General features: G+C 53.6%; 1 protein-coding gene, 1 long non-coding RNA gene and 1 pseudogene across 3 annotated transcripts; 2 read left to right on the forward strand and 1 right to left on the reverse strand.

Annotated features, from left to right (window-relative positions):
• The first annotated feature begins 28,354 nt into the window (after window positions 1–28,354).
• On the forward strand, window positions 28,355–90,522 carry Mgat5b (alpha-1,6-mannosylglycoprotein 6-beta-N-acetylglucosaminyltransferase B). The gene is given in 19 exon segments (XM_013113451.3): window positions 28,355–29,083; window positions 32,775–32,887; window positions 40,810–40,957; window positions 51,655–51,770; window positions 52,282–52,355; window positions 53,290–53,394; window positions 53,396–53,461; window positions 54,035–54,199; window positions 54,871–55,040; window positions 71,819–71,950; window positions 73,216–73,349; window positions 78,154–78,284; window positions 79,048–79,053; window positions 81,834–81,989; window positions 83,552–83,698; window positions 83,845–83,961; window positions 87,431–87,505; window positions 88,620–88,876; window positions 89,217–90,522. Coding segments are annotated over 19 exon segments (2,379 nt in total). The 5' UTR covers window positions 28,355–29,015; the 3' UTR covers window positions 89,416–90,522.
• Window positions 90,523–103,120: 12,598 nt separating this feature from the next.
• LOC121141571 lies at window positions 103,121–116,802 on the reverse strand. Of its 2 annotated transcripts, none has more exons than XR_005878538.1 (3): window positions 116,542–116,802; window positions 113,911–114,027; window positions 103,121–103,439 (listed from the first exon to the last, which is right to left on the reverse strand). It is a non-coding gene; the product is annotated as an uncharacterized LOC121141571 (long non-coding RNA). The 2 variants fall into 2 exon arrangements; XR_005878539.1 differs by lacking the exon at window positions 103,121–103,439 and adding an exon at window positions 111,556–112,091.
• A 7,724-nt stretch (window positions 116,803–124,526) lies between these two features.
• LOC101830229 lies at window positions 124,527–124,926 on the forward strand (annotated as a pseudogene).
• The last annotated feature ends 16,470 nt before the right edge of the window (window positions 124,927–141,396 follow it).

Below are 141,396 nucleotides of genomic sequence, written 5' to 3' on the forward strand. Positions count from 1 at the left end.
CTCCTCCTCCTCCTCCTCCTTTTTCCTTCTCCCTTCTTGCTGTTGCTGGGGTATGGTGGCACACACCTTTAATTCCAGTGCTTGGGAGTCAGAGGATGACAGATCTTTGAGTTCAAGGTTAGCCTGGTCTGCACAGCAAATTTCTAGCCAGCCAGAAATGCATAGTGAGACCATTCTTTTGTGTTGTTATTGTTTTGTTGGCTTTTGTTTGTTTGTTTGGTTGGTTTGGTTTTTTGAGACAGGGTTTCTCTGTATTGTTTTGGAGGCTGTCCTGGAACTCACTCTGTAGACCAGGCTGGCCTCGAACTCACAGAAGTCCACCTGCCTCTGCCTCCCGAGTGCTGGGATTAAAGGCGTGCGCCACCCACGCCCAGGTGTGAGACCATTCTTTAAAAAAAAAAAAAAGAGTAGCCGGGCATTGGTGAGTTCGAGAACTCTCTGTGAGTTCGAGGCCAGCCTGGTCTACAAAGCTAGTTCCAGGACAGCCTCCAAAACAATACAGAGAAACCCTGTCTCAAAAAACCAAAAAAAAAAAAAAAAAAAAAAGAGTAATTCTTTGACAGTTTCATGTATGTATATATTATATAATGTATTTTTGTCACCCTCCCCCATTACGCTCTCATCTTTCTCCTGCTTGCTGAGCTGCTTCTTCCCATCAAAGCTTCTCTTCTCCTCCTCTGTGTGCGTGTGTGCATGTGCATGTGTGTGTGCATGTGACTGTGCATGTGTGTTTATGTGGCATGTGTGTGCGCATGTGTGTGTATGTGGCATGTGTGTGTGCATGTGTGAGTATGTGGCATGTGTGTGCATGCGTGTATGTGGCATGTGTGTGTGCATTTGTGTGTATGTGGCATGTGTGTGTGCATGTGTGTGTATGTGGCATGTGTGTGTGCATGTGTGAGTATATGGCATGTGTGTGTGCACCTGTGTGTGTGTACATGCACTTGCATGTGCGTGTGTACACTGTGGCAAAATATTATTTTCAAGTGTTTGTTTATGCTTCATTTGTCTAACTCTGTGAAGCTGTGATTCTTTGCCTGTGTAAAACACCCTGGTGGTCCTAATAAAGAGCTGAGCAGCCAATAGGGAGGCAGGAGCAAGCATGGGTGGGGCTGGCAGGCAGAGAGGATAAATAGAAGGAGAATTGAGGAAGAGAACAAGGAGAGGAGGACATGGGGTCACCCAGCTGCCCAGTTCCCCAGCCAGCCACAGAGTAAGAGTGAAAGTAAAATACACAGATGTAAGAAAAGGAATCCGGGCATTGGTGGCGCACGCCTTTAATCCCAGCACTCGGGAGGCAGAGGCAGGTGGATCTCTGTGAGTTCGAGGCCATCCTGGTCTACAGAGTGAGTTCCAGGACAGCCTCCAAAACAATACAGAGAAACCCTGCCTCAAAAAAAAAAAAAAGTAAGAAAAGGAAAAAGCCCAGAGGCAAAAGGTAGATGGGGTAATTTAAGTAAAGTTGACTGGAAACAAGTCAATCTTAGGCCGGACATTCGTAAGTAGGCGTAAGCCTCCATGTGTGACTAATTTGGGAGCTGGGTAGCGTGCCCCCAAAAGAGTAGAAAGTTTAAAAAAGCCAAAAGTAAACATAAAAAATGAACAACAGTGCACTCGTGTGTGCCTGTGTCTGCGTATGTATGAGAGAGCGCGCGAGAGACCCCGAGGTTAGGATTGCCTGCATGAGTTATGGAACCTGGGCTACTTTCCAGCGGGTACGCCATTGAAGAAACTAACTCCCCCCCCCCTCCAGCAACCACCAAGCGCCAATGACTCCTGAGGAGGAGACGGGCCTTGTGAGCATCCCATCCTTAATGGAACATTGACCACTCACCACATGCAGGTGGTTAGAGCTGCTCCCGAGTTCATGAGTGCAGCAGCCACACCCTGCCCAGAAGGTGGCAGCAGCTCCCCAGCCACCAGCTCTATGGTCCCCTTAGGCAGTATTCCTGAGGGCAGAGTCTTGACACAGCCATTAGGAGCCAAAGGGAGGGAGACAACCCCATGGGTCAGTGCTTTCTCACTTTCCTTCTGAAGCATTCTAGAGCAGTTTGAAACCAAACGCTCTTAACCCCCAGGTGCCTGACCAGCCAGCCACTCGCCACTCCCAGGCCTTGGCTGCTGCTGGGAGCTGAAGTTTTGGCCCCTTGTCTAGAAGCAAAGGTGGCACACACTCCGGTCACTCTGGTAGGAGAGGAGACTTGAGGACAGACAGACTCAGGTTCAAGTTATAGCCTGCCACTCTTCAGATGGAGGTCATCCTGGATGAATGTCCCAACTGTCCTGGGGCTCACTCTCATCTGGCTAGAACACGGTAGGAATGGCTTGGTGACAGGGTCCTCGAGTCCCTCATGCAGGGCGCTCAGACCATCTTTTCATGGGGCACCCAAGAGATGGTCGTAGAGGAGGCTGTCCGTGTGCACAGTGAGTGGACGCTTCATCTCAGCTCTCGGAAGAGGGACCATTGCCCACCCAGACGGAAGTGCTCTCTCTTCAGGAGTGGATTCTGGCCGGGCGTTGGTGGCTCACGCCTTTAATCCCAGCACTCGGGAGGCAGAGGCAGGCGGATCTCTGTAAGTTCGAGACCAGCCTGGACTACCAAGCGAGTTCCAGGACAGCCTCCAAAGCCACAGAGAAACCCTGTCTCGAAAAAAACAAAAAAAACAAAACAAAAAAAAAAAGGAGTGGATTCTGGGGGAGTGTTGGGGAGAGCTAGGGGCTCATGCACGTGGAGATGGAAATGCAGAGGGTGTAAACGGAGCTCTGAGGTAGGGAGAGGGGGGTGGGGCCGTGGGCCTTGCTTCCCTGGGATGTGGGTTAGGCGTCTGAATGAGGCAAAAGGTGGGGGGGGGCCTCGGGAACCTTGCTGCAAGGCCTTGCTGGGACTCTGGTTTCACGATCTCAAGCCCCACGCCCCCCAGCAGCATCCAGAGAAAAGAAAAGTGAATCTGCACAAGGGGAAGTAAGTGTGGGGGGGCGGGGCGTGGCAGGGAGCGGTGAGAGGTCAGGCTTCTCTGAGGGGGCCCAGGACGGCTGACAGTTCCAGGTCCAAACCTCTGTATTGTTGGCTTTAGTGGATTCTTACTGTTCATAGGTACTAGTCTAATAGATGTGAAGAAAGTACTCAATTTTCAAAATTTCTCTGCAACAAAGCAACATTACAGATGTCTAACCACCACTGAACGGCCAGTGTCGTGGACACACGTCTTCAGAGGGCGTGGTCAGCCCCCTCCTATGCCTCTACCTGATTTCCCTCCCTCTCTCCTTGCTCCCTGCCCTCCTGAGTGGCCTAGGCAGCCCTCCCGCCCTGTCCTAGGCCTGCCAGCCTCTGACTTCCCACAGCTTCAATATCTTCTTCTGCAGTGGCTTCTCTGAGAGACCCCTGTTGCCATCTGACGTCAGGCCTGGGTGAGTCCCGGCCTTTCAGGACTGAGCAGAGGACACAGCCACAAATACACACACAAACTACACACATACACAAACTATACACACACACACACACACACACAGGCACGCACTCTCTGAGTACACATACACTCGCACAGGTGGGCGTGCACACACACACACACTTGCACGTGCACACCCACCCACAAACTCTCTGACTACACACACACACTGACTCTCTGACTACACATACACGAACACAAGTGGGCACACACACACTCCCACGTGCACACCCACTCTGACTATACACACACACACACACACACACACATGCACGTATGCATGCACGCACGCACACATGCACTCTCTGGAAGGCAGATGTACCACACCAAGCGTCCCTCAGATGGCTCCAGTCTGTTCTGGCTCTGGTGGTCCCTTGGCTTATAGCTGTATGCAACCTATCATCCTCCCTCCCCAGAATCCCCTCCCCTTTTCTAAGGGACTTTGAATTGGACTTAAGCTTAACTGGAGGAGCCAGGCTGGTGTTTGATAAGACTTTATGGGATCTCATCCATTCACAGGTTCTGCAGTGTGGGCATGGTCTTTTACTTGGGGGGTGAGGGGTCTTTTTAAAATACCATAGAGGAGAGCAGGTGTGTGCTAGAGTGCACCTTGACTGTCTTTCTTAGCTGTGTCCACTCACTTCTGAGGCCTTTGTGTGTCTGACTGTATATGTGTATGTGTATCTCTGTGTGTGTGTGTGTGTGTGTGTGTGTGTGAGGATGTCATGGGTGGTGTGTGTCACAGTGCACATATACAGGACAGAGGACAACTGTAGAGCTGATTCTCTCCTCTCACCTTTAGATGGGTTTAAGGGATAGAACTCAGGTCTCCAGTCTTGGAGGGGTGGGTGGCAAGCACCCTCACCTGCTGAGCCGCCTGCTGGAAGCCTTGCCTGGTTTTACATTTTGAGACAAGCTTTCACTAGCTGCCTGGGCTGGCATTGGGCTCTCCTGTCTCAGCCTCCAGAGTAGGTAGTAACTAGGCCTGTGCCACCAGGGCCATCTCTAAAACACACACTCACTGACCTCCTTTGGCCTCAGCCTTCCACCCACTCACCCCGTTAGCTACAGGCTGCCTGGTAGAGCAAGCCCGTCCCTTGATTGACCTCCCTGAGGTCCCCTACGCTGTGGGCCCCTGGTGACTGAGCATGTCTTCTGTCTTCATAAGGGTGGCCTGGCCCTTTGGCGCTGAGAGCACTGCTGTAGTCATGAGCAGCTGTCCCTCCCCACACTCTGTCTGTGTGTCTGTCCTCTGACTTCTGTCTGTTAGACAGGGCAGCCTTTCCCTTCTGCTCCAGGGAGGTGTCTGATTGAGGCAGGCTCCCCTTCTCTGGTCCTTTGCTGCACTTTGAGGGTATCCCAGGACCAGGGAAGGCTGTGCGCACAGAGCTTCCATTGGGGCTTGGTTGCAGGATGCGGGTGGCCATTTCTTCCTCCCTACCCCAGGCCTCAGGTACCTACCTGCTTGTGTGACTGTTGTTTTTAATGTTACTATGGATATGGGTCTGCGTGTATGTCTGGTGTCCCCAGAAGCCAGAAGGAGGGCGTCAGATCCCCTGAATCTTGAGTTCCAGACAGTTGTGAGCCCCTATGTGGGTGCTGGGAATTGAACCTGGGTCCTCTGGAAGAACAGCCAGTGCTCTAGCCCCGTTGTGTGGCTCTTCCGGGTCCATGGTGAGCTGAGTCATCTTTTGCCATGCAGGCAAGTGGCATGTTCCTTCTCTCCATGCTCCTCTCCGAAGAGGGGGAGGTTGAACAGGGCCTGAGGTTTGAGCCTTTTCCAGCCTTCGTCTTCTTGCTCAGCTCAGGCATCATCTTTATTTTTGCAGGGTGTGGGGGGGATTCTGGCTTCTTGCTCTGAAATCTCCATTAGCAGGCAGTTCTCGGGCCATCTGTAAGACACTGGTTAACGAGGTCCTCGTACCTGACTGGAGAGACTGTACCTACGTCTCTGCCGCTGTCTCTGCCGCTGAAATTCTATGTGGATTAATTAAAACAGTGGAGAGCATCTCTCCTGAATTATTTACAAGTTGAAGGAGACCAAGCAACTACCGCGGAGTCTAGTTACAAATGCATGTACCTCTCCTTTGTGGAGGTGGGGGTCGAGGCAGGCTCCGAGGCTAGGGCTGGGGATGGGAGGGGAGCCTTCCTTCCAGGGCTTTGAATGGCTTCATCTCAGGAAGCCACAGGAGTCAGTGATGCCCATCGTGCGGGAAGCCAGCAGCAGAATGTTTTAGAAAGTTCTACCCGCAGAGAAGCCAGAACCACATCTTTAATTTTTCTTTCCGATTCATCCCAGAGAAGACCCCAGGAGAGACCGGTTTTCCTCCCCAGCCTTGCTCCAGGCTGGGCCTGCCTGGGCCCTGCTGTGGCAGATCTGGGACATAAGTGCACTGTTCCCTGTGGCGTTTTTCCTGCGGCCGATTGGGGAGCTGCCACTCAGACAGGGTTTGACGAGCCCTGCAGCATGGTGCTCACCGTGAATGCTGGTCTGAATGGTCAGACCAGCCTGCAGCCTCCACGCTGCTCCCTCTCACACAGGGCTTCCTGGATCCACTCTCTTGTTTTGGACAAAGGCCCTAAGTTTTCCCTCGCAGAGCTCACTGTCTCCTATTTCTGGGCATAAAGTCCAAAGCCACATGAGTCTTCCTCACACCCCCTTTAATCCTCTTTTCAATGGTAGGGCATCATTGCAGCTCAGGCTGCCCTTGAACTTGATATGAAGCCAAGGGTGAGCTTGAATTACAGGCACGCAACACCACACTCTTTTTGCAGTGCTGGGGGCACCCAGGGCTTCGTGTAAGCTGACTAAACATTCTCCTACTTCAGCTACATTCTGCTGGATGCCCCCCCCCCAGACAGGGTTTCTCTGTGTAACTCTTGCAGACCAGGCTGGCCTCGAACTCACAGAGATCCTCCTGCCTCTGCCTCCTGAGTGCTGGGACTAAAGGCGTGCGCCACCACTACCCGGCTTGAATGCTCTTTTTATTCTTATCTCTCTCAGATCCAGACAACTTCCAAGCTGCCCCAGAGTTTGGAGCCCAGCCAAAGTGATGGTGTCACCAACAGGCTCTTCCTACAGTGCCTGGTGCCCTGTTCCCAAGGCAGACTGTGGCCATGGTCCACCAGTCCCTCCCCAGCTCTTAAAACATAAATTAACCCCTTCTTTGTAGGCCATGGATCTGCCAAATGGCAGTGCTAAGCTGGGCGTGGGCACACTTTAATGTCTACAAGTGTGTTGCTTTAGTTGTCCAGTGGCTATCTTGTCTGTGACAAGGGAGTTATGTTGCAGGTCCAGGCTCCACCAGTCACTGTTTTTTTTTTTTTTTTTTTTTTGGTTTTTCGAGACAGGGTTTCTCTGTGGCTTTGGAGGCTGTCCTGGAACTCACTTGGTAGTCCAGGCTGGTCTCGAACTCACAGAGATCGCCTGCCTCTGCCTCCCGAGTGCTGGGATTAAAGACGTGCGCCACCAACGCCCGGCTCAGTCACTGTTTTTTATGCAGGAACCACAGATGCCAACAGCCGTCTTATCATCCGGGTTTGGTCAAAGAAAGAGTTAAGTGTACTTGGTAGGTTGCCTGACTTCCTTCGTTCTCTGCAAAAAGGCACCATCTTGGGCCCCGAATTTACGGACATCCCAACCTTCTTGGTGCCTTTAGTCCTGTTGCTATGAGGAGGCCGAGTCAGAGATCATGCCTCCCTTTTAAAAAAGCACTTTCAGGGTAATAAATATTCATCTGTTCCCTGCAGAGAGAGGACCGGCCAGCAGGTCTCACCCCAGGGAGGGGCTGGTTCTTAGGGCCGGTGGTCACTTCCCACCTGGGGAAGAGCAAATGTGATCAGGTCTCCCTGCTGACCCTTGTGCCCTGTGACTGAGAGAAAGCAGGCATCGTGCTGGGTAGTGTGGCTGGGAGGTGACTTTAATGAAACTCTGTCCTGTGGATAGATTCTTTGCATGTATTTAAGGCACTCAAATTAAGTGATAAATGGTATCCTTTGTTTATTTTTGATAGGGTTCTCACAATGTAGCCCTGACTGACTGGAACTCACAGAGATCTGCCTGCCTCTGCCTCCCAAGTGCTGGGACTAAAGGTGAGTGCCACATGCCCTGATAAAATGACTCCTGAGGAGGCCTGGGTGTAGCTATTGCGAGTGCTTGCCTATCATGCATGGAGATTTACCCTGATCCCAAGCCCCGAATAAATTAGGTGTGCTGATGCATGCCTATCATCCCAGCACCCCAAGGTTTGGAAGAAAGGAGGATCAGGAATTTCGAGAACCTGTCTCAAAAACAAAACAGAACAAAGGAAAGGAAAGAAAAGAAAACAAGCAAATCTCTGTGAGTTCAAGGCCAGCTTGGTCTACAGAGGGGGTTCCAGGAAAGCCAGGGCTACAAAGAGAAAAACCCTGTCTCAAAAAGCAAAACAAAACAACAAAGAAAGCCGGACATTGGTGGGGCACACCTTTAATCCCAGCACTCCAGATCTCTGTGAGTTCGCAGCCAGCCTGGTCTACAGAGTGAGTTCCAGGACAGCTTCCAAAACAATAGAGAGAAACCCTGTCTTGAAAAACCAAAAAAAAAAAAAAAAAAAAAAAAAAAAGAACCAAAGAACAACAACAAAGAAAAGGAAAGAAGAAAGGAAAGAAGGAGACAAACCAAGATCCTGAAAAGCTTGACTGAGAAACGGTACATTCAGGCATGGTGGCACACACCCGGAGTACCCAGCATTTGGATGACAGAGGCAGCAAGAGTTCAAGGTCATGTTCAGCTGCATAGTTCGAGACAACTTTTTGGGAATGAGCTGGCTGCCCAGAAGGATGGCTTAGTGGGTAAGGTTGCTTGTTTCCAAGACGAAAGACCTGTGCTGGCCGGTCTCATGTCAACTTGACATAAGCTAGAGTCATCGGAAAGGACTATTGTGGGTGGTGCCATCCCTGGGCTGGTGGTTCTGAGTTCTATAAAAAAAAATCAGGCTGAGCAAGTCATGGAGGGGAATCCAGTAAACAGGACTCTGTGGTACTGCATCAACTCCTGCCTCCAGGTCCCTGCCCTGTCCTGGCTTCTTGTGTGATGAGTAGCAATACTGAAGCCTAAGCCAAATTAACTCTTTCTTCCCCAACTTGCTTTTTGGTCACAGGGATTTCTACCCGGCAATGGAAGCCCTAACTAAGAAAAGACCCACATGATAGGAAGAATGAACTGAGTCTCCCACAAGTTGTCCTCTGGCTTCCTCGATCATGGTGAGGAAGGTGCATACACACTAAATAAATCTAAAAATAAAAATAAAGCCACCTGGGTCTACATGATGCCCAACTCAACCAAACCAACAGCTTAGAGAAATCGTGCCCCACAATAAGCAGGACAGAACTCTCTCCAGTTGTCACCTAATGTTTTCCCAGACAAGCTGTTTTCATGGAAGAGAGAATGTTTCATAGGTGAAGATTCAGTTTCCCCTCCCCAGTGCTCAGAGGCTGTGCCCACGCTCCTTACTGTGAGCCTCGTTTATGGGCACCATCAAGTACAGCTTCCGCACAGTTGTTTTGTTTTTGTTTTTCAAGGCAAGGTTTCTCTGTATTGTTTTGGAGGCTGTCTTGGAACTCGCTGTAGACCAGGCTGGCCTCAAACTCACAGAGATCCTCCTGCCTCTGCCTCCCGAGTGCTGGGATTAAAGGCGTGCGCCACCAATGCCCCGCTCCGCAGTTTTTTAAGAAGCTTAATCCCACTAGGTGGTGCTGGCACGTGCCTTTAATCCCAGCACTTGAGAGGCAGAGGCAGGTGGACTTCTGTGAGTTCGAGGACAGCCAGAGCTGTTACACAGAGAAACCCTGTCTTGAAACCCCCTGCCCCTAAAAGAAGAAGCTTAATTCCAAGGGCAACAGCTCTCCACTCCTGTAGTTCAGGTTCAGAAGCAAACGTCTAAATTCAGGCACAGTAAGGAGAGAAGGGCATTCTACAAGGGTGTGGGCCCCAGGAGGGAGTGGTTTGGGTCATCTCAGAGGCTGTCTGCTGCTGTCTTCCGTCTATGTAGGCCTGTGTATTGGCCTGTATTTCGGGTTTTGTGGGAGCTGTGAACTCACAGATCTGTACACCAGGCGCATTCTCCTTTTGGCTATCTGGAAGGGAGAGCCCCCTTTGATGGTCCATTAATTTTCTTGACTTGTACATTTTGCAAACACTTGCTTCTGCCTCTGGTGGAGCATTCTGTTGGAATCCACAAATTACAGGTTCCTGTAACAGCAGGCGGCAGCCTACATATGAAAATGCCAGCTATAAAACGCCAGCATGCAAAGATGTTTTTGCCAACGGCTGTGAGTTTGCAGATGGGAGGGGGCTCCGCCATCCCGGCAGCTGGGTCAGATTTGCACTAAAGAATTTGCACCTCCCTGCTCACCCTTCGACCCCTGTGTCCTGGGGTGGGGGTGGGGGTGGGGAGACTCATCTGTGTGAAAAATGACAGGGCCAGCTGTTCTGGTTAGAGTGACAAGCCGTGGGGCAGAGCACAAGTGGAGGGTCACTATCCTGTCCTGAACAAGATCATGCCTTGTGTCATGTGGCCTTGTGTCATGTGTGGTGGCTCGCCTCTGTACTCCCCACACGTGGAAGGCTGGCGCAGAAAGGTTGCCATGAGATCAAAGCTGGCCTGGACTACAGTGAGGTCCTGTCTTGTTGCTGTTTGTTTTTAAGACTTATTTATTTATCATGTATGCAGTGCTCTGCCCGCATGTGTGCCTGCCAGCCAGCAGAGGGCACCAGATCTCATTACAGATGTTTGTGAGCCACCATGTGGTTGCTGGGAATTGAACTCAGGACCTCTGGAAGAGCAGTCAGTGCTCTTAACCTCTGAGCCATCTCTCCAGCCCCAGTTGTTTGTTTTTTTAAGTGGGGTAAGGGTCAAGGATGTAGTCCAGTTGGCAGAGTGCTGGACTAACACACGTGAGGCTCTGTGTTCCGCTGCTGCAGAGACTGTGTGGCTGTGCACGCCTGTACTCCAGTGCTTGGGAGGCTGTGGGGGAAGAGACCAGAGGTCATCTTCAGCTACATAGTGAGATGGAGACTAGCCTGAACTACATGAGACCTGTCTCAAACAAGTAAGGAAACACATGAGTGAAAACGACCCTTTGAGCCTGAGGTTCTGAGCCCAGGATACCCAGGGCATGCTTTGGCCCATGGACATCTTCAGGAAGATCACTTTTGGTCAGGTCTGCCATCGGCCTGCTATTATGTCTGTCTTTATCTCTTCCCTCCAGAAGTTTCTGCCCCTTGGGGGAACCCCACTCGGCCTAGAAGAAGACCCCAGCACCTCTGAGATTGTGATACGGTCGAAAGAATGTGGCTGTAGGACAGGATGTCGTGTTAGGTATTCGTCCCAGCCCTGAGCCCTCAGTTTCCCCTCTGTCAACTGGGGATCGTGCTGACTACTCATGGGATTGTGTGAGGATGGCCAACTCCCGTAGAGCCTAGCGCTATAGCGGACAATGCACGGTATCTCTCCTCCCTCCTTCCCACCCCAGACCCAAACCCAACTTTCCTTTTTCATGAAGAGTCTTCCCATATGGGTCTTGTTGCGGATGGGTGTTCCTTTCCAAGTGCGTGAAAGGGGGAGAGCGTTTGAGTTGATGGGCGGAGATGCAGGCTCGGATGAGAGCAGAAGTCGCCGCTCTGCTTGACTTTTCATTCTGGGAACAGCAACAGTGGTGCTATTGACTTCCAGAGCATTCTGTGGCAGGAGAAGCTGCCTCATTGATCCAACCCTTCCCCGGTGACAGCTCCAATCCATTCCTCTGCAAGGAGCTTCTCTGCCCGCCCAGTAGCTAGAGTTAGCTTCCTTTGTTCCTCAATCTCTCTCCCTCCCTCTCTCTCTCCCCCTCCCCCCACTCTGTGTGTGTGTGTGTGTAATAGGGAAGGAGTCTTGGAGACCACCATAGACTGCGACCCTTTCAAATTCATATGTAGAAATCCAACTCCAGGGTCAGGGGCGAGGGCTCAGTCTGTAAAGGGTGTGCTGGGCAAACATGAAGACCCGAGTTTACATCCCAGCAGCCAGGTGCAAAAGCAGGTTTGGTGGTGTGCACCTGTAATCCCAGCCCTGGGAGGCAGAGACAGTCAAGTTCCGGTGACTCACTGAGCAGCCGGTCCTGCCAATTGGTAAGCTCCAAATCAGAAGGACCTCGAGATGACTCTTGTGTGTAAAGGCCCTTCCTACTGAGCATGATGCCAGGGGCTTCCTTCCCAGGACCCACATGGTAGCAGGAGAGAAGCAACATCCACAAGTATCATGACATTTGTACACACACACACACACACACACACACACACACACACACACACGCACACACGCACACACGTACAGGAGACAGGCTTTTGGGAGGTAGTTAGCATTAGAGGAGATCATGAGGCTGGACCTCATTCTGGAATTGGTGACCTTACTGCCACTCTATGATACCAGCACCCAGCAGCCAGGTGGCCATCTGCAAACCAAGAAGCCTCATCGCGAACCTTAGCCTGGAACCTGCCGGCTTCCTGAACTGTTGAGTCAGTTGCTTGAGCCCTGGGCTGTGGCATTGGTGACTGCGGCTGGAGCCGGCTCCCTGGGAATGCTTTCCCGGCCAGCCGAGGTCTGTTTTCTCAGCAGCACCTGCCACCACCGTCTGTTGGGAGAGCAGCCACCTCTCCGGTGGAAGAAGGGATGCTGCTGTCCTTTGTCCCTGGTCCCTGCAGCTCTGACAAGGCCCCCTGGAGAGCTGGGTCTCTGGATTCCAATAGACTGCCTCCAAGTCTCCCTCTGTATCCCAGATCAGGGTCTGTGGTACCCTGCCATCCAGGAGCACTGCACCAGGGGCCGGGCACACCCGCAAGCTGTGCTCTGGGGAATGTCAACACAAGATGTGCTCTTTGTTGAGTTTAGTTTTCTCTTGTCTGTGCTCTGAATTAGGCTTATCTACCTCTATTGTCTGCCATGAAGCAGGGATGGGGAAGAAAGACAGGTTTGGGGGGGTGTTTTTCTCCCGGTGTATCTACAAAGCGCACGTTTTCTTTGTACGACTCAAAAGTGTCTGAGCTTTGAAAGTGCATCTTAAATGGCCTAATTGTCTGGTCTCAGTCCTGGCTTGGCGCCCTATATATGTCTCTTCATGGATTTGAGTGGGGGAGGGGCACTGCTAGGGGAGCCTTCCCTAACTTGGGGATATTTTTGGCAAATCACAGTTAGTTTTTCTGGGTCAAGTCTGTCTTCTATGGCCACTGCAACCTTCTGCCTCAGACCTTGAAGCCTTTGTCTCTGGCTTTGGGTAGGAGTCCTGCCCCGGGCTGCTGGGTTTACCACCAGGACCACCACAGCCTCCCTGTCATATCCACACCAGGGCACCCAACCCAGGGAAAGGTGCTGTCTGGACCCTGGATCCACAGAGCCCCAAGATGATGAGGGCTTGGGGGGCGGTGCCTACCCTAGTCTGAATTCGCTGCACTGATTTCATTCTTCTAGAGACCTATCATGAATCCTGAGGCTGAGCCTTTACGAGAGGATTAAGTAGAAAGTGCGCTTCAATCCAGCCTGTGTTCTTACTGAAGTTGAGAAATGGTTAGTTTATTTGGAGTGCTGGGAATGCAACCCAGGGTTTCCCTTCAGGGTTCCTGAAGGGAATGGTATCCTGGCAGTCAGCAGCCAAGGAATACCTACAGCTCTGAAGGGAAAGGTATCCCAACAGAAGTGTTACAGCTCTGTTCTGGTAGGAGGGGGGGTTTTCCCCAGTGAAGTGTTACAGTCCTTGCTCTGACAAAGGTTTTGCTAGTGCAAGTGTAGCAACTCTGCTCCAGCAAGGGCAAGTTTCCCCAGGCAAAGTGTTACAGTTCTGCTCCGCCCCTGCTCTGCTCTGGAGAGAGCCATTACATCTCTGCTCTGCTCCATTCTGTTCTGGCGAAAGAAAGAAGGAAAGTCCTTACGACAAACTTCACTCTACAGGTTTATTGGGAGGGAGGCATCCTGGAGAGTGGGTGCCTCTGCTATCGTGGAAAAACGTCAGTTCCAATCGGAACAGGTACAGGACTTACATAGGGCTTCTTAGGGGTGGAGCTGTCCAAGGTGGAGATTTTCAGGGTGGGGATTGGTAGGATTTCGATTCCTGAGCTTGGGACCAGCTCAGAGATTGGTTGGATTTTGTGCTCAGGGATTGCTTGGTTTCATGCTCAGGGACTGGTTGGTTTTTGTGCTCTGGGATTGGTTGGATTTTGTGCTCAGGCATTGGTTGGCTTCATGCCCTAGAACTGGTTGGTTTTCGTGCTCTGGGATTGGTTGGATTTCAGTTCCTGAGTTGGTAAGGGGCAGGATGTGCTTCCTTGGTTCTGATCTCAGGGCCAGGGTGCTCTTTACTGGCTCCTTTTTAACCCTACACCTGATGTTCTACCATTGAGCTGCATTCCCAGCCCTTTAAACACAATTTTATGATTTTCTGAGACAGGGTCTTGATGAGTTAAGGATGGTCTTAAGATCTCCATCGCTTTGGCTAATCTTCCTAGTAGCTAGAACTACAGGTGTGCTGTTCCATGACTGCTTCAGCAGAGTCAGTTTAGGCACACTGAGGGGCTGGGGTGTGATTCAATCAGCTGAGCACTTGCCTAGCATCCAGGCAGCCCTGGGTTTGATCCCCGACACCATGCAAACCATGCAAGGTGGGTGGTGCATGCTTATAATTCCAGAATTTGGGAGGAGGCAAGAATGCTCATTCATTTCAAGCTTGCTAAGTAGACTAGGCTGGTCCTGGACTCACAGAGTTATTTTGTCCAGGTGTGGTGGTACGTTCCTTTGGTTCCAGCACTCAGGAGGCAGAGGTAAGTGGATCTCTGTGAGTTCTAGGCAGCCCAGGGTTATTTTATTTTTAATTATGTGTGTTTGTGAGTATAGATGCCCACAGAGACATAGGATCTCTCTGGAGCTGGAGTTTCAGGTGGCTCTGAGTGACTGGACGTGGATACTGGCAGCCAGATTCAGTGCCTCTCTGAGAGCAGTACGGGCTCCTAACCACTGAGCCATCCCTCCAGCCTCTGCTCCCACTCCTTGTTCCCCGAGCTCCCAGATATCCAACCCTCCAGTCCATATCTCCAAGTGACCTAGGCTGCTCCTGCGGAGTCCCTCCCATCTTTACACGGGGTCTCTTCCTCCCTCCCACATGGAGGTTTTTCTCTGCCAATCCCCAGCACAGCCCATAGTGGTTGTCTCTGCTGACCCCAACAGAAGGTCTGGCGCAGCTCAGTGTAACCCTGACTCTCTATGTTGTTGTTGCTGACTTGAAACTCCCGATCCTCCTGCCTCCACCTCCTAAGTGCCAGCGTTGTAAGTGTGCAGCACCGCAGCTGGCTCTGAAGTTATCTTTAGAGGGGGGCATGCAGTCCCTAAGATGTGGGTCCCTCTCCCCACATGGAAGATGAGCCCCTCCAGTCTAGGGAACCTGTCTTTTTTTTATTTGATGTGATTTTTTAAAGATTTATTTATTTATTACATGTACAGTTTTCTGCCAGAAGAAGGCACCAGATTGAATTGTAGATGGCTGTGAGCCACCATGTGGTTGCTGGGAATTGAACTCGGGACCTCTGGAAGAGCAGTCAGTGTTCTTAACCTCTGAGCCATCTCTCCAGCCCTTTTTTTTTTTTTTCTTGAGGCAAGATATTCTAAAGCCCAGGATAACCTAGACCTCACCACGTAGCCCAGGATGGCCCCAAACTCACGGCAACCCTACCTCAGCCTTCAGAGTATTGGGACCACAGGTGTGAGTCCCCGCACCTGGCTCTGTGCCCCGTCTTGCACATCGCCGCTGTGTTCCCAGAAAAGATTTTGTTGGTGGCCCTGAGTCAAGCGCCTCCCCTGTCATCTCCCTCCACTCTTCCCTCCTTCCCTCTCCTTCTAGCCCCTCCCTTCCCTTCCCTGCTGCTCCTCTGAGAAGGGCGCGATTCCATCTTTGCCTCTACTCCCAGGGTTCCCTTTTTATCTTCTGATTATTTATTTATTTTTGTTGTTGTTCTTTGATAGAAATGCAGAGGAAAGTCAAAGGCAGAATTCCTGAAGGCAGGAGGTTGGCATCACGTGACCATGTCCCCCAGGTGGCTGGCTACTCCTGCTGTAGCCTGGCAGGGGACTCCTGCCCAGATCCCTTACCTGCCTGATCCACCCCTGCCCTGAGTGCCCACAGGCCCCCACTGGGTCTATCCTTAGCCAATCACCGAGCACCTGGACCAGAATCCCCACTTCTGCTGCCCCAGCCCTCAGTATAGATCCTGGTAGCGGGAATCCAGACCTCCCTGAGTAGTCAGCAGGGGTCCCTCTCTAATTGCCAGGCAGGGGAGAGGCTGTTCTTTTCAGCCTGACTGTAATTCCACTAATTATAGCTGAGGCCTGGAGCAGCACTTCCCCATAATCTGCTTAATTCAGACACTCCCCCAGTCCAGCCCTGCCCACCCTCCTGCTGCTGGGGGAGTGGGTTTCTATGTGGGTACCTGCTTTGATTGGCTATGCCCCTCCCATGGCATACATTGAAGCCTTGCCTCCCAGGCCCTGAGTGTGACCATTTTTAGCGACAAGGTCTTTTAAAGAGGCGATTAAGTTAACCCCAGGTCTTCAGGGTCGGACCCCCAGGGTGACTGTGATGTTACAAGATGGGGAGCATGGAGGTGGTTACAGGAGGCTGCCGTCAAGCCGGATGACCTGAGTTCGGTTCTCTGGCCTCCATGTGGGTGCCAAGGCGTGTGCATGTTCTCTCCTCTCCACAAACAAAAAATAAAAAAAGAAGGGGTGTTGAGGCTGGGCGCGGTGGCTCACGCTTTTAACCCCAGAACTCTGCAGGGTGAGAAGAAAGGAGGACTGTAAGTTCGAGGCCACTCTGGACCACAGAACGAGACCTCATCTTAAATAAAAGGGGAGGGAGGGAGAAAGAGGACCCGGGAGGTCTTGGGAAGACTTACAAGCCAATGTGGGGGTCCTCAGAGAAAGTGACCTCAGATGCCCAGCCTCGACAGTTGTGAAAAAAGAATTCATTTCTCTCCTTCAAGACGCTCGGTGTGCAGTACTGTGATATGTCAGTCCCGTTGTCACTTGAGATGGCAACATCGACATCGTTGGCAGAATAGCCTGCAGCTCAGCAGGAGGCTTGCACACCTGTCCCAGGAGGAAGCCCCGCCCCCCGGGGGATTCCGCCCCCCAGCCAATAGGTGTCAGTCCTGTCCCATGAGTAGGGCTTCTGTGCTGGCATGGCCCTGGGGTGAGCAGGAACTTTTTGGTGTACCCCAGCTGGGTCCTGGTATGTGTCTTGGCGGGTGCTCATGAGCGCACAAGATGTGGGGGGGGGAAGAGGGAGGAGTGCCCATGCATGTATCAATGTGCACCTGTGTGTTCAAATGTGCACCTGCACAAGTCTCTCATCTCCACCCCACAGAATGCACAGTGTGCCCACTCTGTAAGGTAGAGAGGGTCATTCGATGCCAGCCACTCCTCAGAGCCATTTCCACACAACTTTGCACTGATTGCAGGCGGCCTTGGTTCTTAGGGCATGATATCCGGCATGATATCCGCTAGGGTTAGGTAACTGAGGGGGGACCACTCCGCCACGCAGCTATGGGAAGCGTATCATGCATGCCGAGTAAGACTTTCCTCCTGCAACAGTCACTGTGGGTCACCTGTGTAGCAACCCCTCACCCTTGGGTTGGAAGCAAGTCCAATAAACCCATCATTCCTGGGTTGGATTTGGGTGGAATTCTACTTTGGCTTGCTCTTGGGCCCTTAGGAGGATGGGATGGCTGTTGTTTACATCTTCCCGGGGGAGGGAACATCCTGAATGTGCTCTGTAGATCAGGTGAGGTGGAGACGGAGCTGTCTCACCAGAAAGGCCTGCTGTGTGGGAACTACAGACCTTGGCCAGAGGCCCACTTCCCCATCAGCCTGGGAGCAGGCAGCTGTAAGACAATGGTTACTAAAAACAATACGGTGCCCAGAGCAGTAAGTTCCGGATAAGGGCTCGCCCACGGGAACACCATGACCTTGACCTTTTCCAAAGACTAACCTCCTCTTCCTGACCCACCCATCGCTGTCTCTGGTGTCAGAGCATATATAACCAGCCAGGGTAAGAATAAAGTAGAGCCTTTTTGAGGAGCCTTCTGAGAAGCCTTCTTGAAGTTTTCTTTGCACCACCAATGGGTCTCTGTGTCGTCAATCTGGACACCCTCCGCACATTCTCTGGAAACAGACTGGGTCACCAAGCCACAGAGGACTGGAGAGGGGATTGGTTAGGTCCCACTCTCAGTTTGATGGTAATGGGCTGGGTGCCCCTGCCAGCAGGCAGCACTGCCAAGCCTGGATCTCCCTACCTGGTGTATTGAGCTGATTGATGAGGATGTGGCCAGTGGTGGCTCTCTGGGCCACCTGTGCACTGTCTCTGTGACCCCAGCAGTGCCTCTCTGGGCCACCTGTGCACTGTCTCTGTGACCACAGCAGTGCCTCTCTGGGCCACCTGTGCACTGTCTCTGTGACCCCAGCGGTGACTCTCTAGGGCACCTGTGCACTGTCTCCGTGACCCCAGCGGCACCTCTCTGGGCCACCTGTGCACTGTCTCTGTGACCACAGCAGTGCTTCTCTGGGACACCTGTGCACTGTCTCTGTGACCCCAGCGGTGACTCTCTGGGCCACCTGTGCACTGTCTCCGTGACCCCAGTGGTGGCTCTCTGGGCCACCTGTGCACTGTTTCTGTGACCACAGCAGTGCCTCTCTGGGACACCTGTGCACTGTCTCTTGACAATCCTCCCAGGTCAGCACCTTCCAGTGTTTCAGGCTGTTCTGGGCCCAGAGGTACCCTAAGTTTTGGGACTGTCTCTAGCCAAAGCAGCTCCTACATAAGCACAGCACCCCTATCTCTCACACCCATCATCAAGTTATCATTTTTGTCCGTCACCTCTCTCTTTCCCCTGGGTTTGGGAGGACTCTGAGGCAGCCTGGACTTTTTTGGTGGCTTGCTAATGTGGTCTGGATGAGTTGGTGGGTTTTGGGTGTCCCTTCCTTCTGTGAGTGGGAACAGTGTCCTTGGGTCACCAGTGATTAATGCAGGGCTGTGCACAGCATGACTGTCCAGAACCACTCACCGGAGACTCGGTGTCCCAGGATCCCACTGGAGATGGCCATGACAGCCACCTCCACCGAAACAGCAGCCCAGGAGAAAGCCCCCAAGGAAACGCTATTTTGGGATGGGGAGGCGCTGAGTTGGTGGTGTTTGATCGCCAGCGCCGATCTGAAAACAGGGTGGGCAGATGCATGACAGTCAGGGTTCGAAATCCCATAGAGCCGTGCACGTTAGCACGGTTGATTTTGCTTCAGTAAGAGGAAGAAATGAGCCGGGCGTTGGTGGCGCACGCCTTTAATCCCAGCTCCCGGGAGGCAGAGGCAGGCGGATCTCCGCGAGTTCGAGGCCAGCCTGGTCTCCGTAGTGAGTTCCAGGACAGCCTCCAAAGCCACGGGGAAACCCTGTCTCGTAAAACTAAAAAAAAAAAGAAAAAAAAACGAGGAAGAAATGAGAGGAGTATCTAGGAGCCTCAGCTCAGCAGCAAGCACACAGCTACAGGGGCTGCTCTAGAGGGACAGGGTGCGGGTTGTCATGGGAGGGGCGGGGTGCTGGTTGTCATGGGAGGGGCGGGGTGCTGGTTGTCATGGGAGGGGCGGGGTGCTGGTTGTCATGGGAGGGGCGGGGTGCGGGTTGTCATGGGAGGGGCGGGGTGCGGGTTGTCATGGGAGGGGCGGGGTGCGGGTTGTCCTGACCGTGCACTCGCAGCTGCCTCCCTCCACTCTGCCCCTTCAGCACCTGGCCTCCTGGGATTCCGGAGACTGGGGGGGCTGTCAACAGCATACACTGCCACTGTGCAAATTAAATGCGACGGCATACACCTAACCGGCAATCAACCAAAATAGCACTTGGGGCGAACTCCAGACAATGCCTGACAAATAACTGTGTTTTCAGAACGCGAAGCCAACAGCAACAGCAAGGCCTGCTATTAACCTCTGGTGTTGGTGTCTCAGGGCGTGCAGCCTCCAGGTGGACTGTGCTGAGGAAAGTGTCTGGTTCCCCAGGGAGCCAGCTACGAGCTCGTGTGTGTGTGTGTGTGTGTGTGTGTGTGTGTGTGTGTCTGTGTGCGTGCATGCACAGAGGTACACCTATTGCCAGTGACTCCTCCAATAATGTGGTCTACAGCGTGGCATTAGCCAAGACTCACCCAGGCCAGAGCTGTGCTCTGGTCCCCGTATACCTGTATTTGTCAATGCTGAATCTTGAACCCGGGTCTCATTCAAAGCCTGTGCTTGTAGAGTGGTTTCGATACTGGGCTGCATTGGACATGTCAAAGTCCATGGCTTGAATGTTGGAATTTTCTACCCGTGTATAAGTACACATTGTAGTTCTTTTGCGTGGCTTGGTGCCTAGAGGCTGGAGATGAGCTGCCATCCTGTCTTTGGTTTCAACTTCCACAGCGGTGAGGAGTGCATTTCTGCTGTCGAAGCCTTCAGGTCTGTCAGAGCAGTTGCAGCTGGTCTACATTCTGGACAACGTCTCAGCCCCTTCAGACAAGCATTCTGTGTGGTTCTCAGCCGCATGTGGGGTTGTCAGCAAGGCCCAGAAGGGCCTGTGGGAAGTGAGTCCGAGCCATATGGAGCCCCTGGACAGAAGCAGCCTTGGGACGACGGAAGCTTGGGCAAGGTCAGAGAGGATCTTAGGGGATGACCCCTACGAGTCTGGGTGGCCCCTACCTGCACAGACTTAACTCTCTCTTCAGGTCGACAGTTGCCAAGACTGTAGGGAAATCACAGTGGCGGAGTGGCCGCACGTGAGAGTCAGGTGCTGCCTGGGGGCCCAAATGGAGGACTTCTCAATGTGAAATTGGCAAGTTATGCAAAATCCCTCCTGCTCTGTGAATGGACAGCGGGGCAGGTCTAGAGGTAGGAGAGGCCTGCGGGGCCAAGCCGGGAGGAAGCAGGAATGGCTGTTTGGAGGGGGGGGGGCTGGGGAGAAGGGAGGGGGAGGGGCTGTTTGGAGGGGGAGGGGCTGGGAAGAAGGGAGGGAGGAGGGTACCCTGGGGCTCTGTGAGTGAGGCCGGGATATGTGTCCCATTGATGTCTTTTTCTTAGGTCCCCAAAAGCCCCATCTCAGTGTCATCTCACAAGGCTGTCACTTTCTCTGCTATTCTTGAACAAGACCAGATTCATTATCAGCCTAAAAATTGATTTAGGAAAAAAAAAAAGCTGAAGTCTTGACTGAAGGAAAGATCCACTGAGATTCCTGATGATGGATGGCTGTGTTAGCGTGCTTCAGTTTTCTACTTATCAAATTAAACCTGCAGCCGAGGAGCACTTAATTAAGATTCTTTTTCATCAGCCAGAGATGAGAAGAAAGGGAGAGAGAGGTCTTAATTCCTCCAAGAGTACCCCAGGGCCTTGTGTGTGTGTGTGTGTGTGTGTGTGTGTGTGTCTGTGTGTGTGTGTGTGAAGCCACTGCAGGATGATGGAGCCCGGGGCTCAGGGGGGTGTGAAGCCACTGCAGGGTGATGGAGCCTGGGGTGGGGAAGACGGCTGTTTCTCTCCTGTAAACTGTCTGCTAGAGATGCAGATTTTATTCAGTTTTAATGTCCCAAGGATCCCTCTGCACACATCTGCACAAACAAAAGAACAGAGAAGCCAGACAGCCTGAGGCCTTGGGGTGTGGGAGCCTGAGGACCTGGGAGCCTGGGGCCCAGAGTCTGGGTGTCTGGGTGGGTGGAGCCTGTCCCCCAACCCCAAGGCCTGGGCTTCAGGAGGCAAAGTGGATAGGTGTTTTGTTTGCATGTACGCCTGGTGCCTGCAGGCCAGAAGAGGAACTAGGGTTGCAGATGTTTGTGATATAGGGCACTGGGAATTGAACCTGGGTCCTCTGGAAGAGCAGACAATGCTCTTTTTTTTTTTTTTTTTTTTTTGGTTTTTCAAGACAGGGTTTCTCTGTGGCTTTGGAGGCTGTCCTGGAACTAGCTCTTGTAGACCAGGCTGGCCTTGAACTCACAGAGATCCGCCTGCCTCTGCCTCCCGAGTGCTGGGATTAAAGGTGTGCACCACCAACGCCCGGCTCCATGGACACTCTTGCACTGATCTTGTCGTGTGTAATAACATGCTCACCTGTGCTGGGATTAGAACCTGGCCCTCCCACTGCCGATGGCCCCTCCCACTGCTGATGGCCCCTCCCACTGCTGATGGCCCCTCCCACTGCTGATGACCCTCCCATCCCAGCTCCTGTACTGTCCTATGAGGTAACTGGGGACTGCTCAGAAGTAAAGGACTGTTTTTCCTTTTTTCTTTTAAGTTGCTGTGGTGATGTAACTACTACAGCAAAAATGTAGGTCTGGTAACACATTTGGAGTCCCTGGTCTTTTCCTGGCATGCCACAGGTAGGAAATAAATGTGACCTCAAATCACAGTAAGTGAAATACCTACTTGTGTTTGCAGTGTCCAGTTGGGGTTCACCTGGGAAGGACTGTCTGTCTGGTTGGTGCCCTGGCTCCCCTATCTCCCCCATCTCCACTACACACACACACACACACACACACACACACACACACACTCACTCATGGATGCATTCATGTAAGTACACATGTACACACAGCTGCTACCTTCTCCCCTCCACCACACACACACGCAACACACTCATGTGAGTACACACACACACTCATGTAAATAAGTACACACACTCATGTAAATAAGTACACACACTCATGTAAATAAGTACACACACTCATGTAAATAAGTACACACACTCATGTAAATAAGTACACACACTCATGTAAATAAGTACACACACTCATGTAAATAAGTACACACACTCATGTAAATAAGTACACACACTCATGTAAATAAGTACACACACTCATGTAAATAAGTACACACACACACACACACACACACACAGCTGCTACTTCCCCAACAGAACTGCCAAGGTACAGCCTCTGTTCTCGGCTCCCACAAGCTGTGCAGCAGAATGGCTTTCTGGCATAAATAAAAATAAACCCCAGACGCTGCTTTTCAATTGGAGGATTAGCCTAAATGTTGTGAAACAGAAAGCATGAAATATGCATTGGAGAAGCGGCCCTCCCCGATCGGTGGCCTCCTGTGTAGCTCTAGGCGCAGGGTGTGGAGCTGGTTTTCCCGCCTGGCACCGCTGATGATTTGTGTGCGGTGTCGGTAAATGCTGTTATGACATTATTAATGTTTCGCACTCCAGCAAAGGACAATGGCCTATTGCCTCGTAATGTGCTGTCTGCTGCTGCATCGTGAGCACATGAAAGGGGGTTTCAAACACGGTGAAGTGCTCGTTTCCTCCTGCCCCAGGTCTATGAGCTGCAGAAGCTTCTGGAAGCTCTGGAAAGGCAGGAGAGGAGTCAAGGCTGATGGATAGAGAGGCCCTGGAGGAACGGGAGAATGGGGGTTGAGGAGCTCCAGGGAGTAGTTTGCCCTTCTGCTCTCAGGTGGAACCCAGTGCTCACCTTCCTCCTGGGCAAATCTGGAGTCTGTGTCTTGACCGCAGGAAGCTGGCCTTGCTGAATGGGTGGGGCCACAGACCCCTTTCTGCCCCTGGATGGGTGACACCCACAGAGAGCTATAAGGCCATCAAGTGGGTTTTACTGGCCTTGCACAACATTCTAAAAATATTGAGCTTACATTTTTAAATTATGCAACTTCACAGTGGAAGCTCAGATTTTTGGCTTCGTTTGAAGTAGCTGGGCCCGTGGCTGTGCAAAGCCGTGACTGCCTGTACAGTCCTCAGGGCATACAGGTCCTCCGCCACCTCTAGTCACTCTGTCCTGTTCCGTGAGGTCCCTGTGAAGGGCTGAACAGTGTCTCAAGTGATGTGTGCTCACAGAACAACAAGCCACCATCTGGTTTAGAAATAGGGTTCCAGCAAATGCCCTCACATAGAATGATGTCATCCGGGATCAGAGTGGATCCTGTATGCTTGCCCTCACATAGAATGATGTCATCCGGGATCAGAGTGGATCCTATATGCTAGGACAGCTGTCCTCACACAGGGAACTCTGGACACAGAAAGAGACACACAGGCCACCTGCAAGCCGAGAAACAGCACACGCTGCAGCTGTCACTAGCATCTGGGCAGGGGCAGGGACAGCATCTCCATCAGAGCTCCCGGAAGGACCCAGCCCCTCTGATGCCTTAAGTTCAGACGCCGCGCTTCCGGAGTCCAGAGAGTATGTGGAAGCTGTTCTTCTCGTGGAGATGTGCTTTGGTAACCTAGGAAACACCTTCAGTGCTTTTTCTAGGTTTTCCCCACTGAGTCCAAGATCCTGAACAGGGATGGCTCCCTTACTCCCTGATCCTTTCCAGGGGTCCTCCTCTGTCATCTTCAGCAGGGGAACTCACTGCCACTCAGGCCAGCTGCTGGCTCTGGGTTTCTCCTGGCGGCCCCAGCACAGGATGCCAGGGAGGGGGAGGGGCTGCAGCAAGGCCAACCCTCCCACAAAAGAAGGAAGTCGTGAAGAGGAAGAGAGGGCTCAGGTCGGGAACCTTCTAGGACCCGGTACTTATCCTTAGTTGTGCCCTGCAGCAGGCCTGCCTCAGTTTCTATTGCCTGCTCCAAGACGGCTGCCATACAGATACTCCCTGTTACCGTTTTAAAGAAGAAACAGAGACAGTATGGTGCACACACCTTTAGTTCTACTTCTTGGGAGGCAGAGGCAACTCTGCATTTGAGATCTGCCTGACCTACCTGGTGAGTTTCAAGCCAGTCGGGGCTATAGAAAGACAGACCTGTCTCAAAAAAAAAATTATGGTGTGTGTGGCAGAGGCAGGAGGATCAGGAATTTAGAGACAGCCCCAATATGTAGCAAGATTGGGGCTAGCCTGGGTGTGGTGGCTTCAAGGAGGGTGACCTCTATAGTCTAAGTCTGCACGCTTAGTCTCCAGGCGGTGAACTGTGTGGGAAGGATTGGGAGGTGTGGCCTTGTTGGAGGAGGTGTGTCGCTCACTAAGGTGTGAACTTTGAGGTTTCAGAAGTCCTGGCCAGGTCTAGTGTCTCCCTCCCTCTGACCACTGCTCTCAGCTCCCTCTCCAGCACCAGGCTTGCCTGTGTGGCGCCATGCTCCCACCATGATGGTAACGGACTAACAACCCTCTGAAACTGTAAGCCAGCCCCCAATTAAATCTTACAAGTTGCCTTGGCCATGGTGTCTCTTCATAGAAACAGAACAGTAACTAAGACACTGGGCTTTATGAGATCCTGCGTCAAAACAAAACACACTAATAAAAACCCGGGATGAGCCCCCAGTGTGACCTCTGGGACCTGATTAGAGCTGGGCTTCTGTTTTGCTAAGTTCCACAGCTGAGTCTGCTGTGGCCCAGGGCTGTTGGCCCTGGTCCACATGGCAAGGCATTCTGAGACTGGGACTCAGGTGCAGTAGCTCGTCTGAGAGCTGACCCAAGAGCAGTGACTGAAGAAAGACAGATGTCACAGGGCAGAGAAGGCAGCTATTGCCCAGGCAGTTGGCACCGCGGAGAAATGGCCACCCGAGCAGCCGGAGCACAGTCTTACCAGGGGCTTGTGGGGGGTGTGGCTCAGTATCACACTTAGGGGTGTCTGTCTACTGCTGTGGGTGCTCCTGGGGCACCCCAGTCCTCTCCCAGCACACTGCCGCCTCTCTTGCAGCCATCAGACAGAGTGGAAGCGGTGTCTCAGTAACTTGCAGTTTGGTGTGCAGAGGGGAATGCAGAGGACATACGGGCAGGGCCCCAGCGCCGCCACGGCAGACAGGAACAGCGGCGTGCATCCGCAGGCTCCATTCTCACACCAGCCTCTCGAGACCGGTGCTATAAATAGCCTGATTCACAGTGGGGGAACTGAGGCACAGAGCCGCTGTGTTCAAGGTTGCATAATGCGAGATTCATAGTTTCTTGCCTGATGTATGCAGCAAGGGGGGGGGGCACCGGACTTCCCTGGAGAGATGAGGCTGACAAAAGGGAGCAGGCAGCTGGGCAACCTGTCATATCAAATATCCCTGGCTCTTCTCCCTCTGCCTCTCGCTGGCTCTGAGCCTGCCACTCAGTGGCAGAGGGGGCTGTCCCTCTGCCCCCATATGGACATATCCAATAGAGCAAGACCCAGAGGAAGTGGGCAGTGGGGTTAAACTACCTTTTTGGGACCGAGTCTCATGTAGCCTAGGCTGTACTCAAATTAATTATGCAGCCAAGGCTGCATTTGAACTCCTGATCCTTCTGCCTCTATCTCCCAAGTGCCGGATGGACGTCATCACGCCAACTAGGAGTGTCCTTTTCCATCTGGTAAATCCTGATTGGGGGAAGGCCACCTCCCCAGATGGTACACTACAGTCATACCTACTAAGAAGGTGTTGAGTTCTACCCTAGGAAAGTATAAACTGGGTGTAAACTAACCCCTTGAGCTTGGGGAAATGGAGGGTGTGTGGTCGGAATAAACATTGTTTTTTTTACATTATTATTATTATTATTTTTGGTTTTTCGAGACAGGGTTTCTCTGTATTGTTTTGGAGGCTGTCCTGGAACTCGCTTTGTAGACCAGGCTGGCCTCGAAACTCACAGAGATCTACCTGCCTCTGCCTCCCGAATGCTGGGATTAAAGGCATGAGCCACCCCACCAACATCCAGCTGTTGTTACATTTTTATCTATTTGTTTATTTGTGTATTTTTTTTCAAGACAGGGTTTCCCTATGTGACAGTCCTGGCTGTCCTGGAACTCTCTCTGTAGCCCAGGCTGGCCTGGAACTCCCAGGGATCCTCCTGTTGTGGAAGCAGAGGCAGGTGGATGCTGCTCTACCCTACTGGCTGCACTTCAAACTCCTGAGTGCTGGGGTTAAAGGCGTGCACCGCCACTGCCTGGCACATTTCATGTACTTCATGATGCATGTGTGAAAGTCAGAGGACAACTTGAGGGAGTCAGGTCTTTCCTTCTAGCATGTGGGGCCTGAGGCTGGAACTCAGGTTGTCAGGTTTGGTTGCAGATGCCTTTACCTGCGGAGCCCCAGACCCCATTCAAATTTCTTGACCTGCATGGCTTCTAGAAAGTTCCCAGGCTGGGTGGGCACTATCCCAGACCAGATCTCTACCACACACAGACATGACACCCTACTCCCACTAGTAAGTGCCCCAAAGCCACTGAGTACAAAGATGGTTTGTGAGAGGTGCCCCCTCCTTAGCTCAGGACAAACCCTATGCTCTGTTAGTTTTTTTTTTTTTAATACAAGCTAGAATTATCTGAGAAGAGGAAATGCCTCTATCAGATTGGCCTATAGGCAAGCCTGTGGTCGTTCCTTTCCTTTAAAAAAAAGTGATCTGTACACTTGGTGTTTTGCTTCCTTGTGTGCCTGTGTGAGGGTGTCAAATCACTGGGAGCTAGATTACAGACTGTTGTGAGCCACCATGTGGTTGCTGGGAATTGAACCCAGGTCCTCTGGAAGAGCAGCCAGCGCTCTTAACCACTGAGCATCTCTCCAGCCCCTGGGTTTTCTTGATTAATAGTATAGGTGGGCCCAGCCTACTATGATGGGGGCCGTCTCTGGGCAGGTAGTCCTGGTGGAAACTGACTGAGTGAGCCTTGGAGAGTGAGCCAGTGAGCAGCACTCCCCCAAGGCCTCAGTTCCTGCCTCCAGGTTCCTCGTTGAGTTCCTGCCCTGACTTCCCTCTGTGACAGATTGTGATGCGAACATGTCAACCATAAAGCTTCCCTTCCGGGTTGCTCTTAGTCATGGTGTTCATCACAACGTAGAAACCGAGTTAGAGAGTCCTTAGTCTCTCCCATCCCCGGCCCCTTTGCAGCCTGTCCTGCCCCCCTGGGAGCCTTTTCTCACAGCGGTGACTCACACTGATGGCTTTTCCTGCTTTTCACCAGCGTTCACCTGTCCCCGTCCCATTATCTCATTGCCTTACTCCCCGCCAATGTGAAAACGAGTGATAAATTGGTGTTGGCGGGGCTGATGTGTTACCTCAGCTAGGTAACACATTTGCATTGAACAAGGGCAGTCTGACCCTGCATGCTTCCGTCAAAAGGATTGACGGATGGAAGAGGGAAATTTGGGCACTCCAGCAGGCTGGCTAAGGAAATGTTTGAGGGCAGCGGGATGGGGTCGCTGCTAAGACTCTTCTAAATCATGCCTCTTGTCTGGGTGCCTCCAGCTGACACAAGTCTGGGTGTCGTTCCTGGCTGTCAAAGCCAAAACCACATCACCTCTAAGGAGCAAAGTGACGGGCCAGTAAGAATGGTTAGAGGTAAAGTAATCTGTCGTTAAGCCTGATAACCAGAGTCTGAGCCCCAGGACCCGCTCCAGATAAATTCAGGAAGGATGTACACAGGACTCAACAATGCTAAAATTCAAGCCCGTGGGTTTGGCAGTTGAAAGGGTCTCGGTGAGCTAAAGCCCCGTTAGCTCCAACCCTCGCTGATGAAGAGGGTCTGAGGCTAGATCCCAGACGATACGATCTGGCTCCCAGCATGAATGCCACAGACCCAGCTTATTATAGACCAGTGAGAAGTGGGAGGACTCGGGGGAGCTTCTCAGGGTGGGTGGGCGCTGCTGCTCCGAGAACCGCGGCGGTGCAGCTGCAGGTACAGAAAGAAGCTCTTGGGGGCGGCTCATGCCTGCAGGACGGACCACTGTCCCCTCTCCGCGCCCTTGTGCCTTACGCTTTGCAGTTACCGGAGTAGCCTCTGCAGTTGGATTCCCTAGGAAGTTGCATGGCCGCGGGAGAGGCGCAGGACCACGCACGGCCGGTGTGGCTCCAGCGGCTGGTGTCCCCCTCCTCCGCGCACAGCCCCGGGAGGGTGCGCGGCGGGGCCGCGGCCACGAGGTGGCGCCCACGCGCCGAGGAAGCGCGAGGCGGCTCCCGGGCCGCCTCCTCATTGGGAACAATGCGGCGCCTCGGGCTATAGCGCCGCGCGGGACCCCGGAGCAGGAGCCCTGAGCGCCGGCGGTCGAGAGATCGAACGAGCGGGCGAGCAGGCGAGAGCAGGCGTGCGCACAGGCGTCCCTCCCTCGGAGCCATGGGCGCGGCGGGGCGCCAGGCTGCCGAGCGGCGCGGCCGGAAGGTGCGAGGGGCGGGGGCGCGGGCCTGGGGCCGCCTCTAGCCGGCTCGGAGGGCGCGGGCCCCGGGGATGAGGGCGTCCGCCGCGGGAAGCCGGTCTGCGCGCCGCGGCGCCGTCCCGCCCAGCCAGCGAGCCTGAGCAGGCAGACGCGCGGCCGGCGATCTGGAGGCGCGCCGCCTCGCCATCCCCAAAATGTGAAGCCGGGAGGGCGGAGACGCAGAGACCGCCCGGCCGGGAGCCCTCGCCGAAACCCCCTGCCCTACGCGCCCAGGCCTCGCCATCTCCTCCATCCCCCGCATCCCCTGCGCGGTTGCAGAGCAGCGAAGCCATCGCGCCCCGCGCGCCCTCGGCGCTGCGACCCCCGGCTTCGGCCCGCAGCGGCTTCGCGTTTCTCGAGGTGGCCGGAGCCGGGCCCAGGACGGTGCGTCCGGCCTCGCCCGCGGCTTCTCGCCCAGACAAGTTTGAACAATGATCACAGTCAACCCGGATGGGAAGATAATGGTCAGAAGATGCCTGGTCACCCTGAGACCCTTTCGGTAAAGTTCTTTGCTGGTTGGCGCTTGGTGGAGCTGGGCGAGGTTCATCCCCGCGGGGTTGCAAGTCCAGGTGGCCGGGGAGGGTGGCGAGTCTATTCTCGACGAGAGCCATGGGGATGAGAAACGGATGGAGATGGGATTGGGTGTATGTGCGTGTATGGGGGTGCAGGTCTGGACCTGTCCTGAGTTGATCAAGATTGGGGCGCTATCAGGTATGGAGAGATCAAAATGGGGTCAGAAAACACCCAAATCAAGGCGGCCCTGGGTTCCAAAGTGGTCCCAGCCAGCAAGTCTCTTTCCTGCCCCTCACGTGGGTCCCATCAGAGCCGTGAAGTTACTGCGGGGTGCCTACGAGGCACCCCTGGCATCCCGCCTGTCGCCTTCTAGGTCGGCCCGCCCATCCTTTCTGCCTAGTCCATCCCCCTTTTCCCGCCCTTGTTGCTTTCCCATCCTTCCGGTTGGGCACGAGCCTATGTCTGACAGGAGAGTCCCCAGGATTGGGGCAAAGACCCCTTCTGCTGGGGATTTGCTCCCAAATGCAGATCTTCAACGGGCTAGACAGGCGCAGCAGGAACATGGAGCACTGACCGAGTCCAGGGACGCCTCTGTTTCCCTGCCGTGGACAGTCCTAGCCAGGCAGGGTGCAGTTTGTGAGGGACTCACTAGGACCTGTTGGTCCTGGGAAGGGACCCTGCTTCCTTCTCCCAGAGTCCAGCAGAGCTAGGTTCTCAGGCCAGGCTGGGGAGGTGTGTGTGTGTGTGTGTGTGTGTGTGTGTGTGTGTGTGTGTTGGGAGGGGGGGCGCCGGAGTGTTGTCTTGCTTGGCAGCTGGGTCCCAGATGACCGAGGTGGTCACAGTAGTGGGGTGTGATTAGGCCACAAGTGGAGTCTGGCCATAAACCTTGAGGCATGTGCGGGCTTTCCCTCCGGGCCCTGGGTTGATCCCGGTGCCTCCAGACAGCCTTCTGTGCCCAGCTGGGTTGGAGGTGGAGAGACATGGCCCACTTGGCTGTCGCCATCAGCATGCTGGTCTGGTTTGGGGCTGAGATGACAACCTCTGGGGACAGTTGTCTCTGAATGCCAAGGTCTGCAGAGCCAGAGAGCTGTGGGCAAGGCTTTCAGAGGGTTATTTGGAGAGTGTCTCAGAAATCCCTGACCTAAGGTGCCCCAAGGGAACCAGGTCACCAAGAAGCATCTATGGCTTCCCCAGAGAGAGAGAGAGAGAGAGAGAGAGAGAGAGAGAGAGAGAGAGAGAGAGAGAGAGAGAGAGAGAGAGAGAGAGAGAGAGAGAGAGAGAGAGAGAGAGAGAGAGAGACCCTGGAACCCTGCCCTGCTGAGTAACGAGAGGTTCTTGCTGGCCTCATATCCCAAATCAACTCTGTATCTGGCTTCTGACCGATCTTGGTGCAGTCAGCGGTCTCCAGCACCACGGACAGCGCTCGCATCCTTGGGCTGCGTTTCCCTCTGTGTGCCCTTACTTGAGGATTGCCAGTGCAGTCACAACTCCCTTCCATCCCTGCTAGGATGGTGGGAACCCACAGCGACCAGTCTTCTCCATGTCCCCCTCAGGTCTTTAGACTGGATGCCAGGGGCAACCCTCTGGTTCCATCACCATAACTTGGTTTATCCCCAGGGGAGGTCTGGGGATGTTTTAGAGCAGAGCTCGGGGCAGGGCCTTTATTTTGTGTCCCTGAGATGTCACTTGGATGGATATATTAATTTATGGGACCATTGAACCCACTATAAATGACCACCAGCTGCTTTTGGGGGACCCTGGGCCCCAGCTATGGAAACTGGTAGAGAGAGAAATGCCAGGGCAGTAGATTGGGGCCTCAAAGCCCAAGCAGAAGGTGTAGACACCTTTTCCACGGCAAGCATCCCTATCTCCTGCCCTAAATACTACCCCACGTCCACAGGATGGGAGGAGAATAGTGGGGCTCCCACGCGATCTCCCCGGGTGTGCTTTGAACCCCATTCTGGGCTCAGAGGGATTCAGTGAGGTCCCTCTGATGTAAGAGGTGTTCCCTATGCCACCTGTCCTACTGTAAGCTCACCAGGCTCTCCCACAAACCAGGAACATGGCTGTCCTTGCGGGGGCTGTCCTACTGGGACCTCTGAGTCTAGGTCCTCCCCATCTCTGTCTCAATGTCTCTAACAGCTTCCTGTAAATATGGGCTCAGAATTTGTTGAGTTTCTCCCTTTCTCTTAAGATTATGTGTTTTCTTTAATGGACCAATTTTTTTAAAAAAATTAAACGCTACACTGCCAGCTTAAAATAATGAAGATGAAAACGTATGAAGCAGAAAGACACAAACAGAAACCAGGGTTGGAGTCATGAGGGGGATGGGGCAGCTGGGGGCAGCTGGCATGACTTTTGGGGGACTCTTCGTGGTCATCCTGGCTCCATATCAGGTGTGGATAGAGAGCCCCTCGCTCTGACCTGGGGGGAGGGAGGGTCCCCTTTCAGCTCTGCCAGCCCTTCAAGGGCTCTGATGAACTTGGGGTCTCAAACCTGCTTTGCCTCTACCATCCCCCCTGGGCTGCCAGCTCAGTTCTTGTTGTGCCCAGCCGGGAGCACTGGTCTTGCTGGGCTTGAGGCAGGGACTCTTAGCCTAGATTCCTGCTGTCACTTTGGGTTTTACCCCAGCGTCTGGCACCTCTTAGACGATGAGTATGTTTTGAAAGAATGAGTGATGTCATGTTTTGGCCTGCTCCCCCTTCCCCGCGCCACTGCAGGCACACTCGTGTGACACTCCACGCCTGGGCGAGATGTCCTGACCCCCAGTGGTGCAGGCTGGCAAGTCAGGGTGCGCATGACCGGTGGAGAAGTGTGCGGGTTGGGTGGGCACAGTGGGGGCGGAGGGGGGGTGTGCCCCGCCCTGAGATGTTACCACCTAGGAGTGATGGGGGGGGGCGCGTGCGGCACCCTGTGAGGACACAGATAAGGGAGCTCATGACAGATGGCGGAGGTTGTGTACACAGTGCCCAGTGCGGCCCAGGTGATTGATGGGAACCAGGTGGGTCTCGCTGTTCCATCTGTACCAATGATTTTCACGTCATTGTGGACCAGAGTCATTGGGGAGCTGGCTAAAACAGATGGCCTGCCCTGTGCAGGGTCCCATCGAGGAAGGGGGATTTATGATATCCTCTCTCCTGCCCCCTCCCTTTGCCGCCTGTGCTGGGATTGAACCCGGGGCCTGGTGTATGCCAGACAAGCAGTCTACTGCTGAGCTGCGCCCCTCGCCCGGAACAGCCATCCCTAGTGGTTCTTGACCGTTGGTCCACACCCTGCACTTTGGGGACTCACTGCTCCTGGTGAACACGCCCCATCTGAGTCTGGCCCCTGTTCAAGTTTCTCCCTGAGTGCACTCCTCTTGTTCACGGTTTCCTTCCCGCCCCCAAATGTGGTCAGTTTCTCTGTCCCATTGAGGTGGGAGCCTCCTGGGTCTGGGAACTCAACCCCCAGGTCTGATTCTCCCTGCTCTCACTTGCTGGTTCTTTGCTGGCCCGAGGGCAGCTCATTTAGTAGCAGAAGGAGAACTGGAACTTGCTATGTAGCTGAGGGTGACCTTGAACTCCTGACTCACCGCAACCACTCCACCGGCCGCTCTCCATGCCTTTCCCAGCTGGGAGTGGGCGCTGGACTGCTGGTGCCCTGCTGACCCGCGTCCGTCTTGTTCCCCTCTCCCGCAGGCTGTTTGTCCTGGGCATCGGCTTTTTCACTCTCTGCTTCCTGATGACATCTTTGGGAGGCCAGTTCTCTGCCAGGCGCCTGGGGGACTCACCCTTCACCATCCGCACAGAAGGTAATCTTGAGGGCAGGGAGTGCCAACAAGAAATATGCGTGATCTTAAGTCAGAGGGGAGGTGCCTCGAAGCTCAGCCCCTGTAGCAGGCTTTCTGGGACCTTGGCCTCTGAATATGCAAATGTGTAAGTGTGGGGAGGACACTGAACTTGCACTGTGACATGCATGCTGCTTGGGCTGTGGCCCTGTCACTGCCACTGGGATTCTCTGGCTAGAGGGAGGATCTCCCAAGTGCCATAAGGGACCCCTGTGTTGCTGGAGTGTTGGGGACGGTGTCTTTGAACACAATGTTCTTTGAGACCCATGTTTGTAGGCGTGGTTTTCTGTCCCATCAGCCCGCTCCCAAATAACCACATGGAGACTTCTTACTAATTGTAAGTGCTTGGCCGATGTCTTTGGCTTGTCATTAACTAGCTCTTACAAGTTAAATTAACCCATGTCCTTATCTACACTCTGCCACATGGCGGTACCTTTATTAGCATGGCGCCTTCATCTCCTGCTCTCTCTACATCTGGCTTGAGACTCCCTGTGACCCGGCCCTTCTTCCCCTGAGCTGACAAGTCCTGCCTAACTTCTATCCGCCTAGCTATTGGCCGTGTAGCCCTTTATCAAGCCAGTGAGAACCAACGGATATTCACAGGGTACAAAAAGATTGTTCCACGGCGGCCTGCGTTCTGCGTCTTTGACCCCAGCAGAGCTGTGGTAGGGGGCCAGGCCCACAAAGGGCTCCCATGGCTCCCATCTGAGCTCTTGTGATGTTGGTCTTACCTGCTCCTTCTCTGTCCCTGGCCTGCATGATGCTGGCTAGGTATGGAATGCAGGTGCGGAGTGTGGGCTTTTGGGACCAGACAGTCTGAATCTCTAGTCACTAGCTTTGTAGTGTTGCCAGATTCTTAAGTCACGGAGAGAAGGAGAGCAGAGGGGCTGAGGGAGTAATGACCCTCTCCGGTGAGAGTTGAGCGGGCTGCTGAGCAGAACTCCCTGGTACTGCGCTGCTGTCAAACAGCTTGGAGGTGACAAGTCCTCAGCCCTGCCTTTCCTCCTCCTCACACCGCTCACGGGGCTGCTGGGAGCAGGGACCTCCTGGGTTCTGCACGGTGTGTCACAGGGCCTCTTGGGTCAATAGTGGGTAGAAGGAGCGTGGCATGGCAGGGAGACTGAGGCAGGTGGGGCTTCTGGAGCTGTTGGTGTTGTGAGAGTTCCACCTGACTAGAGTCTCTTGGAGATCACGTCCTCGATGGTTCCCAGTGATGAGTTCTGAGTGGCGGGGGTTGTCAGCTCAAGTGGGCTCTGAGTGGCGCTTAGTGTACCATCTGGTAGATCCTCCGGCTTGTTCCTTGCCTTAGCGCGAGTCTTTAAATTTGCAAAAGCTCTCAGAAGCCAGCTCATACGTATCCTCATAGCTGTTCCAGACAAGCACGACACCCTGTCTCTGGCTTCCAGGGACCCCCCCAGTATCTGAGCCTCGGGCCCCCTTCTGGTAAGCAGGGTGGGGCACTACCTCCTGAGGGTGGCCATGAGCCTGTGTTAGTACACTTGGAGAGGGGATCCCGTGCAGCGTGGAGTTCCCATGCACACGTGGTGTGTGTGCTGTGTATGGGAGGGGGTGCTCCGGGGATGGGTGCTGAGGGGAGCAGGAGGACCAGTGAGGTGTATGGGTCTCTACACAGGAGATGCTCAAGGGTTGAGGCTGGAGAAGAGGGGGCAGTGTGAAGACTCCCTGGGGAGGAGACAGGGGAGAGATGGTTGGGGGCTCAGCACGGAGAAAGATGCTTCAGTTCCCTGGGAATGTGCTTAGAAGTTGGCTTCAAGAGCATAGACCTCCGGAATTTTCCAGAAGTTCGGGAGTCTGCTGGGTAAGACTGAAGACATTTCAGGAATGGGGATTGTGCCTGGGCTCTGGTTCTTTTGGCTCCCCGCCCCACCGAAGGGGTGGGGCCAAGACGACACCCCCATCTCATGGTCTCTGCCCTGCCAGTGCTTTGGGAAGGGTCTAGTTCAAGCCATAGATCTTGTACCAGGGAAGGGAGAGAAACTTCCAGGTTACACATGTAGTTACACTAGAGTTGTGTGTGTGTGTGTGTGTGTGTGTGTGTGTGTGTTTACACCTGCAGGAGCTTCCCATTTCTAAAGTGAAGTCTCGAGATACAGAGCATGCCCACAGTTCACGCAGCGGGGCCTGAGGGCAACACACTCTGGCTCTCTCATCCCTGTTTCCTAACAGTTTTTATGGCCCCCGGTGTGGCGTGGGAGGCCCCTCCTCTGGGCCAGTGTATTCACTCCAGGATAATAAAGTGTCCTGAGATTTAGAGAAAAAAGAAACTCTCTGAGTGGGAACCCCTTGGGGAAGGTGGGGCTTCTGGTTTGGGGAGGGACTTGCCTTTGGTCCCTGCCTAGTCCCTCCCCTCCCTCCTCCTTAGAAGGTTCTTGCTTTCTCCTCCCACGGAGTCAGACCTGAGCAAGCTTCCTTACAGATGTGGGCAGGGGCTTCTCTAGGGCACACGGGGGACCGGAGGTCCCAGCTCAGCTGCTGTGTCTGCCCGCAGATGACGGCTGGTGTCCTGGCTCTGCTGACCACGCAGGCCCCAGGCCAGACAGTGAGGGGAGGGTGCACTGGGTTCTGTGGATGGCGCTTGGTGGTGGACCATAGTTTTGGTCAAGGAGGGCTAATAGATAGAAAAGAGCCCCATTCAGCCCTGGGAGGGGGGAACCTGACCCCTGCAGCCCACACTCCGCTGCCTCAGCTGGGCCTGCAGTGGCTGTCCTATACGGGAGCCCAAATATGCACATTTTCCCAGCTGTCCAGACACCTAGGCCAGGCTTCCTCTGCAAGTGCCGGGGAGGGCTCTATTCTCTGGCAGGTGGGGGCTTGATTAAGGTAAAGGGAAGGCATAGGGACACAAAAGAATGGGAGAAACAGCCACAGAGAGAGTGTCTGGGGGAGGAGATAGACTAGCTGGCCTCGGGGTAATAAAAACACCCTTCTCTAAATGTGGGGTCTATTCATATCTGCAGTATCCCAACCTTCCTTATTTATATGGAAATCAGAGGGGAGCGCGTGTGCATTAGCTCCCAGACTTACTGTTGGGGCCGCGTAGTGACTTCATTTCAATTCAGTCAATGCCAAGAATGGGAAGTGACTCAGGGGAGGATGTGTCAGCTTGCTTTGCTGGTAGTCCTGGGGGCCAGCGGTGGCATCTGAGAGTGTGTCTCTTGGGGAGGGCCTGCCTCCTGGCCCGCTCCCCTCTTGGGTGCCTTTATCCTTAGGTATCTCCTCAGCAAACACATGAGCTTCTCCAGTAGGGTGGAGTCACACCTTTTGCAGGAGGAGAAGGCCACTCCTGAGCCCCAGGAACCGGAGCAATCTTGCTGTCTTGGTTTAGGAACAGGAGAATGCCACGAGAGCCATTGAATTGGGTCTATCTCCTCAGCCAAAGCCATAATGAAACCTGGGCAGTGGCCACTAAGTCCTCTGGCTTTGGGGTCACACCTCCTGCTGGCTCCTTATTAATTCCTGCAGCGAGGAGTAGACTCTGACCCCCAAATGCCTCCAGAGAGTCTTGTGTGGGGGTGACCTACATTTCCCTGTTCATTTCTTCCTCTGATTTCTTGCTTCAGCAACGGAACCAGCTCACGCCTCCTCTCCTGACTCCTTCGTCTTTCTGGCCCTGATCTGTTGGGAAGGACACCCCGTTATTCTTAAGTCCCTTGCCCAAAAGCCTGTGTGTGTTGTAGCCAATCGCGTGGGGACAAAGAGGGTCATGGAGCAGGGGCTTCGGACCAGGGCCAAGCATGGAAGACAGATTCTAACTCCTCCATCGGTGGCAAGACGACCTCCCAACCTCACCCCAATGCGCACGCCGCGATCATTCCTGCAGAGGGGTTTCCCTGCGTCCTTCTTAGACCTCTACCCTGTCTCCAGACCCCCTTTCTCCAGTCTTCTAGGCTGTGCAAGGAAGCTGTCTCCCTGTGTGGATGTGCAGAGTCGTTTATCGCTCTGTGGTGGTGCCCAGGCCCACCAGGGGCCACAGGAACCACGTGAAATGCTCCTCGAGAGGTTCCAGTGCCAGCTTTCATGGGACTCACCCGCTCTCCCCCCCCATCTCTACTTTTATGGCACCTGTCTCTCTTTTCCTTCCTTTCTATTTCCTTCCTCTTCCTCCTCTCCCCCTCCCTTCCTTTCCTGGGACCCCAATTTCTATCAGCGCTAAGGAGGTGACAAGAAGATAGAACTACAAAAGCTGACGACTTCAGACTCCCCCGCACCCCCATTTTACCCAAGGAGAGACTGAGCTGGAGAATGAAGTCCCCCCCCCCCCCGTTACTCCCAGACTCTGTCAAGCTGTCCTGGGCAGCCTGGATAGTAGTATGGATGGGGCCAGCGATGGTGGGTGAAGGCAGTGAGGAGGGGCAACCTGGGCTGGGCTAGGGGGAGGGTGGTGGTGGGGGATGGGGATGGAGGGGCTGGTGGATCTCTCTCCAGGAAGCACAGCCCCCAAGGCCAGTGAAGTCAAGGAAGGCATGCGTGTGCTCCCGCAGAACTGCCGGCCAGGCTGTGAGGGTCATTCCGTCTTGAGTGCTCTGGCCAGTGCGTGGCTAAGCAGGCTCCAATTCTAGGGTGATTAGCTGTAGTTTCTTTCTTCTTTCTCATCTTGCTCCCTTGGGAAAGGGGCTGCCGCAGATGAAGCAATGGGCGGTGGTCCCCCAGGGCAGCCCAGGAAGGCTGAGCAGGCTGTGCACTGCAGACTCAACACCCCCTCAGGCATCCACGGTACAGATGGTACCCCCGGGGCTCTGCAGCACAGTGGCCGGGTCAAAATTTGCTTTCTCCCCTCTCCTGTGAGCTGAAGTGATGGCCCCTGCCTCTTCTTTCTCTTAGGTGCTCCAAGCACCAGCTGGATGCTGGGTCCCGGGTTTGGGCTCAGTCAGGAGACAGAGTGATGGCTGCCCTGGTCTCTGTGAGGCTGAGATGGAGTCCGCTGCTTCTGTCTTGTTGCGGGGACTAATTGACTGACTCACAGATTGTATATGAGTGGCAGAGGATGGGCATAGTGATGGGGAAACTCAGGTTGATTTATCTGAGGCTGCTGTTGGGATTTCCCCAGGCTGAGTTATCTTTAGAGAAGCTCACTTGAGGGCTGGCCATGTAGCTCAGTGGTAGGGCATTTGCCCAGCATGCCCGAGGCTCTGGGCTCCATCAATCTCTCTTTCTTCCTCCCTTTCTCCCCTCTTTTCTCTTCTCTCTCTCTCTCTGTGTCTCTTTCTCTCCTCTCTCTGCCCCCCTCCCTCCCTTTGAAAACAGGGTTGTTGTTGTTGTTTTTTTTGGGGGGGGGTTTCAAAACAGGGTTTCTCTGTATTGTTTTGGAGGCTGTCCTGGAACTCATCTGTGGACCAGACTGGCCTCGAACTCACAGAGATCCACCTGCCTCTGCCTCCCGCGTGCTGGGATTACAGGCGTGCTGGGATTATATACCAACGCCCTTTCTCTGGGTAGTCTCAGCTGTCCTGGAACTCACTCTGTAGACCAGGCTGGCCTCGAACTAAGAGATCTGCCTGCCTCTGTCTCTCACGTGTGTGCTACCACTACCTGGCTTGGGCTTAGTCACTTAAAACTACAAGAAAAACAAAACAAAACAAAGGTCACCTTCCTGGACGAGGAAGGCCTTTTTCTATTCCCCTTACTGAGGGGCAGGAGAATCCATTTCCTCCTCCCTCCCTCCCTGCTCCTTCCCTTCCTTCCTCCCCGTCTATCTCCGCTGTCCCATGTGACTCATGTGACTCCTAGAACATCTCCGGCTCCTTCCTCTCCCTCTCCTTCTCTTTCCACTGGTTTCCCCTCAGAGCCAGGGATACGTCTCCAAAGGACGCAGACCCCCGTTTCTCATGCTTCTTGAGTGACTGTTCTCCGAGACAAGCAGCCAGCCGTCATCTTCGGGACTTCCGCTGTGTCCTCTTGCAAAAGGGTCACCCCTGCTGGGCTTGTGGACTGTTTTCAATCTCATGGAGGGGGTGAGGAAGGTCATGAGTCCCTTACCTCACCTGAGTGTCCAACTGCTCCTTCACATGCTCAGTGTAGCTCTGCCTGGGGCGGGGCGGGGACATTAGGGCAGGTAGGGGAGTAAAGAGGATGGCTCCATCTATGAGGGTTCTGGAAAGTCCTCACCCCTGCTGGGTAAAGGCTTTCCAGGCTGGCCTGTGAGGGAGGAGCGCCCACACCCTTGTAGGTAACCCCCTCAGCTGTGCTCTGAAAGGAAGCCCAGTGAACTCTGGTGGGATCGTGCCTCAGTTTGTGATTGGGACCTTAAGAGAAAGGGCAGGTATTGTTTTAGTCTCCCTCTGAGGAGGGATTTTAGCAGCAGATGCCTGGCTGCCAGTTCCCAGGCGATGCTGTAAGAGATCCCTCCTGGCTCTGTGGCCTCTCTCTGACTGCACGCAGGCTCTGCTGGCAGGGGAGCCCAGCCTGAGGGGTCCTGTGTCAGTGTGGGGAAGCAGGCAGTGTCTGGGCCTGGCGGAAAAGTGAGGAAGAGAGGGTATGGATAGCCTGGATAGTCCTGAACAGCCACGGAGGCATTGTCCGCCCCCCCCCCCAACCTCATCACCATCTAGCTGCCTCCCTTCCCCCTCTCTCCTCTTCATCTTATTCTCAGTGGCTCTTGCCGCCCCTGCAGGATGCTGGGCTGCAGGCAAGCCTTGATATCCTTGCCTCGAGTTAGGGATGTTGATGGACTTTCTTGTCCCGCAGCCGCCTTGCCCCAAATAAACACACAGACTCTATATTAATTATAAAACCGTTGGCCGATGGCTAGGGCTTCTTACTGCCTAGCTCTGTCTTTATTATTAACCCATCTCTACTAATCTATGTATTTCCACATGGTCTTATCTTACTGGAGAATGCCCGGACCTGTTACTCCTTTGTGGTCTACATGGTGTCCTCTTGTGGGTTCTCTCTGCCTACCTTTCCCAGAATTCTCCTAGTCCCGCCTGTCTTCCTGCCTCTATTGGCCAAACAGTGTTTTTTTTTTTGTTGTTTTTTTGGTTTTTTTTTTGAGACAGGGTTTCTCTGTATTGTTTTGGAGGCTGTCCTGGAACTCACTCTGTAGACCAGGCTGGCCTCAAACTCACAGAGATCCGCCTGCCTCTGCCTCCCGAGTGCTGGGATTAAAGGCATGCGCCACCAATGCCCAGCGGCCAAACAGTGTTTTATTCATCAACCAATAAGAGAAACATATGTACAGAAGGACATCCCCCATCACAGGGATGTTGAGGCCAAGAGCAGAAGGTTGACTCCCCTCCCTCTGCCCACAAAGGGGGCTGGTGAGACTCCATGTGTCTCCTCTGCAGTTCTGCTTGCTCCATGGAGGCCGCTGGGGTATTCTGGTACCTTCTTCCTGAGGAACGGTTGCAGTTAGCTCCCCTGCTCCTTTGTACTTTGTATTCTCATACACATGGACCAGAACACAGGATGACCCAGTGTCTGAGTCAGTCATACAGGAGGCTAGCACAGAACCCCAGGCCCAGAACCTCAGTCAGTGCGCAGTGCTTACAGAAACCTGGCTCATGCAAGGCACGAGGGCGCCAGGCCTCCCCTTCCCGGAACTCACAGACCCTTGATTCCCAGAGCACCTCAGACGCTACACCTAGAGTTTTATCATACAGTCCACAATCCAGAAGCCAGAGAGAGAGAGAGAGAGAGAGAGAGAGAGAGAGAGAGAGAGAGAAAGTCCTTCAGCTTAACAAGTGGGGAGGGGGCAGGTTAGCCCAACAGATCGATCGCTGCCACCAGCAAGGTAAAGGGGGGGGTCCCTGCAGGGTGAGTGGGTAGGAGGCACACTCTGCTAACCCCTCCTGTGAGGTGGCCTGGGGAGATGGAGGTGGGACTGGGGGGTGCGACCGCCCCTGACCATGCCCATGCTCTGTCCACAGTGCCGGGTGGCTCCGAATCCCGTGGCGCGCTCCGCAAGATGAGTGACCTGTTGGAGCTGATGGTAAAGCGCATGGACGTGCTGGCCAGGCTGGAGAACAGCAGCGAGCTGCACCACACAGCCAGTGCGGCACACTTAGCCGCAGACAGGTGAGGAGAGGTGGGGCGGGCCAGAGCTAGGGTGTCCCTGGGGCTCTGGGGGGTGCAGAGTAGCCTCAAATGTACCTATAGAGCTCAGCCAAGGTCCCCTTTCTGGTAAGCTAGAAAAACTTCGCGATTGCAAAAAAAAACAGGGCTGGGGAGATGGGCTCAGCGTGTAAAAAAACCCTTGCCGCTTAAGCGTAAGGGCATGAGTTCAAATCCCCCGCACCCATGTAAAACCTGGGTGTAGCCGTGCTTCTGTGGGAGGCCAGGAAGACATCTGGGGCTGCAGCCTAGCTCCAGGCTCAGCGGCAGACCCCTCTCCAGGGAATGCAGCGGACACAGAGCAGGACACAGACTTCAGGCTCTGCGTGCACAGACAGCTTACGGGATTTGTGTACTCTCAGCCATCCCCAAAAGGCAAAGACACACATCAGAACGCAGGCTCCTCCCTCCCAGACTCAACAACCACTAACATTTTGTCTCATCTGTAGACATCTTCTGTCCTCTTTAAAGAAAATAGCGCAGGTGAAAACTGGAGACTCCTGCCGCTTTCTCTCTGGGGACCAGCAGCTCCCACGTAGTGTTGAGTTTTCCCGCTGTATCCTTTACACACACTTATCATACTCATTATAAATGCATACGTGTGTGTGAGTGTGTGTGAGTGTGTGTGTCTGGCCCAGGATAGCCTTGAACTTACAATCTTCCTCCTTCAGCCTACTGAGCGCTGGGGCCGGGGAGTTGTTAGCGGGTCCCCCATGAGTGAAGAGGGACACAGTATGCTTCTGAGGACTGGTGTGGCGTCCCCTGCCATTTGGCTTGCCTGCTCTGGATTGCTGGTTCTGGGCCACCCCCAAACTGACTGCCAGTTGAGCAAATGCCCTGGCCACCCAGATGGACACTATCAGCCACATGCCAAGGGGACGACGTTTAACTGTAGAACACTGGGTACCTTGTGTCCTTCTCATGGGATCACCTCTGCCCATCAAGCACTGTACAGGGTGTATTGGGGAAACTGAGGCACGGATGTTCGGAGGCACGGCTCGCCTTCCGGACGGCGATGCTCCTCTCCGTGGGTCGTCCCTGTGCGGTGGGCCATGTGTGGCTCGGGTTTGGTTGGTTGGTGGCACTGGGGATTGAACACTTTATTTACTGTGTGCACACGTGTGCACGAATGCATGCCATGGCACACATGTGGAGGTCAGTTCTCTTCTTCCGCCGCGTGCGTGTCGGGATCCAGCTCTGGGCTCAGGCTTGGCAGAAGTAGCTTTACCCACTGAGCCGTCTTTCCCCCTTTGTGGGACTTTTCGTATTTGTGAATTTACAAACCAGGAAGGAAATCTTTTGTTAGTTTGTGCTCTGTTTTGAGAGTTTCCTTTTCCCTTTCTTTCCTTTCTATTTTTGTTTTTTTCTTTTTTGAGACATGGTCTCATGTAGCCCCAGGCAAGCTTTAAACTCACTCTGCAGTTAAGAATGGCCCTGAACTTCTGCAATCCTTCTGCCTCTACCTCCCAAGTGCTGGGATTATAGACCTGCAGCACTATGTCTGGTTTACATGGTGCTGGGGGTGGAACCCAGGGCTTTTCGTATGCATCAGCTGAGCCACTCCCTGCCCCACCCCCTCTGGTTTAGAGAATGTTTATATTTACATTACATTGCTGGGACCCCAGCTTCAGGCAGGCATCCTGTATGGTGCCTGCCACAGAGCTGGGATTCCCAGAGGGAGCTCCTCCCTCTTCCCTCACCGCTGGGAGCTCTGCCTCCTTGGTACTGGCTCCCTACTTAGAGCTGATGCCACTTAGGATTTAGCATCAAACAGAATAAAGGAGAGAGCTGGGTGTTGGGGGTTACCAAGAGGCAAAGTAACGGAGCTACGGAAAGGCCTGGGTGGGGAGGCTGGTGCTGTCTGTAGGGAGCACGGAGGTCATCTCAGACACTGGCACAGGCTCCAAAGGGTGGGTAAGAGGGGTGATGAGTAACACAGGTGATGAGGGAGGGAGGCAGCCACGTGGAGCCAGGAGGAGGGGGTGGAGGTAGTGAGGGTGGTAAGTTCAAAGGCCCTGGGGTTGGCGTGCTGAAGGAGAGAGGCTACACGGCGGTTGATACGGCAGAGTGTGGTGAGTGATGGGGAGGTCTAAAGAGGCAGAGGTCAGGGGGCGCTGTGTCAGCCACTCTCCTTCAGCACGCCGGCGTTCTATGGCCGGGCTAAAGAGTCATGTTCAGTTTACTTGTTTACTTACTTATGTGTTTTGCTTGCGTGTGTGGCGTGCACGCCCGAGGGTATGTTTGCGTGTGTGTGGGTGCGTGAGCGTGTGAGTGCTTGTGGAGGCCTGGGTGTGCCTCTTTTGCTTGCTTTCTGCTTCATTTATGGAGAGGGGTGTGTCACCGAGCCTGGAGCTTGCGGCTGCCTCTAGTCCGCCTAGCCAGATTGCCTCAGGGACCCCTTTCTGCTTTCCCTGTGCTGAGATTGCAGGTGGTCGACACACCTGCCTGGATTTTACATAGATTCTGGGGATCCAACCCCGGGACCCACGGCTGTGCAGCAAGTGTTTTATTCACTGAGCCCACGGTTTGGGTGTTTTGAGACAGGGTCTCATGGAGCCCAGTGTAGCCTTGAACCTGATATTCACCTGAGGATCACCTTGAACGTCTGGTCCTCCTGCCTCCGTCTTCTGAGTCTGTGTATGTGTGTGTGTGCGTGTGTGTGCATGTGTGTACGTATGCGTGTGTGTATGCGTATGCGTGTGTGTATGCGTGTGTGTGTGTATGTGTGTGTGTGTGTACAGGTGCCACGGCAAGTGTGTGAAGGTCAGAGGACAACATGTGGGAGTCAGTCCCCTCCTTCCACCAGGTCCAACTCAAGATCTCATTCAGGGAACTGGGGGCAAGCCCACCTTTGCCTGCTGAGTCACCTCACTAGCCTAGGCTTTCAAATTTAAATTTAATGTGTGTGTGTGTGTGTGTGTGTGTGTGTTTGTGTTGAGATGCAGGGTTGAATGGATTTCCTTAAAAATACATCTCTGACTGCTGCGTGAGAAATGGATTATTCGTTGGCAAGAGCAGGAGCAGAGAGGCTGCTGAGAACGAGATGGAGGGGGGCTAAGGTGTCGAGCTTCCTTGGGTCCGCATGAGACTTTCCTCTTCTGTGCGGACTGCTGTCACCCTTGTGTCCCTTCAGGCCCGTCCCTGCCTGTGGTTCAGACCCGCCTTCTGTCTGGGCCCAAGAATAACCTCAGGCCACAGGTGTGTTTTTCAGGGCACAGAGCCCCACCCCCTTACCCCCTGCTGGATGAACAGCGCTGTCAAGGGTCCAGGGACCCAGCTTGGTGGAAAACTCCACATTCACCGACTCTGGCTTCTCCCAGGGCTGGCCTGCCCCTCCCTCCACTCCTTGCCCTTCATCTGCTCCCGGAGAAGGAGGGAGCCCTGCGGGTGGGGGAGCACGCGCCACCTCCAAGCTCTATCTCGGGGAAATAGCAGCCATCCATCATGACCAGCGGAGCCCATCAAACTCCACAGGCACAGCTATAAATTGCAGGGACACTGTGGCTTTGGGACACAGGGAGAGAGGTGGGGGTGTGCCAGGGCTCATGGGAGTCTGGGTGCTCACACATGCCAGCCCTATCCCACCCCAGCCGCTCTGGGGTTTAACCAGCCAGAGCCACAGGGGCACCCTGCAGAAGCCCTCCAACTTCTCCCAGCCCATGCTGTCACCTGCCCTTGGACCCCCACTTCAGAATTGTCTGGGCTGTCCTCCTGTCCTTCTGGAAGCTTCTGAGCTGCCTTGCCTTCCACTGTGGCTGGGTGTCCTTAGGGAAAGCAAATTTGCTATTTTAGCCCAGGAAAACATAATTAGGAAGGCGGCTTTGAGGTAAACACCACACTGTGTTATGCATCCTACAGCCAGATAGCTATGATCTTTGAATTTCCCATCAGGCTTCTTTGCTCTGACGTCGGCGGCTGGCGGAGTTCAAGTACATCTGTCTGTTGACTGTTCCCTGGGTCTGTAGAGTCATCTGGGCTGGGGGCTCCAGAGTGGGAGAGGGGGGACGAGAATCAGCGAGGGACTGGCTGGGAGAAATTGCAGACAGACCATCTCAGCAGTCACACACCCTGTGCTTAGCCCGGCCCATGGGTTGCGGCACCTGAGCCGGGGCCAGCCGCTCGCCTGAAGGGGCTGCCTTCTTGGCACTTGGGAAGGACAGTTATAATAGGTGTGAACCACCATGGCCATCCTTAAATGCGGGATCCGAGTGTTAGGTGGGAAAGCAGGTTCTGGGTATGTAAATAGAGAACTCAGGGTAAAGTGAAGGAACTCCATATGTCAGCATTCTTTCTTTTCTTTTCTTTCTTTCTTTTTTCTTTTTTTTTAGAGAGGGTTCTCTGTGTAACAGCCCTAGATGTCCTGGAACTTGCTTTATAGATCAGGCAGGTCTCAAACTCATAGAGATCTGCCTGGGATTAAAGGCATGCACCACCATACCTGGCTACAACAACACAGTCTTTTTGTTTTGTTTTGTTTTGTTTTTTCGATACAGTGTTTCTCTGTGTAGGGGGGGGGGCTACCCTGGGACTCGCTCTGTATAGATCAGGCTGGCCTCAAACTCAGAGATCCTCCTACCTCTGCTTCCCGAGTGCTGGGATCAAAGGTATGCACCACCACCAGCTGGCTTATTCTTGTTTGGGGGAAAATGAAACTTTTTGCCAGCTCTGTGTTAGTGGCTGCGGGGGCTGTGGTTCAGGGACCCCAGCCACAGGGAGGTCAGCCTCCCGGGGACTGTGTGAGAGCAAGCTGGGCATGCGTCTCTCTTAGGATGACATCAATCTTGACTTTACAGGATGGATCTCAGTCCTGTGCTGGGAGCAGCTCTGAGTTTGACACAAGGCTCTCTTCCTTAGGCCTGGAGAGGGACCCCACAGTCAGGGAGGGACTATGGGAGAGCGGTGATGTCAGCGGCCGGCTAGACCACCTGAGGAAGAGGCCTTTAGTGGGTCAGGGCGAGGAGAGAGCAAGTTCTAGGTAACCTGTAAGGAGCCAAAATCAGGGGAGGACCAGGGCTGGGGTGGGGTGAGGGGTGGGGCAATGACCAAGACCCTCGGGCCAGTAGGCAGCAGAGGAGGGACTGGGCCAGGAGGCCTAGCTGGCCCTGGGTCCTTCCTGCTGTGTCTTCTAGGCTGTGTTCAGGCAGTGCCTCAGGCCTCTCAGGAAGTCCTCAGGAGTGAAATGAACCTGACAATGGCCGACAATCATCCAGTGTTTTAGCATCTCTTCACTGTGACAGAGTACCCAGCAAAAACAATTTAAGGGACGAAGGGCTGATTGTGGCTCACAGTTTGAGGGTGTCGCCCACCATGGAGGAAAAGGCGTAGTCTGGGGGGGGGTAAGGCCACAGAGTCCACAGTTGAGAAGGGGAGAGCGCCAGCCACGCAGCTGGCGGTCTCCCTTTCATTCAGTGACGACCTCAGCGCATGCAGTGGTGTCACCCCCATTAGGTGGGTCAGTGGTGTCACCCCCATTAGGTGGGTCTTCCACCTCAGTTAACCCGGACGCCCTCGGTGACACGCCTAGAAGTTTGTCTCCTAGGTGACCCTAGAGCCTGCCAAGCTGCTGAGCTCCTTTGAGGCATGGGGTGAACTGTCCGTTCTCTTCCCACCGAGAAAGGGGCAGGTCAGTCTCATGCCATCTGCTTGCAATCTCCAGACACCCCCTCACCGGGGGATGAGGCTGGGGTGAGGGGAGACAGAAGACCACCGGGGGATGAGGCTGCACAGGAGGAAAGGGCACACCTCACAGGGGTGTCCCTTGCCCCGTACAGCGTGTGAGGCGAGGGAGGCACAGATCATGTTTCCCGCAGTTGTGCGTGTACGTGTTGCTGTATAGTTTCCGCAGGCACCCAGATAGATATGTGGGCTTCTGTTTTAAAAGCACCTTGTTTCGTAATACGATTATTCCCAGGGAGCTTGCTGGCCAGCTGCAGAGAAATCAATGCTCCTGTTAATTGATTGTAACCCTCGTAAATCACAGAGAAACTCGGAATTAAACCTCCTTCTCCAGTGACTTAGAGAGCCACCTCTGGGGCGAGGGGGTTGGCTGGGATTGGTGATGACTTTGTGGAGCGGAGCCTTTGGGGGCCTTGTTGGGGACAGTCCTGGGAGGAGTTGAGGACTGGAGCAGCGGTCTGGTAGGAAATACATGTCAGAACTCCCTGCTGGGTCCTGTCATGCCCTTGGGTCTGGGAGTTGTAGAGACTAATACACTCTGGACGGGGGTTCCCCTGAGCCCCTGGAGGCAACAGGCCTGTGATGTTGCCTGTCTGCTGGAGTGAGCTTTGGTGGTCATGGAGGCTGGTATCTGAGGCCGTGCTCAGCATTCTCTACTGCTCAGAGGACGGTTTGGTGTGGGGGCTGGCGTGGAGGAGCTGAGGAAGATGCAGCAGGCCTTAGTCTCCACCACGTCGGGCAGATGCAGGGAGGCACAGCCAGCATATCTTCCTCCTGACTCCCCCATCCCTCGCCTGCAGTGTGGACCCAGGAAAGTCCCCGTATGAACTGTGGGCCATTCCCCAGTCCAAGCTGTAAAGGATCAGCTGGCAGATGGGTGGTGGGGGTCCTGTCCCAGGATTCTGGGGCCTGAGCAGCCTCTTGAGGCCCACAGGGAGACTCTGCAACAGGTTTGGGCAAACTGGTCAGTACAGGAATCTGTGGTCTCTCCATCACCACTCAGAGCCTCTGTCACAGGTCACCACCAGGCACTGTCACTAGAAGAGAAGTCTGAGGGTATGTGGCCTTTTCTAACCAGGACCACATGCAAGGTGGCCCTGGGTCCCGGTAGCATGTGGTAGACTCAGTGGACTTTGTTTGAGAACCGACAAAAGTGAGGGGTAATGATTGAGTGGCTGTAGGTGAGGTGACCCCCCTCCCCCTGCCCCAGGACCCCGGTGAGCTTCATCTTCACCCAGCAATGAAGGCGTCCAGGCTACAGATGAGGACCTGGGCTCAGACAGAGCAAGGACCACTTCTGGTCACAGAGCTGACGGGGCCAAGCCAGGCCAGCTTCCTCTCCTCAGGACAGACAGTGCATCAGTGTAACCGCCACATTTGTTGGGGGTGAAGAAGAGCCTGGGGTTCTAGACCAGGCGAGCGGGTCCTAAGAAAGGCACTCGGGCAGTGGGATCCCACCAGGGTGACTGTGGAGGTCTCTGGCCCCTGCCCCTCGCTGCCCATGCTGCTCTTCTGGAGCCCACCTGTCCAGGCTGGTCACCTGTCCAGGCTGGTGAGGGCTCACACTTGGATCTCTTCCATGAAAACACCTAAAGAAGGAGATGAGGTGCATAATTACCATTGGGATCAAAGGGCTCATGGTCACTGTCCCAGCTGGAGGAAGTCCTGCTGATGGCCCTGTGGGGACAGCATGGCTGTTGCCAAGGAAACTCTTCAGACCGGTTTTGACTTTTGCCACCTGCATTGGGGGTGGTTGCGCCTCAAAGACTTCAGTCTGTATCACCTGACCTTTTAAATCAGCCCTGGCCTTACTGAGTGTGGTTCCCTTCTGAGTGACATGGTGCATTCCTGCCTATCTCAGATCTACTTTGTAGCACCTGCTTTTTGGAGGGATGACAAGTTCTCTCTCTCTCTCTCTCTCTCTCTCTCTCTCTCTCTCTCTCTCTCTCTCTCTCTCTCTCTCTCTCTCCCTCTCTCCCCTCTCTCCCTTTGTCTGTCTCTCCCTCTCTCTCTCATCTCAGATCTCTTGCCTCCACCTCCCAAGCATTAGTTACAGGCATGTCCCTGGGCCCAGTTCACAAGTACTGGGGGTGTCAAACCCCGACTTTGTGTATATAAGCCCGGCACGCTACTTTGTGTATATAAGCCCTTCCTTCCTTTCTACCTGGGCATTTCCCAAGTCACAGATCCGGGTTCTGAGGCCCGAGACTCTGCTTTTACTGCCATTTGTGGGAAAGCGTCTCAGCGTGAGAGGCCTACTCGTCTATTATTTGAAAATAGAAAGTGTTGTGTGAATGGTAAGTCCAGTTTAATAATAGTGACGCCGAGTGGGTTTTGTTTTGAACGACTTGAACTTGTTAAGTTCAAGATGTCAAGATGCCAAGGCACTATTTAAAGCCCATGCTGGCGATATGTTTTATGCAAGAACCGCTTATTGCAGGAGAATTGCTGAATCCTTCAAAAAGTTCAGTTTTTCTCAGCTGAGCCTACGCTACTTCCTCTTAGGGACAGGGTGTCTGTTTAAATAGGGAGGAGAGGCGTGTCAGCAGGGCTGGGGACGTAGCACAGTGGTAGAGCACTTGCTTAGCATGAGGGAAGCCACAGGTTCAGTCCTTAGTAAGCGCCTGCTGTATACCGAGGTGTCGCCATTTTGCCTCAGCTTGAGTCCACCAAGCATCTTTGCTTTGATACTTGAGTCCCTAGAGGTTACATAACCCTCCCGAGGTCACGCTGCTGCACTGCTGCTTTCCGTCCTGGGTTAAATCCCCTGCATCATATAAACCAGGAATGGCAACACATGTCCCTATTCCCCCAGCATTTGGGAAGGGAGAGCAGCATTCATGCGAATAGGACCTGTCCTGGTCCTTGTTGGTGTAGAGGACAAGCCCAATCTGCCTGTGGAACCTCCTTAGCGTTCTGTCGTGCTCTGCTCCTTCTCGGGTGAAGGGAAGAAAGGAAGGTGGGTCAGACATGGCAGTTTGCTATCTAGGTCCGCTATCGTGCCTTCTCTGGTGGGCAGGTCACCCGGCCTGTGAGAGGTGAGGTTTGCATGCCCAGGCAGAGCTTAGATCCATGCCAGGTGTCTGTGCAGACCAAATACTTGAATAGGGATAAACAGAGCTTTAGCAGCAGTGTGTGTGTGTGTGTGTGTGCATGCACTCGTGTGTGTGCATGTGTGTATGTGTGTGCACGTGCATGGGGTGGGTGTGCACGTGCATGGGTGTGCGGGCACATGTGTGCACCCGCATGTGTGTGCATGTGTGTATGCGTGTGTGCACGTGTGTTGGTGGGTGTGCATGGTGTGTGTGCACATGGGTGTGTGTGCGCGCGCGCACGCTCCAGAAGGTGAGGTGAGGCTCAGAGCGAGTGCAAAGAAAGGACTGAAAGCAAGCGTCTTCCTGGAGAAGCCCCAGGGCTGTGCTTGACAGGAAGCTAAGGCCAGCAGAGTGGGATCCATCTCAATAGCAGCTTGTGCAATGAGATAAATGCTGCATATAACAACTAATACAATCCCCAGAGCGCTGGCCAGTAATCAGCAAGTAAATAAATCCTCCAAAAATCAAAGCGGCCCCATGCTGATGGAAGGAAATAGAAGGTTTAACACCCACGGCCAAAACTTTCAAGACCCAGGGAAGTGGGCTGCAGATGTGGCTCAGCTGGTGGAATGCCTGGCTGGCCCCGAGTTCCACGCCCGGCACTGCGTGGACCTGACAGGGTGGCACATGTCTGTAATCCCGGCACCGGGAGGAGAAGGCAGGAGGATGGGGAGTACAAGGCCATCCTCTACTGCATAGTAAGCTTGAGACCAACCTGGGCTGCGTGAGTCTGTCTCAGAATAATAAAAGGGAATCGGGGGTAGGAGCCTGAAGAGATGGCGCCGGGGGCTAAGAGCACTTGCTGCTCACTCATAAGGACTCGAGTTCAGACCGCTGCACCCAGGCTGGGCTACTCGAAAATAGCTGTAACCCCAGTTCCCGGCATCTAATGCCTCTGGTCTCTGCAGGTACCTGCACACACGTGTGTGCATAAACTCACACAGACATATACACACATAAAAGTAAATCTTAGTTTGTTTTACTCTGTAGCCCTGGCAAACCTGGAACTCCCTGTGGTAGACCAGGCTGGCCTCGGACTCACAGAGACCCGCCTGCCTCTGCCTCCCGAGTGCTGGGATTAAAGGCGAGTGCCACCAGTGCCAGCAAATAAAATAAATCTTAAAAACTGGCAAAGGTGGGGGCGGGGCTGGAGTGATGGCTCCGCAGTTAAGAGCTCTTGCTGTTCCTGCACTGTGTTTACATAGTGCCATGCTGTAGACCAGGCTGGCCTTGAACTCACAGAGATCCACCTGCCTCTGCCTCCGGAGTGCTGGGATTAAAGGTGTGTCCACCACCGCCCGATGTGTTTCCATATTGTCACATGCTACTGTCAAATGCCTATTACCCCAGCCCTGGGGACGCAGAAACTCGAGGATCCCTAGACCTGGCTTCCCAGTCATTTAGCCAATCAGGAAGCTGTAGGTTCACCTCCTCAGAACATAAAATGGAGAGCAGAAGAAGAAGGCACCGATCACCTGTGCCCTGCTCCTGCCCCAAGAGCGTGTCCTCAGGAAACCAATGCTAGTTCGCTGGAGGGCCCCCAGGTTGCTGGGAGTGCAATGTGTCTTGGTGTGATGTCTGGTGAGCCGGCTGTGGCTAGGAAAAGGTCTGTCATCTGGGGGTCCCTGGGCTCATCCATTCAGGGTCTTGGCAGGAAGACAGAAGTCTCTTTGTCTTCAGTCCCAGGTGCAGTGTCTTGCATTATCACACATGCGGTAAACACACCCGGTGCCTGCAGAGATGGGCTTTCCTGCCGCCTGTGAGGTGTGCGTTGATGCAGGCGAGCTCAGCTCCGCCCCATCTGGTTTCCACTGCTGCCTCCTTGGCGTTTGTGCTGGCCATTCGGCTCGTTGTTCGTGGGCTCACCTCTGGCTCTCCCCTCCCCTCCAGGCTCACCCCTGGGGCTGGCCTCATTGAGAGGATCCAGGCCATTGCCCAGAATGTATCTGACATCGCTGTGAAGGTGGACCAGATCCTGCGCCACAGCCTGATTCTGCATAGCAAGGGTGCGTCGTGGCCAGGACGCCGCCCTGTGTCCCCAGAGGCCAAGGCCCTGCTAGAAAGGGCAGAGCCTCCAGGAGGTCCATTCCTCTGGTAATGCTAGCCTGGCTCTTGGAGCCCTACTTGAGGCTCTCAGCAGGGGACCTGGTCCACTCCACCCTGCACTGCCTGAGGGTGTGGAGGACAGACTGGATCACTGAGTCCCAAGAGTAAGGCCACCATTCCTTTTGGTTTGGGAAAAGCCAGGCGTTTCTGCCCAGCTGCCATCCTTAGGAAAAGCAAGGGTATATTTGGTGGGGAGCTGCTCTGTAGCTGCTGGCAAGAGCTTGCTGCTCTGGGGATGGAGGAGACTGAGTGTGTGGAGGAGGGTAGCTCAGATCCCAGGACTGCTCGGTGGGAGGAGCCTCAGGGGGAGGAGGCAGGGACGGCCTCTGGTTGCACCTTAGACCTCCACCTTGTTCAATGTGACTGCTTCCAGGCCCAGGTGCCTCAGTAAGTCATCCTCTTGTTTTCCAGTGTCTGAAGGTCGGAGGGACCAATGTGAAGCACCCAGTGACCCCAAGTTTCCTGACTGCTCGGGGAAAGTGGAGGTGAGGCCTAGGGCTCTCCCCGAGGCAGGATGCAGACAGCTGGAGGCTCCTTCTCAGGGCTCTGCCCAGCTCCCGTCTGGGTTTCTGCCCCAGCTGAGCTCTTTGTTGACCAGGTCCCTAGCCCAGCACGAGCTGGTGGTGACCAAACTCAGAGAAATACTTTCTCCGCTGAGCCTGCCCCCTTGCACCAACCCAAACCCCTTTGGGGACAGTCACCTTCAGGGCTTCGGCACTCTCTCACATTCAGGTGGCCACTTAGAGCCCCATTCTGACACCCTGACAGGAATGGGCTTCAGTCGCTCTGTTCTTAGTGCCCCTTGCCCGACTCGTGGCTGGTTGGACCGAGGGCCTCTCCTGCCCACCTCCAGGGGTCCCTTCTGGCTGCGCAATGCCCCTGCATAAAGAGAGCCAATCCACAGCCTTAAAGCCAGCTCCCCTAGTTCTAAACCTGTGACGGGGGTGGGGGAGGAGGTCCTGTGGGGCACCAAACTCCATCTTAGGGAGCACGTGGGGACAACCATGGAAGGAACTTTCCCCAGTCCCGGTCCCCGTGGTCTCTAATTACTAAGGAGGCGAAGACAAAGGGAACATGGGGTGTAGCTGCCGAACCTCCTGGATCTTCGCACTGGTACTTGGCCGCTTTATGTCCACCGAGTCTCTCGGGTCTCGGTCCCTCTCCTGGGGAGGCCGCAGGGAAGGTGGCCGCACCTTCCTTTCTGGCTCTCAGTGGCTGGCAGAGGGCTGACCTGGGACCTGGCCCCCGGTCCAGTCGTGTGTCGTCCCCCCACTCTTCAGCTGCATCTTTTAGGCTGGGGCATGCCTCGCAGCTCCTCCACAGCCTGGAAGATCCTGGGGTCCCTGTGGCTGGGGGAGTCTATGAGGTGGTCTGTGGGTGGGTTGCTGGCTGCCTGCCCAGGCCCGACTGTCTTCGTAGTGGATGCGCGCCCGCTGGACGTCTGACCCCTGCTACGCCTTCTTTGGGGTGGATGGCACTGAGTGTTCCTTCCTCATCTACCTCAGCGAGGTTGAGTGGTTCTGCCCCCCCGCTGCCCTGGAGGAACCAGACTGCTTCCCGGAAGGCCCCCAAGGCCCTTCCCAAAGTCCAGGTAGGCCTTGGAAGTGGGTGTCCTCAGGGACAGTGGGAGGGAGCCGCAGTCCTGCCAGCCCCCTCCCCCATGGGATGGGGCTCCCAGCTCTGCCAGATGTGCAGAGTGCCCAGCCCGCCCACCCTCTATGGAACTTGCTGGAGTCATCCTGGAGCATCCTTCATTGGGTTAGAATAGCAGCAATAATAGCTGTCACGTCCTGAGTGGCTTTCTGCTCTGGGGGCACCGTATTTGTCCTTCTGTGGTTATGCTTAATGGGTGAAGGCTCACAGGACTAGAAAGTTAACGGGTTCAAGGCATCACTGACGAGGTACTATTGAAAGGCAGCCCAGTCCCTGGTGAGCGAGAGTTGGCGAGCTCCCCAGGGAGACACAGGGCAGGTGGCTAATGGGAGCTGGGTGGGGGCGGGGTGGGATGAGCACTGGAAACAGAGAGAGCTGAGCCCCCTCCCTGTGCTGCACAGGCGCCCACCCTACAATAAGTGGCAGCCTCCATCATGGGGGGGGGCATGGGACAGGATGGTGGGGGCACGACCGGGCATTGAGAGAGCTGGCATGGGGGCCCCCAACACAGGCAGTGTTCCGGAGCAACCTGTCTCACCTCCTGGAGCTGATGGGCAGTGGGAAGGAGTCCCTCATCTTCATGAAGAAGAGAACCAGGAGGTTTACTGCCCAGTGGACCAGGGCTGCCAAGCAGGTGGCGCAGAAGCTGGGGGACGTCCGGAGGGACCAGAAACAGGTATGGCATCCTCTTGGGGAGTGCTTGGGGCTCCAGGGAGGCGTGGGCACAAGGCTCCAAGCAGACACAGAGTTCTAAGTGGGAACGAGTATGGAGGATTCCAAATGGGCACAGAGTTCAAGGAGGACACAGGTCATCGGGGGGGGGGTTGACTGGCCATGGTGCGTGTCCTCAGACCAGTGGCATTAAATTCAGATAGAGGGCTTGCGGGCGACAGGGCTAGCACAACTGGTGGAGCCTCTGGTCCTTTCCCAGGCTGGCCAGGATGCTCATCCCTGGAGGTCCTGCATCCTTGGGACATTTTTATCTGGACAGACAGAAGTTATAGGAGTCTGGGAAAAACGGGCTGAGGAGGGTTTGTTGGCCCATCTGTCCATCCGTCTGTCAATCTGTCTACCCTGCCATCTATCCATGTAATGGAGAATTGCATGCTTGTCACCTCCCTCTCTGTTTCTCCCAGAGTCCTTGTCACTTCACAAAACTGTCTTGTCTGTGCGTGCTGAGGCAATCGCACAACCGCCCCATTGACCGACAGCCCCGCTGTCCTGTCTAAAAGCAGTCAACCGGGCCAGGCCTGGAGACCCTGCGTGCTGTGGATGGTCTTCCGGGGTGTCCCTGGGGGTGGATGGATCTAAGAGCTGCTGCTGACCTCCAGTGTCCTGCTCACCTAGATCCTTGTCCACATCGGCTTCCTGACGGAGGAGTCTGGGGACGTGTTCAGCCCAAGGGTGCTGAAGGGCGGGCCTCTGGGGGAGATGGTGCAGTGGGCAGACATTCTGGCCGCTCTCTACGTGCTGGGCCACAGTCTTCGGATTACGGTCTCCCTGAAGGAGCTGCAGAGGTGAGTGCCCAGAGCGCCATTCACATCCTGGGGGTGGGCAGGGGCCGGGCGGCTGCAGGGGGCTGGGGGTGAAGGAGAGCCCGGCCCACCAGCTGATGGGATGCTCCACAGCCTGGCCACAGCCTTCTTTCAGATGTTGGTCCTCCCTGGCTCCCTCCTCCACCGGCTAGTCTGCTTCCCATCTGCCTGTTCCCTGAAGATGCCTGTTTGTATTTAGGATGCATAGAGGAAGTGTGTTTGTTTAGTGCCGGTCCACAGGCTCCTGACACACACACACACACACACACACACACACACACACACCAGGACTGACACTAGGGTCTGGGCTTGTGCTCAGAGGCTAATGCATAGTCTTGAGAGAGGAGCAGCGCGTGTGCATGGGATCCCCTCCACTTGCCTTCCTGGTGGGCTGGGCGGAGTCTTCAGGGCGTCTCTTCTGGAGCTGGGGCTCATCGGTGGGCCTATGAGGGCGCTAGGATTGGTGGCTGATGCTGACTCTCCCAATGCTGGGCTTGTCAGGGTCCTTCTGGCACCGTGGAACAGAGTGGTAGATACATACCCACCCTGGGCTTGTTGGGGAAGAGGGTCTAAAAGATTGTGTGTGTGTGTGTGTGTGTGTGTGTGTGTGTGTGCGCGCGCGCGCGCGCTCGAGAATTTGGGGTGATATGGGGAGTAGGAGTATGTGGGATACTAAGGGATTGGAATGTGTGTGTGTGTGTGTGTGTGTGTGAGGGGGGAGAATATCAGATAGTCAGACAGACAGACGACAGTCAGACAGACAGACAGACAGACAGAGATACTGAAGGGTAGGAGCCTATGTGTGTATTGATTGTGTTTGTGTGTGTCTTGTCTGATATCTTGCTGGAGTCATATTTTTCTTTTAACCACTCATCTGTTGGATGCATGCGTGCACGTGAGTGTGTGCATGCGTGCGTGCGTGTGTGCATGCGTGTGTGCATGCGTGTGTGTGCGTGTGCTTTTTCTGACTTTGTTATATTTCCGTAAGGCATTGGATACACACAACGGTCCCTCTAAAATGTGTGCTAATGCACAGGAATCAAATGACCCACAGTGCTGTGACCGTCCCCACCTAAGACAGAGATCAATACCAAGGACCTGTGTCCAGCTAGACCTTCCCTCAGCCACCCTCTTCCTTTTCCACAGGAAACCTGTAACCTGAATTCTGTCTCGTGGGACAGCAACATTGAATGAGGGGGATGAGGAGTTGGGGACTGGGCTTTATTTCTAAGAGGGACACTAAAATGAGCCAGGAGTTTGGGGGGGTGTTCCTCCCCATGACCTGAATGCCATTCTTTATGGTAATGCTTTTATCTCCAGTGGGCACAGAAAACGTGAAGAATTATCTCCAGAGTGATGGGGACAAAGGTAGACCAGCTTTGAAGGGGACAAAGCTGATGCCACTGAGAAATGCCCCTCTTCCTCCAATAGTCAATGAACTTCCGGAACTGAGGGGACCCGGTGGGGAGCTGTCCCAGAGCCCTGGTGCTGAACTCAGACCCATTCCTGGCCGTGGGGAGGCAGACAGCAGTCTCTTGTTTGGGCATCAGTGGACAGTTCTGTGTGTTCAGCTGCACAGGCCACCTCCGCGCTGCTCCCCAGTGCCTTCGGCCTGAGCCACACCCACTTTGCTCACTCAGGCAGGGCTCAGGCGGTGTGCTGATGAGGATGCTTCGATGACAACCAACTTCTGCAGATAATGAAATGACCATTCTCTGGCTAGGAGAGCCACATGGTTCGTGGAAATAGGAGGACCAGAGACACAGGGCCAGAGTCTCCCACCAAGTGGCATCAGCAGTCTTGTGGAAATTCAGGCCCCCGGGGTTACAATGGGACAAATACTGAGGATGCCCAGGGACTCTTATCCGAGGCCCTGGGCTTAGGAGCGGGGACATCCTATCAGGTTCACCCACCTCTTCCTGCTTTGGAATCACAGTTATCAGACAGGGCACTCAGCCTGATTCTTTTTTATGACCCACCGGGATCTGTGCCAGAGGAGTGAGCTGTCCCAACCCTACTCCCTGAGAGATGGGAGTGTTTCTCCCACACACCCATCACAGAACCATCAGTATACAGTCCTGCTGGGAAGAAGCAGAGGGACTGCAGATCTTTCTGGGAGGCAGGGATTTAATTTAGTTGCTCCGCTCCAGCCCATGCCAGGGCTCTCTTCTCCCACTCCAAGCCCTTCCCTGCCCAGAGCACTGCTGGCTCCTCTGTCCACTTCAGGAATAGGGTGCTGAGCCTGGGGTGGGCGTCCATTGCTCATCATGGCCTCAGCAGTGACTGTGGGGTTCCTGGACAATGTCTGGCCGTAGCCATTCCCTTGTGAGTTACGTGCCCCTGTCTGTGCACATACGCACAATGCCCGCATATGGACTTATGCAGGTTAATACTCCCATGCAAGTATATCAAGAGTGTATGCATGTAACACACATCCACACATATGAACTTATGTAACACCCACATACATATGCATACATACATACATAGCACATGCACACACGTGTGTATACAACATTCACATTTACACAAATGAACTTATGTAGCATCCATATGTGTAAACATGAACATTTTTGCACACACAATGCATAATATTCACATGCATGCACATATGCACCAATGCATGAAGACACAGGTATAGAGTGTAGTTTTCCTTGCCAGTCGCCTAGGCCCTGCCGCGCTGTCTGAACCCCCAAATAACACACAGGAGGCTATATTAATTATAAAGCTGTTGGCCGTTTGCTTGTTTCTTACTGGCTACCTCTGTATTTAACCCATAATTGTTAATCTAAATATTTCTCTTACTGGAGAAAGGGTCCAGACCTCTTACTCCTCTGGCGGCTACATGGTGTCTGCCTGCGTCTCTCTTTCCCAGAATCCTCCTCGACTCCTAGTCCCACCTGTCTTGCTTCCATATTGGCCAACAGTGCTTTATTCAAACCAATCAGACACATTTTTACAGAATGACATCTCCCAGCACACAGGCATATCTGCTTATATGGGTATGCATGTGCTCACACCTACTCACACACATGTGCACACGTGTCCATACAGCCTCTGCTCTCATATGCACATGTAGGTTATGCACCCATGCATGCATGCATGATCACATGTGCAGTTATATGTTTATGCATGTGCAACACACACACACACACACACACGTACTCTCCCAACACCTCACCAGAAACTGTCTTTTCCCCCAGGCTTCACTTCCTCAATTCCAGCAGGTCACCCCATCTCAGCATTGCTGCTCAGAAAGTTGGTAGGCGTGGCTGTGCCCACATGCCCTGGTCTTGGTCCCCTGAGGGATGTTAAGTGTGAATGACACATCTTGCTCTGACAGGGTAGATGGGTGTAAACAGCCCAGCCCCTCCTGGGATATCCTCAGGAAGATGCTTTCAAGATCTGTTACCAGATACAATTGAAAAACAACTAAGAGTCAAAAGAAAATCAGAGCTGCCTTCCCTGGGGGATTCCCAGTCAGGGTTAGCAGCACCAGCCACTCAGGGTAGGCCCCAGCCCTGGCTGCAGCAGGCACCTGCTTGCTTTAAGCATTCACCAGCACAAGGACCCCACTCTTGGCACCCTGGCTCAGCGGTTCTCAGCCACGCTCATCAACGTTACGGTCAAGATGCTTCGAAGCTCAGAGCCGTGGCTTTTCTCAGTGGCCTCCCTGTATGCCGTCTCGGTTCTGTGAGGCTGGGAAACCATGCGATGGGCTGGCTTTGCCTGGCTTGTGCAACATGGCTGTCCTCGGTGTACCTGGGACAGGACCAGGGGATGTGCTAGGGCCTGAAGTGGAGCTTAGCCTTGACAGATTTGTAGGAGTGTGAGGGCTCCTCCTGAGGCCCATTCATGCCTGGGAGCTCTCAGGATCCCCTTGGCTGTAAGGGCTGAGATAGCAGGGGTGAGGCCCTGGGGAGGGAGATTAAGACCAGGAGGAGCCCATTGACCTGGTTCGGCTTTGTCAGTTTGATACAACCTATAGTTCCTACCTCAACCGACGAATTACCCAGATTGGCTTCCCTCAGAGATGGCGTGTGACCTGAAAGGGTAAGCTGACATTAAACCCTTTCCTCCCTCAAGTCGCTTTTGGTCATGGTGTTTATCCCAGCAACAGGAAAAGTAACTAGACAACACTGGAGGTGACCTAGGCCTCTGGTGTCCTTCCCAGAATACCAGGAAGGGACCTGCTGGCTCAGAACTTGTGGCCCCGCACTTTCTGAGACATGCACATGGTTTTTCCCCCCTGTAACTAGAGGGAAGGTTGACAGGTGTAAACCATGTGGATGCTGAATTGTGGTCCTCAGTACACACTCTGATGCTATAGAAACACAGGCCTTTCACGGCAAAGCACAGTCCAGTACAGCACGGGGCATGCTGGTTTTCTCTGGCGCTGTGGCAGCAGAGGCACGATGGCCGGTGGTTTAAGCAGGCGGTTCTTCCTCATGGCTCTGGGGGTTAGAGGTCTGAGATCTGCTGTTGCAGGCTGAGCCCTCCAGGAAGGGTCAGTTATGGGCTGGAGTTTGGGGTGCTTGGCTCAGTGTTAGTGTCTGTACACACCAGGCTTACCCCTGCTTGGCCTCTCCCGTGCAAACGTGTCACTATCCAAAGTTCCCCCATTACAAGGACTCGGTCCTTCATATCTGTAATCCCGGCACTCAGGAGCCTGAAGCAAGAGCATTGCCATGAGTTTGAGGCCAGCCTAGGCCACAGAATATGACCCAGTGATCTTTTGTTGTTGTGTTGTTTGTTTTCCGGTTTTTCGAGACAGGATTTCTCTGTGGCTTTGGAGTCTGTCCTGGAACTCACTCTGTAGACCAGGCTGGCCTCAGACTGGCAGAGATCCGCCTGCCTCTGCCTCCCAAGTGCTGGGATTAAAGTCGTGGGCCACCATTGCGCAGCAACCCTGTAATAGTTTTAATTGTCAACTTGACACAACCTGGAATTGAAATGAGGGGTTGTCTAGATGAGCTTGGTCTGTAGGCGTGTCTGTGGGAGGTTGTCTTGATGATTTTAACTGATATGAGAAGACTCGGCCCACTGCAGGCGGCACCATTCCCTAGGCAAGGAGCCTGCGTCTGTGTGAGAATAGAGAGAGCTAGCCAAGAACGAAGCATTTGCATTTGTGCATTCGCTCTCTCTGCTCCCGACTGGACTGTAACTGGAATTGCAGTTACACACCCTTTTTTATTTTTATCATAGCAACAGAAGTGAGGCTAGGGCAGACTCAAAATTTAGAAGCATGTCACAGTCACATAAGGCAGGACCCAGCCTACTGAACCAAGTTCCTTTAAAAAATTTTTTAAGTGGGTTTTTTTTTTGTTTTGCTTTAAATGTGTATGGGCATTTTGCCTGTCCATGCACGACAGGTGTTTCTGGTGCCCGTAGAGGCCAGAAGACAGCATTGGGGTCATCTGGAACTGGAGTTCCAGACGGTTGTGAGCAGCCACATGGGTGCTGGGAATTGGACGTGGGTTCCCTGCAAGAGCAATGAGTGCTCTTAAATCCACAGGGCCATCCCTCCAGCCCTCATTCTGTCCTCTTTGTAAAGACGCCGTCTCCAAATAAGTCTACATGCTGAGAAACTGGGGGAGGGGGGTCAGTGTGCAACCCGTGAACTTCGTGGGGGGAGCAGGGCAGCCTATAGCCGTACAACCAGCCTGGATGGGTCCAGGGCAGAAACCACTGGAGGATGGGGTCTGGTCATCCTTGTTAGCCCCGAGCAGCAGGATGAGGACGTGGCGGCCATTGCATTCTGAAAGCTCCCTTGGCTGCAACCAGGTCCAGTGTGGGGCAGGCATCGGGACGAAGACACCACTCGTAGGCTGGCCGTGGCTCATTCACAGATGTTCCTGCCAGGTGTCTCCCCCGCTGACTATCAAGAAGTCCGATGGATGAGCCAGCTTTTCTCTGTTCCTTGTGTTTTGGCGTTTTAATTAGCCGGCTCACTGGAGGGGTGTCTAGGGCGGTGTGCAGAATCCACATTTGGCTCTGGTGCAGCAAGATGTTTCTAAACGAGGGAGGTGGAGTGCAGGGACAATGCCCTGTGATAAGTGCGCAGTGAGGTGATGTCAGACGCCCTCCCCCCTTGCTCCTGTGGAGCGTGCACAGGGAAGGAGATGCGAAGCCAGGGACCCTGTCCCCTGACGCATCCTGAGCCATCGTCTTGAAGGCTTGTCTCCACGGTAGATGTTCCAAAGGGAAGCCCTGCCCTTCCTCCCTGTGGAGAATTGGCAGTGCTCATCAATTTCATTTGCATAATTTCGAACATTAACGATACATGGCATGGGGAAAAAAACGATGGGGCCTCCATCCATGAGTGAAATTGGGTTTAGGAGAAAATTAGTTGACTTAACTGGCAAATGATGGAAGCTTGGGAGAGGGGGGCATTTGAACAAGGAAGCCGAGGAGGGAGGACTCATGGCTGTCAGTGTGCAGCCAGCGGGGGAATCGGACTCCAACCCAGGGACGTTTGCGTGCAGGTCCGTGGGGATGGCAGAAGCAGGGACCACGTCTTGTTCATCTGGTGCAGCCTGGCTTGACCAGCTGTGGCTGTTAGACTTCTCTCTGCAACGACACTTTAAAAGGGGGGGTGATTTATTTTTAGCTTATGATGTACGCTGATTCGGTCCAGGTCCTTTGCTTGGGCGAGGGGCGAGGCAGAGAGGACAGCACAGTGGAAACACATACCGAGGCTGCTCACATCAAGGCTCCTGGGGAGAAGAGAACAAGACCGGAAGGGGTTGGGAGATGGCTCGGTGGGTGAGTGGGTGAAGTGCTTGTAGTGTGAGGGTGAGGACCAGGGTTGGGTCCCTAGAGCCCAGTGCTTAGGGGGTGACCACACAATCCTGGGGCAAGCTGCCTGGCTGGGATGCCTGTGTGGAGGAGCTCCAGCTTCAAGGAGAAGCTCTACCTCAATATATAAAGTGGAGAGTATGCCAGGCATGGTGGCACATGCCTTTAATCCCAGCACTCGGGAGGCAGAGGCAGGAGGATCTCTGTGAGTTCGAGGCCCGGCTGGACCGACAGCCTCCAAAACAATACAGAGAAACCCTGTCTCGTAAAAAAAAAAAAAAAAAAAAAAGCCAGACGTGGCCGTGCCCTATAACCTCAGTGCTGAGGGGGATAGAGGCCGAAGGACCTCTGGGGCTCGCTGGCCCCCGGCTCGTGTCCCAGGACCGATGAAAGAGTGCCTCCAGGGAACACGGCGGAGTGATAGAGCATGATGCCTGGCTCCCACGTGCACACAGGCCTGCTGTGGGGGCCGCTGTGTTCCTGGCTTGCAGGTGACCCTTTCCTTGGCCCCCTCATCCCCTTCCCTCAGAGTGTGTCTCCCTCGGTCATCTTCCCTCCTTTACTAGGAACACCGGTCATGCTAGGTTAGGGCTCTGCTCAGCAACCCCACCTTAGCACTGATTCCATCTGCTAGGACCCCTTTTCCAAACACCATCATAACTGCCCCAACCTGCAGGACATTCAACGTGGGTCTGGTGGACACCTAGGAGGAAGACGGAGGGCAGGGGATACGACCAAAGGACGCCAAGACGGGATTCTGATCAAGGCGCCGTCTTTATTCATCACAAGGGGATTTATACAGGAGAAGTGAGGAGGGGAAGGGGGAAGGTGTACTTGCAGCTGCAGGGCAAGAGGTCAGTGGGAGAGCTGGTCTGCTACGTTGCCTGGCAACCTAATCTACAGGGCAAGAGGTCAGGGGTAGGGACTCCTATGTTGCTTGGTAACCCGACAGCAGGATCCAATCCTATCTATTACAATTTACTATTGCTCAGGCCTGTCTCCTGAGGACCTTGTAGTTTCCCAATTAAGCTAATCTTTACCCGACAGATAAACTGCAGGCCTGTTTCTTGGAATTTGCTTTATGTCAGAAGAGGTGGCAGGGTGGTCTTAGTGTCACGTCTTCTCTATGAGTATGTGATGCAGCCTAGCTGGCTGATGGCTGGAGGCCCCTGACACCTGGCGGCCTGTCACCACACTCCATTCATAGCACATTATTCTGTGAAGCAAAATAATTAGGCCACATGTGGTCGCTATGAGGTCAGAGCCAGGCTGGGTGGTGGAGACCCAGTATTCGTGAGCTCGTTACATTGTTTTCTGTAATTGTCTGGGCGCTTCAAATGTTTTCTAATGCATAAGTACGAGGAGTAGGAGAAGGAAGGGGTAAACCTGCTTGGACTTGACAACTCTTCTCTACACAGTGCCCCGCCCCCAAGAGGAGGCGTGGCTATCTCTGATTGGGCCAGCTGAGCTTGTCACTCTCCAGCTCTCCCTTGCCTTCCCCTCTATCCGGATCCTTTAGTGATGGGTCCTTGACTGACACTGCCCACTCTCCCTGCCTGGGGACCACAGTGGGGCATCCCCCTGTGCCACCTAGCCAAGCTTTGGCGCCAACAATTGGACACTGGGTCCCACCTGTCAGACCCACTCAGCCTTTGCCCAGCAGTTGGGATCAGGCTGTCCAGCTGGTCGTCTTCTTCCCGACCTAGGACAAAAGCATCCTTTCGCGAAGTCATCTCCCTTCCCGTCCTTGATACTCAAAGCCTCGGGGGCTCTCATAGAGGTCCATGCTTTGTGGACCCCACTGCACACAGGGCAGGGGAAGCTCTGCCAGGGGGTGACTGGGAAGGAGGAGGGAGGGGATGGGCCAAGACCCCTTAGGAAAGCAGGAGAATGCCACCCCAGAAAATGCCCAGGTCTGCTTCTTTGACCTCTCAAGCGGGACAGGACCAACCTGATAGAAGTACTGAATAGTACCCCTAACATCTCCAATTTCTCAGATTATAAGGTGATAGGAACATCATTTCCTGGGAGCTGGGCTATGCATGCTCCCACTCTTCAGGGGGAGACTCCGAGACCCTTGGCTGATCTCACTGGGAATACGCAGGCTGCTTCTTTCAGCCTGATCTCCTGTAGGAAGTCTTGTCCTGGGGTTGGAAACAGAGTCCTGTGATGTTTGTGTGTGCCAGGACCTCCAAACAGACATCCTCAGGGAGGCTCTGTGGGACAGCACAGGCTCATGAGAGCCGCTGGGACTTAATGCCCACCTGGGAGATTAAGGAGAAAACATCCCGACACTAGACCCCACGTGGGAGAGGGCTCCTTGGGGATAATGACCACTGAGACTGTCTGCTGGTTCTTGGCAACGCCGTGTGGGTGACAGGGTCTGTGGTTGTGCCCGACATTAGCATAGCTGGGTTATATAACCCTGCCACTACTCGTTTCTTCCCAGAGCCACAGCAGTTTGCTAGCTGGAGGGGTGAGCGTGTGGCTTCCTGAACTCTCCTGGGAGAGCCACAATCCTATTATTAGCCTTGAGCTTGCTTACCCACAAAGAACACCGGGGAAGAAGGTGTTAGCCTTAGACAACCTGCTCTCCGTGTCTGCCCAGCACTGGGAGATGTTGCTTCCTCAGTTTCCCTTTGGATCCCCCCTGGTCCTTGGCCACAGTGGTGGAGGGGCAGCCGGATATCCCTGAACCTGCCTCTGCGCTTCGTTCCCTCTGAGCCACTCATTCTGTGGGAGCCTGGTTGTTCTCCTTGGCTGTGGTCCAGGACTCTCTGAGAACACCTGTGCATACTTCAGGGTAGCCAAGGACCCCTGACTTTCCAGGAGGCGGAAACCCAGGGTGAGCTCACTGGTGTGGCATCAGAAGCCCCATCTTGGACAAAGGATGGCCGGCACTGCTGGCTGGAAACTGTAATTCCCCTTTAGCCATCCTCCTGCTTCCTAAGAAACTGGATAAATGTCCCGTTAGGGCTCTGTGTCCCTTCTCTATGCCTCCCGATGCTCTGGCATGGGGACAATGGCCTGCAGTAGTGACGGATCGTGGGAGAGGGAGGGGCAACGCCAATGATGCTAAAGTGACAGGTGCAGCTTCCAGGAGAGACAGGCGTGCAAGGCCACCCAGCCACACATTCCCAGTGGTGCAGCACATCCGGGGAAGCCAAAGATCCCTGGGTACCCTTTGGCATTGGAGACAAAGGTATTTGAGCACTTTGTAGGAAAGTGTTTTAATTAGGTCCCTCCTACACTCACACACACACACACACACACACACACACACACACACACACACACACACACACACGGGGCTGGGGTTGGGGGTGAGAATGAACATAGTTTCTCCCCGAATGTGAGCAGTACCTGGAGATTATTTCTAGCCATGGACATGGACCAAGGGCTCAGAGAAATAGAGTGGAGGGTTTTTAGCTTAGGAGAGGCAGAGGAGAGACGTCCGAGTAGACGGACAGCAAGGGGACACAGGGTCTTCTGCAAGGTCACCCAGCACCCTTGTGTGGAGAGCTCACGTCCACAGAAGTTTCTCGTTGTTCCAGGATCCAGCACATTGCTCCCTACTCTGCCCCATCCTATTCTGGTCCTTTGGCAGAAAGTGAGGGAGCTGACTTTTGCCCTGTGCTATCTGCAACCAGCTAGGACTCCCAGGCAGGGTGACACCCCAGTGCCTCTGGGAGGCAGAATGCTGGGAACTGAGCATATGGAGGAGGTGGCTGTTTTAATTATTGTAAAATTCATATCACATAAAACATGTCGTCTTAACCATTTTACAGGGTACAGTCTGATGGCTTCAGATCTTGCAAAATTAAAACTGTCCCCACTACACTGTAGGCCTGTTCCTCCTTCCCCAGGAGCCAGCACTATACGTGCATATACACTTGTGTCTCTGTGTGTGTGTGTGTGTGTGTGTGATTTACATGCGTGCATGTGTGTATGCGTGCTAGTCCATGTGTGTATGTGCAGAGGCGATGTCCAGTGTCTGCCTCTATCATACCACTTTATTCTTTAAAGATATTTATTTTTATTATTTTTTGTTATATGTATGTGTGTGCGTCTGTGTGTGTGTGTGTGTGTGTGAGTGAGTGATTTACCTGCGTGCATGTGTGTATGCGTGCTACTCCATGTGTGTATGTGCAGAGGCAATGTCCAGTGTCTGCCTCTATCATGACACTTTATTCTGTAAGGATATTTATTATTATTATTGGTTATATGTATGTCTCTGTGTGGGTGTGTGTATGCGGACTCTGGTGCTTGCAGAGGCCAGAGGCATGGGATCCCCCCAGAAGCTGGAGTTTCAAGCTGTTGGGAGCCATACAATGTGGGTGCTGGAACCTAATTCAGGTTCTCTGCAAAAGCAGGACATGCTCCTGACTGCCGAGCCGTCTCTCTAGCCCCCTCCACCTTACTTTTTGAGACAGGCTCTCTCGATTTACCTAGAGCTCCTGCCTCTGCCCTCAAGAGCTGAGGTTTCAGGCCTGTGTTGCCACGCTTAAGTTTTCAAAAGAGATTCGTTTATTTTTTATTTTATGTTTCTGAGTGTTTTGTATGCATGTCTGTGCACCATGTGTGTGCACATAAACCAGAAGAGAGCATTGGATCTCCTAGAACTGGAGTTACAGACAGTTGTGAGCCACCGGGTGGGTGCTGGGAACGGAACACCAGTCCTCTGAGAAAGCAACAAGTGCTTTTAACCACGAGCCGTCTCTCCAGGCCCCAGGCGAAGCTTTTGTATAGATTCTGAGTTTACAAACTCAGGTCCTCAGGTTTGCTCAGCAAGTACTTTAGCCCCCGAATCATCTCTCAAGCCTTGTTTTTTTTTTTTTTTTTTTTTTTTTTGAGAAAGTATCTCTCTCACTGGGATGTGGAGCGGGCTGGCTAGGCTGGGCTGCCTGGCTAGAGAGCCTGGGGATCTGCCACTGTCTCCTCGCCAGCACTGAGATTGCGTGTGCACGCTGCCACCTCCAGGCTTTTACAGACTGGCAAGGCTTGCAAGGCTCATGCTTGCAGGGCTACTGGGAGCCGTCTCTGTGGCCTGGGACTGCTGCTTTTCTGGGTGGATTGATTTGTATTGGGGGGAATCCCAGGTGACCTGTGAGAATGTTCCATATCCTTGGAGGTGACCTGTGAGAATGTTCCATATCCTTGGAGGTGACCTGTGAGAATGTTCCATATCCTTGGAGGTGACCTGTGAGAATGTTCCATATCCTTGGTCAACCACCCTATCCACCCCCTACCACTGTGTTAAATTGTGTGTGTGTGTGTGTTCTTGTGCGTAAATCAGAGGACAACTTGCTCCAGTCAGTGTTCTAACACCATGTGGGTTCTGAGGATCAAACCCAGGCCATCAGCTGGGTGTTGGTGGCGCATGCCTTTGATCCCAGAACTTGGGAGGCAGAGGCAGGCGGATCTCTGTGAGACCAGCCTGGTCTACAAGAGCGAGTTCCAGGACAGCCTCCAAAGCCACGGAGAAACCCTGTCTCGAAAACCAAACAAAACCAACCAACCAACCAACCAACCAACCAAACAAACAAACAAACAAAAAAACCAAATCCAGGCTTTTACCGACTGAGCTCTCTCACTGGCCCCTGCGTGTGTGGATTCCACCCAGGTGGTCCAGGGCACATCTCTCTGTCCACCAGGTTTGGCAGTTATAAAAGTTTGCAGTTGGGGTGACCTTTCCCCGGGAAGCTCTGAGATCTTATTCTGTGACTCTGCGTCCGCAGAACAAGACCTAGTTAGTACTAGTGATGCCGAGGCAGCAGGCGAGTCCTCCTGCTGGGACTGTGTGCAGCCCCCTGAGCCACCTCTGGCTGGAGACCATCAGGCTGGCATCATCTCCATTCAAGTGCCAGATCCAGCCAGCCACTTAGTGCAAAATCGCCTGTAAAAGTGCACTTGAATTATAGGTCATAAACCTGCAATCTCCCTGAGCAGTTGACCTTTCTGCTCCCCGGTGCCTTAGGGAGCAATGAGGCTCTGACTGCCTCCCTTCGGGGCATTAGCACAGGGTGAAAACACACACACACACACACACACACACACACACACACACTCCTTCTGGCGAGGGGGCTGCAGCTTCTTCCCTCCTCCCAGAAAAAGGCACAAGGGGCCCAGCGTGCTGCTTCTCCCGGGCCTATGCAGTACTTCTCCAGCTGTCCAATGGCCGCAGGGCTCCGTTAGATGCTGCTCTCCACCTGGGCTAGCCTAGCAGGTGCTGGATGGAGCCCCCACATCTAAACCTACCCCCACCATAGCCATTGTCTCTTTATTCCTCTGTGTGGAAAGAGTCCTTTGGCTGACGTTATTGGGTAAGATCCTGAACTCGTTCCTCGATCTTCAGATCTGACCTGCTTTCGAGGAGCCCACAGTTGAGACAAGGTGACCGAGGGCAGACATTAGGTATGTCTCCTGGTATAGACAGCAGGAAAGGGCGAGGCAGCTAGAGGGTTGGCTGGAAGTTGTCAACTGTGAGGACAGAGAATTGAGGGGCCTTCTGGTTCCAAGTCTGGTTCCAAGTCTGTATAAAAAAAATACAGAACCGTAACTTGTGCCTTTCTAGAGGAATGGGCAATTTTTTTTTTTTTTTGGTTTTTCGAGACAGGGTTTCTCTGTATTGTTTTGGAGGCTGTCCTGGAACTCGCTCTGTAGACCAGGCTGGCCTCGAACTCTCAGAGATCCGCCTACCTCTGCCTCCCGAGTGCTGGGATTAAAGGCCTATGTCACCAACGTCCAGCAGGAATGGCAAATCTTACAGAGTGCTATTTAGAATTACAATAGCCACAGTGAGTTAGTTTAGATAGAGCAAGCATAAGAACCTGAGTTCGGATCCTGGCACCCATGGTGGCTGTAAATCCAGTCAAGGTGACAGTCAAGACAAACCAAGGAATTCAGGTGTGGTGTCACACAACTTCAACCCCAGTACTGGAGAGGCAGAGGGAGGTGGCACTCCACGGATTCAAAACTAGTCTGGCCTACACAGAGAGTTCCAGGCCAGCCAGGGATACAGAGTGAGCCCCTGTCTCAAACAAAACAAAACCAAGGAAATCCAAGAATGGGGGTGACACACGCTGCCTGGAAACAACCAGAAAGACGTGAGGAGACCTGTCATTTCGTAGGTGTCGGTACCGGGACCCGGGTCCTCCTATGATTCATATTTTCAGAGCTGTCTTCATTTTACTAACCCAGATTCCCATCGGGAGGGGAGTAGCCACCCTTTCTCACGGCTGAAAAAGACCAGGGCAGGATGCCTGGATCCTTTTGTCTGTAGTTCTCGCGGGGTAAGGCCAAGAGAAGCCTCCTGCTCACCAGGTACTCTAGAGGTCTGTAGCGGTGAGGCTCCTTTGAGGGGTGTTGGTTGGCATTGCTACAGAAGTTTGGGGGTGTAGGACATGGCTGAGATGCCCCGCACAGTAGAGACGATGGCTCCACCCTGAAAAGAGCCTCCGACTGGGAACTGCTTCAGGGTACCACAGCCCACGAGCTCTCTGCCCATTCCCCATCAGGAGATCCTTGCCTTAGAAGCCCCTATTCCGTGACATCTGGGTGGCCATGGGAAGGTAGCCCCCAGAGGGGAGGAGGGGCAGGGCGGAGGCCGTGCGGCCAGGTGAAAGGCTTTGTGTGTAGGAACGGGGTCCTTAGGGTCTTGCTTTCCTGCCTCTGCAGCGCAACTTCAGGCATCGGGGAAGGCGTGGTTGGGGACAGCTCGGCAAGCCAGGGTCCTGACCCCACCCTTCATATCGCCATGCCCTGTAGAGACAGATCCACCCCTGATGCCACCATATCCACCCGTAACCCCAACCCTGGCATCTTTTCTTGCCATCTACGTCACCGGAAAGGGGCTCACTGTGGATGGCCTGCCCAGAGGAGAGCGTGAGCCAGTCCCCGCACCCCCCCCCCAGTCTGGAATGCGCTGAGCACCCTGGGCTGGTACTTTTCCACCTGGCTGGAATTATTTCAGAGAGTCCGACACACAACCAAGGCAGTGGATCAGTCATGGCCCCGTTTCTTTAATGAATCTGTCCTTGACAAAGCCGGCACCTCCCTGACCCAAGGTTGCTTATGGTGTGGGCTCCCAGGAGGCCTAGGGGCCTCTTCCAGCATCCCGTTACTGCAGGCAGCCAATGGCCCGGCAGAGGCACAGGGCGGGGCATCCAGCTCAGTGACAGGCCACTTTGCACCCCTAGGAGCTGAGACAGGAAGACAAGGGCTCTTAGCATCCTTGGTCTATTTGGCCATGGTCCCCCTTGTCCTCAACACCCAATCAGCTCCCAGCAGCTGGGCCTGAAGCCCGCCCTGTCTGCTCATACCCTCATCCCTCTCCAGGCCACTCACTCTTCCTGGAGAGTCACCATCCGAGACCACAAGTCTCACAGGGCACAGGGCCTGGCACCCTGTAGCGTCTTACAAAAGGTGTACTAAATGGGCACGCCTGGGGGGGGCGACGCATTTGCCAAACAGGCACAGCGCCAAGCTTGGTGTTGCTTCAGCTCGGGGCTTCTGACTCTGGCTCAGTGTAGGACGGACGAAGGAACATGAACGTGGAGGGGGTCATGGGTAGCCGTGGCTCACTCTCCTCTTACACTGGGGCTCAGCGCAGACTCACTGAATGCTAGAGCATGAGGCCCGAGGGAGAGGAGCCAAGGGGCTTCCCAGTCAGTTCCGCAGGGGCCCCAGTGGGAGGTGATGATTTTCCGGACAGAGAGCTTCACAATGCTGAAATCGGCAGCTCTGGCAGCTGTGCCAAGGCCTAGAAACTTCTCCAGGGAGACCGGCGGGCAGATGGCTGTTCTAGAAGAAGCCGAGAGGCCATGGCCGTGTCCTTCAGGCTTCAGTGAGATGAGCTGACTGACACCCAGGCTCCTGCCAGACAACAGAGGGTCACCACTCCCTTCTGGCCCAACCGTAGCTTCTGTGTCTCTGGAAGCAGCCCTTTCCCAGGCAAAAACCACTGTGTTTGCAAAGTGCCACGTACATGGCAGGCCTCTGGTCCCAGGGGACTCAGTGCTATGGCTGGCTGGAGCGGGGGAGGGGACATCCCAGAGCTGGGTCAGCCATGGCATTTGGAGTCCTTGGTACCGAGTGAGCACTGAAGGGACTCTGAGGACTTTGGCTCACATTCATGGCACTTTGTGAAACAGACTTGTTCTCCGAGCAAAGCTAGCCTTGCCGGAGTTACAGAAAACCCCTTCCTCCTGACAGGGGGACTGGGCCAGGTGCCCTGCTTGGCAAAGTAGCCGGGGTGGATTTCTCTCTCTCTCTCTCTCTCTCTCTCTCTCTCTCTCTCTCTCTCTCTCTCTCTGTGTGTGTGTGCGTGTGTGTGTGTGTGTGTGTGGTGTGTGTGGTGTGTGTGTGTGTGTGTGTGGTGTGTGTGTGTGTGGTGTGTGTGTGCGTGGGTGTGTGTGGGTGTGTGTGGTGTGGGTGTGTGTGGTGTGTGTGTGTGGTGTGTGTGTGTGTGGTGTGTGTGGTGTGTGTGTGGTGTGTGTGTGTGTGCGTGTGTGTGTGTGTGGTGTGTGTGTGTGTGGTGTGTGTGTGTGTGTGTGTGTGTGTGTGTGGTGTGTGTGTGTGTGTGGTGTGTGTGTGTGGTGTGTGTGTGTGTGTGGTGTGGGTGTGTGTGGTGTGTGTGTGTGGTGTGTGTGTGTGGTGTGTGTGGTGTGTGGTGTGTGTGTGTGTGTGTGGTGTGTGTGTGTGTGGTGTGTGTGTGTGTGGTGTGTGTGTGTGTCCCACCCCAGGTAGATGCCCCATGTGCAGTGAAGACTCCATACAGCCGCACAGGGCCACCCCACTTGGCTCATCTCTGAGAGCATGCTCTCTCTCTCGCCCCCCCCCCCCGCCCCTTGGGCTGTCTCCCTTCACTTTCTAACCTCGGCCGTGGGAGCCGGGTAGGTGCAGGGTTGGTTGGGAAGGTGGGTTTCTCGGGGGGCCCTGACTCTAACGGGCTCTTCTCTCAGTAACTTAGGGGTGCCTCCAGGCCGGGGGAACTGCCCTCTTACCATGCCTCTGCCGTTTGACCTCATCTACACGGACTACCACGGCCTGCAGCAGATGAGGCAGCACATGGGGCTGTCCTTCAAGAAGTACCGGTGAGAGGCGCGGGGGACCGTGGGGGACCCTTGCCTTCCCTCCGGCCAGCCAGCCCAGGGTGGAGCATCGCACGCCCCCTACCCCCTTCCGGTCTCAGCCTTCACTTTCCCACCCCATCCAGACCACTGGCAGCCCTCAAGAGCCTTCCCTCCCTCTGCAGGATGGGGGCTGGAGCCCATAGGATGGGAGGTGGCCTGGAAGGAGGGCATCCCTGGGGGGGGGGAGAGTAGGAGAGAGCGCCCTCTGGGGTCATGATCTCTGCCTTGGAGCCTGGAGCGGGGGAGTCAGTCAATGCCCTTCAGTGACCCCCAGGACAAGGCACGCATGCGCTGCCTGCAGCCCGGCAGCAGTGGGTTCGTGTGGCACCGAGAGCCCCACTGCTTATTCCTGTGCTGCGCTAATGCCATCAATACCCAGTGTGATTTTATTAGAGGAAGGTGACGGCCGGCGTTATTGCTTTTATTATTAATGTGTGCTGTCTGAGCACTGCCATCTTGCCCGCCCCACCCCCTCTCCCCGGGAGTCAGGAATCCTGCTGGCCTCAGCAGTCTGCAAGATTCTGGGTCATTCGGAAGAGCGCTGGCCCTGGAAGAGCACTCTCGGGCCCCCCCCCCCGCTCCCCCCGCAGCTCTGTGTGGGGTGTCTAAGTGTTAGCGCCTCAGGGAAGGATGGGCGGGTGCAGTTTCTAGAGCCTTGGCCTCAGAGATGACCTGGCCCTAGGTTAGCTGATCCTATGGGAGCTCTGGGCTTCAGACCAGAAGCTTCGGGGATGGAGGATAGCAGTGGAGGAGGGAAGCCGGGGTCGGAACCTCTTTTGAGACCTAGGAGGGGTCACCCTTGCAGAGGAGGCTTGGGGCAGTCTCCTAAACCCAGGTCTCCAGGACCCTACCCGTGGACCCTTTTCTTCCCAACAAAGCACAGCTTACAAATGACTCTGGGCATGACGGGCTGCCCCTCCCCCTTCAGACGCCACCTCACTTCCTCCCTCGGAGGTGGTGGTTTGCCTTCTGGGTGCCAACCAGGGGCCAGGCATTGAGAGTAACCAAGCTACCTTGAGGTGGCTGGACCGCTATTCCTGTCAGGGAGGCTGGCACAGAGAGGGGGAAGCACCTGCTGTGGTCACACCCTGGGGCAGCACCTAAGTGAAGCCCTGGCCAAGTACTGTACTTCCCTGACCTAGCCACAGCATTGCCACAGGGGCATCCCTAGTCCAGGGACACACACAAAGGTGTGACCTCAGCCCTGTTTCCCCCGGGGAGGACAGGTGCAGAATCCGAGTCATTGACACCTTTGGGACCGAGCCAGCATACAACCACGAGGAGTATGCCACACTGCACGGCTACCGGACCAACTGGGGTTACTGGAACCTCAACCCCAAGCAGTTCATGACCATGTTCCGTGAGTGCTATCATGAGGAAGGGGTCTCCCCAGGTGTGCAGGGGTGTGTCTCCCCAGGTGTGCAGGGGTGTGTCTCCCCAGGTATGCAGGGGTGTGTCTCCCCAGGTGTGCAGGGGTGTGTCTCCCCAGGTGTGCAGGGGTGTGTCTCCCCAGGTGTACAGGGGTGTGTCTCCCCATGTGTACAGGGGTGTGTGTCCCCAGGTGTGCAGGGGTGTGTCTCCCCAGGTGTGCAGGGGTGTGTCTCCCCAGGTGTGCACGCTCCCTCTCGGGCCGTGGGATGGACTTAGCAAGCACCTGCCGTCCCTTTGGGTACAGGGAAACAGGAATCACAGAGACTGAACACGGTGTTCCCAGTGCTGACCCAAGGCACATAGCTCAGAGCAGAAGGCCCAGTGGCCTTCCTTCCAGCGGTTTCCCAAACCAACCAGAGAAACTGGAGGGGGCGGGGCAAAAGAAAAAGTGGCCCTGTCTGAAGCAGGTGGACGAGCTTGAAGGCTGTGAAAACTTGGAAGCTCCTTAAGGCTCCAGGCCTGGGGTGAGCCTGGAGGGAGGGAATGAAGGAAGCCACGGAAGGTGAGCCTCAGGAAGGTGAGCCTCAGGAGGGTGAGCCTCAGGAGGGTGAGCCTCAAGGGGGTGAGCCTCAGGAAGGTGAGCCTCAGGGGGGTGAGCCTCAGGAAGGTGAGCCTCAGGAGGGTGAGCCTCAGGAAGGTGAGCCTCAGGGGGGTGAGCCTCAGGAAGGTGAGCCTCAGGAGGGTGAGCCTCAAGGGGGTGAGCCTCAGGAAGGTGAGCCTCAGGGGGGTGAGCCTCAGGAAGGTGAGCCTCAGGGGGGTGAGCCTCAGGAAGGTGAGCCTCAGGGGGGTGAGCCTCAGGAGGGTGAGCCTCAGGGGGGTGAGCCTCAGGGGGGTGAGCCTCAGGGGGGTGAGCCTCAGGGGGTGAGCCTCAGGAAGGTGAGCCTCAGGGGGGTGAGCCTCAGGAGCTGAGTGGCAGCCGTGTGTTTTGTTTGTTTGGTTGGCTGGTGTTTGCTTTCTCAAGACAGGGTTTCTCTGTGTAGCCCTGACTGTTCTGGAACTATCTCTTGTAGACCAGGCTGGCCTTGAACTCACAGAGCTCCGCCTGCCTCTGCCTCCCGAGTGCTGGGATTAAAGGTGAGCGCCACCACAGCTGAGTGTCAACCATTTGTATCTAGTTTTTATTTCTAGTGCTGGGGACATGTGGGGTCTTAGTATGTACCCGGTCTCGGTTTGAACCCTGCCTCGGCCTCCCGAATGCTGGGATTTCATTTCTGTGTGGCTCTTGCTTAAGGGCCTATTTGGTGTCACTTAAAATACCTTTTATTCCATGTATTTATTCCTTTGTGCTTGCAGGGTGTGGCGGTAGAGCACACACCTACTGTGCAGGTCAGACCACAACTTCCAGGAATCTGTTCTTTCCTTCTGTTCGATCCCTGGGATCGAGCCCAGGGTGTCAGGCTTGGCAGCAGGCACCCCCTCCACCCTGAGCCATCTTACTGGCCCTCGGCTGTCACTCTCAATTGTAGTCTTCTGTGGCTGTGAGCAGAGTAGCATCGTTAGCATCTAATTTGTGACACTTCAGAGTCTCTGGGCCAGAAAGCCAGAAAAGCTTTCTAAATTAAGAGCAGAGTGGGTTCTGCCCAGTTCCCGGGGACTTGCAGAGGATATGATCTTTACTTAAGGCGTCAGATTCACGGCATTTCTGTCAACAGCTTAGGTTCAGACGGCATTGGGCAGACATGCCGTGGTCGGTGAGTAATGGCTGCATTATTAATTCCCAGAACTGGGGTACAATTCCTGCAGCCCAGGGGTCAAGATTAGGAAACCGAGGCCCAGGGAGGTATTGCACCCTGTCTGGGGACACACCGCTCTGTGGAGATCACTGTTTACTGGGGACCCCTTTTGGAAGTCCCGTGGGACCCAGAGGGGAGTGTGGTTCCTGTATAATGTGGAATGCAGTCTGGAAGGGAAAGATAGGAAGGGGAGGGCAGGGGCCCCTGGGTAGGGCAAGCTGTGGGATCTGAGTGTCAGGTAATTACCCACTTAGCAGGGAGGCTTTAAAGGTGACCTGGAGGGAGGCCTGGGGGATTGGGCTAGTGCCACTGTGTTTGGTCAAGAAGTTTTGCAGGCACAGTGTGCTGGCTAACTGTAGCTAGGGAAAGGGGCGGAGGTCAGTGTGGAGACACAAGATGGCTAAGAGGTTTCTGTGAGAGCCTAACAAGGGGCCAGAGAGATGACTCACCAACTACAGTAGCTTGCCTCTCAGACTGATGACCTGAGTTCGATCCCTGGGACCCACACTGTGGAAGGAGAGAACCAACTCCCCCAAACTCCTCTGACCTCGCTCATACACCATACATAGCACACAAGTGCACACACGTGTTCATACACACAGCTAATTAATTAACTAATGCTAGAAAATATTTTACAAGAATCTGCACGGGTAGAGAGCTCCTTGAATATGGAGTTCTAGACTTGGCAAACTCCTACTCATCCTCCCGAACCCCAGGCCAGATGTTTCTTCTTTCTCCAGATGTTTCTTCTTTGTCCAGATGTTTCTTCTTTCTCCCATTGCTTCCACTGACCCCTCGCCTTCTACTCCACACAGAGCCTGCTTCCTCACCTTATAATCAGTCTGTTCTTCGTATTTTGAGACAGGGTCTTATATAGCCCAGGCTGGCTCTCTTTTCCTCCCCTGATCTAACCCTTCCCTGCCCTGAGAGCTCTCTGTTTAATTGTTATTTTAATTGGTCGCCATGTTTCTCTGTCCATTCGCACTGACTGATTCAGCTAATTATATATTCTAAATCTGTCCCTTCTGGCGGAGTGCGGGACAGTTCTGTTGTGTCCTCAGCTGCTGAGCTGAGGGAGGCCACCAGAACAGGGAGGCCACCAGCCCAGCTGGAAGCAGAGGGAAGGTAGGCAGTCAGGCAGCCAGGCGTCCATCCAGGAAGGTCTGGCTGCCTTTCTGGGTTAGCAGTGCTTCTAAAGTTGAGAAGAGTCTGGGGACAACAGGACTGTCTCCTGTCCTCGTTACCACAGAAAGCTCTGGGCCTCGTGGTAGGACTCTGCCTCACCTCCTGAAGCCAAAAAAAAGAGGCCTGGGTCCATTCTTTAACCAGCCAAGGACCATACGCATTCCCAGGCCCTGTGGAGGGAAGCACCAGGGGCGGGGCATGTGGCTCAGTGGTCAGAGCGCTTGCCTAGCATGGATAGGACCCTGCGTTCCCTCTCCAGCACCACATAAGCAGGGCGTTCGGGCAAACACCTGTAATCCCAGAAGTTAGAAGGCGGAGGCAGGAGAATCAGAAGTTCGGGATCACCCTCAGGTACACAGGGGAGGTGTTGAAGACAAGTCTAAAATGCCCCAGGTGTGGACTGGAATGTCCTGTGGGCAGGGTGCCTCACGTGTCTGATTAGCACGCGGCTCCCTGCTGAGGGAGGCTAGGGTATGGATCATGAGCATCTGGAGTAGGAAATGGGGTGACGGGAGTTTGGGGTGTCCCCGGAGACTGAGCACGCCTTCCTTGCAGCCAGCTCTCCCCAGAGCTCCGCCCATTCAGGAAGCCAGTGAGCTCTGGAGACACTTGGTTCCAGGTCCTAGCACCTCCCAGGAGGGCCACCAGAACTGGCCTCCGGAGGGAACAAGGGAGAAGACTTATGACTGTTTCTGAAGATGGGCAGGGTTACCCACATCGGAGCCCAGGACCTCAGCTGTGTTCAGTCCACAGACTGCTGCAGGAGGAGGAATTTCTTCATTAACTTAATTTTTAAAAGCATTACTTAAATAAGGAGGGAGCCCTTTTGATTATATAACCTGCTGGGCAAATTGTATGTATTGGGTAATCTTTTAGCAATAATGCAATAACGATGCTTTTCTGAAAACCTAACCAAATAATAAATAAATTATTAAAAGGAGCTAAAATTCACTTTGCCCCTGAGAGATAGTGAGGAAGCCAGACCCTGCCTGGAGCTGGGTTTCTGGAGGAGAACTAGATCTTTATTGTAATTCTCTGTTGTGTTCTCAGCAGGGAACTGGCCAGGGGACCTCAAGGGAGGCTGGTGGACCCCAGAGAGGCTCACGAGGGTGGGTGATGGGGGTAGGGACCCTGTCAGAAAAGGGAGGAGCTTAGAGTCCAGGCAGAGCAAAGGTTGGAAGGTGTGACAGTGTTGGTGCTTTGGCTGGGGACACGGAGGTGACCTGACACTCTTGCAGCCTGGCCTTATTCTGGCTAGAATAACTGAGTGGTGTGTATTAGAACTTCTGGTATGTACTAGAACTTCCTCCTGTCAGGGTAAAGGATGTCCCCACTAGGAGTGGGTGGAGTCTGGAGATTGTGAGAAGGAGCACGCCCATGGGGTCTTGGGCAGGTCTAGGAACCTGATAGGACCCAAGTCAGAAAGTATTGTTCTAGAGAAAAGAACTTTGGGAACAGGGAGACAGCTGTCCGTGTGCTGGGGACTGGTAGAGGAGAAACCCCTGCGGTGACACGTGTGGGGTGGGGGAAAGGGGCCAAGACGGAGACAGCGCCCTAGAGAAGGGACTGGGGGGGTCCCGGCTGCGCTACCCAGACTCAAGTCGGCCATCTGAAAACACGCTGGGAGCCAGGTGGCCCTGCAGGTTCTCTGCTCTGAGCTTTGTGACCGTCTCTTCTCCAGGCCAGACCACCCATGGGTGCTGTCCCGTGTGCTCAGCGGGAGCTCCTGGGAGAGGCAGGTCCAGGGAGGCCGGGGTTGCTGCTTGGATGTTGGTTTGATAACCCCGTCTTCCCCTCTCTGCGGCCGCGCTGTAGCTCACACCCCGGACAACTCCTTTATGGGCTTCGTGTCCGAGGAACTCAACGAGACTGAGAAGCAGCTCATCAAAGACAGCAAGGCCAGCAACATGGCGGTGGTGTACGGCAAGGAGGCGAGTATCTGGAAGGTGAGCCGCCCCCCCCCCGCCCCCGGCAGGCCCACTGCCCCGCCCACCGTGCCAGCCCGCGATGCGGGCCACGCCCACCGCAAAGCCACGCCTGCCAGAGTGTGGGCCACGCCCATGCCAGCGCCCGATCCAGCCGCTGTACTTGCCACGCCTACTCAAGCGAGGGCCACACCCATCCCGGCGCAAGCCCTGCCCACTGCACTAAGTCACACGGGTCGTGTCCGCGTGCCAGCGCTGGCCACACTCCTGCACGCACCCGATTCCAGCGCGGGTCACATCCACGACCGTGAAGGCTCTGGCCACGCAATCACCGGACTTGGCCAGCCCTGTATCGGCGAAGCCCATGCGTGTGCAGTCCACACCTGAAGCTTCATGGGGTTCAGGGAAGCCAGAACGTGGCTCCATCTGCTGCACTGCACCCCAGAGGGTGGACTATATGTCTTGCTAATGGTTCAGGGTCGTCCCCAACACGATGGCGACAGTCCCCCAGCTCCCCCCGGACTGTTCCCAGAGATCTAGATGGTTTCTTTGTGGAGAAGACCCTCTACCCCCCACCTCTAGGAACTGATGTATGAAATAAGCCCCACAGGCAGGCTTAGGCTAGACGGGAACTTTGTGGGGTGAGAGGTGGGGGTGGGGCTTACAAATTAGAACCCTGCCTTCCAGCTTGGTTCCCCATCCCGGGGAACTTGTGAGGGGTGACACCTGCTTCCGGTCACTAACCTGCTCTCTCTGTTCCCTGTGCTCCGTGGCGATGAGGCAGCTCCAGGTATGGAACAGAGCCCGCTCGCCCCCCCCTCTGCCTCCCGTCCCTCCCCTCCCCCACCGTGTGCCCGCTTTTGCCTTCCTCCAGCACTGGCTGCACCGTGGGGTCTCCGTGAGGATGCGTCCTCGACTCTGTCAGGAGCCCCACGGATGTACCAGGGCGGGGAGGGGTGAGTGGGGACAGCAGGGTCCGAGGAGCAGTCTTCCCTGGGTCCCCGTGAGGACAGAGGCAAGTTCCAGGGCGCAGCCACAGACGAGGCTGAGGGTGGAACAGACAGAAGACGGGCAGGAAGCCGGTTGTGTGAAGTCAGATGTGGGCTGGGCAATGTGACTTAATTCGTCCAGAGTGCACAAAGCGCAGAGTTTAGGCCCCAGTACCCAGAGGCAGCGTGCTCAGAGCAAGCCTGTGATGTCAGAATTAGGGAGGTAGAGACAGTTGGGAGTTTCGAGGTCATCCTGGAGTGCCAGCTAGTGTCTTTCATCAAGCTTGTGACCTGATTGTCTTGTCTGAAAAGTCTCATGCCCGGTTGGGTAGGATTAAAGTCGGCTGTCACAGGTTTCACAGGTTTATAGTAGTCTGACAAGATGGATGTCTCTGAAGGTGTCTTGCTGCGTAACCCGAGGGCCCTGATTTTACTCTGTAACTCAGGTCATCCGTGTGGCAATTCTCCTGCCTCAGCTTCGCAACTGTTGGGGTTACAGGTCTGCACCACGCCTGGCTAACCCTTGAAGTCGCTGGAAATCAAAGGCCGTCAGGACTTCTGGTGCTGTGGCCAAGAAGTCTGTTTCTCCCAAAGTCTTGGCTTCTCTGCTGTCCTCCGTCAGTTTCAGGGTTTTAATTTTTGCTTTTTGAGTCTGTGATCCATTTTGAGTTAACTTTGCCGTGCGATGGGATGTACGGGTTCAAATTCTTCCGATTCCGAGCTACCCCACTGGGCCCCAGGCTCGGACAGCCTCTCCCTTCCTTTGCATGCGGATGGCAAATGCTCTACATCACTTGTGGAGAACGCCTCCTTCCTCCTCAGAGACACCCTCCCTATTCAGCCATGGGGTGACTGTGGATGTGGGATCTCTGTCCAGACTCAGATTTTCCTCCCCCCATCTATGTGTCATTCCGATGTCCCCACCGCTCCTGCTGCACATGGACCTGGGGTCAGCCGCTCTGGGAGTCCTTCCTTGGGGTGCCAGCTCCCAAATAATGACACAGAGACTTATGACTAAGTGTGAGAGCTTGGCCTTACCTTAGGCTTATTCTCAACTACCTCTTATCATTTAAATTAACCTTTTTATATTAACCGATTTTCTGCCACGTGACTCATTGCCTCTGCTGGGCACCATGCGTCTCATTTCCTCCATGTCTGGCTGGCAAATCCTGCCTCTCCCCAGAGTTCCTATCTCTTCCCAGAAGTCCCGCCTTTCCTCTCCTGCATAGCTATTGGCCGTTCGGTTCTTTGTTAAAGGAATCAGAAGGCGTCTTGGCAGACACACATCTTCACAGTGCACAGAATGTGTGCCGCAATAGCTCCATCTGCTGATGCTCTTGTCCAGAGTCTTCCATCCATTTTAAGTCCCCAGATTAACTAAACGTTAGTCTTACCCCATTCATTTCTGTTGCAAAGCCTTCTAGGTTTTTAGTAGGATTTTTTTTTTGGTTGTCTTGAATTTTTTATGTGTTCTGGAAATGAATATGAAAAAAAAACACAAGAATGCCAGGCAGTGAGCTGGGTGTTGGTGGCGCACGCCTATAATCCCAGCACTCGGGAGGCAGAGGTAGGTGGATCTCTGTGAGTTCGAGACCAGCCTGGTCTACAAGAGCTAGTTCCAGGACAGCCTCCAAAGAAACCTGCCTCAAAAAAAAAAAAGAGTAAGAATAATTTGAAGTAAAAACTGATGCCATTTTCTTCCAGAGAGGATTAGCTTTGACTCCTAGCTTGTAGCTGGGGCCAGATCACCTCAATAGTTTATAACAACTGAAACAATTTAAGCCAGAAGCTTCTCCTGTGAGGGGCGCTCTAGTTCACGTTCAGCTAACACCCTACATCTCCAGTCTTCCACCATCTTCTTCCTTCCTAGATGAAAGGAAGGATGCATGGATCAGTGGATGGAAGGATGGGTGGACAGGGGATGGGAGGATGGATGGATGGACAGGGAATGGACAGATGGATGGATGGGTGGGTGGGTGGGTGGGTAGAGACATGGATGGATAGGTAGATGGAGGGATGAGTGGGTTGTTGGATGGGCGGATGAGTAGATAGATGGATGGAAAGGAGGGTGGAGGGGTGGGTGGGTTGATGGACTCATGGATGGGTGGGTCGGTAGATAGAAGAATGGATATGTGGTTGATGGATGGACGGACAGACAGACAGACAGACAGACAGACAGACAGACAGACAGACAGGGTATGTGTAAACAGATTAATGGCTGGATTGACAGGTGAATGGGTGAATGTGTGAGACAGTTCCAGAGAGCCCCATGGGGCCTCAGGGAATTCAGGTTCACAGATACATTTAAGTACTGGGCCTCCTTGGACTTCTTTGGCAAACAGTCAATTCCATGGCTAGAACCAACCCTAATGCCTCTGGTTTAGTTCAAGCCCTGCAACTCACAGATGAAAAACTTAGGGGGTTCAGAGGGGAGAGGGACCTTGCCCAAGTCTACACAACAAGTTAATAATCATTCCAAGATGAGCCCCTGTCTTCTGACCCCAGAGCAGGGGTGCCTGAAGTACCAGCTCTGCCTTCTGAGTGTGAGGGGAGGCCCCACCATCTCCTCTTCCTCGTGCAGGGCAAGGAGAAGTTCCTGACCATCCTGAACAAGTACATGGAGATCCATGGCACCGTGTACTACGAGAGCCAGCGGCCCCCCGAGGTCCCTGCCTTTGTAAAGAACCATGGCCTCCTGCCACAGCCTGAGTTCCAGCAGCTGCTGCGTAAGGCCAAGGTGAGCCTCTGGCCGATGTCTCGCCCCTGAGGACCACGGCCGTGGATGACCAAGCTAGATACATCCATGTGCTCTGCCTCCCAAAATCCTGGCAGGCATGCAGGTATCCAGCAGGTCCGGAGACCCTCCATTGGGAGGGAATGGAGCAGTGCCGTCCGGCCCTCCCCTCTCAGTCCCAGCCCAATCCCAAGGCTGGCCAAACTGCAAAAGCTTTGGAGGGACAGCCACACAGGCTGAGAGGATCCTGGCTGGGTCTCCGTGGGGCCATTAGTCCCAGCAGGTTGCTTCTATAAATCCCCAGAGTTGGATACAGCTGGTACCCTGGGAATGATCCTATGGCTGGCCCTGGAGCGTCGTCTGAGACCAGAAAGTCTCCCACTAGCATCCAGTCCCTCTGGTCTTTCCTTGGGTCTCTTAGACATGTATGTGTTGAGAGCAGGAAGGCCCTGGACTCAGAATTACTTATTAAACACCTTTCTGGAGCCGGTACAGTCACTAATAGGATGAATGTTTTAACATCTCGCGAGAGAGCGAAGGGCCTTTGAGAGCCGGGGATATCTGGGGTGGGACCCTGGCTTCTCCTTTCCCTCCAAAAGCATAGCTTAATGGAGCAAGGGGAATCCATTTATAAAACCAGACTGCTCCTTTCACAGTGGGGAAACTGAGGCCCAGGGAGGGGAAAGGCATGCTTATAGCGCACAGTGATCTGTCTATACCGCCCCTGCAGCCTCCTATGCATACTGAGACCATCCTTGCCTCTGACTTCTAGAGTCCTGGGCTGAGCTGACTCAACCCTCCCTAACCATTAGCTCACCCCACCCCACCCAACTTCTGGGAGTTGGTTCTCCCCATCCTGTGGGTTCTGGGGTGTTATAAGTGGGTCTGGAGTCCCACGGATATGACCACACAATCCAAAGTATTTCATGAAAGGCAAAAAGGTTTTGCAGAGGGAGCGTAGCCATGAAAGGGGGGGGTTGTATTTCCAGCGCAGAGGGGTCCTGTGCCTCAGTCGAATGGTCAGAGCTCAGCCTCTCGCTTTTTGCTGGTTGGCTGAACCCAGTGCGGTTGAGCCGAGCGCAGCTTTGGGGGGCAGGATGCTATCCTCGACATATCCTTTTTTTTTTTTTTTTTTTTTTTTTTTTTTGGTTTTTCGAGGCAGGGTTTCTCTGTGGCTTTGGAGACTGTCCTGGAACTCACTCTGTAGACCAGGCTGGCCTCGAACTCACAGAGATCCACCTGCCTCTGCCTCCCGAGTGCTGGGATTAAAGGTGTGCGCCACCAACGCCCGGCTTCAACATATCCTTTTATCTTAGAGGAATGCTGACTGGGGGAGGGGTTTCTTTTTATTTTTGCTACATGGTGTCTTCACTAACTTCTTTATAGGTAAAACTTTCTTCATCTCACTCAACCCACCGATAGGAAAAACAAAACAAAAACAAAAACAAAAAACCGATGTCTTTCATTTTCATTTCCCTCGTGGAGGTTGAGCTCAGGTCATAGGCAAGTGCCTTTAACCGGCCAGCTTTAACCGGCCAGCCATCTCGCCCACCCTCTGCTCCCAGCTCTTTATAGGGTTCGGATTTCCCTATGAGGGCCCCGCACCCCTGGAGGCCATCGCCAATGGCTGCATCTTCCTTCAGTCTCGCCTCAGCCCGCCCCACAGCTCCCTCAACCACGAGTTCTTCCGGGGCAAGCCCACCTCCAGGGAGGTGAGCAGAAGGGCCCCTGTTCCAGATCCGGGAGTCTGAGGAGGGGGGGGCTGAGCCTTGGGGTGCTGCGAGGGAAGGGGCCAGGGTGGGTGCCTGAGCCCGGCCCAGCTGCAGGCTAAAGCAGCCTCCGGTTGGTCCCGGGGAAGGTCTTCTCCCAGCATCCCTATGCAGAGAACTTCATCGGCAAGCCTCACGTGTGGACTGTGGACTACAACAACTCGGAGGAGTTTGAAGCAGCTGTCAAGGCCATCATGAACACCCAGGTGAGACCCCCTGGTAGAAGGAACTTCTCAGAGAGCCTCGCTCAGCTCAGGCTCGCAGGGCCGGCTTGAAAGGGAGTCCAGCCAGTTCCTGCTTAGCACAACCCTGAATCGGGCTGCATGGACTGGAAAGGGAGGCGTGAGTCCCTTCCAAACTAGGTGTGCAGGTAAGGGGAGAGAGCACCTTTCTGCTGTGAGCAACCCACACCTCCTTATTTGGCGACTGTGGGTCAGAGATCATTTACCAAGCACCTTGGAGGGCCAGGCCCTGCAAGCACGCTTGCCACAAGTTAGGAACCTGGCGGGTGTTCTCAGGGTGCCCCCTGCCATAGGTCTGTGCCCTTGGAGCAGCAGTTAGCAATTGTGATTGCATACAGCTGTCCTTGGGATGCTGATCCGCTTGCAAGTTCCAGCAGGACTGGTTCAAGGAACCTATTGAATGTGTGTGTGTGTGTGTGTGTGTGTGTGTGTGTGTGTGTGTGTGTGTGTGTGTGTACATGCGTGTGAGTGCTCTTCGAGGCCAGAAGAGGGTGTGGAGCTGGAGTTATAGGCAGGTGTCAGCCACTACTGTGGGTGCAAAAGATTTATTTCTTTTTATTTGATGTGTATCAGTGTTTTGCCTGCATGTACGTCGTTACCAAGTGCCTGGTGCCACAGGGCTCCATCCCCTGGAATTAGAGTTGCAGACCGCTGTGAACCTCTTACGAGAATAGCCAGTACTCTTAACTGCTGAGCCATCACTATAGCTTCCCCCAAGAGAGCTTATTAAAAAATGTATTGGGCTGAGTGTTTCGGAGGTTTCCATCCGTCTTGGTGGGGAGGGTGTGGCAGATCACATGATGCACAGGAAGCTGTGCCTGCTGGTGGCTCTGCCCCTTGATTGTCTCTGGGAACACCTACAGACACTCAGAGGTTTGCTTCCCTGGCCAAGAAGCAGGCGACTGTGGGAGGACCCAGCACAGGGAGTCACCCCTGCTGGTGACTTCCAGGTGATGGGCAGTGTCAGTAGGAGAGAGTGTCTTATTTTCACCTTTGAGTCTTGCTTTGTCTTAAAAAGCAAGCAAACAAAAAAACCCTGAATGAGCCGGGTGTTGGTGGCGCACGCCTTTAATCCCAACACTCGGGAGGTAGAGACAGGCGGATCTTTGTGAGTTCGAGACCAGCCTGGTCTACAGAGCGAGTTCCAGGACAGCCTCCAAAGCCACAGAGAAACCCTGTCTTGAAAAACCGAAAAAAAAAAACCCTGCACGTCTGTTCAGTTTTGTTAATCTAAAAAAATAAAATAACAAGAAGGAATCCAGGAGGTGTTATCCACCTGGGAGGGACCCCAAAACAGCTAGAGTCGCAGCTCTCAGCCTCCTTCTTTCCCTGTAGCCCAGACTAAGGAGGGTTGGGGATTCCGGGGCATCCTGGGCTACATAGCCTGAGCAGGCTGGAAGCTCGCAGCATAGAGCCTGCTCCAGCCCTCAGCTCTGGCCTTGAAGTCTGCATTTCAGACAGACACCCTGGCTAAGGGTTGTCCTGTTCCAGAAGATGAGCTTGGGAACAGCTGGCTGGGTCTCAAGGGAATGTGACCACCATGAGGAAATGTCCTGGCGTGTTCTGCCAGTGTGGGCCTTTGAGACTCCAGGGAGGGAGGGAGAGAGGGAGGGAGGAGCCAGGAGGCTGGCAAAGGAGACTGAAACCCCCCAGGCTAGCACGCCCCACCCTGAGGAAAGCACAGGACTTGAGCTGTGGCTCCTGCCTGTGGACACATGGTCCAGATGGGGATGTTCCGGGTGGGAGGACAGGAGGTGACATGCTACCTCTGTGTGACCTCCCTCCTCACCCGTTTTCTGAGGGACCAGGACTAGTCCTTGTCACTGTCAAGACAGATGACAGCCGCTCCTACAGTTTGACCCAGTGGGGTCATCTCCAGCTGCTGCTCGTGACAGAAGCCCCAAGCTGGCTGGGCTGCCTGGGAACGCACCTCACACAGGGGACCTTTGAGTTGCCCGTGACAGGGGTTATTTGCTGTCACTCTGGAGTGCAGGAGCCTCATGTGAGGGGAAATCTCCCTCCCAAGACTTGTTTATAGCTGTTTCCAAACCTTCCCTCACAAGTCCCGAGGCATCCAGTGGGTCCCGGTATTCTAATTGTGAGGTCCCAGCTTGGACAGCAGCTGGCTGCCTGCATGTGGGGTCCAGTACCACAATCAGGTGTCCTTCCTCTCGTAATCTCCACCTTCTTTAAAAAAATAAAATAAAATCACTTTTCTGCTTACTTTTTATGTTTATGTGCATGAGTGAATTGCGTGCGTGCGTGCATGCGTGTGTGTGTGTGTGTGTGTGTGTGTGTGTGTGTGTGTGTAATATGAATGCCTGGTGCCTGCAGAAGTCAGAAGGGGGTGTTGGCTCCCCTGGGACTGTAGTTAGGGATGATGGGAGCCACCATGTGGGTACTAGGACTCTAACCCAGGTCCTGTTCATTCAAGAACAAGAGTGCTCTTGGCCACTGAGCCATCCCTCCAGCCTTCATTTTTTGAGTCAGGGTCTCTCCATCTGGCCGGTGAGCTCCAGGAATCCCCTCTCTCCTGCTCCAAACCGAAGCTTGGGTTTATAGGAGCATGCCACCTGCCTGGTTTCTCTGCCGGCTTCCTGAGCCCTAACTACTCCGTCCATCTGCGTAGACTAGGTTGCTGTCAGCTTCTAGACGCTTGCACAGATGCCACAGGCCCTTTCTTTGGGGGTACACATCTTGTATAGTCACACGCCTGCGCGGGATGTGTGACAAGGTTCATCTTGTGCCATCCAGCTGGGAATGTGTAAATGCCCTGTGCCCCTCAGTGTGAATGCCCTGTATCTTGTGTGGGATACAGGATGGGGTGGATGCTTCTTCATGTGTGACTGTCTCCTGAACACCTGCTATGTGCTAGGTACTGTGACAGACCAGCGGGGCTCAGTGGTGGACAAGCCAGAGTCCCCACCTTCAGTGGCTCTGCAGGCTCATGCAGGAGATGGGGACTGAACAGGAAATGGGGACCCTAGGAGAGGTGTTGTGGACTGGTGTTTGTGGGGCTGCAGGAGGGACCAGCGGTATCACCTAGCCTTCAGGGTGAGGCTAAACCCACTTGGGCCCAAGTCTATTGTTATTTAGATTGGAACCATTCACCACCAAGGCCAGGATGATGTCTTAAGGACCCCGGGACTGAGCTGAGCTCTCTGAACTCAATCGGTCCAAGAGAGAGGACCACTAGGGTAGGCTCAGGGTGGCTCAGCAGTAGGTGATGCCTGAGAGGAGATTAAGTGCTGGGCTTTGCAGAGAGGAGAGGAGTGGAGAGCAGGGAGAGGTGAGGCCTGGAGATGGGCGGGGCTGGGAGACTGGGACAGGCAGTAGAGGGGCCAGGTGGGTGGTCGGCTGGCTTTCTGAGCTGAGAGTGCTGAGTGTGGGTGTGACTCCAGCAGCCAGGTCCCTCTGCCCGTCTCTTCCACAGGTAGAGCCTTATCTGCCCTACGAGTATACGTGTGCAGGGATGCTGGAAAGGATCCATGCTTACATCCAGCACCAGGTAGGTCACCCTGCGCCCTCTGCCCCAGGGACTTGAGGCTGTCACTCCAGAGCTATGGCTGCAGAGTGGGGCCGTGCTGATGCTGGGGCTGTGCTGATGCTGGGGTCTGTGCAGACTGCAGTTACAGGCGAGCCTTCCACGCAGCTCTGCTCTCCTCGGTGGGGGCTTGGGGCATTGGATCCAACCGTCATGGATATCAGTCCCTACCCTACCCCACAGACCTGGAAAACACAGAAACTAGTTTGTTTTCTTTTTTAATCATTTTTAAGTTTGATAACTGAGCTAACGGAACAGGAAGGAGCCCCGGCTCACCATCCTCCAGGGAATCAGTGAGGTGGGGGCTGGAGTAGAGGTCTGCCTTGAGAAATGGGGGTAAGGTCTGCTCTGGAGTCAGCTCAGCCATACCAATCAGCCCCAGGGAGCAAGTGGCAGACAGGCGCCGACTGACGGACAGCCATCTTCTTCTTGGTGAGCTCAGAATTTTGCACAGAAGCCAGCCAGTGAAGCACGGGTCTGGGGAACCTGCCTAGACCCCATGATCTGACCTGCCATAAGCTGCAGGTGGCCTGGGCTGGGCTCTGTCAGACTCCAGGTGTGAGAGAAAAGCCAGATGATGCAGAGCTGTGGAGCTTGGGACCTTGGGACAGCAGCTGTGGCTGTTAGATCTGGACAGATGCCGTGTGCGTCTGAACTTTGGCCGGCCACTGTGTGAGCATTAGGACCTGGTGACAGGTTCCGAACTGTCCCTCTACAGAGAAGACTCTGAGCACCCCCTGCCCCCAGAAGAGCCTCGGAGGCCAGCACAAGGCTCATGGGCCTCAAGCTGAAGCCCTGAGTCTGACCCCAGAAGCGAGGTCATGCAGGGTAGACAACTCCCAAGCAGGTGAGAGTTCAGAGCCCGCCTCTGCCATCAGGCGTGAGTCCCTGGCTGGCGTCCTCTCCCCTATGTGCAATAATTAGCGTCCATTCTATGGGCGACGTGGTATTACAGAAATAATGCTTGAGACTGCTTGGCATTCAGTAAGTACGCAGTAGTGGCTCTTACTGGAATTGCAGTACCAGGTGCTCCAGACAAAACCCACCCCCTTCCCTAATACCTCTCTTTTCCTGGCAGGACTTCTGTGCAGGTCCAAGCCCGGTGTCACCGGGCGCCCACACTGCCCAGAGTCCCTTTGTCTTAGCCCCCAATGCCACTCACCTCAAGTGGGCCCAGAACATCAGCTCGATCGCGGGAGCCTGGCCCCCTACCCACTCCCTGCGGGCCTGGCTGGCGGCCCCTGGGAGAGCCTGCACGGACGCCTGCCTGGACCATGGGCTAATCTGCGAGCCTTCGTTCTTCCCCTATCTCAACAGCCAAGACGCGTTTCTCAAGTGAGTCTGAGCCCCTGCCTGTGTCCCCACCTTCCTGCCTGCCTGGCTTCCCTGTAGATGGGGGTTTAACGCTTCTGATTCAGCCAAGAAAGATCCACGGAGGACATCCCTGCTGGCCTTGCCCTTTCCTGCCTCCTTTGGCCCCTGCCCAGCCTGTGTGGCATCTCTCCAGCTGGTCACCAAGACTCCAGGCCCGTGGCTTCCTGGAGCTCTGACAGATGGATTCAAAACCGCGGCTTGTGTTTTCTCCGGTCCAGGGGATGGGGTGGGCCATGCTAAGCTGGGGACAGCTGTCATCCCACTCGACAAAGAGTGACGATGCTGGTTGGCGCCTTTGCAGGCTGCGGGTGCCCTGTGACAGCACGGAGTGGGAGATGCATCACTTGTATCCCGCCTTTGCCCAGCCTGGCCAAGAGTGCTACCTGCAGAAAGAGCCGCTGCTCTTCAGCTGTGCCGGCGCCAGCACCAAGTACCAGAGGCTCTGCCCCTGCCGCGACTTCCTCAAGGGCCAGGTGGCCTTGTGCCAGGGCTGCCTGTGAGGCCAGGAGCCACCCTGCCCCGCGTCTGCCCACCCCCAGGCTGGAAGCACCGACACTTTCCGAGATGCGTGTCTCCTGGCTCGGCCTCTTTCCCCGGCCAAGGGTGGGAAGAGGAGGCTGAGGAGACAGCGGCTCCAAGCCCGCAGCTCTGTCCTAGGGGGCCTCCCTGCCCTCGCCACAGGACTCGTGGCTGAGCAGATGAGCTGGCCACCGGGAGTGCGTGAATGGAGACACCTTGCTTTCTGAGGCCCGGATCAGCTGGAGGCATGACCCTGGCCACTCTTGGGCCCGGAATAGGCCTTCTGGTCCACAGGAACGTGGCCGTGTGCAGGGCCAGTGTGTCCGTGTGCGGTGGTCTGGGGGAGGACTCTGCCCTCCTCCCGGTCCACCTTTCCTGCCCCTCACGCCTCCTCCAGTGGGCTTCACTTTAGGCCTCTTCTGAGACCCAGCTCTGTCATGATCTGTGACTGGCCCACACGCCCCCATCTCTGCCCTCTCGGGGGGTGTCTCTACCACAGCCTCCATCGGCAGCGGGCCCAGACCGCCAGGGCACCCCCCGCAGACTCTGACACCGCTCTCAAGCTCTGGCATCTCACGCCGCCAGGCTGGGATGAAGTTTCACCCAGGGTACGCTTGGCCGGTTCTGGTTGCACAGGTCTACCAGACCTTCCGTGGCTCCCCTCCACTTAGGCCCCGTCCTTGTCACTGCCTCCTGCTTCCTGCAGCCTCAGGCCACGCCCAGAATCCAGTACCCATCTCCATGTGGCATGCCCACCTCCAGTGCAGGGTAGCCCTCCCCTGTCCCAACCCCGGGGCCTGCCCAGCCCGGGCCTCCAGGAACACTGCCATTGCTCAAGTGAGGCCCAGCCCCAGCCTGGTGAAAGCAGGCTCCCTGGGCTCGGACAGTTGCAGGAAGGACCGGCCTCGGTGAGACTTGCTGGTGCCCCCTGGCCTGGTTGGCCCCTGAGGCAGCAGAGCCCAGGGCAGCAAGAGACCTGTGATCCCAAGGACTTGACTGTCAGAGGAAAGCAATAGCGACACTCTTCTCTCTCTTTCTCTTTTTTTTAAAGATTTATTTCTTGAAATAAATATTTTAATGGGATGTGAGATGATAAAGAAATGTTAATTTTTTAATCTTTTCCTGGGGCCCCCAGGGCTTGCTCAGCAGCAGAGTGGGGACTGGCTAGGGCCCCCAGATGCTGCTCTGTGTTGATGGAACACGGCATTGGGGCGGGAGGTGTGAGGCCGGAGAGCATCGGCCCGCCGTGGGGGAGCTTGAGGTCACCCATGGGGACGTGGGGCTACTTTTGGGGTTCACTGTGTGTAGGGCTCCAGGCTGGGACTGTGATATCCAAGTTCACCCACGCTACCAGGTGGATGCCGCCTGCTCCCGTTACAGGTAACCCAGCGCCGGGCTGGGACTGTGTCCAAGGCCTCACCTCAACCTCAGGTGTCCCGCTGGGTGATGTCATACTATCCACCTCAACCTCAGGTGTCCCGCTGGGTGATGTCATACTATCCACCTCAACCTCAGGTGTCCCGCCGGGTGATGTCATACTATCAGGTGTGTGTTACAGGTGAGCGAGCAGGCATAGCGTTAACTCCACAGGACACACGGCTCGTGACACCAGGTCCATTTCAGAGCTGTCCTGAGGACCTGGGCCTGGGCTTAAATACGCGGAGACATTCTAAAGTCGGGGAGCCTCCTTCAAGCCAGGGGATTCTCCACGGGGGGGGGGGGGGGGCAGTAGCTTTCACTCCCTGAAAGTGTCCAAGACACATTGTGTCCTGAGTTGCGAGGTGGCCGGTTACGTAGCAGCCAGCGGGTGTGATCGGGTAATGCAGGTTAGGCCAGCTTCCTGCGACTCACAAGATGCCCCCCCAACACCTCCATACAGAGGACAATCCCGCACCAGCAGCACCAAGGTGAACCAGCCCCATCTGACTGTGTGGAGACATGGAGGACTCATGACTGTGTGGTGACACATGACTGGGACCAGTCTGGTACCTTCACCTCTGAGAGCCCCCACCCCATCTGCACAGGAGCCAGGCTGACGGCTGCAACCCCAGCTCCTGGTTCCCTGTCCACACCCATCACCCCTCCAGGGCCCAGATGGTTCTGATGACTCACTTTCCGGGGCTGGGGAGATGGCTCAGGGGTTAGGAGCACTGGCTGCTCTTCAAGAGGACCCAGGTTCAGTTCCCAGCACCCACATGACCGCTCACAACTGTCTGCAGCTCCAATCCCAGGGTATCTGTCTCATGTCCTCTTCTGGCCTCAGTGGACACAAAAGCACTTACACACACACACACACACACACACACACACACACACACGGACACACGGACACACAATTTCAAATATTTATAAAAAAAGAATTCTAGCTGGGCATAGTGACGCACGCCTTTGATCCCAGCACTCCGGGAGGCAGAGGCAGATCTCTGCGCTCAAGGCCAGCCTGGTCTACAGAGCGAATTTCAGGACTGCACAGTGGAGCCTGTCTCAGAAGCCACCTTTAGGATAAGGCTAGCAGACGGCAGGTAGCCTCTGGGCGGCAGGCAGCCTGGAGGAGCAAGAAATAAGACATCAGAAGCTCAAGGCTGGTATCTAGACCTCAGAGTCCCTGCAATTCCTGTTCCGCTTGTATAAAAGGCAGAAACTGAAGCCGTGCTGGGGTGTGGTGGACCTTACCCGTAATGGACACTGGACGATTGGGAGTTCAAGGTTATCCTCGGCTACACAGAAAACTGGAAGCCAGCCTGGACCATGTGAGGATCTGCCTCCAAAACCAAAAGACCCAAGCCAATGCAGCCCAGAAGGGAACGGAGTCAGCTCTAATTCTGGAAACTTCCAAACAGCTGTCTTGGCCTTCGGAGCGCTGTTTCTGTCTGCCCATTCATTCATCCATTCATCAATTAAAAAGCAATTTCCGAGCACAAAGCCCAGCTGGCCTGGAGCTGAAGCTGGAGATGAGCTCTCAGCCCCTCCCCCCTGGAGCCGGCCTTGCTTCCATGCTCAGTGCTCTGTGGAGCCAGCTGTGAAAGAAAAAGAAACGCACACAGTAATGGTGAAAATATTAATTCCCCGTTTTAATTATTCAGTAGAAATTAATGAAAATGTAAGGGGAATCTCCGAAGTGGGATGAGTAGTCCAAGCAGGGGACAGGAAGGAGCAGAACGCTGGGCCCCGCCCCTCCCCTCCTTAGTGCAGCCAGCACGGTGTGTTCCCAAGGCAGGAGGTGAAAATACAACAGTCTGGGGGCTGGAGAGACGGCTCAGAGGTTAAGAGCCCTGGCTGCTCCTCCAGAGGTCCTCAGTTCAATTCCCAGCAACCACATGGTGGCTCACTGCCATCTGTAATGAGATCTGGTGCCCTCTGCTGGCCTGCAGGCAGACATGCAAGGAGAATGCTGTATACATAATAAATACATGTTTAAAAAAAAAGAAAATACAACAGTCTGTACCGGGACCCATGCCGACACTGGGGAGGTGGGAGGACCCAGCGTTACCTTTAGAGAATGCACAGCCCATCGGGGACAGGATAAAGCCACAGCGGGTCTGTACTGTGACTCTGCAGCCTGGAGGAGATTGGGGCATAGGAGAAAGAAAGGATCCCGAAGTGTTCTAGCTTTATCCCGTTGCTATGACAAATGCTGGGAGCAGCCGGGCGGTGGTGGCGCAGCCTTTAGTCCCAGAAAGGAGGAGGCAGAGGCAGGTGGATCTCTGTGAGTTCGAGGCCAGCCTGGTCTACAGAGTGAGTTCCAGGACGGCCAGGGCTACATAGAGAAACCTGTTTTGGAATTAACAAATAAATAAATACCACAAGCAAAAGCAACTTAGGGGAGAAAGGGTTTACAAGGACTTCCAAGAGACAGCCCATCACTGACGGGAGCCAGCAGAACTGGAACAGGAGTGTGATGTCAGGCCTGTCCACACAGCACAAACCTATTCTCACAGCACGGGCCTGTCCACACAGCGCCGCCTCTGACCAAGAGGGTGGACATGAGTGTGTATGTTAGAGTTCAGTCAACCCACAGCTGGGCCCACAGCTGTCTGCGGCTTCATCTCAGCCCTTTGCAAATGCATTTGACATCCCCAGCTGACGACACACCTGTTTCCAGAATTCTCTTTTGAGCGCTGGGTTCCAGCATCTCGTTGGTTCCCTCTCGCGTTAATGAGTTACATAAAAACAAACAAATCTCTGACGCCTGTCATTTTCTACCCAATGGAGCCATGATTTTACCTTTATGAAAATGACCCTCCGGTAATGTCTTCCGGCCCTCGGGGTGGGAAGGCATGAGACCCGATCATGTTGCGGAGCAGAAACACAGAAAGCTCCAGGAGCTGGCACCGAATCACCCAGCCAGCCGGGCGTGGCAGGGCAGGGGTTGTCAGTCTGGGGTCTTCAGGGTGCTGACCTCGTCCCCTGCTGCTGCTTTGAGGGAGATGTGTGACCTCTGACATCTCAGTCAGGCCCGAGCCCACCCCAAGTTAATGACAGGCGAGACGGGGAGGCCTTAGAAAAAAGAGAAGGGCGGAGGCTTGCAGGAAGGAACAGGCATGACTAACCCTTCGGAAGGTTTTTTTTTTTTTAATATTTATTACATATACACCAGATTGAATTGTAGATGCTTGTGAGCCACTATGTGGTTGCTGGGAATTGAACTCAAGACCTCTGGAAGAGCAGTCAGTGCTCTTAACCTCTGAGCCATCTCTCCAGCCCAGAAGGGGCTTTCTTAGGACAGTCACATGACCTCAGGCAGTCCCAGTGGGGCCAGGGGTGGGGGAGACTAGAAGAAACGGCCACCATGTACAGCATGGTGGAGATCCTGAAGGGGGAGGCAGACTTCGGATCTAGAGAACAAAGAGGGTTTGGATTCTCTTTCAGGGAGATGGGGAGACGTCACAGCAAGTGTCCTGATTAATTTTTTGGTTTTTTTCCTCAACCCAACACAAGCTAGAGCCATCTGAGAAAAGGAACCCGAGCTGAGGAAATGTCTCCATCAGATTGGCCTGTAGGGAGTCTGTAGGGCATTTTCTTGTGTGGTTGAAGTGGGATGTGAGGGCCCAGGCCCCGTGGACGCTGCCGCCCCTGGTCAGATGGCCCTGAATTAGAAACTGAACAAGCCACCAGGCAGCATTCCTCCACGGCCTCTGCCTCAGATTCCTGCCCTGACTTCCCTCAGTGAAGGACTGTGGCCTGTAAGATTGAATAAGTCCTTTCCTCTCCATGTTGCTTTGGTCATTATGTTTACTATAACAACAATTGTAAAACACCATAAAACTACGCGACTGGCCTAGCCTACAGAGGCAGACACAGTAAGCGAATCCCAGCCTAAGCAGCAGCTAAGGGGCGGGGCTACAAGGCCACAGCGTGGCTCCACCCCCCCCCTCTGTCTGTGGGGAGGGGCACAGTCTGATTTCTAGGAGAGAGAAGGACAGTAGGAGCTCTGAGCCTAACAGGAGATGCAGCGAGGTCCAACAAGCGACCCGAGCTCACACCGTGAATTGGCAGGTTTCCTACAACAGGCTGGCCGTGCAGGGAGGTGGAGGCGTTGTGGGCATCAGAGCTGGGGGAGGCGCTGAAAGTTAACGGGCACCGCCGTGCGGGGGGGGGGGGAAAGGGGGACGGGATTCAGTGCAGCTGCTGGAACCCAGCCACACCCCAGGCCAGACCTAACACTGGTACAGGGAGGCAAATGTGTGCCCATCCCTTTACACCGCACAACCGCACTCCGAGGTCAATGCTGTCACCGTCCCCTCCCACACGGGAGGAGACTGGGCACGTGGAGGCGTCACCGAGATTTTCTCCCCTCTCTCTTATTTGGGGTCTGGCTCTGAAGACTCACGCACCTTCTCCAGGCCCTGCAGGGGGCGTCCTTAAAACCAGGGCTGGGTGTGACCCTGGGGGCCCCAACACCAGCCTGCTGCCTCCACCCTCCCCAGACTTGCGAAGGCTGTGGTAGTAGGCACGGCTAGACCTGCAGACCCTACTAACTTTATGTATGGCGAGGACTCGGGGCACCAGGGCGGAAAACCTACTCATGACCAGTGGGAACAGGATCTTGTCTCCCCAGGTTCCAGCAGGACTCTGGGGGGTCGGGGAACCAGGGCTCAGAGGGGCCCACCTGGCCTGATCTGCTTCTGGGTCCCCGTCAGGCTAATTGAAATGTGTGCGCCAAGTGGCTGCCAGGGTTGCGAGCCTACTGCTGGGCTGATGAGGAGTTAGCAGGGAGCTGCGGAGCGAGCGGCCGCCTCATTTGCAAGTGAGATGACTGGGAGGCCTCATTTGCAATCTCTGGGCCGGAGGTTTTGATTAGCCGTGGAGGAAAAGGTCTCACTGTTTTATTCATGAGGCCTGGAGCCTGGGAACCCCCTTGGAAACACATCTCCAGCCCTGCCAGCTCCTTCTCTCAGGTGGGATGGAGGAGAGAGAGGTCTAGGTGAGGAGGCTCCCCAGAGGGTTGGATTCATCTTGAAGCTCAAGGTCACCCCTTGTGGTGAGAATGGGAAATCCTTTTCTGTAGTGGAGGGGATGGAACCCAAAGGCCTCATGCACCCTGGTGAGCATTTACCAACGAGCAAGATTCTCCCCCTCCTCAGCCATACAGTGAGGACCCAGGCCCCCTTCTGAAGATCTTCAGAAACTAAAGAAGCGCATCCTGCTAGGTGGGTATCCTTAGTAGGGGTTTTTCTGGCGCCAGCCCCTGCTCAGGGCTCCATGCACACAGTAAGACCTACTGGGCACTGCCCCTCCCCGTAGGCTCTCTGACCCAAACACTGGTCTCCTTCAGCAGAGACTTCTACCTGGAGGGAGGCCTGGAGTTAGATGCCTTTGTGATGCTCCCGCCCCCCCTGAGGTGCTCCATCCAGAAGGAGGTCCTCCTGTGGCCTCCATGGCTGGAGACACAGCTCAGTTGGTACTCCGGTCGGTAACCATAAGCACAGCTCAGTCCCCAGCACTGGAAGGAGGATGGGGGGCTGGGGAGACAGCGCAATTGGAAAAGTGGTTGCTGAGCAAGCTTAAGAAGCTGAGTCTGACCGCCAGAATCCACATTAAAAAGTGGGGGAGGGGCTGGAGAGATGACTCAGCTGTTAAGAGCACTGGCTGCTCTTCCAGAGGACCTGGGTTCAAATCCAAGCACCCACACGGCAGCTCACAACTCTCTGTAACTCCAGTTCCAGAAAACCCAACACCCTCACACAGACACACATTCAGGGAAAACACCAATGCACTTAAAATACAATATAAATAAACCTTTAAAAAAATCTCAGTGCTGGGGAAGAAGCAGGCGGGTCTCACTGGTCTCACTGGTTCGTCAGCCGAGCCTGACCCACAATAAGAGGTCTTGTCCTAAAGGAGAGGGTGGAGAGTTCCCATGGACACTGTCCTCTGGCAAGTACACACACGTGTGTGAGCCCACCCTGCCCCTTGTAGGGACTGGGCCCACACATATGGCTGGCTCCCTAGTTGCCCCTCAGGGAAGCCTGGAGTCTCCTGGGGGAAGCCTGGTGTCTGCGATTTTCCTGTGTCACAAATGAGGTTAGACTCACAAAGCCAGGCCAGGGCCTGCAGGGACAACTTGAGCTGCCTGATGCTGACTTTTGTGACTTCTCAGAGCCAAGGGTGCCTTAGTTTTAGAGGCCACTGAACACCGCCGGGTGGGTTACATCTGGATTTCATGTCAAGTAAGTGGAACTTAGAATGTGCACCTGTGCCAGGCATTGGTGACACTCGCCTTTAATCCCAGCATAGGACAGCCCCCCACAATGGCCCTGTAGAATGAGAGAACAGTGAGCAGCCAGAACCCCCAGAGCTCTGAGGGAAACTTCGGAGGGAACCAGCTACTAGATGGTTCAATTAGTCTTCTGTTGCTATGCCCAGGCCAGACTGCCCATTTGCACATCAGGACGGCTGCGGGCCTCCACCAGAGCACGTGGGACCCACGAAAGATCTGTTTATGAAGAAATTGCATAAGGAGTGGCATGCCTTTCCCATCCCAGCTGTGCCCCTGACGCATCTTAGAAAGATGCCACTCTTGTTTCAAGGCCTCTGAGCGGCAACGCACCTGCCCAGCATGGTGGGCACCTGAGGAGCGCTGGTGGTCCTGTTCTGGGGAGACTGTGGGATCTCCCTGGTGGAGGTGGGTCCTTGATAGCTACCCCTGCTTTTGACCCAAGCTGTTTTGTTTTTGTTTTTCAAGACAGGGTTTCTCTGTGGCTTTGGAGGCTGTCCTGGAACTCACTCTGTAGACCAGGCTGGTCTCGAACTCACAGAGATCCGCCTGCCTCTGGGATTAAAGGCGGGCGCCACCAATGCCAGACTGCTCTGTGCTTCTTTTTTTTTTTAAATATTTTATTTATTTATTGTGTATACAGCCTTCTGCCTGCATGCCAGAAGAGGGCACCAGATCTCATTCAAGGTGGTTGTGAGCCACCATGTGGTTGCCGGGAATTGAACTCAGGACCTCTGGAAGAACAGTCAGTGCTCTTAACTGCTGAGCCATCTCTCCAGCCCCCTGCTCTGTGCTTCTTAATCCACCAAAATGTGAAGGAATTTTCCTTCCTCCACAAATAAGGCTGTGATGCAGTGTGCCCTCCAAACCATGAGCCCAACAGTTCCCCTCTCCCTGAAATCACTTCTGTCAGGGATTTGGTCACTGACGAGATATTTAGAAATTTGACAATGAATGCCAGAGGGGGTGACAGTTTTGCTGAGGAAAGTGTGGACAGGCACACATCCTGGTATCAGGGGAGCTCTGTCAGAAGTCGATGCAACTTGAAGCAAAGGGTTTCATGGGTTAGAGTTAAATAAGGACACAAAGAATGACACGGCGACAACAGGAATTTATGGAGTGAAGAAAGAGGCAGAGCAGGGTGGAAGGGAAGCGAGGGGGGAGAACTCGCAGGGCTCCCAGTGTGAGGCCAACGGCTTTCAGCTGAAATTGAAAAGGTAAGAATATAGGGCATTATCTGGAATTTCTGGATAACCACCAGATAGACAAAACTCTGAAGTGGTTGAAAGGGGTTCCCTGCAGGGGTGAGCAGGGCGCAGGGGAGGGTAAGTCTGGGGATGGATGCTGCTCTTGGGTCTAAGTGCTCCTCACGGTCTCGTTTGCACCAGGTGTGTTATCTCCGCAAAGGCAGAGCCGAAAGCAAACAGAATGAAGACAAGCACCGATCATGGATCTTGCTACCCTCTGGCTGCCTTCTCAAAGGAGCCCTGCTGTGGTAATGGCTGCACTTAGGCTTGCTTTTAAGGAAGGGAAAAGCAAGCCAGCTGCCCTGCCGGCTGGGTTCAGAGGGCCTGTCCTGCAGTGTGAAGATCTCTTGGGAAGGGAACAAGAACCTTGCAGAATATATAATTTTTTTAAATTGGGGCTGGAGAAATGGTTCAGCAGTTAAGAGCATGTACTGGTCTTTTGTCGTTGTTTTGAGACAGGGTTTCTCTGTGTAACAGTCCTGGCTGTTCTGAAACTCATTTTGTAGACCAAGCTGGCCTCGAACTCACGGAGATATGCCTGCCTCTGCCTCCCCACTTCTGGGATTAAAGCCGTGCACCACCAACGCCCAGCGAATGTACTGCTTTTGCAGACCTCATCTGGGAAATTGTGTCAATTTGATTTTGAACAGTTGGGTTTTTGTTTGTTTTCCTGACTGCACCACTACGTGTCGTTTAAGTCAGAATCTTGTTAAATGCATTTGTCAGAGAGGGATTTCTAGGCTCACACAGACAGAATGAAGTTGATCCTCAAATATGAGAGACACTGCCTGGGAGCCAAAGGGCCCTAACAGCAGTACTCCACATTCATTCAGGTCTTATTGCCACTTTGATGTGGGTGTGAGTGAAATCCCTCACAGAATATGGACATTCTGCTCCCCTCTGTTTTCTTATTAGCTTGTGGTTTTTTTTTTTTTTTGGTTTTTGTTTGTTTGCTTTGCATTGTGAACCATCTGAGTACCCCATTGACATACTCCTGTTGGTGTTGCTCCCTCTTAAGTGGCAGGTGTTGTGGAACATTTAACTATGTAAAGATGTGTTACATTTGTTTATGTTGTGGAACATTACTTTAATTGTGTCAAAGGTGTGTTACATTTGTTTCTGTAGCCTTTGTTAACGATGTAAAGATGTGTTACATTTGTTTCTGCTGCCTTTGTTAATGATGTGTTTCATTTGTTTCTGCTGCCTTTGTTAACGATGTAAAGATGTGTTACATTTTTGTTTAATTATGTTAGGATGCGTTGTATTTGTTTCACGTTGCCTGCCTAAGGCACCTGATTGGTCTAATAAGAAGCATAGCCACCAACAGCTAGGCAGGAGAGGGATAGGCAGGGCTGGTGGGCAAAGAGAGTAAGTACAAGGAGAAATCTGGGCTCGAGAGAGGAAGAGGAGAGAATAAAGAAAAGGACACACCTGGACCAGAAGCCAGGCAGGTAGCCAGACACAGAAGCAATGAAAGTAAGATAGCAAAAGGAAGGTAAAAAGCCCTGAGGTAAAATGAAGCTCAAGAGAAATAGATTAAGTTATAAGAGCTAATGGGACAAGCATAAGAGAAGGCCGAGCATTTGTAACTAATACGAAGTCTCTGTGTCATGATTCAGGGGCTGTTTGGTGGCCCAAAAGAAAGCCTGTTACAGGCAGGTCTCCTATTTTTGGGTCATACATCAGTAGAGAAGCAAAAACAGGCTGGCGTGCAGGATGATTGGTTCCACCAAAGGCCTGGGCTGCAAAAGACTTCAATGCATGTACTCTCCTAGAAAAAAAGGCATGTTCATGGAACCATCCTGTAACTGGCTAACATCATCTGTAATGGCTTTCCCAGAACCCACATCAGGCAGCTCACAACTCCGCTTCCTGCTCCAGGAGCCCTGGTGCCCTCTTCTGGCCTCCTTGGGCACCTGCACTCATGCCTATACCCAACCTGACACACATATACCCTGTTGTAATCCAGGCAAACCTGGCCCCGCCTCTCATCCATCTGCCCATGGCAGGTGTATGTACTGTCTCTTTAAAAGAAAGACCCCCCCCACTTCCCTCTCTTTCCCGCTGTTCCCCTGGGGCAGACAGGACTTTCCCTGTCTCCCTCTCCTCTTCTGTCCTCTCTCTCTGTGTCTCTTTATCTTCCCCCCTCCTTTTTTTTCTTTTGGTTTTTCGAGACAGGGTTTCCCAGTGTATCTTTAAAATCTTCATAAAGGGCTGGCCTTTAATCCCAGCTCTGGGGAGGCAGAGGCAGGCGGATCTCTGTGAGTTCGAGGCCAGCCTGATCTACAAGAGCTAGTTCCAGGACAGTCTCCAAAACAATACAGAGAAACCCTGTCTCAAAAAAAAAAAAAAAAAGACAAACAAACAAAAACAAAAACAAAAAAACAAAAAAAGACAACAAAAACCAGGTCTGTTGTGCCTTGTTCTAGACCCAAGCTAAGCGTCTGGCTCTCCCTCCTTTGGTCTTCCTCCCACGATTCCCCCTTCAAGCAGCCCAAGGATTTATGCAAACACAGCATCTTCCGGAACAGAGCATATAAACATTAAATCCTCTCTTTCCTGTATCTAACTGCTCTCTTTTATTGAGACGAATAAAATCTCATGAGCAGAAATAGAAAATTCTGCAAAAATATATGCCCATTAATATAATAGTCAAAACCCCTGGGGCTTTATAAATTGGAGGAGAATGTCTGTCTCGGGGACTCTGCCTCAGGGAAGATGGAAACAGCCTGAGCCTAGGAGGACCTTCTACATGTCTGTGGGGTCATCCAGCACCGAGGGGGGATCTGAGAATCCTGGGGGGTCACTAAGCTGAAATGCCTTTCTAGTTAGTGCCCCAGGGGTTCTGACTCTGTGGGAAACTTCAGGTGTGGCAGAGAGTCATTATTATGCAAATAAGACCCCCCCTTTACTCTGGGTGAATCAGATTCACTGCTCCGATGATGCCCAGGGGCTGGGAAGCCACCACCTTCAAACCTGGCTGTGGTTCCAGTTTTACTGTTAGATCTACAGGGGCCTGTTGTAATTTAAGAGAAAGAAGCCATGCACCAGGGTTCAAGCAGAGGGTTTATTTTTTAATTATTAATATCAGGGAAAGGGATCATAAAAGGGGAAAGAGGAGGGGTGAGACTGCCCTTCAGGGACATGAGAGAGACAGAGACAGACAGATAGACAGACAGACAAACAGACATAGAGAGAGAGAGAGAGATGGGAGGTGGGCAGGGCCATTTTAAAAGGGAACATAGTGACTATACACAGGTGGTGCTCTCAGTGGCTGCTGCAGCTGAGGGCGTGTCCTGTCAGAATCCCCAGGGCAGCCGGTACAGATGGCAGCATTGGTGACAATGTCCTAAACAAAGGACTGACCAGGAAAACAACAAGATTGTTACTGGGTATACTGAAGTCTAAATTCTGCATCCCTCAAGCTGGTTTCCATCTGCTGGAAACCCCCTTTAACCCACGCCCCCGAAGGCCAGCGGCCTCTGGCAAGGGCACCTGGTTCTCAGGCAAACCAAGCTGCTTGTCTCAGCTCAAAGACCCCCCTCCTGCCCCCCTCCTGCCCACGGTCGCAAAACCCACTGGCTTCTCTGCCACTTTGTTCCCACCCACCGTAGCGTGGCAGCCTGAGCCCCAGTAAACCTTTCTTTCTACCCATGGAGCCGTCCTGTTCCGTGGCTTGGCTGTGCCCTCATCTACACCCCTAACATTCTAGAAGGCTTCCCAGAACCAGGTTCAGTGGGAGGCCAGAGGCAAACTCCCCGCATCCTTTGGATGTGGCCACACATCCTCTTTCCTGCCCCTCCCTCCCCTGCCATTAGATGGGGTGAGGTCCTAAATGTGATCATATGTGCAAAGCCTCTCTGTGGGGAGAGGTGGTGTGTTCACAGGGCTGATACCCCCACCCCCACCACCCACCCCCACTACCCACTACCCCAACACCCACCATCACCACCCACAACCCCTACCTCCCCACCCCCTGCCCCCCACCACCTCTCCACCACCCACCCCACCCCACCACCACTGTCACCACACTCTAGGCCTGGTACCCAGTGACTTTTGTGACCCCTGGTTCTAGAGAGGATGGCTGTGCCTCTTTGGCATGCTGGCCCCCCAGAGCCCCGAGAACCTGGCGTGGAAGGAGGAGAATTAACCTGTGAAGCAAGAAGTTAAGGCCACATTTCTCAGGATCAGTGGAGTGGCCGAGCTGCCTAAGGTGACGGGGTATTGTCATTAGCTAGACTCTGGGGCGTCCGGGAAAGGACTCTATCCTGAGTAGCTTGCTTTCCTCCCCGGTCTCCCCCAAGGCTTGTCCCTCTGCACCTGACCAGACACAGGACCTGCATGGATTGAAGTGTGGAAGCTGAGGCAGAACGGACCCTCACCTTTGATCTCAAATTCCCGCTCTTTTTCGGGGTGACTCCCTGGGCTGCCGCCTGCAGTTGTGCATGGCTTTGCCGCACCCCAAAGCCAAGGTCAGAAAGCTCAGTGCTGGGCCAGGCCAGGCTCTGTTCTCCCATTGGGAGCCCACTCACAATGCCCTGACTGCCCACAGAGGGTGCCCTTTTCAAATCTGCCCCCAGGTACCCTAAGAGCTAAAGGCTACCCCGACAACCTCGGTGTGAGAAACAAGAAAGCCAGAAAGTTTAACTAACGAATTCAAGATTAAACAGCTGTTCAGCAATAACCAGGGTTCACATCAGGCCCCTCCGGCTTGTGCCACTGTGAGAGAAAAATCCTCTTTATTAAATAACACCCAGACAGGGTACGTGTGCGAAGAAAGGTAGGTGTCTGCCTACTGGGGACCTCGGGTGGTTGAACCTTGTGCGACATGAACCTTGACTGCACGGAAAACCACACGCTGAAATCCAAGGCCCTGGCAGATGGTTCACATCCCCAAGCCTCAGTTTCCCCTGGGTCAGAGATAGGAGTGTTAGCCCCGAGTGTGTAGACTGTTGGAGGAGATGTGGGTGGAGCCTGCACAGCGCTCAGCCGGGAGAGGGTTGGTTTCGAAGCACCGAGGGTTGAGCGCTGATTCCGCCACCTAAGAAAACCAGAACAAAGAGAAGGGAGTCAGAATCGGGCGGCCGCAGAAGGTGGCTCTGCTGGCCTTCTCAGAGGTCCAGCGCGCTCCCAAAGCAAAGCCCCACCTGCAAAACTGAGGCCAGCAGACCTGGGAAAGTTATTCTTCGACGGTCTCATGGGTCCCTGGCTAGGCTGGCCTCAAACTAGATTTGGAGCCAAGAGTGACCTTTGCAGGCATGCACCGCCTTACATAGTTCATATGATGCTAAGACTTGAACCCAGGGCTCCGTCCACACTGGACAGCACTCTGCCACTGAGCAATTGGTTTAAATGTGCCCTCTCGGGGTACGCCCTCAGGAGAGCCTGGGACCCAGATGCATCTTGCAAATCCTTTGGGAAGGAGCCAGAGCACAGCAGAGCAGGGGTTTGGGGGAGGGTCTGGGGTCTGGTCTGGGGGAGGGTCTGGGGTTTGGGGGAGGGTCTTGGGGAGGGTCTTGGGGAGGGTCTGGGGTCTGGGGTTTGGGGGAGGGTCTTGGGGAGGGTCTGGGGTCTGGTCTGGGGGAGGGTCTGGGGTTTGGGGGAGGGTCTTGGGGAGGGTCTTGGGGAGGGTCTGGGGTCTGGGGTTTGGGGGAGGGTCTTGGGGAGGGTCTGGGGTCTGGTCTGGGTGAGGGTCTGGGGTTTGGGGGAGGGTCTTGGGCAGGGTCTGGGGTCTGGTCTGGGCGAGGGTCTGGGGTTTGGGGGAGGGTCTGGGGTAAGACTCTTACTCTGCATTTCCACACGCTCTTTCATCCTCCATTTAAACGGGACAGACAATGGTCATTGCAACCTCAGACTTCCTGCTGGGGTCAAGGACACCCATCATTGTTCTTGTACAAATTAATAGCGTGGCCCACCCCTGGTTGCTATGACAACGGCCCTCCCCTCCCCTGTGCTTTTGTGAGCATGAAATGGAATTGATCGGAAATGCTTCCTCGTGAACTCCAGATAAGCGGAGAGAGAAATTGCCAGAACCTTTAGCACCTCTAAGCCGGGGTCTTCGCTTTTAGAAGGGTTCAGTCAGTTCCACGAGAGACCCAGAAGCCACCGCAGAAAAAGATAGAGCTAATTAAGGAAGGCTGCAGAAGTCGCCCTGGCACAGCGAAGCCCACACACACAGCCCCTGACACAGTGAGCGAACCAGAGCTTTCCAGAAATGTCGAAAACAACGAGGTTCCCTTTTTTCTCCTCCTCCCCCGCTGTCTCCAGCTCCTCACTTCAAACTGCCTTTCTTCAGCTCCTGTCTTTGAGGGCTGCAGAATGGGTCCAGCCCCGAAGCAGCGAAACCCAGGACTCCCCAGACTGGAGGCTGCTGTCAAGGGGCTCAGGGCCGACGGGAGAAGCAGGTGTCCCCAGCTTGGAGCAGGGCGAGTGGACCCACTATAAAAGGAAACTTGTTCGCCTTCCCGCCAAAACAGAACAAAACAAAAATAAATGAAAATAAAGTATCCTTTCCCCAGTTACATAAGTAACTCAGATTTCGTACTTGTGGAAAGTTTGACATGGTTGTTGTGCTAAAATCCTCCCTGGAGCTGGCCTGCACAGGGCTGGGCGAGGGAGGGGAGCTTCACAAGGCCCCGCCCTGCCCAAGGGACGAAGTTAAGACGAAGTTAAGAGTTGTTGGGGGGGGGTCACTTTCATCAGTGGTGTAGCTTTGAGTCCTGGCCTTTGTGCCACCGAATAACCCCCCACCCACTCAAGAAAAATTCTGGGTCCCACTGGAAGAAGACATGGTGGGGGGGGTTGAGAATAGAGGGATCTTGTGGGAGAGGGAGGGGGAATGACTAAAATTCATTATATGAACCTATGAAACGGTCCAACCAACTTAGAAAAATTAACAAATAAAATCCCAGGGAGCACAATGAAGCCGGTCACAATCCTGTGTTCACTCCAAATTGCCGCCACTTAGGGGGCACGTTAGTCCATTCTGTGTTACTGAAACGAACCGTCTACTGCAGTCTGAAACACGTTCCAGAGGCTGTAAGTAAACTGCACGGCAGGAGGCGATGGCTGGCCAGGGCGAGTGCCCTGTGGGGGATAGGATTGGGGAGAGACTGTGAAATGCTTATTCTCAGTCTGGAATGCCCCTCAACCCAAGCCACAGGACAAGACCCTTCAGACCCCCGTTAGGCTCTGGCTCTCAAAGGCCCCAGGTTACCTCTTCATACTGCCCTGGGGTTAAGCTTCGGACGCAAGAAACTTTGAGACGCACACCTACACAGCACAGCCCAAGCGTAGTGGGCAGGGCCTCCCCGCCCTGCTCCTTCGTGGAATTTGCCCTTGGTGGCTTCTCTCCTGTCCACAACACAATACCGCTTTGATTTTTGACTTGGGATTTTCATGGGTCCAAGAATTAGAAAGGGACAGATTCGAGTCCCCACCTGAAGATGATTCAGGTGCAATTTTGCATCGGTGTGAGAGAAAAACCACTTGAGTCTTTTGTGGGGCTGGTGATGCTTAGTTTGATGCCTCTCTGGATGCCATGGCAAACATGACCCCCAGCTCCCAGCCAACCCTGTGACAAAGGGAAACAGCCGTACCCAGCACTGTCCCACTCCAGCTGTTAGACTTAACGTTCATCGATGGTGAGTGTTAAGTGTAACTTAACAGAATCTAGGATCACTAGGAGAGCCCCTGGGCGTGCCTGTGCGGGATCATTTCAATTCTATTAAGGGACGCGGGTGTCACCTCCTTCCACAGTGTGCCCCAGTTTGGTCACATATGAGAACAGATTAGAACCAGACAACTGGCCGCCTGCCTTGACACTGTACCTTGGAACTTCCTAGGTGGCATGCACCCCATACAGAGTCCCTCCTTCATTTGACAAGTGAATGGAGGAACTTGGAACATGCCCCCATGGACAAGAGGGCATTTGTGACCTCATACGGGTTACCCTCTCTATTTCCCCATGGGATCATGAGTATGGAGAGAACATGAAATCAGGGAACCTAGGAGCCATGGTTTCTAGAGACATGAGTGTGAGCCAGCTTATTGAGAACCAGTGTGTGAGAATTGGGGTGTGTGTGTGTGTGTAGGACACAGGTTGGCTTTGGGCCAGTCTTTCTCCATCTTATTGTTTGAGATAAGGTTTCTCTCTGGACTCTGGGGTTTGCTGTTATGAGCCAGCTGACTTCCCCAATGTTGGGAGTTAGGGCCACACACGTCTGTACCCAACTTTTTTTTTTTTTTTTTTTTTGGTTTTTCGAGACAGGGTTTCTCTGTGGCTTTGGAGGCTGCCCTGGAACTAACTCTTATAGACCAGGCTGGTCTCGAACTCACAAAGATCCGCCTGCCTCTGCCCGGCTGTACCCAACTTTTTATATGGGTGATGAAGATCCAAACTCAGGTGCTAACTTTACCATCTCCCCAGACCCAGAAAGCTTTGCTTTAAAAAAAAAAGAAGTTGATTATGTGTATGGGTGTTTTCCCTACATGGGAGTCTCTGTATCGTGTGTACCTGGTGCCTTTGGTGGCCAGAAGAAGACCAATCCCATGAACCTGAAGTGACAGATGGTTGTGGGTGTTGGGAGTCTAACCCAGGTCCTCTGAAAGAGTACAGAGTGTTCTTAGTCACTGAGCCATTTCTCCAGTCCCGAGCTTTGCTTTTTTTTTTTAATATTTATTATGTATACAGTGTTCTGCCTCCATGTATCCCTGCAGGTCAGAAGAGAGCATCAGATCTCATTACAGATGGTTGTGAGCCAACATATGGTTGCTGGGAATTGAACTCAGGACCTCTGGAAGAGTAACCAGTGCTCTTAACCGCTGAACCATCTCTCCAGCCCAAGCTTTGCTTTTTGACATTCTCAAACTACTTGATTTTCCCAACTGGTAGACTCCACCCCAGCAGAACCCTCTCAGCCATGCAGTTCCTAGCAAGGGCCAGAATCTGATCTGGGTTCAATGGCGGGAGACCACAATGATGGGCTGGTGGGATGCTGGTCAGGCTGGGGAGCTGCGATCACCTGGATTTACAGATAGATTTCCTGGGGCGGAGCTGCCTACTCTCCCTGCTGTGCTGAAACCATTCTTGATTTTTTTCTGATTGACCAGACATTGCCCTTGAAGAGGTGGTACTGCTCACTAGCTTTCTGAGTTGGGGGGTTGGGTACAGTAGAAGGTTCTGCATTTATGGGGATCCATTCCAAAAGCCAGGCTGCAATCAACACACATCTTCTAGAATGGGAAGAAAGCAGTCTTCCGTTTCCTCCCCTCTGCTGGCTCAGGCGATCTGATTTCTCTGCGCTCACCCTCCTCACTTTCACTTCCGTCCTATTTCTGCCCTTCTGGCTAATTTTGCATTTCTCATGGAGGCCGGGCTGGGCTGGCCAACTTAATGAGCCTCCTCGACTTGCCAGCAGATAAATGGTATGCCATTAGCCGCCTGTTTAACGGCCATATTTCTTCTTCGGGATGAGGGCTCAATATCTCTCGCATGAAATATGGCCTGAGGAGCTTCCCAGTCCCCAATGTGAAGTGCTGAGCGATTACTCAGCGGTGACTCCAGAGCTTGGCAGCTCATGACAGCTGCCTCTTCCGGCTCATCTCCTTGGGTTGGATGGAAATGGGGGCCTGAGGCAGGCTTCCATTTTCCCCGAGACTGATGTCTTCTCCCTGGCCTCCTTCCCCCCACTTTGGTTTTCCGTGTAGTTCAGTCCTCCAGCATCCCCATCCCGTCCTTGTCTGCAGTCCTTACTCCTTCCCCTCTGAGAGGCGAGGAAGGGTCTCCCACGGCCGACTACGCTGTGATCCGTGGTTCCCAGGGCCGGAAGAGATGAATGTGTTGTGTCCAGGGTGTGACTTTCTGGGGCCACCTCCCAAATCACACCCCACTCCACTCCAAGCTGGTTTTTCTCTGATCAAATACAGACACATCTCGAAGAGTCCTTGTGAAGAGCAGGCTGAGGGTGAGGCAGGACTCACGGTGGAGAGCTGGCTGGATGACGAGAGAGGAATCCTCAAGGCCAGCCTGGGCTAAGCAGAGAGATCCTGTCTCAAAAAGGAAGTAGGAGGAGGAGGAAGAGAAGGAAGGGGAGGAGGAAGAGGAAGAAGAAAAAGAGGAAGAGGAAGTGGGGAAGCATCAGAACCTCTGTCCTGTGCCCAGAATAGAACCAGGACACTGTTTGATGTCTCGTGCCTGCAGGGGTTGAGAAGGCCAATCATGAAGGCAACAGGAAACTGGTCCTGAGCCTTCCTCCTCCAGAGCCTTGGCAGGAGTGGATGTGAAATTTCCCTACAGAGATAGTTTTGCAAGCACAGACATGCTGCACCCTTGCAGGGCAAGGGCAAACACTTTAAATACAGACTCCCAACCAGAAATACGATAAAGGCGTGAAAGGAAAAACAGAACACCCAAGCGTGGCTTTACAACATTCCTGTATTTGTGTGCGTGTGTTCACAAACACAACGTGCTTGCTGGGGACGGACGGGGGAAGGGGGGGCTCAGAGGACAACTTGTGGGAGTTGGTTCTCTTTCTTCCATTCAGGCCGCCATTTGGTGGCAGAAGCACCTTTACAGGCTGCGTTGTCACACCAGCCTCCAAGCATGGCTTGAAGGGGGTCCCTAAAATGATGTGGGCACCAAGGAAGGTGCTGGAAAACAAATGGAAAAACAAACACGAAATCCCAAAGCCCCAAACCCGACCACGAGGACCTAACAGTTGCTGTGACGGTGAGTTTCGTCAGCTTGACACAATCCAGAGTCTCAAAGCTGGATTGACCAATCAGGTGGTCTGTGGGGGTTGCCTTGATTCTGGCACAGCCAAAATGTGGGCAGAGCCATGCACTGGGTTCGGGCCAGAACAAAGAAAGGAGAAAGCCAGCCGAGAGGAAGCATTCTCTCTCTGCTTTTATAAGTATTGAAATAATAAACAAATAAAGCTTATGAGACATCAAAGGGTGAGGGAAATAGGAGAAGTCGTCCAAACTGCATGCAGCATGGCGACAAAAAGATGAGCAATATGCAGCTGGTGGGAGACGGCTCAGTGGTTAAGAGCCCTGACCACTCTTCCAGAGGACCTGGGTTCAATTCCCAGCAACCACATGGTAGCTCCCAACTGTGTAACTCCAGTTCTGGGGGATCTAGTGCCTTCTAGTGTGGGAACCAGGCATGAATGTGGTGCACAGACATACATAATATTTCTAATATTTCAATTACTTTAACACCATGATCATCATAATATTTAAATATGCAAATGCAAGAGTATGATAAATCTGGAAGACAGGTTAAGCAGTTTGAACACACACAGGGTTGGAAGAGAGTAAAGGCAGTTCAGGCTGGTGGGAGGGCTCAGTAGGCAAAGGTGCTTTTCTGCCAAGTCTGATGACCTAAGTCTGGGGCCCACAGGACGAGGGAGAGGACTGACTCCAGCAAGTTGTCCTCTCATCTCCACACGCGTGCTACGGCGTGTGCGTGGTTGCGTGCATGTGTGTGTGTGTGTGTGTGTGTGTGTGTGTGTGTGTACCCACACAACCTTCATCAGTAAATTAAAAGCACCGAAGGCAATGAAGAAGGGGCAAATTCAACCTGCAAATATGACCAGAGGTTTCTTTCTTTTTCTTTTTTTTTTTTTGGTTTTTCGAGACAGGGTTTCTCTGTGGCTTTGGAGGCTGTCCTGGAACTCGCTCTGTAGACCAGGCTGGCCTCGAACTCACAGAGATCCGCCTGCCTCTGCCTCCCAAGTGCTGGGATTAAAGGCATGAGCTACCACCGCCTGGCTTGTTTTGCTTTTTATTTTATTTATTTATTTTTTTAGACAGGGTTTCTCTGTGTAGCCCTGGCTGTCCTGGAACTCGCTCTGTAGACCAGGCTGGCCTCGAACTCAGATCTGCCTGCCTCTGCCTCCCTAGTGCTGGGATTAAATGTGTGTACCACCACCGTCCTGTGCCTAGTTTGGTTTCTGTTGCTGTGATAAACACCATCAACAAAATCAACCTGGGGAGGAGAGGGTTTATTTAGCTGACAGGTGATAGTCCATCATTAAAGGAGGAACTTGGGGCAGGATCTCAAGTCAAGAACCTGGGGGCAGAAACTAAAGCAGAGATCATGACAGAACGCTGCCTCCTGGCTTGCATCCAACCTTTCTTAGACAGCCCAGGCCCACTGGCCTAGGGACGGTACCACCCACCATGGGTTTGTCTGCCTGTATCAATCCATCATTGAGAGAGTGCTCCACAGACAAGTTCACAGCCCCGTCTGGTGGTGACACCTCCTCTGTGACGCTTCCTCTTCTCAGGTGTGTCAAGGTGACAACTAAGTTGAGCCAACAGCACAGAAAGGTTGTGTTGGGAAGACATTGCCCCAGGCAAATGCCACAGGATAGATATCAAGACCAGGCAAAGGGTTACTGAGGTAATAGCGGGGCTGGTGAGGTGGTTCAGTGACACCCCCCCCCCCAAAGCCAGGAACTAGGTCGACCTTTTCTCCTCATAGACGACCATCTCTCTGTTCCGGTGACTCACACAGCTCACAGAGGGAGTCTCAGTAAACACTGGAGAGCTCTCCTGGGGAAGACTCCCTCCTCCAGCCTGAATAATCAAGCAAGGAATCCACACACTTGGAAGTCTAAACGAGTACTTCTAAGTAGTTCGGAAGATGAATCATAATTTTAAAAACATCAAATATTTTGAAGTAAATGACAGCGAGCAAAAGTGCATACCAAACAGGGTAAAACTAACATAGCAGCCTCGAAATTTAAAACACACACTGGTCGGACATGGTGGCACAGGACTTTAATCCCAGCACTCGGGAGGCAGACAGCTCTCTGTGACACATTGAAGATCTGGTCTACATAGTGAGTTCCAGGACAGCCAAGGTTAGAAAGTGAGAAGACTGTCTCAAAAATAAAAGTAAAAAAAAAAATCCCACTCGCTGCACTGCTTGGTTTTGTCTGACAACTTGACACAAGCTGGAGTCATCAGAGAGGAAGGAGCCTCAGCTGAGAAAATGCCTCCATGAGATCCAGATGTAAGGCATTTCTCAATTAGTGATCAATGAGGGAGGGCCCAGTCCATGGTGGGTGGTGCCATCCCTGGGCTAGTGGTCCTGGGTTCTATAAGAAAGCAGGCTGAGCAAGCCACGAGGAACAAGCCAGTAAACAGTTTCCCTCCATGGCCTCTGCATCAGCTCCTGCCTCCAGGTTCCTGCCCTGCTTGAGCTCCTGTCCTGACTTCTCTCGGGGATGAAGGGAAATATGAAAGTGTGGCCAAGTAAACCCTTTCCTCTCCAACTCGCTTTTTGGTCATGGTGTTTTGTTGAAGCAATAAGAACCTTAACTAAGACAGGTGGGTACCAGGACTGGGGTATTGCTGTGACAGACCTGACCACATTTGGACCGTGGAAGAACTTTGAAGCTTTGGCCTAGAAGAGCCATTGAGTGTCGAGAGCTCAGTGGGATGTTCTGTGGGAACTTGAAGATAAGAATGTTGATAGCAGTGCAGAGAATGGAGGCCTGGCTTGACAAAATTTCAGAGAGAAGTTGAAAGACTCTGTCGGGGTCATTTGTTACTTTGAATTAAGATCCTGTGGTTATGGTTAGCGGGGGGGGGGGGGTCTGAAGATGGTTATCTGTGATTAACAAGATACCAGAGCTACTAGCTTTGCTTTGCTGGGATACTTGATGCTGGTCAGGTGAAACTAGAAAATTAGCAGTGAGTAAGAAGAGACCAGACAGAGAGAGGGGGGAGGGGGGAGGGAGAGAGGGGCAGGGAGGGGGAGGGGGAGAGAGAGGTTCATTCCATAAGTTCTGTGGCTCTAGAGAACCCTGACTACAGATGAGTGTGGTGGGAAACCCTGCCTTGAAAAACAAACAAACAAAAGACATTTTTAAAGCAGTTGAAATGACCAGATGTGTACATAATAGAAACGATTGAAAACTGCCTGGAGAGGGAGCTCCGTGGGTAAGGTGTTTACCTCAACCCAGTCCCTAAGGCCCAAGTTTAAAGACAAAACGTGCCAGCCTGTTGGCGTATGCTTGCAATCCCAGGCCTGGGGAGGTGGAGATAGGTGGTTCCCTTGGGAGTGTCTGGTCAGTCAGCCTGCTTGGTGAGTTCCAGGCCAGAGAGAGAGAGAGAGAGAGAGAGAGAGAGAGAGAGAGAGAGACTGCCTCAACAGATAAGATGGGCAAGGCCTACAGGACGATGGCCACGTTGCCCTCTGGTTCCCAGATTCACAGCATACATGCGCATGTACACTGTGTGCACACGCCAACACACAAAGGCGTTTCCACAAGTCCTAGAACGTTTAGGCTGTTAACACAAGAGCCAGTCAACTCTCGAAATATGGGAAGCTCCAGATCTGTCAGTAATAGCCAAAGACAATCTTACCCAAACCCCTCCGGTTCAGCACCTCACCAGTTGCAAACTATTCCACCAGATTTTCCTGGGGAGCATGGGGGGCTCCCCAACTCCAGCATAAGGGTGGCATAACTTAAACGCCAAAGGTAGGCAAGGGCAGGGCGTACCCATGAGTAAAACATGAACACAGGCACAGCTCCTGAATCTAAGCCACGCCTACCAAGTCTCCATGGAGACACTTCATCACAAATCCAAAGATAACCCAGAAATATAAAAAACAGTTGACACCAAAATATCTGCTACAGTAACTCACCGCAGGAAAGCAAGGGCCAGGGAGGCGGGAGGCTGAGGTAGGAGGATTTCAAGTTCCGGGACTAATTCTTATGTTTTGAAATTCTGTTCCCCTACTGCCTGCCCTCCCCATCTCCCACTGAGTGACAGTTTATCTCAGCTGCCAACTGGGTGAGTTCTAAAATCTCTTGGGAGATGGGACCCTGGGTGTGCCTGTTGGGAATTATCTTGGTTAGGTGTACTGAGGAAAAGGACACCACCACTATGGGTGGTGCCATCCTCTGGGCTTGGATCCTGGGCTGTATGAAGAGGAGAAAGCGAGCTGTGCAGTCTGCTCCCTTCCTGACTGCTGCCCCAGGCCCCTGCTGCCTCAAGCCGGGCAGCCCCACCCCACCCCCCACCTCCTACCCCCCAACCCCCCACCCCCGCTTTGAGGACTGTACCTCAAACTGAGAGCCAAGTACACACTTCCTTAATCTGGCTTTGTCTTAATCGGGTCTTTGTTTCCTGGTTGTTTTAGAATCAGGAAGAGTGACTAAGATGCTACCTGAGTGACCATGGGGAAATGGTTACTAAGATGTAAGTTACTGGTGAATTAAAGGCCTTGAGGCTGGGAGGTAGCTCAGATGGTAGATTCCCTGCCTAGCATGTATAAAGGCCTGGAATGGACCCCAGCATCCCATGAAGCAAGCACGGTGGCCCATGCCAATGATATCACCACTTGGGATTTAGAAGCAGAAGGATCAGAAGTTCAAGGTCATCCTCAGCTGCATATAGCTCAGGGCCAGGCCAGTTTGAGCTACGTGAGATCCTGCCTTAAGCAGAAATGCACAGGGGCTGGAGATGACTCAGAGGTTAAGAACACTCACCACTCTTGTAGAGGACCTGGGTTCGGTTCCCAGCATCCACATAGCTGCTCATAAATGCTTATAACTCCAGTTCCCAGGGGGTTCCGTCCAATGCTCTCTTCACACCGCCAAGAGCTCCTGCATTCGTGTGATAGAGACACAAACACACCCATAAAACAAAAATAAGAAAAGACAAAAGTTTTAAAAAGCATTTAAAAGCTTTTTCAGAAGATATGAGACTCATTCCCATTAACATAGAGGATTTTTAAGACTCAGAAACCACAATTATACAGAAATGAGCTAAATCTAGTTTACCCAAAGAGAAAGCATAAGGTAGACAAGTCACACTCAGGGAGATCTTTCAAAACCACCACACTGGTCCAGCCAGATGGCTGCCCAGGTAGAGGAACTTGTCACTTGTCACCGAACATGACAAGCCGAGTTAGACCCCTGGAGTCCATCTGGCAGAAGGAGAGAACCAACTCGCATGTGTATTTTGTTTTGTTTTTGTTTTTTACTAAATCTCGTTGGTTCCATTTTACCAATAGAGACCTGGGAGTCAGATGCTGGGGTGAAAGTCTGCTAGCTCAGAGAGGCAGAGAAAGCAGGCAGCTGACCTTCCTCCTCTGTTGACATCCCAGAAAAAAAAAATTCCTCTCTCTTCTGTCTTGTCAAACAAAACAAAACTCAAAATGGATGCCCCTTCCTTCTACTTCCTGTGTGTGTGTGTCTCTGTTCTCCTGACTCTATTTTTTTTTCTTGTTCACTTCCTGTCAACTGGTTTCTTGCTCTTCCTCTTGACCTATAGTTGACTTCATTTAATCCTGCTTGCAAAAAGCAGACTGCTCTCGGATTAAAGGTGTGGGCTAGGGCTGAGCCATGCCACAACTAGAAGCAGGTTTTTCCAGTAAAAAACAGGATCTGGGGGCTCACAGTGAGGTCAAATACCCTGCAACATTCACAAGTTGTCCTCTGATTTCCACATTTGTGCATCTTCCCCCAAATCAACCCATGTTAAAAACAATTAAAATCTGAACTGGGTGTGTTGCCACACACCTTTAATCCCAGCACTGGTGGGGATGGGCAGAGGCAAGTAGACCTCGGGCTAGCCTGGGCTACAGAGTGAGTATCCTGGCTCCAGGACAGCTAGGGCTACACAGAGAGCCTGTCTCAATAAATAAACACCCATCAGATTGCTCAGTAGCTCCTGGGTGAATGGGTAGGGCATGACAGGAAGGAGGATAGTAGGTAAATGGGTAAGAAAAGGGTGAATGGATGCATGAATGGGTGAGTGAGAATGAATGGAAGACTGGGGTAGGTGGGGGTAGATGGATAGGTGGGTGCATAGATTGGAGGATGGGTAGGAAGTTAGTGGGTGAGTGGAAGGTAGATGGGTGGTGGGAAGGTAGGTGGATGGGTGACAAGATGGATGGAAGGATGGGTGATGGGAGGATGAATGGATGGATAGATGGGTGGGTGATGAGTGGGTAGGTGAATGGGAGGATGCATGATGGATGATGAGTGGATGGATAGATGGACAGATGGACAAATGATGAGTGGTTAGATGGATAGATGGATGAGTGATGAGTGGGTAGATGCATGAGAGAATAGATGGATGGATGGATGGATGGATGGATGGATGGATGAATGGGTGATGAGTGGGTAAATGGATAGAAAGATGGATGATACAGTGGGTATAAAGAAGGGCAATAATTTAATTTTTGCCTGTCCTGGAGATAGGAAAAGACTGAATGTTTGTTACTGCTATAAAACACCGCATTAATATAAAATTTGAAGTCAGGACCCACATGACCCCAACCAAGCCTGGCGCTCAGTGTTGGGGTTGGAGGTGACTGCCATTGAAAAGATAGCTTTTCACCCACAGTTTATAGAGATGGAGCATGCACACCATGGGGTGGGAGTGGGGACACACTGGGGAAGCAACAGGTGCACCAGGCAGGGGTGGGAGAGAGAATTATGGATAAATGCCCTTACTGAGGTTTCTGAAGGAATGATGGATAAAGCCAGGGGGAAGGAGGCTTATACTAGTGATCCAAACCACTTCTGTGTGCTGGAGTCTCACGGTGATCTGGGCACCCCAGTTGTCCTGTTCCTAGGCCCAGGGTGGCCAGGGCAAGTGGATCATGATCTGATCTGGGCTGTGAGTTCGGGAGAGGATATGGGTGGGGTGTGGGGGTTAGGAATCATGCCCCAGGGGAAGGGTTCCTTGCAAGTTGTGTGTGTGTGTGTGTGTGAGAGAGAGAGAGAGACAGAGAGACAGAGAGACAGAGGGAAGGAGGGAGGGAGGCAGAAGACCACTGTAAAATGAGCTGAGCAGTCACGTGGTTCCCCGAAACAAGCTGAGTCTGGAGCTGGTATCTGCAGCCGTCGGGCAGATGTTGAAGCATCCAGTTTGCAGACCCCAGACGTGTGCTTGATCCCGTTTCACTGCGGTGTCCCCTCCCCTCCCCTTCCAGTTTTAATTGCCTTTTCTTGGTAAGCAGCTGCTCCTTCTGGAACCTTGGGAGGCAGAGGTGAGATTAAAGTGCCAGAAGCAAGGGTTTATCTTTTTTTGTGTGTGTGCACCCTACTTTTACTTACCAAGGCTCATCGGAGCCCCGCCCCCCCCAGCCCTGGGTTCTTAGCCATCACCTGCTTTGTCAGACAGAAGGACGAGGCTGTACACGATTGGCAAGCGTTCTCCCTCTGAGCTGCAGCCTTCCCTCTTGAAGCCGAGGCTTTGGGCTATTCAAACACCAGCCCAGCTGTTCCGTTCTCCACCAGGAGAGGTGCGGTGAGCTAGATGCTCTCTAGCTGCCCGCAGCACACACAGCTGCAGCGGCAGACAGACCCGACCTGGCCTCTCCAGCAACTGCTGTGTGTGGAGCTGCCTCCAGCCAGCAGGTGCCTTCTCCAAACTTTGAAGCAGGAAGAGCTCCACCCCCCCATCCCCCACCCCCGCCTAGGTTTCCATCTCCCCAGGACTGGGACCCAGCCTCTCCGTTGCTGGGGAAACACTCGCATGCTTGGCGGTCTCACTGCTAGACTTTTATTATGAAACGTTCCCACAGGCGTGCAGATTGCTCAGTCTCAGGCAGACGGTTACTGTTTTAGAAGGTGATTGACATTTTTAGGAGGTGGGGCTGGGGGGCATTGAATATTAATTACACTGGGTCCCCAGTTCCTTGTGACATCATCTCTGGTTTCTTTCTGCCTTGAGGTGCGCAGCCTCTGTCACGGGCTCCCGGGCTGTGTGGTTTCCCTGGGGAGATGTGAACAAGAGTTGTCTACTCCACACCAACCCACCAAAGCAATCAGTCCTGCAGGATTGGAGTACCCAGGCTTGGGTCAGCCTGCTAGGTGGCGGTCACTGGGACCAAGAAGTCAGGAGGTTGTCTTTGGGCCAGGGGATGGCTGGGTGACTTGGCTGAGAGGAGGCTCTGGCCATGGAAGCTGAGCCATCCAGCAGCTAGGGAGCCTGTTGGTGCGTTGGCCCCTTGGTGGGGGGAAGCAGGGTCTCTTTGAACCCCAAGCAAGACACAGGCCACTCCTGTGAGCTGGGATCCAACTGGCAGCCTAACATGGCCCACAGATGGGAGGACCCTGGAGGGAGGCTTTTTTTTTTTTTTTTTGGATTTTACGAGACAGGGTTTCTCTGTATTGTTTTTGAGGCTGTCGGTCCAGCCTGGCCTCGAACTCACAGAACTCCGCCTGCCTCTGCCTCCCGAGTGCTGGGATTAAAGGCGGGTGCCACCACCGCCCCGCTGGAGGGAGGCTTTTAAAGCCAGTCCTGCTCAGTGGGAGCCCGTGCAGAGCAAGGTTGTTCCAAGAACTTTGAGACATTGATTCACAGCAGGCTCACAAAACACTGTTTGCTTACAAGGGTGCGCACCAACCCTTCTCACTCACTGGCACACGTTTTTCTCCCATTCCACCCTTATCTCCCCCCCCCCCAAGTTCCTCTCTGGCCACACGCCAGAGCTTCTGGGAGATGGAGCCGGGACAAGGGACTGGAGTAGCTGCACCACCGTCCCAAGTTAGGTGGTGTGACACACCAGACAGGCGTGTCCTCCTGGGGACAGCCCTTACCTACCCCTGGCCTGCTTCTGTCTGCTCTCCCCTCTGGTCCCTCGTGTTTGGTGAAGGACGGGGTGCCCTCTAGTGGACTGTGCTCGGTGGTCCCAGGCTAGCTGCTCAAATGTTGGTTAACCATGGCCCACTGAAGGCTTTCGGGGTTCAGATGCCTGCTCGAGGGTGCAGGTGAATCTAGGTTCCTACTAGGGAGCCTCCATGCGCCCAGAAACCATGTTCTGTCTCTCATGCCGCTGCTGTCTGGGCACTAGTTGGTTAAGGCAGTCCTAGGCCAGTTCCCGCCTGGGGGTCCACACATCCTCACTTCAGTGTGCATTCCCCTCTGGGATGAACATTCTGGAAAATTCAGGTAGAGCTCAGAAAAAAAGAATCTGACCCAACCTGAGCCCCAGTTAAGCAAAGTCTGATATTGCAGTAACGGGATTTTAAAAATTGAAATATGGCTGAGGGTGTAGCTTGCCTGACAGGGTGCTGCCTAGCACGCATAAGGCCCTGGGTTAAAGTCTCACAGCATAAACCAGGTGAGATGGTGCACACCTATAGTTCCTGTGCTCAGAGGGTGGAGGCAGGAGGATCAGAAGCTCAAGGTCGTTCTTAGCTCATGGGGAGTTTGAGGCTAGCCTGGGCTACGTGAGAATCTCATACACAAACACAAACTCTAAATGTGTAGACAATGAACAAACACAGGCATGTTTAGATTAAATAATATATGCTATATACTTGTTTTCATGCCAGGGGTTTGCAACTACCGTGCTACTTATTTTTAGAGTATGGAAATGTGTATCGTTCTAAATCACAGGAGTCTTAAAGTACGGCGAAGGCACCAAGCAATCAGTGCTAATTAGGTTCTTATCTTGGTTAATGAAAATAACTATGGAACTTGTGGGAGAAGTCTGGAGGTGGGCCCTGCATGTAAACAAGGCTGAGTCTGTCTTCAACCCACAGAAGCCTCTGTGACCCGCCCTGTGGGCGGCTTCCGAATCGACTCCTGTTCCAGCCCCCACAGCCTCACTTCCCGTGGCCTCTGGGATTGGTTCTCTGTGCTAAGGCCCAGTGATGTCCAGGGGAGGTCAGCCACCTGACCTGAGTCCGAGGCTCACCCTCTTCTACTTCCCCACAAGCCCTGCCCATGGGACTGTGGGCCGGGTCTGCCATGGATGAACCCAGTCTTCAGCACAACGCCCTGAGCTAGAGGAGCAAGTTCCTCTCTGGCCACACGCCAGAGCTGCTGGGAGATGGAGTTGGGACAAGGGACAGGAGGAGCCACTCCACAGTGCCAGACTAGGTGACACACCAGACAGGCACGTTCTCAGCCTTTGGAGGCTCCATCGTCAGAGTCCTGGTGGATTCTGTATGGTGAGAGCCAGACTCACAGACTGCTCCTGCTTCCACGTCCTCATGGGGGCGGAAGGGACAGCGGGAGCTCCCTGGGACCTCCTTTATAAGGATGCTCATTCCACTCCTGGAGTTCTGCCCTTTACCCTAGTCACCTCCCAGGGTCTCCTGTCCCAATTCATCCCCTTGGATCCTGGTTCCACCATACGGAGGGCCTGGTGTGTTACGCTGGTGAATGCTGGTTTAATGCAAAATGATTACAGTGTTGAATACCAACAGGCCATGGTGGACACCCCCTCATACTGTCAAGGTTTCTGTCCACTAACACCCAAGCTGGCTGATCCAGGGTGTGCTGCAGGTGACTCGCCTTGTGACAAACTTCACAACAGCCCCCTGGAGCACTGGCTCACGTAGGCCTCCTTGTGTCCACCCTCTGCCTCAGGCAGCCCAGATGGGAACTGGGGGCCAGGCCCTGCATGGTGCTGAGCCTCTTCTGTCTGTCCGAGGATGGCACCTTCAGGCCGCCACCTGTCAGGACATTCAGACGTCCCCAGGAGGCTTGGGGGAACTGACACGGGGGGGGGGGGTGCCTCAGGCTCAGACTGTGGCTCTGCCTTTGGGTCAGCTAGGAGGCCTGGGCCACTCACCCCAAATGAAGCAGGAAGGGGCGGGAGTGACACTTCTTGACAGACAGAACAAGTGTGTGTGTGTGTGTGTGTGTGTGTGTGTGTGTGTGTGTGTGTGTGTGTGTCCTGCTAAGCCTCTGGGCAGGAGCCACAACAGCTTGTTCCCCGTGTGCTCCCCTTATTGAAGCCGCTGCTGGGGCTGCAGCAGGTGCGGAGCCAGCGGGGTGAATGCTAATAAGGGGTGAAGAAAGCAATAAGAGTGAATGAGTGGGCTCATGTTAATAAGTGATGAAGGGATGAATAATGAATGACTCTAACATCGTCTAGATACAGCTTTCCTGGGGGCAGGGACGCCTCTAAGAAATTTACCATTTATTTACTTACTACATATATATATATATTTAAAGATTTATTTTAATACTTTTATGCTCTGCCTGTGGAGGTCAGAAGAGGCCATCATGTCCCGTGGAGCTGCAGTTACAGGTAACCATGAGCTGCCTGACCTGAGTGCTGGGAGCTGAACTTGGGTCCTGCAGAAGAGCAGCGAGTGCTTCCAACTGATAAGCCATCCCTACAGCCCCCTGTTACATGTTTTTTCTTTTTTGTTTTTGAGACAAGGTCTCACATAGCTCAGGCTGGCCTTGAACTCATTATGTGGCCAATGATTCCTCTGTATTTCAGGTCCTCCTGCCTCTGCTTCCTGAGATCACAGGTGTGTGCCACCACTCCTGGTCTGGGCAGCACTGGGTGTGCAAGGTGATCAGTCTACCAAGCGAACTGTGCCCCCAGGCCTGAAATTCACCATATTGATCCAAAAAATGTTTACAATTGCCTTGTGACTTGAGCCCTGTGTGATGCACACTTCGCAGACAGGGAAAACCAACACCCGGCGGTTTGTCAAGGTTCCACAGCCCACAGGGGGCCAGGAACCAGGACTTAAGCCAAACTGTCAGCTCAGGGCCATTATCTATCCTGTTCTACAACTCTCGAGCATTCAGGTCAAACCCCATCTCTTCAGACCAAGGGGAGGGGGGTGGGGACTGAAGTAATGAAGACGGCATCAGATCAGTCACCCACTGAGTACCAAAGGGACTCACAGCCCTCTCACCTAGAAATGAAAGTGTAAAGAAGATGTCGCTATGGTCCTGGCATCTGGAGTCCCCGACAGTTCACAGGGGATACAGAGAAATGAAGACAGACAGCCACGCTTGGGGACATTAGTCATCAGTCTGCTTTTCATGGCATCCTAGCCTACACCTGCAGAGGGGACCGCACCCACCTATGGGCTCTCCAGGTGGTCTCCCAAGCAGAAACCAGGGCCAGCAGGTGGGCTCCATAACCAACTCTAAATTAGAGTAATTGGGGCCCAGCTCTGTCTTCCTAAGGCAAAAAGACTGAATTCCAGACTGTCGGCTGGTTAAACGGCACACAGCCACCAGATGACAAGGCAGGGTCTATCTAGTTAAAAGTCTTCGCTTCTACAATGAATAGAAGGAAGCAATTGGCGATCAGGCTTGCCATCGTGTGTGAATGCATCCCTTAGGGAGGGGACAGTGTAGGGAGAAAGGGCCAGTCAAAGAAACACATCCTGAGCAGAGCCAAAGAAACACACTTTGTCCCTGAAACCACAACCAAAGAAATGCACCCTGACCCTGAACCCAATGCCAAAGAAACACACTTTGACTTAGCAACCAGAACCAAAGAAATGCACCCTGACCCTGAAACCAGTGCCAAAGGAACACACTTTGTCCCTGGAATCAGAGCCAGTGAAAGAAATACACCCTGGCCCTAAAATTAGAGCCAACAGGCTAAAAAGAACCAATGAAAGAAACACACTTCGACCCTGAAACCAGAGCCGAATCTGACCCTGAACCTGTGCAGAAAGCCAACCAATCCCTGAGCAGAAGATCTAGCCATTCTAATCTCAGGGATTGAAATCTGACCAATCCCCACCTTGGAAATCTCCCTGGAAAAGCTCCGCCCCTAAGGAGCTCTATATAAACCCTGCTTCTGTTCCGTTTGTGGCTGTCCAGCTGCTTCCTTCCATCCTGATAGAGGCAGCCGCTCTCCTGGATTCTTCCCTCCCAATAAATCTCTCGGATGGGGTTTGAGTGAGACCTTCCTTCGCAGGAATGGAACAGAGAAGTAACAGCTTTTTCTTAGGAGCCAGTGTAGAGCAGGACTGTAACACTGTCGCCTGGGAAACCTTCCTCTAGTAGAGCAGAGTTGTTACACTCCAGGAGACAGGAGCCCAACCGCATAATGAACTGAGTGTTCTTCCCGCCAGCCTGGTCCTGGGGTCACAAATAACCCAAATAACACACAGAGACTCTATTAGTTATGATGCTGTCGGTCAATGTCCAGGGCTTCTCATTGGCTTGTTCTGTCTTAAGTATTAACCCATGACTATTAATATATATTTCTATAAGTACTTATGTTTCTGAGAATGCCATCTTGATGCGTCCTCTCTTCCCGGGATCACATGGCAACTGTCCATTCTTGACTACATTTCCCAGAATCCTCCTTGACTTCTCGTCCCACCTATCTTGTTTCCCTATTGGCCAACAGTGCCTTATTTATCAGCCAATAGGACAAACATATATACAGAAGGACTTCCCCCATCAGAACTGTAACAACTTACTTCCCAGAGCTGATACACTGGGGAAGCCTTTCCCTGGAGCAGCGCTGTGAGCTGCTACACGTACTGTGACCTGTGGTATTCTGTGGCTCCCTAGTGCCAGAATACCTTCCCATCCCATCTGTAACATGCCGTATTGAGTGCCAGGATCCCAGTCCACCCGATCTGAGCTGCCATAATGCTTACAGACCAGGGTCAACAGTTATTCCACTCCAACCCAAGCCCAGACAAGTCTGTCTAACACAGCCTTCCCTGCCTGCTGTCACCTCCCAGCCACACCTCATGACCCAGACCTGGCATCACTCCCCACTACTCTGTGCAATTGCCTTTCCTCCGAAACCATGGAGCTCACCACAGCAGCTGTCTGCCTGCGATCTCATGTTGCCTCATAGGAGGAGTCCCGGCTCCCCACACTGCCCATTACCAGCACCGGGGCACATAGCACGGGCACACCAGCTCTGTGCAGATAACACAAGACTTTCGGGATTTGTGCTAGGGAGATGGTTCAGTGGGTGCAATCCCTGCTACTTAAACTCACAGGCTTGGGTTCGGATCCTCAGAACCCAAATAGAAACCGTGTACATGCGACCCCACCCCTGAGTGAGGGGCAGAGATGGGAGAGTCCATCCAGGGCCTCGCTGGCCAGCCAGGCTAGCTGAAATGAAGAGCTCCTGGCTCCATGGGAGACTCTGCCTCAAAAAAAGATGAAAGCAAATTGAGGAAGAATACCTGACACCAAATCTGGCCTCCATAGTCACACATACCCCCCCACACACATACACACAGAGAGAGAGAGAGAGAGAACACACACATACCCCCCCCACACACACACAGAGAGAGAACACACACACGCACACCATACACACACACACACACACACACACACAGAGACAGAGACAGAGAGAACACACACACGCACACCATACACACACACACACACACACACACACACAGAGACAGAGAGAGAGAGACAGAGAGACAGAGAGACAGGGAGACAGGGAGACAGAGAGAGAGTTGTGTGCCTCGGTACTAACTATAAACCAGTGAGACGAGACCCAGGGATGGACTCAGAACCACTGTGGTTCTGTAACAGTGGAAGTGTAAATATCACACCAAGGTCTTTGCTGTAGCTCTGGTGGGATCTGAAAACCCCACCCTGTTTTGGTGATAGCGGTTTTACTGTGTTCGCAGTAGAAGGGAATAGACTTCGGGTAGAGACTGGTAAAGGAAGTACCTCCCCCACCCCCACCCTGTCTACACTTGCGGAATTCCATGTGGATGCTGCTTTTAATCTGTCAGATTGGGCAGGAGTGCGAGGGCACCGTCAAGGCTGCAGAACACACCTTCAGGCACACTGGTCCCTTGTGCCACCGGAGCAGCTGGCGGGGCCATCGGGCAGTGTCGATGCAGGGCCATTGGCTTGATCAAGGGGTTTTGCATCATGTCTGCAGCCTGTAACGACACCAGCTCTCAAGAATAATGAATTATGGGTAGTTGTTGCAGTGGTGCAGGAAAAACCATAAATGATAAAATATTGGGAAGAATATACAGGGGCTGGAGAAGATGGCTCAGTGGTTAAGGGCACCAGCTGCTCTTGCAGAGGATCTGGGTTTAGTTCCCAGCACTCACATGGTGCTCACAACCGCCTGTATCTTCAGTTCCAGGAGGTCCAACACCCCCTTCTGGCCTCTGTGGGTACTACACACACACCACACACACACATACACACACACACACACACACACACACACACACACACGGTGCATATAAACTTGAAGATACACAGACATAAAAATAACATATAAACTGGAGGCTCTGAAAAGCCATCTCTGCATTGTTCCCAGGTCCTGCTCTAGACTCCCAGCAGCCACCTTCGCCGCCCTCCTCCTCCTCCTCCTCCTCCTCCTCCTCCTCCTCCTCCTCCTCCGCGGCAGACTCACAGCTGCACCTCTGTCGCCAGAGTCCTCGAACTCGGTTTCTCTCCTCCCTCGCTGCAGACTCTAACCCTCACCATGTCAGGCGCGGCCGTGGACACCAGCTCTGAAATCACCTGCAAGGGCTCGAAGGAGAAGAAGGAAATTGCGGAGGAGGCAGAGAATGGAAGAGATGCACCTGCCAATGGGAACGCTCAAAATGAGGGAAATGGGGAGCAGGAGGCTGATGATGAGGTAGATGAAGAGGAGGAAGCAGGCGGGCAGGAGGAGGAGGAGGGAGAAGGCGACGGTGAGGAAGAGGATGGAGATGAAGATGAGGAAGCTGAGGCTCCTACGGGGCAAGCGGGTAGCTGAAGATGGTGAGGATGGCGATGTTGACACCGAGAAGCAGAAGACCAGTGAGGATGACTAGACAGCAGGAAGGAAAAGCTGAACTTGAGGCCACCGTGACCCTCCACTTCCCGTCTCAGAATTTAAACGTGGAGGAGCAGGCCCCGCCCACCCATAGCGGGCAGAGCCACCCGCAGATGACACGTGCTCTCCAGCCCCACCAAAACCACAACATGAATTTGCAACAGGGGAGGAAAAAAGAACCAAAACACTTTAAAAGGAAAATTGGTTTGTATTTTTTATTTACATTTTATATTTTTGTACGTAGCGTTAGGGGGTCAGCCATTTTTCATGATAACGGGTGAGCAAACCAGGCTTCAGAGCCTTCTCTGTCCTACTTCTGACTTTACTTGTGGTGTGACCATGCTCATTATAATCTCAAAGGAGAAAAAAAAACCCAAAACAACAACAAAAAAATCTTATTCCGAGCATTCCAGTAACTTTTTTTTGTGTATGTACCTAGCTGTACTATAAGTAGTCGTTTTGTATGAGATGGTTAAAAAGGCCAAAGATAAAAGGTTTCTTTTTTTTTTCCTTCCTTTTTTTTGCTTATGAAGTTGCTGTTTTATTTATTTATTTGGCCTGTTTGATCTATGTGTGAAACGATGTCCAACAATAAACCGGAATTTTACTTTGCTGAGTTGTTCTAATAAAAAAATAATAATGTATAAAAATTTAAATTCTGGGCATGGTGATACGTGTTTTCATCCCAGCACTCGGGAGGCAGAGGCAGGCGGATCTCTGTGAATTTGAGGCCGGCCTGGTCTACAGAGCGAGTTCCAGGCAGTCATAGCCGCACAGTGAGATTCTGTCTCAAACAAAACAAACAGGTGGAGGACTGTTTAAGTAAATGGCAGCTGTTCACACAGCTTGAGGAACGCGCCGGGAGAAAGCAGCAGGAGCAGAGTGTGTTTGCAAAACCCGTTCCTGTGTATTCAGGCAAGAAAGAAGACACACACACACTCACACACACACACACACACACACACTCACACACAGAGAGGGAGGGAGGGAGACAGAGGGAGACAGAGAGAGAGAGCATCCTAGAAAAGCATGCAGGGGGGCTGGAGAGATGGCTCAGAGGTTAAGAGCACTGGCTGTTCTTCCAGAGGTCCTGAGTTCAATTCCCAGCAACCACATGGTGGTTCACAACCATCTATGAGACCTGGCGCCCTCTTCTGGCATGCAGACATAAATGGAGGCAGAATGTTATACTCATAATAAGTAAATAAATCTTTAAAAAAAAAAAAAAGCATGCAGGGGACAGGGAGGGTTAGCTTGTGGGTGAAGATTGAGCCCCGTGAGCCTCTAGCTGGCATCTTGCCCTGTGTTTTCCTCTCCCGTGTGGTGGGATTGGTGGGCTCACAGCCACCCTAGTGGATGAATACAGGCCAAGTCATAAAAGATACTGTGTGTTCCTGCGCTCTCTCTCTCTCTCTCTCTCTCTCTCTCTCTCTCTCTCTCTCTCTGTCTCTCTCTCTCTCTCTCTCTGTGTGTGTGTGTGTGTGTGTGTGTGTGTGTGTGTTGGTGAAGCCAGTCAGCTGCCAGGGAGAGCCTGCATGGCAGAGACCTGAGCCCCTGCCAACAGCCCATAGAGCGAACACAGCACCATAGTGGATGCTCTAGCTCAGTAAAGTCCCCGGACCAATGACCCCTGAGGCCCGAGTGGCTTGAGGATATGCTGTGCCATTCAAGGACGACTTTCCTATGGCTGACTGTGTTCCCCCAAACCCGGCTCGGTCATGTTGTCAGCCATGCAGACCGGCGGTGCCTTGGTGCACCTGTGCCCGTGTGGTCCAGGTTGACAGCCAGGGGCCCAGGCTGTCCACATCACCCAGCCCTCCTCAGCAGCCCTCCCTCCCGAGGCAGCCTCATCCCCAGCAGCTATGGCCTGAGGAGGGAGTGGGTGAGTCACAAGGCAGAACAGGTTTTCAGGGAGAGCGGCGTATGCTTGCCCGCCTGCCCTCGTTGCTGGTTTTAGAGGCTGGTATGGGAACATTGCTAGGTGACTGTATTTTCAAAGCTCAGATTGAGGCAGATGGTCTGCCCGAAGATGTTTTCTCGATTTAGCCGTTTGCTTACATAAAAGCCCAGCAAGGGGTGTATGCCCATCCCTGCTGGATTGTCCACTAAGGAACCCCCATTAGAAGTGGAATGAGAGCTGGGGGGTATGGCTCCGTTGGCAGACTGCTCGCTTAGCACGCATGAGGCCCCGGAATCAATCCCAGCGCCACGGAAACTGGCTGTGGTGGAGAATTCCTACGACCCCAGCACCAGAGAGACGGAGGATGAGAAGTCCGCAGACAGCCGTGGCTACACAGCAAGCCCGAGGCCAACCTGAGCTATGTGAGCTGTCAGGGAGGAGGTGGGGACCACAGCTATGCCTCTGCCACCCGGGGACGCCACCACCTGGGTGGAGGGATGGGTTGACAGAGAGCCACATGGGGATCTCCAGAGGGATAATGTCCCCTCCAGGGCTCCCCGAGGACCCTCGCACGTGAGGTCCTACTGCGCTAGCACAGGGCCTCCTGCCTCTGCCATGGTTCAAGGCCGTGGTAGCAGCAGCGAGCCTTCCCACACATCACCAGTCCCGGCTCAGTAACACAAGCCTAAGGCCACAGGTTTCCAATGCTTTCCTATTCCCACTGCCATAGACCTGAAAGCATCCTCCCTCCCTCCCTCCCTCCCTCCCTCCCTCCCTCCCTCCCTCCCTCCCTCCCTCCCTCCCTCCCTCCCTCCCTTCCTCCCTCCCTCCCTCCCTCCCTCCCTCCCTCCCTCCCTCCCTTCCTCCCTCCCTCCCTCTCTCTCTCTCTGTCTGTCTCTGTTTCTCTCTGTCTGTCTCTGTCTATCTCTCTCTCGTAAGTTTTTATTTATTTTATGTGTATGCGTGTTTGCCTGCCTGCCTGTATGTATGTATGTATGTATGTATGTATGTGTAGTGTGTGTAAGTGCCAGTGCTCTTTTTTTTTTCCGGTTTTTCGAGACAGGGTTTCTCTGTATTGTTTTGGAGGCTGTCCTGGAACTCACTCTGTAGACCAGGCTGGCCTCGAACTCACAGAGACCCACCTGCCTCTGCCTCCCAAGTGCTGGGATTAAAGGCGTGCACCACCAACGCAGTGCCAGTGCTGTTAACAGCTGAGCTGTCTCTCTATCTCTGAGGTCTACATTCGGTTCCGTCCCGAGAAGGGTCAGGCACTTCCACGTTAAACCTGGATTTTTCACAGGCACAGAGAGACCAAGACACTGACTTGGTCGAGGCCACACAGCTCCTAAACAGCGGCAGCAAGACTCTAACCCAGGCCTGTAGGACTGGGCTCTGGCCCGTGCAGTCTCCTTCCTGGAGTGGGACACTCCTTTTCTCACAGTCTCACTGTTCTCTCTAGCCGTGTACCACCATCTTGGATTATGGTTTCCCAACTGGTCTCTTTCCTCTCAGTGATGCATAAATACCTCAGGACCCTCCCGTCTCTGCCCCCAGGGCTAGAACTATAGTCACCATACCAGGCTGCGTTGGGTTCAGACCCGAGCATTTCACACATTGAGCCATTTCCTGGTTCCTCCTTTCTTTCACTCTCCCTGACCACCCTACAATTCGTGATCACAGAAAGCCGCAGGCTCTTCCTGGGGTAACTGATGCCCGTCGGGGCTCTCCAGGGGCTCAGTGTGTGTCCTGCAGCTCTGCATAGTCCAGTCTGTTGTCTCTGTACCCCACGCCTCCTCTCAGGCTCCCCTCAGCTACTCCATCCTACCTTGCTCTGGTCCAGGGCCCTTGTGAGGGCCGTTCCTTCTGCCTGGAGCCTGAGTGATCCCTCCTTAGCCTTCCTGCCGCCTGCTTCTGCCTGCATCCAGGCTGCTGCACATCCCAGGATCCTCTCTGCCTCATGCTGCCTCTGTGCTCCGTTGTGGTGTCACCTATGAGGACAAAGGGCTTAGCGACTCCCTAACCCTTAGTCCACAGATCACACTTGCCAGCACCGGCTATGTGAACAGATTGTCCCCACTCCCGACTCCCCACACGCTGTAACCCCCTTCCCATAGGACACAGCAGAGACTCGGAGAGGCTCAGCCGTAGGTCCCACAGTAAGGAAAGACAGACTGGAGACAGGACCAGGCTCCTCCTCCCAAGAGAGGCTGCTCCACACTCTGGTGGGGCAGAATGATTAGGAACTGGTCCCACCTCTCTGGCCTATCTCTGTCCAACACAGCAGAGCAGTGTCTTTGTGTGACATCTGTTCCTCCTTTTTGCTCTGACTTGTTTTAGCTAAGGGGATGCGGTAAGAACCGGGCAGAGGCAGCCAATTTAAGCCTCAATGTCTGCTTCCCACACTGACAGCAAGCCCAGGCTGGGCAAGGGAAGGATGACAGAGGAATGGAGCCCGACTATAGCTGCCCTGGACCAATCATCCCTTGCCTCCTGAAAATGCAAGCCTTGCCAAGCCTCATTACTTAGAGCTGCCGAGGGCTTGCTTGTTAGCTGGCGTTTCAGTGGCGTTAGCTATCTGATGCTACTGGGCAAGAACCTGCAACTCTCCAGGGAGTTGGCAGTCCACCTGCAGTGGGTTCCAGGGAAGTCTGTGATGATCCAGAGCTGGGAAGAGACCCCGTTTTCCCTCCAAGGCAGCTAGAACCCTGGAAGGAATTGCTTCACCCTGGTGTGCCCAGCGTCCCTCTTAGACACGGCGTCTCACACTCCAGCCCACACACCACAGGTGTCGTGGAGTGGACCGCGTGTCCTTGGTTTCTGTTCTCCAGATTTGGCAAGGGGGTGAAGACCCAGTGAATGCCTGCCTTTCCCCCTTCAGTTAAGCCTTAGAATCGGCTACAGACACGGAGAGCTCATTGCAGGGAAACAGGCTGAGCAGGAGGCAAGGACACCGGGGGACTGAGGATGTAGGAGGAGCCCGAGGCTCAGATCTTCACAGAATTGGAAGCCACCGTCCCCATGAGGAAGCTGGCACTTCTGCAGCCCTGAGTATAGGCTGGAGGAGGTGTGTGAAGACAACGCTAGCAGTGGACATGGACCCCGGATACCAGAGGCCATTGAGTGCCAGCTGCCACTCCTCAGACGGCCCCGTCCACCTCTCCAGCCCTCCCCCACCCGGCATATGCCAGGCCTCAGCCCTTTGTCCTCCTCTTCCCACAAGACTCAACCCCTGCGGGGAAGCTGACCCAGCCTTCCGTCCCCTCCCTTGTGCCCTCTGCTGTGACGACAGGGACCACACAGTGGACACACACCATGTCCCAAGCATGCGCAAACCACTTATATGAACCATTCTGAAGTGAGCACAGGGGGTTCAGCATTGCCTAGAGCAGGATCCAAGGGCAAAGTCACATGGTCAGAAATGGGGGCGCATCAGGACTTGAGCGTCTTGCCTTGTCTGGCTGCAGCCCATGGCCCAGAGCTTCGCAAGCTGCACCTTCATAGGTGTGGGTCCCTCTCATCTGGACGTTGAGTTCCAGGTGGCACATCAGCCACCAGGACCCAAGCACAACACCACACACTCAGGGGCTACATTTCATTCCATCACCAGGACAGATGGAGCCGGCTGCAGAGATTCCCGGCACAAGCTCCCTCAGGCAGCCAGCCGCCAGCAAAAAATAGCCATCTCATTTGCATGGAGTTGTGTGGAGGAAGAAACTAGAACTCAACTTCAGACAAAGGAAAAATTTCAAATTAAAAGAAGAAGAAGAGGAGGAGAAGGAGAGGGAGAGGAAGAAGAGGAAGAGGAGGAGGAGGAGGAGGAGGAGGAGGAGGAGGAAGAAGAAGAAGAAGAAGAAGAAGAAGAAGAAGAAGAAGAAGAAGAAGAAGAAGAAGAAGAAGAAGAAGAAGAAGAAGAAGGGCGGTGAGCAGCCAAGACCCCACGGAACACTGCTACAGCCCACCAACTTAGCACGCTTAGCTGGAGACGCAGCCCCGGTCAATACAATAGCAGGCACATTATCAGTATTGCCACAAACCATCATTCATTATCTCTGGGGCTTGCTACACCATCCAGTCTTCTCCCACATTCAGCTGAGTTTTAATCAGTCACATTATGGGGGGAGGGGAATGTCCCCCCCAGAGAAAATGGTAGCGTCACTCCCTGTGTCAGCCAGCTTGCAGATCGGGATTGGGATGTCCCGAGGCGCAGTGATGTCATGTGACATTGTTCAAGTTAATCTGCAGAGAAATTAAACAGCCGGTGGAACTGAGCGGGAGAGCTAAGTGGGGGCTGGCTCGGTTTCAGACGCTGCTGAGATGGCCTTGGGGTGTGGATTCCACGGGAGCCGTTTGCAAGGATTCACGGTGGCACAGACTTGCACAAGGGAGACAGGACACAAGCGAGAGCCATAGATCACAAACTGTCGTGATGACAGACATCTACGAGGGGTGTAGGGAGCTATGGGGGCCGGGGAGAGGGGTGGGAGGAGAGGGGGACAGAATCTTTCTCCTCTGCACTATTTGTCTGAGCCCTTTCTACGGTGGTCTTGACCCTGAGGGAGAGAAGGGCAGGAACCATGGGGAGATGGCTCATGTGGTACAGTCCTTCCCTCACAGGCCTTAGGACCAGAGTTTGGATCCCCAGTGTCTGTGTCATAAACCAGGAATGATGGCACGTGACTGTCACCTCAGCCCTGGGGAGGTGGAGACAGAAATCTCTGGAACTCATTCCAGCCAATTGACTGGTCCAGGTCCAGTGAGAGACTCCTGAGAAATAGGATGGAGAGCAACAGAGGAAGGCGACTCCGCCCCCACCCACCCACCTTCTCTCCGCAGAACAAGGTCTGACCACTTACACCTTCTACACTCAGGGTGCTGAGGCAGAAGGATCTTAACTTTGAGTCTAGCCTTGGCTACATAGTGAGAGCCCGTCTCAAAAACCCAAGAGCTATCAGGCAATAGTGACACACCTTTAATCCTAGGACCCAGGAGTCAGAGGCAGGCAGATCTCTGAATCTGACACCAATATGATCTATGGAGCAAGTTCCAGGACAGCATGGACTACACAGAGAAACCCTGTCTCAAATAAAAGTGGGGGCGGGCTGGAGAGATGGCTCAGTTGTTAAGAGCACTGGCTGCTCTTCCACAGGACCTGGGTTCAATTCCCTCCACCCATATCACATGGTAGCTCACAACTGTCTGTAACTCCCTTTCCAGGAGATCTGACACCTAATGCAAACATACATGCAGGCAAAAGCCCTAATACACATTAATTTAAAAAAACAATACAAGATTATCGTATTAAGTCATGAAATTTTAAGTGATAATTAAAAAAAAAACTATTGGGGGCAGTAGCTGTGACTACATACTATCCTATTTTCTACTTCTTTCTTTTTTTTGTGTTTTTTTCTTTTTTGTTTGTTTGTTTGTTTTTTGAGACAGGGTTTCTCTGTGGCTTTGGAGGTTGTCCTGGAACTCGACCAGGCTGGCCTCGAACTCACAGAGATCCGCCTGCCTCTGCCTCCCGAGTGCTGGGATTAAAGGCGTGTGCCACCAACGCCCGGCTTACTTGACTTCTTTCTTGCTTCTTGTTTTTTGCCTCAGCCCGAGATGTCCTTCCACACCCATCTTGGCTTAAGAAAATATTTCAAGACCTCAGCAGGGTCCTCCTTTCCAGCCTCTAGAAAGGCATTATCTCTGATCCCGTATCCAGGGCGAGGGCATCTCGGCAGGTGCACGGCAGGGAAGGGGCTGTGGGTTGTTCCTGTGTCAGGGTTCAGGTCATTTATCCTCACCTCCTGCCACTCCTTGAGGTGCTGAGACCTCTCTGGGTCACCCGCTATTTGTGTCTCCTTCCCAGCTGGTGAGTAAGAGAACCCCATGGGATTCCATGGTCTGGAATTTAAACAGCTACTACCACCTCCCTGGAAACGTCGTGTTTTGTAAGTAGCCAGCCCGTATTTTAATTTCAGTCTCTCTGTTCTTTCCAGCTTTTATCACGCGCCAGAGATTTCTGTGCAAACATAAGTACATCTCCGACGCATCTTTGACAGGCTCGACAATCACTGCTTCCTCGCCTGGTGCTGGTGGAGGCCTTCCTTACCCCTGCCCCCTCAGGAGTCTATAAATACACACGCACACACGCACACACACACGCACACACACACACACACACACACTCTCTCACACACACACAGTTTTAATGCTGCAAATCAGCTCAGCTTAGAGGAACTGTGGGTGTGTTTTCCCAGACTTCAGGGTTCGTTTGCCTCCGTGGCAGCTGGCAGGTGCTGGCTTCTGTCAGTTACCTCCTACCTCCCTCAAGGACCACAGAGGGCTGCAGTGGCAAGAGCAGGTCCCGCCGGTACGAGCTCGACTCCGATGTGCACACTGTCACCTTCTGTTAATGCTTCTCCTTAGACCACTCAAGCTGGATTGCAGACCATCTCTCAGAAGCTGGGGTGTGAAGGGTTAAACTCCTTCAGCAAATACTGGCTGTGCAAACCATGAGAAGTCTACACCACCAATGGGAAGCTTGACTTTGGGCCTGCGGTGACAGAGTAGACAGGGTGAGTGCCCTCTGTGATTGGGCGCAGCCTCTTGCAGACCCTGCCTGCCACAGAGAACAGGGTGCTCACCCGGGGTCACTGTGGGTCCAGCGAGGAGCAGGTCTGGGCTCCACCTGCAGCTTGAGGGCTGCTCCAGCTAATTTTGTTCCGAGAGGACTAGACAAACAAACTCTTTCTGGCCCAGACAGACATGTGACTGAGAAATAAATGCTCATGATGTGTGAACCTCTACCGATTTTTTTTTTTTTTTGGAGTTGCCTGTCAAGCAAAGACCACAGTGTGTGCTAGCTGGTTTTTTGTCAAGTTCATCTGGGAAGAGGGACCCTTTTTTTTTTTTTTTTTTTTTTTGGTTTTTCGACAGGGTTTCTCTGTATTGTTTTGGAGACTGTCCTGGAACTCACTCTGTAGACCAGGCTGGCCTCGAACTCACAGAGATCCGCCTGCCTCTGCCTCCCAAGTGCTGGGATTAAAGGCGTGCACCACCAACGCCAGGCTCGGGAAGAGGGACCCTTAACTGAGAGAATGTGTCTATCAGATGGGCCCATAGGCAAGTCTGTGGGGCATTTTCTCCATTAATGGCTGATGTGGGAGGGCCCAACCCACTGTGGGCGGCGCCATTCCTGGGAGGTGACCCTGAGTGGTGTAAGAAGGTGGGGGGGGAGAGCAAGCCACGGAGAGCCAGCCAGTAAGCGGCGCCCGCCCTCCGTGGAGAGCCAGCCAGTAGGCGGCACCCGCCCTCCGTGGCCCGTACTTCAGCTCCTGTCTTGAGTTACCTTCATGATGGACTGTAAGCAGTAAGAGTGAAATAAACCTTTTCCTCCCCAAGTTGCTTTTGGTCGTGGTCTTTACCACAGCAATAGAAAGGAAAGGAAAAGTGGCAAAAAGGCTTCTAGACTTCCCCGTTCTCCTGGCCGTCCTCTAATACAAAGCTAGCAGAAGTGGGCGTTGCCAACCTTCTTGAAAGACCATGACCTCGGAGTAGATTTACCAGGAGTAAGAATTCCATCTCGCCGGGCGTTGGTGGCGCACGCCTTTAATCCCAGCACTCGGGAGGCAGAGGCAGGCGGATCACTGTGAGTTCGAGACCAGCCTGGACTACCAAGTGAGTTCCAGGACAGCCTCCAAAGCCACAGGGAAACCCTGTCTCGAAAAACCAAAAAAAAAAAAAAAAAAAAAAAAAAAAAAAAAGAATTCCGTCTCACTGCATCCCCCAGGGTCCCCAAAACATAAACACCCTTTATCACCCATCAGTACGACAGTAAGGGGCCTGGGCTCACAGCCCTAGGTTCCATCCATGAATGGGGCGTGGTAATGCATGCCCACAATCTCCGCTTAGGAAGTGGAGGCAGGGGGATCGGAACTTCAAGGTCATTCTCAGCAACTCTAGGTCTGTCGGGGATGCATAAGACCCCCATGTCCTGCTTAGTTTTTACTTAGTCAGCTTGACCCAAGCTAGAGTCTCCTGAAAATAATCGCCTCAATCAGACGGGCCATGTCTTAATCGATCGTCTTAACTGACGATTGACATGGGAGGGTCCAGCCTACAGTGGGCAGCACCGTCTCCAGGCGCATAGGCCCGGCTGTGTGAGAAAGCTAGCTGTGTGTGAATCTGGCCGTGTCCCCTGCTCCGTTTCTGCCCTGACGTCCCTCAGTGATGGGCTGTGACCGGGAAATGTCAGCTGAAGTAAACCTGCTCCTCTAGGTTGCTTTTGGTCTCGGTGTTTAATCACAGCAACAGAAAGCAAACTAGAACGTCTCGTCTCAATAGAGTGCGGCCAGCCCAGCTGCTGAAGTCAACCGTCAGTGATGGGCTCCAGGTTCAGGCTCTGGCCCCAACAGCTGGAGTCAGTCAGCTGCTAGCAAGTGAGACCACCCCAGCACCCTAGGGGACGGTGACCTAGAGAGCCACCCCAGCACCCTAGGGGACAGTGACCTAGAGACCCCCCCAGCACCCTAGGGGACAGTGACCTAGAGACCCCCCCAGCACCCTAGGGGACAGTGACCTAGAGACCCACCTCAGAAACCTGGGCCTGAGTCACTGTCCACTGGGGAAATGCTAATTCAAGACCGGCTTTGAAAGCAGAGCTAACTAAGCCTGAGTTCCTGGGACTCCCCAAGGGTGGATATATATATATATATATATATATATATATATATATATATATATATATACATTCATTCAGTGAGTTGAATCCTCAGATCACCCAGATAATCAATATTCAACTACTGTGCTCTGCAGCAAGGCATCGACTCGCTGCCAGCCATCACTAGGCAACCAGAAACTTACACACCATCCTCATCCAAGACAGCAGGGCAGCCCCATGGGCTTGGTCCTGAAGGACCGGTGGGTGGCACGCAGAGCCACGTAACCATGGAGCACTGGAATGTGCTGCTCTGAGCCTCTGGGTACTTTACCCAATACACTAGCTGGAGGCAAATTGCTTGATTAGAGACCCTTCTTATTGTAGACAGTTTCACGTCGATACACAGAGATGCCATGACAAGTACCCACGGACTCACTGTCTCTCGTCAGTGTAGACTCTGAGTGGTCGGGTTTCACCCTACACCCTGCGTGGTACCCGCCCACCAGGTCACACCCGGCAAATCCCCATCCATGGGCGGTTTCAGTGCACACAACGGTCAACCGCAGTCTACCCGATTGGACTGAGGAGGACCGAGATTGGCGGGGAGGGTGTTTTAAGAGACAATTTGACTGAAGGAGGGACCCGTCCTGCATGTGGGTGACACCAGTCAGCTGGGAGCCTGAATGGAACCTATACTAGCCTGCTAGGTGTCTTAGCTACTGCTCCGTTGCTATGAAGAATCGCCGTGACCACGGCAGCTTCTCACACAGAGCATTGAATTGAGGGCTGGCTTACAGTTTCTGAGGGTGAGTCCACGGCCATCATGGCTGCAGCCTGGCAGGCTTGGTGCAGGCGCAGTAGCTGAGAGCTCACATCTGATCCACAAGCAGGAGGCGGGGTGGGGCGGGGCGGAGGCGGGAGGGAGGGAAAGACTAAGCCGAGTATGGGCCTTTTGAAGCCTCAAAGCCCAGCCCACAGAGACACACCTCCAACGAGGCCACACCTCCTAATCCTTTGCAAAGAGTTCCACCAACCAGGGACCAAACATTGACTAGATGAGCCCGTGGGGGCTTTTCTCATGCAAGCCACCACAATAGGTGTGCTCTCTCCTGCTGTGGCGAGGTGAGCGGTTTGGCTTTGCGCAGTCTTACACTGATGCTTGCCTCACTCAGCAACAATGGGGCCAGTTAACCGCGGGCTGAGCCTCTGAAGCCGCCAGCTGAAGTAGATCTTTCTTCTTGTAAGTTTTTCTTCTTGCAGCTTGCTGGGGGCGGGGTGTGTGTGTCAAGAATGGACTCCGGGTGTCTTCCATTGCTCCCACGTTGGTTTTGAGTCAGAATCTCTTGCTGAACCCAGAGCTCACCGTTCTGTCGAGCCCCAGGGACCTTCATGGGTCAACTTCCCCGGGGATGGAGTCACGAAGGTGGAGAGTGCTGAGGATCCGAACTCGGGTCTTCATGCTTGCTCGACAAGCACTCGACTGACTGAGCCATCTCTCAGCCCAGCAGCAGTGTTTGAGAGGGCTGGTCCTTGAAGAGGCTCCCACAGCCTGGACCTCGCGAGCACAGAGAGATTCTCCACCCTACCTGTTGCTGTGGACTGGAGGTCAGGCAACTTTGTCCAGATGCTGGCCCACCTTTGGTTCAACTCCTTCCTCAGAGCTCCTCCCGACAGCCTGCCGTGCCTGGCCGTCTCTTTCCTCTCTAATCCGCTGTTGATGACCGTGAACTAGGGATTGGCAGCCAGGGAGGCAAACATACAAGCAAACACAGACTGGCAGAGGCGTCGTATGTGGGACCCTGACCACTCACGCTCATTGGGGCGGCAAGACACTGGCTTTGGTTTTGTTCTTCCTGTTAATATTTTTATTTATATGTGTTCATGTGTGTATGCCACATGTGTGCGGATGCCCTTGGTGGAGGTGAGTGGGGGAGGGCAGAAAAGATCATGAGGTCTTTGAAAAGGAAACAGTGCAATGGGAAAAAATGGGGTCTAGGATACTTTATTAAATATAGAGATCACTTACAGGGAAGCTGGGAAGCGCTCTGCTCTCCAAAGTACGACCAGCATCCAAGAGAGATTTTACTTTCTTTCTCCTATGTATCTCTTGTCTTTCCCACGTCCCTCTGGCCATGCCCCAAATGGGCGTGGCCAGTATCTCTGGTCTGTGAGTTCTTCCCTACAGGTCTCCTGGAGCTGGAGTCATGGGCAGGTTGTGAGTTGCTTGTCAAGGGCGCTGGGAACCGAACCCAGGCCCTCTGAAGAACAGTGTGTGCTCTTGCCCTCAGCGTCATCTCCCCAGCCCTGAACTACTGACTTTTGCTTGTCTAGTTTGATTTCTTACTGCTTGTTTTGTTGGTTTCCATTTGCCTATATGGCTGATTCGGGTGGGTTTTTATTGTTGTTGCTTTTGAGACGGGGTTGTAGTATATAACCCAGGACTGGAACTCAATTCTGCAGCCCTGGATGGTCTTGAACTTACAACGCTTATTTCCCTGCATCCCCCATACCAGGATTACAGGTGACCACCATAATCCCTGTGACCAAAACACTGTTTTTGTTTTGTTTTGTTTTATTTTTCAAGACAGGGTTTCTCTGTGGCTTTGGAGGCTGTCCTAGAACTAGCTCTTGTAGACCAGGCTGGTCTGGAACTCACAGAGATCTGCCTGCCTCCCGAGTGCTGGGATTAGAGTGCACCACCACCACCCTGCCTGGTTTTATTTTTTAATAAAGATTTATTTTATTTTTATTAGTGTGTGTGTGTGTGTGTGTGTGTGCATGCCATGTGTGTGTAGATACCTCTGGGGGCCAGAAGAGGGCATCAGACTCACTGGGGCTCAAGGTACAGGCCGTGTAAGCCTTCTAGCCTCACTGATGAGAACCAAGCTCAGGCCCTCTGGGAGAGCAACAGGTGATCTTAACTGCTGATCTGGATCTCCAGACCATCAACAATTGCTGCTGCTGTCTCTTCCCTCCTCCTCCTCCTGACAGAGTCTCGTGGAACCTGGGCTGGACCTGAGTTTACTATGTAGCCAGGGGTTTCCTTCAACTCCTGAACCTCCTGGCAAATGAGTCATTAACCCATTTGTTAGGTTTGAAAACTGCTGGTGATGGAGATCCCACACAGTCCTTGTGCCTCCTGAGAGCGGTGTGACAGGTGTGTGCCAGCATGCCCAGGTCAAACCATTGGTCTTCACATCATCAAGCTCTGGCCTCCCCAACCTGGGACTGATCAGAACACGAAAATCAATGACAGCTCAGACTTCCCTGGGGGGAAAGGAAGAGACATTCAAGTACAACGATTCGTCAGAAACTCCCTGTGACCACAAAAGAGGGCTACTGTGGAGAGTTAAGGGATGGGTCTTCCAGGTCTGATTAACCAGAGTTCACCGGGAACCCCTGCGGGATCCTCTGACAACAAACAGAATAAAGTCAACACTTCCCAAGTCCCCTTGCTGCAGTCAGAGATGGGGAAGACCCATAGCCCCAAAACCTGGCTCATCCTCGGAGACCACTCTAGGACAAAAATGCACAAACCATAGTAAATTACTTCAGAGCTTTTCTCTCCTTTTTTTTTTTAATTAACTGAAGTAATTTTGTACTAATCCCCACAGCTTGTATCTTCAAATGGCAATCGGTTCAGGACAGAGGCCATCTTCCATCAGGATTTGTCTAGTCCTGGGGCTTGAGTCAGAGAGCCCTGCCCCACAGGGGCCCTGATAAAACCCACAGAACTTTTTGACTGCACTCCATCCAAGCAGATGGTAACTGTGGCAAGAGCATTTAATTAGCCCCTGCGTTAGCTGCTGATTTAACGGGCCTCAGCTACCCAGATACCTGTGATATGCAGGTCTACAGAGGCATAGCCTTCTGAAGGGCTATAAAAAGCTTTTTGAAAATGATGGCTTTGAGTGTTCTGGGTTCCCAGGCTGTCATAAAAGGCAAAGGCCGGGCTCCCCGTTCTTCAGCGTGGCAAGTCATACACTCACTGCATTCGAAGCTTCCACAGGCAATTAATTCCACAGCATCCAATTCCACAGGGAGTCAGGGGCTGTGCACACAGCTTCACGGCTCCTCTGAGCCAGGGGGTCGGTGCCTTCGTATAAAACCCCAGTGTTGTTACGTCTCACAAAAGGGCTCAAAGACCATCCTCCCCCATTAGCGGGTTTCAAACTCACAGGTCCCTGTTTAGGCAGAACAGTTATTAACCCATTTAACAGGTTTGAAAGCTGCCGGTAATCACACTACCACAGCGTCCACTTGCCCCCATTTGGAATCCCCGCTGCAGGCCCCCAGCTGGCTTGGTACCCATGAGGTTTCCCAAAGCAGAGCTGTCACCATCCAGGAACTGAGGTGGCCCTGCGGCTCCTTTCCCACCATGCCGTCCATCCAGGGAAAGCAAGTCTGCTAGAGCAGGAAGGAACCAGCAGGAAGGAACCAGCCCGGGCTATGGTCACGAGGAAGAGAACCAAACCCCACCCCCTCCCACCCCGCCCCCATCCCTCACCCCCGTCTCTGCAGCTGATGGGGGCTGGCACCCCCCAGTGTCCTTCCTGGCCTCCCACTCGGCCACGGAGGGAGTTATATATAATGCTGGCTTCTGTCGCACCATGGTCCTGAGCTTTTTGAGGTCTCATCAGCAGGGACGGTGACAGGAAGCGGCTTAGAAAGAAATGTCAGCAGCAGCTGGGGAGCCAGAGTCGGCAGCGGCGGCGAAAAGGGCACCAGCTCGCTTGGCTCCTCCAGGCACAGGCACAGCTTACATCCTGAAGCTCCAGGGCTCCCGTGGTGCCTGGACACTCTCAGCCTGACAGCCAGGAGCTTGGAGGAAGAATCCAGGAGGCACACAGCCGTGGGTCCCCTCCCTGCCCGCACCTGGGCCATCGGCATTGCTTATGTCCTGAGCAAGTGCTTTAGGGTTCCTGTGGCCACCATGTGACACCATGAGCAAAAGCAAGTTGGAGAGGAGAGGGTTTATTTGACTCACACGCCTGTATCACCATTCATCATCGGAGGAAGTCAGGACAGGAGCTCAAGGCAGGGCAGGAACCTGGAGGCAGGAGCTGATGCGGAGGCCATGGAGGGTGCTGTTTACTGGCTTGCTCAACCTACCCTCTTGTAGAACGAGGCAGCAGCGAGGAAGCCACCTCCCCAGGTCGAGGTCGCCCAGCCAGTGATGTGGCAAGGCCTCTGTGTGAAGAGCCAGCCAGGGTGTCACCCCCTTAGAGCCTCCAGGTCACGCACTTTGTACCTTGGAATTCTGCAGCACGGTGGAGCTTTAAACTGCCGGAGCCAGGACCCCCCCCAAGTCCCAGTGCAGGCAGCAGGGGGAGGCGGGGGGGGGTGGAGGGCTTCAAAAGCCTCTAGATAGCCAGCGTGGTGTGGCAAACTGTAACCCTTCACTGTAAACAAACGCCCACAGGAACTGCTCCAGGGAGGCGGGGCTTATTCTGGGTCTTGGTTCCCAGAGGTTTTGGTTCATGAGGAGAGGGAAGAGCTTGTGTCCCAGACACTGAGAAGCAGGAGAGGGGAGGGGAGAGGAAGGGGAGGGGAAAGCAGAGGAGGGGAGGAGGGAAGGGGAGTGAGAGAGGAGAAGAGGGGAGAGAGAGAGGAGGGGAAGGGAGAGAGAGGAGAAGAGGGGAGGGAGAGAGGAGGGGAGGGGAGAGAGAGAGGAGAAGAGGGGAGGGAAGGGAGAGGGGAGGGGAGGGGTCTGGAGAGAAGGAGAGGAGACAAGAAGTCAATGCTTCTCTCTGTGCTTTTCCCCTGTCAGTCTCCCTGACTCCCACACTGGGGATGGCATTGCCCACCAGGCTCCTCCCCTTAGTCCTCTGTGGAATCGCCCTCACAGCCACACCCGGAAGTGCTTTGCTAACCTGCTCAGCACTTCTCAATCCAACCAAGTTAACAGTATTAACCAT

The sequence above is a fragment of the Mesocricetus auratus genome, unplaced genomic scaffold, assembly GCF_017639785.1.
Source record: "Mesocricetus auratus isolate SY011 unplaced genomic scaffold, BCM_Maur_2.0 Super-Scaffold_100007, whole genome shotgun sequence".
In the NCBI taxonomy this organism is placed as follows: Eukaryota; Metazoa; Chordata; class Mammalia; order Rodentia; family Cricetidae; genus Mesocricetus; species Mesocricetus auratus.